At 38.3% G+C, this 114,416-nt stretch overlaps 4 protein-coding genes across 7 annotated transcripts; 2 read left to right on the top strand and 2 right to left on the bottom strand.

Moving 5' to 3' along the window:
* Nucleotides 1-4,875: 4,875 nt before the first annotated feature.
* On the top strand, nt 4,876-10,103 carry LOC103713284 (F-box protein At2g32560-like). Its single transcript, XM_008800158.5, has 5 exons — nt 4,876-6,526; nt 6,895-6,974; nt 7,262-7,440; nt 7,671-7,745; nt 9,582-10,103. Exons 1-5 carry the CDS (start codon nt 5,852-5,854, stop codon nt 9,767-9,769), a joined length of 1,197 nt encoding a protein of 398 aa, XP_008798380.3. The 5' UTR covers nt 4,876-5,851; the 3' UTR covers nt 9,770-10,103.
* Nucleotides 10,104-14,268: 4,165 nt separating this feature from the next.
* On the top strand, nt 14,269-49,297 carry LOC103713282 (rhomboid-like protein 20). Of its 2 annotated transcripts, none has more exons than XM_088715270.2 (8): nt 14,269-14,682; nt 14,809-14,909; nt 24,381-24,521; nt 24,980-25,046; nt 29,278-29,429; nt 29,523-29,624; nt 45,022-45,147; nt 48,697-49,297. In XM_088715270.2, the coding sequence occupies exons 1-8, from the start codon at nt 14,658-14,660 to the stop codon at nt 48,865-48,867; spliced, it is 885 nt and encodes a 294-aa protein (XP_088571396.1). In that variant the 5' UTR covers nt 14,269-14,657; the 3' UTR covers nt 48,868-49,297. The 2 variants fall into 2 exon arrangements, with proteins under 2 accessions (XP_088571396.1, XP_038975288.1); XM_039119360.3 differs by lacking the exons at nt 45,022-45,147; nt 48,697-49,297 and adding exons at nt 33,516-33,641; nt 37,493-38,080 and having other exon boundaries at nt 14,291-14,682.
* A 7,039-nt stretch (nt 49,298-56,336) lies between these two features.
* On the bottom strand, nt 56,337-85,964 carry LOC103715825 (uncharacterized). 3 transcript variants are annotated; one of them, XM_039119362.2, is made up of 6 exons: nt 85,333-85,958; nt 84,632-84,724; nt 69,196-69,429; nt 68,936-69,038; nt 61,004-61,233; nt 56,337-57,079 (listed from the first exon to the last, which is right to left on the bottom strand). In XM_039119362.2, the coding sequence occupies exons 1-6, from the start codon at nt 85,644-85,646 to the stop codon at nt 56,857-56,859; spliced, it is 1,197 nt and encodes a 398-aa protein (XP_038975290.1). In that variant the 5' UTR covers nt 85,647-85,958; the 3' UTR covers nt 56,337-56,856. The 3 variants fall into 3 exon arrangements, with proteins under 3 accessions (XP_038975290.1, XP_038975289.1, XP_038975291.1); XM_039119361.2 differs by having other exon boundaries at nt 69,196-69,477; nt 85,333-85,948; XM_039119363.2 differs by lacking the exon at nt 84,632-84,724 and having other exon boundaries at nt 85,333-85,964.
* Nucleotides 85,965-94,297: 8,333 nt separating this feature from the next.
* Nucleotides 94,298-106,488, bottom strand: LOC103713280 (CDPK-related kinase 7-like). Its single transcript, XM_008800155.5, has 11 exons — nt 105,085-106,488; nt 102,895-103,025; nt 100,811-100,852; nt 100,576-100,684; nt 100,348-100,426; nt 99,944-100,240; nt 99,747-99,859; nt 95,386-95,493; nt 95,252-95,314; nt 94,986-95,153; nt 94,298-94,761 (listed from the first exon to the last, which is right to left on the bottom strand). Exons 1-11 carry the CDS (start codon nt 105,568-105,570, stop codon nt 94,624-94,626), a joined length of 1,734 nt encoding a protein of 577 aa, XP_008798377.1. The 5' UTR covers nt 105,571-106,488; the 3' UTR covers nt 94,298-94,623.
* Between the last annotated feature and the right edge of the window lie 7,928 nt (nt 106,489-114,416).

Here is a 114,416-nt window from a genome sequence, read left to right as displayed (position 1 = left end):
GTATACCAAATATTTTAAATTCTTGCGTGGAAGGGCTGCTAAATTCTTTTGTATCTGAAGTTAGGTCGAATTTGAAAACTGCACGCATGTATCGCATGCTTTGGAAATTAAGTATCAATATCTCAAGCACGAACCTCATCCAGGGTCAGCATAGAAAGATTTTTCTTTTCATATACTTTTGATTGCTAAAGCAAGGTATCTTTTCAAAGGAGTCCATGCCCTACTCTGACGGAGATCATTGTCACAAGGTCATTGAGATAGAGCAATGTATGACGTCTCCTGGATTGTAAATTCTAAAAACACACCAATTTGACTACCACGGTCCCTGAATGTTTGTTTTACGAAAGCTATTGAATCGGGTTTCAGATTATTATATATGTAGTGTTGATTTGGTTGTGAGTCTGAAAAACAACTGAGCTATAATCTTATTTTTAGATTATAGTAAAATTTTCAAGAGAAAGCTTTAGAAAATGGATATAGGAGCTGAGTTTAGCTTCGAACCACTATAATATCCCAGTGCTTGTTCAAGCCTATTTCTCTTCTTTTTAATTTTTCTCCTTTATTGGCCACCTACTTTCACCGCCACCAAGCATCGTTAATTCTTCGACCACTACTCACCAATGCCACCACCGGACAACCACCTCATGCCTCTAACCTTTTCTTGAAAGGGCTATGAGACCCCCTCTTTCCTCTCTGTTTTTCTTTCTTTATCTCTTTATTTCTCGCTTTTTTTCTCTCTTTCTATCTCTTCTCTTTCTTCCTCTTCTCTCTCTTTATGCATCTAGGGGGACCCCAGGGTACCTCCCTCTCTTTTTTCCTCTCTATGTACCTTAGTTGAGGACCTGGAATTAAACTGGCGGTCGCCCATTGCGTCGGCATATTTACTTCGGCCTTTGTTGGGCATCATTGGCCTCCAATATTGAGAACCCCTATTGTGCCACCTTTGCCCTGATCGGTCTTTTTTTTTGATATCTAACTAGTCGAGTTACCTAGATCAGACCAATCTAGGCTACTGGACACCATTAATCGGCTGTTTTTGTCTTTCCTTTTATCTCTCTTATTTTCCACCATTGATCATATTCAATTTACTATTTTCTCTGATTGTTGGTTTCGTTTCCATAGGGGTGCAATCATCTGGACAGGAGAAAGTTCGGTAGTTGGTTTTACACTCAGTCCTTAAATCGAGGTGAAACCCTAACCCCTAATATATTTAATTTTTGAATTAGGGCAGGATAGGAAAATCTAGGGTTGAGGATGATTCAAATATTGAAACTACAAAATTGGAAAATGTGCAAATAACTAATTAATTAATATTGTTGGTGGCTAATCAAAGACACGAGAAAGTTCGGTAGTTGGTTTTACACTCTAGTCCTTAAATCGAGGTGAAACCCTAACCCCTAATATATTTAATTTTTGAATTAGGGTAGGATAGGGAAATCTAGGGTTGAGGATGATTCAAATATTAAAACTACAAAATTAGAAAATGTGCAAATAACTAATTAATTAATTTTGTTGGTGGTTAATCAAGGACAAGTTGGCTCTATATTGATATCAAATTAAATGGACGTATTACGTGTATACTCAGACTTATAAGCATTGTATCGATTTTGCTTCTATTCGAGGTAAGAATCCTCCTTGTACATGATTATGTACATCATTATGGATATTTTATACAAACATATACCACATACGAGTGATTAAGATAAATAATTTGCAAGGAATATGACCCCCATTTGCATTAAATTTTGCAAGGAATATAGTATTAAATCAAACTTTATTTAGCAAGCATGACAATGGATATTGTATAACTAGATGATTAAGTGAGAGATATTTGGGTTGATCGCATTATATGGATTGCTATCATGAGCTGAAGCATGGGTACCATGAATTGCTACCATGGGCTAAAGCATTGATATTATAGATTGCTGCGATAGGTTGAAGCGTATATTATAGCTTGCCTCCATGGATTGAAGTATGGTATTATGCATTGCCAGCAAAGGCTAAAGCATGAGTATCTTGATTTTTGCCACAAGCTACTGGGTAAGTAGTATGAATAACTTTGCTACAAATAGGAACATTGTTCTATAGTTTGCTAGTAATAGGTTGGAGCATGGAGCGTGCCATGGTTAGTCCAAAAATCAAAAAGTTAATTATTGTTGGATCCGGATCATTTTTATGAGAAATGAAACATAAGTTACTTGAAACCACTATCGAATAAAAAAAATTTATTTGATAATACATGGTATATTACTTTGGATAGAATGGTTATTTGATGATATATACCAATTGATTTTATTGATTTTAAGATATGTACATATCGATTGTTTACCATTATCTATCTTTAAATTATTTATATTGGTATGTGCGCAGGGTTAGGGTGGGGGAATTCTTATTGAGTTGTTAGCTCATACCACTTTATTAGTTTTGAGCTATAGGATATTTAGTACTTAGCTATGGTTTGAGATCATTGGTGAAAGGAGGAATAATTGGAGTGTTACTGAAACCAATCAACTAATTGAAATTTATAATTAGACCATGTTTTGTTACTTATTAATGATGGAATTGTTTTATCTTGTTTTGAAAAGGGGATCGCATTGTTTTGTAATGTTGAGGTTGTGTTCAATTTATAGACCTTGCATATTCTTGGATCTTGCCCACGACAATGTATGGCTATGTTATGTGGCTAACTTGAGTGATTACTTTGTGACATGACAAACTTATTTATTTGGTGTATAACTTATTCAACTATTATCAAAAGAAATTAAATTTGACAGATGACACCCTACTAGATATGGTGGTAAACTTATTGCATATCCTCCATAATTTTCTGATTTCGTTCTGAATAATGTTTATCCCATTTTTTTTCTTGGAGTTGTCTCCTTGCAACACAAGTCAATATACCTAATCTACACTAGCCCAACATTTGTACAATAACTAGTATGCAGAGGAAGGAAAAATATAAGTCTCAATTTATTTTAGCTGTTGGTATGACGGTGAAATAACTACCATTTATCAGTTAGAGAGAGAAGAAGCAACTCATAATCATGCATTTACTTATAAAATTTGAATAGTTTATAACAACTACGACTTGATTCAAACATGAAATTTATTGACTACAATAGAAAAGATTATAATTAGGAATTTTCAGTGCTAGGACATTAGAGATGACATAATTATATGCCAAATCAAATATTACCCAACTATTTTGTTATTTGCGGCTTGCCCTCAATTTCACACCCATCTATCTAGTAAGCAAAAGTTCTAGGTTTGATTATTTGACTGTGCACATAATTCAAGCATTGATAATTATAATATATGTGGATCTTCCTCTCTCTCTCTCTCTCTCTCTCTCTCTTTAGAATCTAGGGTTCTAAAGTCTGAAATTGACTCCTGGGGTTCTAAAGTCAACTTTTTTTCACTTGGGGTCGACTTTTTCACTGCAGAAGCTTTTAAAATATTTCAAATATTTCTTTAACTTTGGAATTTGTTCTAAGCTTCTCTATGCTTTTCTAAGCTTTCAAACTAATTGAGTTCCCTACATAGCTCAATTTTTCTATTTCTAAAGCAACTCAAACCATTAGTATTTATAGTCAAAAGTTTTGTAATCATCAAAACCAATCTCTTAAGTCAATATCACCCTTCTGTGCCATCCAAGACACAAGCACCGTGTGTACGAGACCCGTGTCCTTGGAGACCGTCCTTCCATGCCAACCAAGACATTAGTATCATGCATTTGGGATTTATGACTACCGATCAAAATTAGACCGGGCTCCCATGCCGAGCACTTCAGGTCGATCTTCTATGCCGAGCACTCTAGGCCAAGCTTCCAAGCCGAGCACTCTAGGCCAAGCAATCTTTTCTTGCTACTTCTTACTATTATTCCTAAGCCATATCTGACTTAAGCATCAGAGGAGGCCTTGTCCGAGCCACCCCGATGGGCCTCTCTTCTTTTGTATGCAGATCCGTAACTCTATACAACAATTCATCACTCTGCCTTCCATCATTATGGATTGAGCGGATATATTGGTGCCATCCATGCCTCCAAATCATCATAATATAGTTGGATAGGATTTGGACATCAACAATACTTATTAAAGTTTACAACGAGTAATACTTCCGATATACAATGCAACTACTTTTGTAATATTAACTATTATAAAAACTAATATATGAAAAAAAAAACTATTATGAAAACTAGTTATTATAGTAGTTGTTGTTTTGGCTTTGGCTAGCAACCGGGCATATACCACATTTGGGAAAGAAAGGAGACAGAGCCAGCGAAGAGTCCAATCTACTTAGGAGTCGTATCTCTGAGTCTAATGCGTTTAAGAGTCGAATTAGAGAAAAAAAAAAGGTAAGACTGAGTTTTATGACAGAGGTTATTGTTTAGGAGGAGGGAGAATGTTCCAGGCATTTTAGGAGCGGCATTTTTTTTTTTTGCTAAAAAAAGAGAAGGGGGGAGGAAGGGACAAGCCCACCCCCGCGTAGCAGCCCCGACCACTGAGCCCCCACCCCGCCAGGAGAATGTTCGATGCGGGTAGACCGAGTCGTGTGTTGGGCACCCCGACCTATTTTACTCATACCCTCCCCCCGTAGGCCGGCTCAGTTACCCGATCCGATCCTCCGTGTGAGTACGTCAGCGCTTTCAGACCTCGTGTCCAGGCGTGGGGCATCCGGTCTCCGAATTTAATCGACGTCCGCGCGTTTCGAATCTGAAACCACTTGGTTGGAAGCAAACGCTCCGTTCCAACTGGGCTACCACCTTGGTGGTTAGGAGCGGCATTTTTTGGGATGAAAACCGGAATGAAGAAAGTATTGACTTCAAAACTGCAATTGCTATATATGATTACAGATGTAATGTTAATCCGAGTAAGTTTGATAAATAAGTATAGGCAGTCAAAACCTGTTGTGTTAAAATAGTCAGGACTTTACTGACACGAATATCTTGATGAGATTTCCGGTCGAGCGATTTTCTCTACAATCCATTGGTAGATGCGGGAGAGATACTAGGAAAATTGGTGGAAGTTAAAAGAGATTGGCAAGCGTGCGTTCCTGGTTCCCCTCCCTCCCGAAATATATAGAAAACGATCGAACTCCAACCATTTATACCCACCCCTCCCTTTCCTTCTATCTCTCTCTCTCCCATCAAATCTTTGTATTTGTCCCAGGGAGAGGGAGAGAGATCTGGTTCTGGTGCCGAGGGGTTTGGTAGGTTGCGGTGAAGATCTTGATGAACTGAAAAGGGGAGGAATCCCACTTCATGTTCATCTCCATCTTCCTCTCCTCCATTCCTCTCTGCCGGATCTCCTCTCTTGTTTACTCTTTTATCATTTGTTCTGTGTACCACCTCTGACAGGTCTTCAGCTTACGTATTTTTGGTGTTGGTGTGGGTCACCAAACCCCAGCCCATTCCCCAACCAGTCGCATCATCTCTCACCATCATTCCACTTGCCCTCCAAGATTTAATCGATAGCTAATTTCTTCCTCATATTGGTAGCAAAAAGGCCTTGGATCCTTCCTCGTAGCCTTCGGGGCATTATCTGAGGAGAGGAGACCCAGAAACCCAATCTCAGGCAAGTTCAGGTTATTTAGTCTGGCAAAAGATTGAGTTTTGGGTGTCTACGGTTCTGCCTTCCTCTGGATCCGTCCAATACCTGCTTTGAAGTTTTAGTGGGTTTCATCGCGTCAGCAATACCCAGTATAGATAAAGGATCATTCCTTGTTTGATCCGCAAATTTTTTATCAAATTGTTGCTTTTCTTGTAGCAATTGGGCCTTTTGTATATTTATTTAATCTTCCTGCGGAGCACCCAATCATCCCATCTTGAGAATATCTTCTTTTCCCTTATCTGATGCTTTTCTTCCTTGCATCTTTCTTCCCCCTCCTCTTCCTCCTCTTCAAGTCTCTCCCTTTTCGGCCCCTGCCTTCATGGGCAAGTGAGGTGACATTGCTCTCCAACTTGTTCTGGAAGGAATTCTTGTATTCTCTGGTGAAATCATTGAGAAATTGTAGCTTGGCTGGTGCTCGAATCCTTAGTATTTCCTCGAGGATGACTTCCAAAAGGAGGTGTGCCCCTGGAGTAGAAATTGAGGAGTCGTCGGTGGAGATGTCGGTCTTGGATTTGCCGGAATTGGCCTTGGAGTGCATTCTGGGGAAGCTGTCACCGGCCGGGTTGTGCAACATGGCGGCCGTGTGTAGCTCTTTGAGGGATAGGTGTAGGAGTGATTACCTGTGGGAGAGGCACATGAAAGAGAAATGGGGGAGGGTGATCGGCGGAGTGGCACACAGAGATTGGCAGTTGTATACGGCCTCGAGGAAGGTCTCCTCAGGCGGCGGCGTTGGGAGCACAAAGCAGAAGAAGTGGATCGGGGCTCTCTCTTGTGTCTGGCCTCTTTCTTGGATCAAGTCTAGGATTGAGAGCAGCAGCAAACCAAGCAACCCTTTGCCTGATGACTCCATCATGTCTTGGTATCTGTCACTGGAGAACGGCAAATTTTGGTTCCCTGCTCAGGTTTACAATCGCGAGGTATTGATCAGATAATCTGTTGCTGTAGTTTTATGCTTGGTTCCTTGTATTCGTCGGACCTGATCTGATGTACTTTTATGTTGTTCCTTGCACTCCCATATCCAAACTAGTAATACAGTTTAGATATAAATTATGCGCTTGTTTTTATCTGTTCTTGTTGAGGATTTATAAATTTGCATATTTGATGGTTCTAGTTCGTGGAGGTAATAATAACTTATGGTTTACTGGAAAGAGGACCAGTCTCTCCATTTTCCTGTTTTGGTCTTTATTTTTATGTGGTCTATTCTAATTTAGAAGCTTTTGATTGTGGGGCTTCTGTAGCTCCTGTTTTTGGAGATAAGTTGATGACTTTTCATCTATTTCTGCAGCATGGGCATGTGGGATTTATGCTATCATGTTATGATGCTGAAATTAGTTACGATTGCCACACAGACACCTTTCATGCAAGGTATGTATGAATTAGCCTAACATAGATGCAGACGCTCGTTTCAATTCTTTTCAATCAACCATGAATTTGGGTTGAAACAAATAGTTATTTTCCCTCTATCAGAAGGAAAACTACACTGATATGTCAAACTCTTCTTTATATGCTGGAGTTATATGTAAGAGCAGATGGGAATCCAAATTATTTTTTGTCTTAATTGATCAAGATTGGGAACATGAAGTTTAAACATATATGGTGTATAATTGGACCAAGTGCTTATAGTCACCATTAGTTAATATCTTGACTTATAGGTACCCACCACATGGGCGACGGGCTATAGTCATAGAGGAAGGATTGCAATGGGACAGGATAAGAGCACCACCAGTTGATACTCCTGCGCATGATCTTCATATTTCTGATTGTCTGAATGATTTACACCCAGGCGATCATATAGAGATTCAGTGGAGAAGGAATAAAGAATTTCCATATGGTGAGTACATCAACCCCTCGATTTTTTTCTAGTCTCTACAATGTGGTATGTTGGTCTTTCAATGTTCTTTGGCCAATTCTTGGACCAGCCTTTTGGTCGAATACTTCAGTTCATTTAGTTACTGAGATTTTCTTGTCTAGGATGCATATACAGAACAATTGTCATACTGTGAGGCGAGTTGAATCTGAATGGCTCTGTTCAACTTCTTATTTTCTGGTTATGTCTGGCAGGCTGGTGGTATGGAGTCGTGGGTCACTTGGAGACATGTGATGGAAATGAACATTTCTGCCGTTGTCATAATAACGGTATGGATCATAATAATGTCATTTTTATATTGCATCTGTTTTTCCTGAAGTCACAGGAAGAGGTGATTGTGTGTTACGCAATATGCTATGTACCTTGGAGAAGCTGGAATAAATGCTATATACCTTAAGATAAAATAATTCGAAGGATTTTTTCCTGACATATAACAGCAAGCAGATTGCTTTGTCGGTTGATTACTGATTTTGAAACCAAGTGGATGCTTTTTATCTTTTTTATTTATTTATTTTTTTTAAGATTAATCCCTATTTTTTTTTTGTATTTATTTATCAATCCCTATCTTCTTTAATTTTTATAAAAATCCTTGTAAATTTCTCTGTTTGTATAAATCAATCTTTCTGCTTTTTTTTTTGACTGCAAACTGGTTAAGGTTAGCCAAGGTTGCAGAAGGACAAAAATGCCCTTGTCTTTGTAACAAATGTGGCTGAAAATTTCACCTCTTCTTGCTCACTCTGCCCTCTTCTTGTTCGAGACTTGGCTGCTAGGGTACCAACGATAGAGAGTCACAGGTTAACAGGTTGGTTAGGTTTAAGGGCTAGGGGGAGGTATGAAATTAACACCATTAGGAGAATATATAAAAGTAGAATATTTCATTCTTATGTAGTTAACTTAGGGATGTATAAGCAGCAAGATTTCATGAATTAAAATACAAATATGAAAAAACATGGATTAGCATACAAATATAGAAGATTTTAGCAATGAATTTCTAAAAAACTCATTTATTTTCTTGGATATGAATTTGTTATTTTTTTATCAATATATATAAAATAATTTTTTTCAAGGAAAAATGGCTTATTAGATAATTTGCCATAAATTTTCCTAAGCTGTTTTTTACACTGCTAATTGCTTGCTTCTGATGCCACTCTTCTACTTCTGCTTAAATGTGTTTCTAAACCTTTTTCTGTTTCCAAGTTTGAGAATAACCAAGCAGTTGCGCCAAACCTCTCTTCTTTTAGCAGTTAAAGCTGACAAAAAAGTTGCCACCTTTTTTCTCTTAACTTCTGATCAAATATGTTGCATTATGTTTGCAAGCCTAGATCCCCTGTCATCATTATTATGATAGCAGAATTTGCATAACAGAAGTCTTGTTTTCTCTGGTATAGCTAGCTGAGATATATACAATATAGTGTTACATTTGATGCCATCTTAAAATTTTTACCTGAGGATTTTTTTTATGCTCTAAAGCTTACTCATATTTTATTTACATAGAATTTTTACTGTTCTCAGGGAACGGTTCTCATGACCTATTGGTCCGAGGATACACATATTATTTGCAGACAATAGTCACCAGAGAGATATGCCTATATTCTTGATCAAACTTTTTTAGGCTGGTAGCACTAATTGAAAGTTGCAGTTTTAGCGCACCAGCTTGACACTGACTAAACTAATTGTTCCTTTATCACAGTGTCCCTGTTGAGACAAGCTATTAAAACAGTACTATGCGTTAAAAGATGCATGCTTAAATACTCAAGGAGAGTAACAAGTTTACTAGGAATAGAGATTGACATAATATATTTCCGCAGGTTCTTAGAAGTTAGAACCTTCCCCCTACCGCTCCTAATTTCTTAAATAGCCAAAGTTGCTGTTGCATGTGAACTTTATGCGACTTCTAAAATTAAACATAAATTTACAAGCCTTAAGCTATCCTCTCGGACATTCGGACTTGGTGGTAACGTATGATTTTGTTTTGGCAGTTCTAACTTCTATTCTAATGTAATTAAATATTTACTTTCCTTGGACTTTCTTATTGTTGTCATTGTGCTTTGCTTCGTTTTTAATTCAACTTTATAACACAATTTTTTTCTGAACAATGTTTGCAGACACAATCATATTAGAGTTCGACCAGTACACACCTGGTTCAAGATGGAGGCAGGCATCAATAAACCGGAAAGATCATCGGGAAGAAGGCAATGAAACAGATGGGTTTTATGGAGGAATAAGGAAACTTCGTAGCAAGAATGAAATTGCTAAGTGGAAACAGATGTGGCCAACTGAGGTCCTGGAATAGATTCTCATTATCTGAGCATAACACCACATTGCAAGGCCCTGATGCTTTTCCTTCTGCTCATGTTATCTCTCCATCTGAACCGAGATCATGAAACTATTTCACCTCTCTCTGTCAACTGCTAAAAAGAATTTAGGATTAAAAGATGGCTTTGTAGCTAGAAATAGCCTATGGTTTTATTTTGGTACCAGCGGATGTCGTGCTCCATTTTTCTTTTGGTTGGTGGGGAACCCCAGCCAATTCATGTAACTCCAGGTCCTTGCAGATACCACTGTTTTGATTGTAGAATGAAAGCAAATCAATTGTAAATTACATATTAATTTACCTTTTATTGCCACGTTGGTCTCCAAGAATTTCATCACTCAATTGTTATTTTTTTGTGCTGATGACCAGAATGGCTTTAAGAGCTGAATTTGGACCCATAGCTTTTGGTATTTCAGCTTGCTTCTTGTCATTTTATGATTTATTTCTTTTAAATGGCATTGTATATTGAATGATAAAAACGTTGTCGGATCTTTCAAGCGACCGATCACCAAATAAGTGATAGAGCCATACCTCCAAATTTGTGTTGCTGCTGATCTACTGGAAAAAACATGATAGAAAATCTGATTAGTCTTCAAGGATGCCTCAGTTTAGGAAAGGTGTGAAACTGATGTCCCTATTTTTCTACTGAACGTCCACGTCAATGATGGTGATATCTGGGGGCAAACGTCGATGAATTGAGTCTCCATTATGAACATATCTAGTATGCCAAGTGGAACCCCTTTTCTCGTATACCATTCTTGGAGAGGGTTTCACGCAACCAACTTATAATTGTGTATTATTTGTGGAAGACGTACTTGCAGTGCCGTTTTATTTGGAGGAAAAAGAAATAACTGAAGGGGAGTCTTCCTACCCCTCCCCCCAATCTCTCTTGTCTAAGGGCTCGTGGGAAAAGAAGGGAGAAAAGTATGGTCAATGGAAAAGTAATGAGATGCCTCTTATTTGGTTGGAGTTTTCAAAAAAGAGAGATGAGAAAGTTGTATTCCTATGGGAATATAATTCCCACATTTTATGGGAAAGTCTTTCCCATGAGAAACATGGGAAAGTTACTTTCCCATGAGGCAGGAATCATTTTATTTTTATTTTTTTTCAAAAAGATACTTCAGCATTAAAGAAGCATTAAAGAGGCATTAAAAACCTAATTTTTATTAAGGGCATAATAGGAATTATACATAACTTTTCTAGGAAAGTGGATGGCCAACTAAACATAAGCACTTTGGAAATTTGTCACTTTTCCATGGTCAACCAAACATGCCAAAAGTACTTTCCTAGGCATCCTCTTCCTAGGAATTTGTTTTTTCAGGAATCATATTCTTAGGAGGAAAAATGCTTTTCGCGAACCAAACGAGCCCTAAAAGAGTTCAGCTCCGAGCGGTTCGGCCTGGTAAAGACCCATACTAGTTTGAGACTTAAAAAATTAGGGAAGAAAGGGATCCTCGATCTCTTTCTCTATCTTTTTTAAAGAGAGAGGACATAGAAGAGGAGATAGGAGAAGGAGATGGGAGAGCAAGGGAAAGATTAAAAGGGCAAGTTTCCTCTGACCCAAGTACTTCCCTCTTAAATTTTTCCTTTTTTTACATCCCAAAAATAGAAAAAATAAAAATATAAAAATATGCTCCAAAGTTTTGTATTTTTGTATCAATTATGATATATAATAAATATTAATCAGATATATGCAATGGTACAATATTTAAAATGTCAATGTTTATTTTGTTTTTATTAAAATATATTTTTACATGCAATTTAATAAAAAATAAAGGAGATGTTAGATGTCAAAATTTAGAATCATATTTAGAGTTTAACATTCATGTACTATTTTTTCTTGACAATAATTTAATTAATTTTCTGCATATTGGTAGATTCTCAAATAAAAGCCCAACTTTAAAGTAATTCCTAGATTAATTAGCCCATTAATGCTTAATATGGGATAAAAATATTTATGCAATACCTTAAATCAAATACTATATTAGGCATAATTAAGATTTGATTTTCAAGATTTTACATAAATTAAATATGTTTACATAAAAATTAATAAAAAGTATTATTAATTTAAAATTATGAAATTTTAGTAGCATATAAAGATATATCATATCTTTAAGAGTATTTATCATATTTTTTTTGATAGTTATGCAATATATATATATATATATATATATATATATATATATATATATATATATATATATATTGTAAAGTTAATATGAAAATAAATATTTTACAAAAATAGAATTAATTTCTAAGCAACTAGCATATTTTTTTGGATTTTTGAAAAAAATGAATTTTTAAGTAATTTAAAATTAAATTTTAATTAACCCATGAAATTTGTAGATAATTTGCAGATGCATAATGATAGTTGAGGCAATTTTTCTCTGGGCTTGATGACATATGGTTTTCAAGATTTCAAGATGTCAACAGTGGAGTCAAAATAGAAGGAAAATAAGAATCAAGATATCGGGTAATAGAACAACATGAAATACCTCAATGATACATCCTAGAAGAAATGTTCCCAAGAAGTTCATCAACTTTTTAAATAGGTTTTTTGAGACTTGGAGGGGAAGAGGAGAACATAGAAAAAATAGGTCGAGTTGGATAATAAGACAGCAAGGCCAACAAGGAAGACAGAGACAATTAGGAAGGCAAAACTAGTTAGGTTAGTGCTTACACCCTATCTCCATGATCTTGCTAGGGAACATGACTAAGCACAACGTAGACAAAGTTCGACAAAGTTAAGGTAAATGAAAATCATGTGACCTTTGCCAGGTTAGATAGGGTTCGACCATGATGAATTCTATCTAGGTACAGGCCAAAGAGGTAGATGTGCAGACAAAAAGATCAAGACTTGGCCATAATTAACTATAATACGAGACATATATGTCGGATGTTTTGTAGGAGTAAATCGAGGCAACTGATTGACCTCAAAGATTTTCCCAAGTGTAGACCATATTATAGGCCAAGTAAAGAGCGAGGGCCAATGTAAGCCATGTCTAGCTAATGGCCTATAAAAGCTAATTATTAGTTTAATAGTTAGTGCAGAAAGATCGTTAACAAATATGCATAATGAAGGGAAATATAACATTAGTTATCTAGAACCGCAAAGAGTGGAAGCCAAATATGGGTAACAACCATCAGAATGAGCAGTTATTATTTTTTAGTATAACTAAGTATAATTGTACACTATTAAAGGATCTTTCAATAATACAACTTATCAATGAATTTTATCTTAACTTACCTTACTATTTGCTTTCTATCTTAGTAATAATATTAACTTTACTTAGATTTCTATTACCATATCTTAGGTATATCCCTATCCCTATGCAACGCATCTCCTTCAAATATTAGTGTGAAGGTAGCAAAAGTCCTTGAAAGTCAACACACCTAGACCTACACTACTCTTATATCCCCCTGTCAATCACCCTCTTTCTAGTTAATCTAATGCCCATGGCATGCTCGTGCATCTATTTACCCCTGCCTTTCAACTTGTCACCACTCTTTCTTTGGCACATCCCAACAAATAATCAATGATGCTTCAGTCAACATTAGGTCGATATTCGAGCCATCTTAGTTTGCAGATGGCTATGAGGGAAATTTTGATGGAATCATGCCAACACATAACCATGTCATTGGAAGCAGGCTACCCACGGGCATCCATGCACACCAATCTATATATGGGGAGCAACTTGTTCAACAATATCCACCATACTCATAGGCTGAGAAGCAAGCATGGCGATGGGTCTTACCTTCATTAGATCCTCCATGGTTTCCACCTGCTACTCAAATTCGAATCTTGCTTCTATCAGATACTCCATGATCTTCAAATCGGCCAAGTTGAATGACATCCAAGTTCAAAATTAGACTGATGGATGTGGTGTCAGATAGATCCTATCACCCTCCTAGCCATTGACTGATGAGATATGGAGAGCATTGTTTACACTGTATCCTGATTATAGGTTGAATGAATGTGATGCAGACTCAAGAGAGCCAATACACTATAATTGTGATCGAGGCCGAAGAAAGTGCAAGCCGAAACACCAGACTATGGTGATGGTCACCTCCTTATACAAGAGACTCGCAGGATGGCTCAGCTGATGAGCGGCTTTCAGACAGTTCACGTGTTTAGGGAGGCGAACAGGGCCGCAGACTGGGTTGCCTCTTTCGTGGCTCGGCATGCCGGAGACTTTTTGGGGACGTCTGCTTCAGATGCTCCTATTGCTTTGTAGTCTTTTCTTTTTCTTGATGTGGCTGTTTGTACTCATGTTAGACTTATATGAATGAATAGTTGTTTATTACAAAAAAAAAAAAAAAAAAAAAAAAAAAAGGAAGAAAAGAAAAGGATGGATCGGGGCTCATTTTTTTTGTTTTTAATGATAAGAGCGCTGTGACTCGAAGGGGGAAAAGGTGCGGTGATGGGGCATAAGGACGTGGTTGGCAAGATGATCGATTTTATGAGAGCCATTGGACTTGAGACAAGATATATGGATTCAATCGGGAAATGCACACTTGTGCAAATTCTGCATCGCTGAGGATCCGTGCCCAATAACAATTAGGCATCTCCAGACAAACGGTTAAGATTGAATGGAGACAACAGCTCAAAACTCCATTTTTGATGGTTAAAGGTGGCTTGAGATTGAGGAAAATTCGATTATGCACCGAAAAGAGCCGGCACTTAAATAGAGCTTCCATTGACCCGTTTACTCTTCGAAATAAAGGGCAGAAGGAGGAACACAGCCTCTCTCCTGTTTCGGTCTTCTAACTCTTCGTCTCTCCCTTCGTCTCTCCCTTCGTCCCTCGAAGCTGTAGGGTGAAAAAAAAAAAAAAGATCCATCTTTTTCGCTTCTTCCGCCTTCACAAGATGAACGGCGGACCATCTGGATTCCGTAAGCATCTCTGCCTTATAAAACTAGAATCAAATTATTTGAAATCTTTTGGTTTTTTCCCCTTTGGCGATTCTTTTCTCGGATTTTGTTGATGGAAGATCCTCTTTTCTCCGGATTTGCTTCCAGATAATGCTCCAGTCACGAGAATCTTCGTCTTCGCGACCGCTCTCTTTACAATCGTCTTTGGAGTCAAGGGCCGTTCTCCTCGGCTCGGACTACCGCATCAGGTGCCCATTTTATCGCTTTTCCTTAAGCGAAACTTTGGTTTTTGTTTTTTTTTTGGCGAATTTTGGCTGCTTTTGGTGGATATTTGGTCGATTTGCTTCTAAATACTCTCAATTCGCATGGATTTTTGATGAATAGATGATGAGAGCTTAAAGTTGCAGTTTTTAGGTTGATGCATCCATTGGTTTCTCCAAATATTGCAGCTTGGTAGGATAAATAGCATGCAGAGGTTGTACTTTCTTTAGTGCATCCATGCATTGATGTTTTGACACTGGATTCCTTTGTTTGTTACGCTATCAGAATTTGTATGAGTGTTTATTTAATCACATTGAATTGGATGGTTGAATGAACGAGTCTATGGTTAGGTTGCTATAAATTTCTTTGGAACTTAATTCTTGTGAGCTTCCTTTTTGTTTTCTTGTATGTATTCAGGATATCTATGCATCCGTACAATGCAATCTTATAAATTACAAGTATATGTAGGCACTATCTGTCTCTGCTATTGTAATGTGAACAGTTGGAGTTACCAATCCACCCCGGAATGCTTGAATTAATTTTCTTCTATTTTCCAAAACCACCCGTTCATCGTGTGACCATGCCTTTTTATTTTTTATCCATTGGTCGTGAGGAGGTGGAGAGGGTTTCTGCTTTGTGCCTTTTTGTTGCTCTGGCCACACGAGCATGGGCTCCAGTGTAGGGTGGGAGATCACAATGATCCATCTATTTCTCATGTGCTATGCGCATGCCTAATGCTAGCATCTACTGAACTTTAACACATAGAAGACTCTTCTTGTTGTAACTCATCAATAACAATTGAAGTGAGTGTCATCTTTTACCATGCACCTACTCAGAGAAGGCATGATAAGAAGTGTTATATATGAAAGATTAAGAAATTTCAACTTTTCCAATGCCTGTATGTATATTCTTATTATTGTGTTTGAGAGGTAAAATATGCTCATAAAATAACTTGAAAATGTAGAGCAATATTACAGGAAGTAATTTAGTCCACCTAGATTCTTACCTTAATGCGGCTTGGCTCTTGGGCACCTTCTCTAGAGTTTGGACAGCATAATTGACAAATGATTGTGTTGTCCTTTGTTTAATCACAAGCCAATGAGCAAAATGAAATTCAGAATTTGGTACTACTTGAGCTTTCAAGCAAACTATTATATGCCCAAATTTACATGCATTTTTTAGGAACAGAAAACTTTGTGATTTATTAAGAAGTTGAGTGAGTTTGAGGTAGAGAAGAAATGAACAACTAGGCTCTTTCTCCTAATATTTACACTAATGTCCATAAAAATTTTTTCTTTAAAAAAATGGTTATTTAATTAGTTACACTACCTTTTTAACTGGGTTCAATTACAAGACCCAAAAGCAAACCAAAATAATTTACCATTTAGAGTGTGGTGACTGATTGTGCTCGAGGTTTTAAATAAACTAATATTTAGACTCATACACATATAATGAACTTTTAAACGAACTACTATAAAAAAGAGATTTGTGATATGTTGACAAATCCTTGCTGGCTCGTATAAATATAATGAACTTTTAAACAAAGTGCTATAAACAAGAGATTTGTGATTTGCTGACAATCCAAATGTGTTCAACAAGGCAGAGTTTGCTAGCAATCCAAATGTGTCCAATAAACTACAGTTTGAAAAGCGATAAGCAACTGGGTATCTTTTTTTACAAACATTTACACTCATGCAGCATTATCTTCTTTGAATAAAATTTTACTTAGAAACTAAAATAACTTTTAATAGAAAAATTGATAAATCAATGAGCTTAAGTTTCTCCTTTTAATATAGTTATGTTTGGGCATGGGTTGCTAACCATATCCATATTACACAGAATCTAAGTGCCATTTGATGAATTTTGCATGTTTAATTAATCATTAAATGCCAAAGTTCTTCATATGGAGCAAAACTTTGCTTTTATCTTTAAACTTTATTTTTGCCAATGGGAAAACCTTTTCCTATTTCACTTTAAAATTCAAGTCCCTTCTTTATCTATTTGCTTGATAATGGCTACAACTATCCTTTTCTCTTGTCAACTTCTCTTCTCATAGCCATATCCTAACTATGTGAAGAACCTCTTGGAAAATCTAGGTGAAGAGAGATATGTCTCCCATCTTTCCAGCATGTAAGATCATCATCCCAATATGTGCCCCCCTTCCGGCTGTCTTGTTTCACTCATTAAGTATTGCTGCATAAGACAATGAAGTTGCAAACATGTTCCCAAGTTGGGGGAATAGAGGGAGATTTGTACCTTTCATAGAAGGTGGGCCATTCATGGGGCATCATGTTAATTTGAGATCTAATTTGGTAATTATTTTGAGCTGCATCACTTTTTCCTTAAGCTTGGTATTCCATTCCTCAGCATATCCCGCTCTCTTTCTTCTCATATCAATTAAGGAAACTCAAGTCATGAGGCCAGCAACAGTTGAGAAAATGAGGAAGCCGTGGCCATGAGGTTGACATCACAACACTGCCTTTATCCCTCCTTCCCCTTCTCTCTTCCCCCCCACCTCCCCCACATGAACCACTGCAAATTAGTGAGCCAGAAAGGTGGTACCTATTTAATTTCAATTAAATACTTATCCTTTTGTCCTCCTCAATACAGAGTTATGTGGTATTTTGAGTTTATCTAACTTTTTGTTATGCGAGCTCAGGTTCTTAGTTTGGTTCCATTTTGAGGCATCATCTCTTTAGTTTCTTAGTTGCCTTAAGTTGTTGGTATTAAACATCTTTCTTGAATAGTGGTTGGCTTCCAAGAGAAGGTTATAGAAGAGAATGAAATTTATTTGTATTTGGAGACAGTAATTCCAATATTATGTTGCTGGACAATGGTTGTTGAGAAGGGTGGAAGCAGGGGTGGAGCAACAATTTTTATATTTTAAGGGGTCGGGTTTGCACACTATAGTGAACGAAAAATTCTTGAATCATAATCATGACATTATTTCATTATAAACAAAATATAATATATAAAAAATTCCATTTAAATTGTTATGCCTTATGTAGGTGGTAGGCTAATAAGTAAGGTCCGCCGAACTGGTACCGGAACGCTTGGGTATCGAAACCGGCACACCCAATTTTTTTTGGAGTTTTTTAAGTTGATTTAATTAGTAATCAATTTTTTTGATTTTTTTAAATAATTTTAAGTCTAATTTATTTTTTTGATGTTTTTTTATGTTTTTATGATCTGGGTTTAACCTAAATGATGCATTTTATTGTTTTAAAATGATCCGAATTATAAAATGATTAGTGAGATGTTGCATGCTACAAGAAGCAATATGAAATATCCTTAAATCAAGTAGTGAGGTGAAAAATATAAAACAATACAATCAATTACATATATTTAAAGTATAACATATCTACTGATATCTAAAATCTCGTCGAATGGCAATGCTTCTTGTAGATATCCAGATCAAGCAGCGTTGTAGTCTTGTATGTTCATCCCATAAAGAATTCACTCCGAGTTATAAGCATTCTCAGATCTCTTGCTAAAGCTCTGGCTCTGAGAGGTGTTCTTTGGCTGATAAACTGACTGATAAAACAACTGTGAAAGGACCAATCCGAATAAGCCGGCAGCAAAATTCGATCCGTAAGATGCTCCGGGATGCGTAGGATAATAGCCACCGAAAGATGCCTTAGACACACCATATCTATATCCGTATCCGTATGGGTCATAGGCTGTTTGTGGCTACGGATAATAGAATTCATTATACGACTCGAAACCTGATACATCTATGAATTCCATTCTATGTGCGAGGTCATTTGCAGCTGCATCGTGTCATGAATAATCTCGAGGAGCCTGTCTCCTATATGCAATCAGATCGTCACGAGCTCTACCAGATCGTGCATCGTGGTCCCTATGCTATGTAGCACGAGTAAATTGAAACTCACCGGTGAATTTAAGACTTCCCTGTGGCTGTCTCATTAATGGCGGTCTCATGTCCTCTACTTTCTTTCTAGCCAGTAGATTCATGACCACCAGAATTGCTGGTCATGGTCTCTGAATCTGATTGAACTGACTCCTCCTTGACACTCTCTATTGGGGCTGCAGGTGCTGTTTATTTTTTTTGGTGTGCTGGAAAGCTGCCTTCTTATTCTTCATGCCATTCGCTGTCTGCTTATCCTTCGTGCCTCTCTCTGTATGGCTATGTTGGGAGGATGTATATTGCCCTCCTGATCGAGTTGACCGGATAGCATAGTGGCCTTGTCTGAGCATCTTTCGATCATATCTCTAACAGAATGCCTTGGACAAGGAGTCATGTAGTAACCGGCTCCATGTGGCTGTAGCTGATCAGTTAGAAGGATGCATGGAATATTGCTCTTTGCCTATTGCCCTACATTGACCTTAGCTTTGTTGGCTACCAAACTAGCCGGTCGTGGAGGCAATCCTCACTTATCAAGCTCTGGTTCTTGCTGTTAGCCCACAAGCCATCCGATTATAAGATCATCTTCATTATCAACGAAAGCACTATTGATCGGATCCGCAACTTTAGCTCTACTTCTTTCTGAATGTATTTCAGTTCCAACCTCAGACTGTAGTGAACATATACAAAATCGTTGAGGTGCTTTTGTGTCAAACGATTTTTTTTTGCTTGCTGTGGATGAGGGTGAAGGTGGACCAGTTGCGCTCACAGCTATTCGAGAAGACCGTCTGGAAGAGGATCTGGATAGTTAGCCCTTTAAGATTTTTCACGGATAAACAAAAATAAATGCACCATTTAGTTGTAAAAATATTGAAGAAAATTATATATAAAATAGTACTATATTAGTAACCATCTAACACCAAGTAAATGTCCTTCTGATGTGTAATATACTTGGATTCATATTTTTCTTACTTACGACAGCTGTCGAGACTCCAAAGCTGTCGGTGCCCTCTCCAAATATTTTGGTCTATGAAAAAGAATCATGTTGTAATATGTTAATAATTGAATGTATCAGTTAACTTACACATAACACTTAAGTTAACTTACCTCTTATAGACATAGGGCTGCGACTTTCTAGATTAGGTTTCATCTTTTAAATCACATTGCGCAGAGCAGCCAGAAGTTACTTATTTTTCAATTTTTTTCAAATTTAGGCCTGGGCCACTGTTCGCATGATTGCATCAAAACTTGAATAAATAGACACCAAATTAGAAAGCAGCTTGTATGCCTCTAAATACGCTTATGATTTTACAGTTTTTTTTTAAAATTCTATTTTTTATATTTTTTTCATTTTTTTATCTAAAAATATATTTTTAATTTTTAAAAATTATACGTAAATTTAAAATTAAAAATTTTTATGTCATCGTGAAGATTATCCATAGATCTACAACATATAATCAAGCCCAAGTCGAAAATTTTGGCATGATCTTTTCTTCTTTTATAAATTTCGAGCTATTTTTTTAAGCTTTCCCCCCAAAGTTAAGGAAATGAGATAAGAAAGAGAAAGTACACCTTATTTAGGCTTGGATCTTCATTCAATCGTGCTGAATCGGTGTGATTTTCACCGTGAGGGAGAGAAAAACTGGAGAGCTTAGAAATGGTGTTGGGCATCCACTGAGGAGTTTCTGCGCTTTCTGGAGGCCTCAGTATCAGGGTTTCGGTCGGAGGAGAGAGGGACTCATGCTGCCTGCCTGGCCTACCCTTTCTGGTTGGAAAGTAACACCCGAGTCTTTGAGGGTAGCAGCTTGCCCCCGAGGGTGGCGGCAGCCAGAGCATTACTGCACGCGGAGGAGTTCATTAGCACTACTGAGATTTCACCTACCGGGTTGGCCAGGGACATCTGGGGCCTCCTTCTGCTCTTGCAGCGTTTAGATATGTGTTCGTATCCTGGGTGCCCCAACCCTCTGAATTCCTGAAGGTGAACTTCGATGGCAGTGTGGCCGCCAACGGAAGAGGCGGAGGCGTAGGCGTAGGCTTCGTCATCAGAGATCATGATTCCAGACTAGTGGCGGCGGAGGGTCAGGTCAGTAGATCTTCGACTCCTCGGTGGTGTGTGCTAAGCTCAGAGCCGCCTAGGAGGGCATCTTCTATGCCTGACGGACACTAGGTGCAGACCGGCTCATCCTCGAGGGCGACTCAGCCACAGTGATTGATTGGATCCGGGGACGGGGTCGTACAGGCAAGGGTAGGCCGCTACTGCTTGACATTCGCGGATTATTGCAGGAGTGTAGTGCCCATCAGGCCACACACGTCTACAGAGAATCAAATGGTACAGCTGATTGAGTTGCCTCCTATGTAGCTCACCATTCTGGAGGTTTTGTTTAGAGGGAGTGTGACATAATGACGAGTTATTTTTCTGCTTTGTTGTTTTCGGATTTTGTTGGCCGCATCCACACCCATAGGGTGTGAGCTGCCGTTGTACCAAAAGAAAACCATCTTTTAATCAACAAACAAAGGAAAGTGGAGGGGCCCGGTTCATAATCGGGTCAACTCGAACTGTTTGATTTGCACCGAGTTCGAATGAAATCGGTCGGTTCCGAACAGTTCTGGCCAGTTCGGGCAGGATCGAGCCTTTTCTGGCTGGTTCTGATTTATTTGAAATCAGTTCTGGCCAGTTCCGGCCGGTTCGGGGCCGAAACCGACTCCAATAGGTGAACCAACCCGGTGGAATTCGAGGCTGGAACCGACTCCAATAGGTGAACCGACCTAGTTTCCTACCAGGTTGACTTGGTACGGGCCGAACCGGATGTTCGGCCCTCGCCTCCGGTTCGGCCCTCGCTCATAAGGCTAGGTATAAGGACCATGATTGGCCTTGGTGAATCTAAGCCTTTCCAAGCTGGAGACTAGAATTTTTAGATTTGATAGGTGCTCAATGTACCTTGATCAGTAATTCCATACTCTATGGACACATCAAATTCAGTCTAATCCGCCTAAGCTAAAAGCACGTCTCATATGTAATTCAACTTCTCTCTCTCTCTCTTGTATGCCTAAAGAGAATAAGGAGAATGGAAAAGCCTAAGAGAAGGCTCTAGGTAGGGTAATCAAACAAGTGAGCTATTTGCGAGCTAGCTCATGTTCAACTTGCTTAATTAGCAAATTGGCTAAGCTAGAGCTAGGCTTAACATGCTCAAGCTTAGCTCGATAAAATTGAATATGTATATATATATAGTTTCCATATGTGCAATCATAAAAAAGTGTTTTTATCTTTATTTATTATAAACTAACGTAATTCATATAAAACAAATGTGTTTAGGTGATAAGATTGAGATATAATCAGGTTAATTTTCTCAAAGTATATAAATGAATGCCTTAAAAGACCTTAGCTTCTCATAAAATCTCTTATAGGAACTGCTTATAAACAACTTGAGTTCATCTAAAATTAAATGAGCCGGCCTAAGCTTGGCCTTCATTACAAAATGAGCAGAGCTTAATCTATGCTTGGTTTGCTTAAGCTCAGCCCTTAGCTCTAGAGGCCATGCAAGGGCTCAAATAAAAAGAACACACACATAATTGATCCACCTGCAGTTCTTTTCTATGAAGATAGTGATATCCATGTTTTTTGAGTTATAAGCTACCAATTACAATCACTATGAATTATACATGTGAGAATGAAGGGGAAAAAGGAGGAAGGGATGGAGAACGATATGTAAGTGTAGCTTGAAATCAACAAAATTGAAAGGCCATAGTTTGTGAATTCAATTCAATAATCTGTTTAATGTTTTACTTGTTATGTTATACCTTATTCAATATGAGCGTGCATATAGAAAAATTTCTATTTTATTTTTTTGATTTTTTTGTCTTTAATTATTGTTAAGCCTGATGTACATTTTTTATCCTTTCCCTAAACTTTTGGAGTAAATTGGTTAGTTAACATAGTATCACCGCTCAGGTTTGCTGGAGGTCATGAGTTCAAATCCTCTCCATGCTACTTATATACTTAATCAACCTGTTATTATATTGACTCATTCCGGTAATTTTGTTATCTTGACCCATTTCAATCATTGTGGTCCATCGATATGCGTGGTTAGGGCCGCATGTGAGGGGCGTTGTTAAGCCTAATATACAGTGTTGATCCTTTTCCTAATAGAAAGTTTCCCGGTATGCACTTTTAATGTTTTTCTCTTAACCCCGCACCCTCTCCCCTCCGCCCAATACGCATTCACATGGGTACCTACTCTTTAGGTGCACAACTGGATTACTTGCCTATTTCTTTATGCCTTCTAGGGCTATGGTTGTGACAAATCCTTTGGTGTCATTATTATGTAGGATTGGGAATAGGGCAGGCTTATTGGTTGTCGAAATTTTAGATAATCTTCTAGGAGGTGCATTGCTCATTTGCAAAATTTCCATAAGTGCTTATCGGTACTTGGTCTCCTTGGCATTTGAAATTCTTTCCTTATTCACTTGAGCAAATATGACCGTTGCTTTCTTAATGTTCTTACTCGTTTCATGCTGTGTTCTGTTTACAAAGTTTAATTGTCAAGTTCAAACTATTTTAATTGCATGTGATTTTGGTTATTGTTAATAAACAACATAAACTGAATGTGAAACATCCTAGTAACTCTTTAATATTTTATTTGCTTCTAGCTAAAACAAACATATCCCTGATTTTTGCATAATTTAAAGTCTCATGTTGCAGTGAGCATACTCTTCCTATTCTTATAAATATAAGATTTAATGGAAGTTAATTGTTAGGAATTTGCGAGTTAGTTTAGTAAAGCCAGTTCAATTCTCTGAGCCTCTTGGATAGAGATGGACTATGTTAGCTTTTGGGCTTATTTGTAATTGAAGTTTGAAAGGATATGTAGCTATTCTAGTTCATTTTTCTTTTGTTTCATCCATAACACTGTCACACCATATGGGCAACTGCAGATCTAACCATTAGTTAGAGTTGTTCCATTAGTGGCTCTTTCGGGTTCTGGCATAGCTTAAGTTGATTAAATGATGGATAAACCATCTTATCCTTATTTATTTTGGAGGATCAAAATTAAGTGAGAACAACAACCTGTATAAAATTTGAAGTAGATGTCATCTATCTCTAGTGCAATTCCTTTGCTATACAAGTTTTAAACAAAATAACATTGTTATCGGTCTTGTTATCTGGATGGATGTAATTTGTCTTGTGAGGCAAGTCTTCCTCTTAGTAATAGTGTAAGTCCTGTTAGATAGGAACGAGAGATTAGTTCAATGATGAATCAAGCGTGTGGAAGGATGGCACAAAATTTTTAATGATCATGGAGGATAACTTTTATTGGATTAGTTGGATCATAACATGTATGCTTTAACAACTAATATTAATAGAAGATTCTGTATTTTGTATACTAGTTGATGAAGTCCATAACTGTGAGGATCTATTGTATCATACTCATTAACTCTATCTTGGGTTTGTGTTAACAAATTCTATCCATTTTTCTTAATGTTAAACATAACTAAATAGTTTTCTTCATATCTTATACTGTTGTCATAGAATGTTATTCAAAGTCCTAGAGCACCAAGAATACAATATATACTAACTATTCTTTTGTTATGGCAGGACATTATCAACAACCTTCAAATCTGGAGGGTTATCTCTTCAATGTTTGCCTTTTCGTCAACACCAGAGTTACTGTTTGGACTGTATTTGCTCTATTACTTCAGGATATTTGAGAGACAGATAGGCTCTAATAAATATTCAGTAAGTAGCGATAATCACAGCAAGATTGGTGGTGATAATTGCTTCAAAATTTTAGAAGTATATTGGAGTATGGCCTTAAACATGTACGAATTTAAATGTTTAGCAATTAGATTCTTCTCTGACCTTTTGCTTTCTTTATCGTTCTGCTTAACTGAGAGAAAGCAATAATGATTTCAAGATTAAAAGTGATAGATATTATAAGATTGTTGCAATTGCTGCAAAAGTTATAATTTATATTGGTATATTTGTTTACGCGTATTTGAGTAAAAATGTTTAGTAAGTGTATTAAGCTCTGAATTTTCTTTGCTTTATTGATCGACATAACTGAGAGAGCACAGCAATGATGCAAGAATATGTGTTCTAGGACGCTGAGGGCTACAATAATTTTTTCTTCAACAAGATTTAATAGCGATTCCCAGTCAGACCAGTTGCTGACCCTATATTATCAAAATGTGCAGGTCTTCATTTTATTCTCTGTGATAATGTCATTGTTGTTTGAGGTCCTAGCTTTGGTGCTTCTTAAAGGTATGCTCATCCAATGAAGCTTGTTGAGTACCAGGTCATAATTGTTGCTGGTCAGATCGCCAGCTTACTGCTTTTGTCATGTTGTCTTCTTCTCTCTTCTCCCTAACTACATTGTTATTTCAATCTCATTTTTCTTTACATTTGCTGGCTTCACTTGCTAGTTGTTACACATGGTCATATTTATTTGCCTTTTTTTCCTTGCTTTTACTGGAAATATCATATTATAAAATTCAAAAGAAAAAACTACTTTAATATGGTTGTCAATTTTCCCTGCATGACATTTAGGAATTTATGCACTTGCATCCTTATTGAAGATATTTTCATGACTCTTTAGAGTCCTTATGCAAGTCCGGTATGGTATGTTATTGAAGGAAACTGGAGAATGAGGCAGATGAAGGAGTGATTTACAAATACAAACATGATCTTAAAGTGCGAAAACACAGAATAATATAGTTGTTATAAAGTGAAAAAATCATTGAGATAATAATAGTGAAGGAAATAACATATTGAAGATCTTTAACATATGCCATTTTGACTAGATACCTTCAAGATTTTGGCTTGTTTCATTCTTCCAAAATGTTGTATGTAAACAGAATGACAAAATATTCATGGTCCTTCTTCACATGAGTGTAAGTAATAGCTGTAAATCACCACTGTTTAACATCAGTGAGTATTCTATGTGAACTCTATCTCTAATACATACTACTTTTGGATGTTGAAAAGGAAAAATGTATAAAAAGTTATTCAATTTCTGCAATGCAGGTAAATTTTGATAATCCTTGGCTAGGACGTAATCTCTAGGAAAACCATATTGCTAAAACAGAAGAATCCTGTGACTCATTGTATACATTTATTCATGCTTGGAATACAAGTTATTTCTCTCTGCCATTTGCATTGTTTGCCAAAACTTTTTCAGTTAGTCCAAAAAAAGTAGTACAAGTCCTGAATTGACTATGGCTATATATGAAGTTGTATCTCCTTGCTACTTTCATAATGTTGAAAAGGTATTTATGGAGGGAAGTGAGGGAACAGAAGCCTTGAAAAGATTAAGAAGCAGATGCATGAGTAAGAGGGAGATAACTTATATTATTATGACAATTTTAATAAAATCTGGATAGAATTATTTTCTAACTTAAATTTATTCATATGAAAACACTATATTAATCCACTTTTTCTTCTTATAACATATTAAGTTCATACTTATAGTCTTATCACAAAAGTGCCCATCCCTCTTATCACAAAAGTTCCCATTATATGATCATTGCCAATTTAATATTGTTTTGCTCTTCTAGTTGTAGGCATTTAAAATCATGGGTTCGACGTACAGTTTGTTGACGGATTAGTCTTTGAGAGCTGATTATTTTTCAAATGCATTGTCTCAAAGATCGGGGCCTCCTAAAATCAAGAGTTTTGGAAGTCTTTGTTCTTGTTTTCTTCTGTTTTGAATTTATCCGCAAGTTTTAGCAGTCATCTACTGGAGTTATTTATGGTCAACAAATAATTAAAGAGATGACGATGCTGTCGATGGATGTCATGATTTGGCATTTAGCTTGGTGAAGGGAATCTCAGGATACCAAAATGTCATCCATCATAATCCACAATGGCATTTTTATTATTAGAAATTTAAACTTTAAACTTTAAATGTAACAATGAAGAAGTCTGCTCCATGATTTTTATTTGCCAAGTGGGAAATGCCATGTCTTGTTCACTTTTATACCTCTATGTACATCAAACCAAAGTACCAAGTACTGAAGATCTGTATGTATCGATCAAGGATAGGTACAATATGTGCTATATCTAGGACCATACCAGCAAAGGGTATTGATGCGTGTGCAAAGATATGCCCCAACCCCCCTTGGTATGGCCTTTTCTGACCTCCAAAAAGTGATTTTGGGTTTCATTATCATGTTCTCTTTCCTAAATTCTATGCTTTTGCGAGAAATGGATAGAGATATTAAGTTAAATGCCATTGTCAAGGTTTAATGTATGTGCTGAATTAAATAACATGCATAGATATCACATTACACCACATGGAATTTAAAATATATTTAAAGGATATGTGTTAAACTTAGCAAGTAAAACATGAGAAACAAAGAGATTTATATTTATAATATCACTTAACAATGTAGTACCTATAACCAATGTCATTTAACAATTGCAGCACTTGTAAACCAAAATAATTCAAATGATCATTACTATCATCAATCAACCATGTACTAGGCAATGGCTACTTGCCCATTATATATATATATATATATATTTAAAATTTTTACACCTTGGTCTGAAATGGTAATTCATTGCATGCACTTTCTTAGAGTGTTCACCTTGTTTCTTTTGGTGTATCAATTTATGTTCTATTATTTGGTGATTTAGTAATATTTTTGAACTTATGTACTTTTCAATTAACTAAAATAGATGATTACTTTGAAATTTATGATAATTTGAGGCCTTGGTTTGGGTGGAACTTTAAGATGTCTAAATTTTGCATGGATTGTGGATTAAATTTTGGTAGCATATGTGCATCTCTAGCACCTACATGCTACCTTTGTTCTGCAAATGAGGTATTTTATTTTCTAAAATAGTTTCATAAAAATTAAAATTTGAAAATAATAACTTGAAAAAATTATTCCTGTGGCATTGTACATAAGCCTGATAATATATTCCAAAAACATCCAAAACAAATACCAGTTAATTTGGTTATTTTTGTAGGCTTTAGGGGACCAGTCCAGAACTCCAACGTTTGTTAATTTTGATCATGGATTCATACTCAAGCTCATGAATCTCATAATATTTGATGAACTCTCCTTAATTTCGCCAATTAGTGATGAATTACTGGTTACAATATTGATAAAATTTATGAAAAAAGGTATAAAGAATAAAATCTCCTAGCTAGGTTGAATTTCTAGTACCTAAAATGGCTAAAGATAGCGGCTTGTCTGCTCTTCCTTCCTCTTGTTTCCACCTTTAAATAGTCAAGACAAGAGATAATCACCCTTTAACCCCTTTCTGAGTGGTACCCATACATACCATATGACTTGGGAACTATTCAGGGTCACCTTAGGGCGAATTGACCTTGACTCACTCCCAAACCACTTAATTTGCCCTCGGTTTGGGTAGTTTTCATCCAAATCTACCTCCATAGTACCAAGGAGGTCTCAGTATAGTTCTTTTTGAATAGTACACACCAAAACACTCAGTATTGCTAACCTTGCACTACCATTGCAAAAGATATATGGTGCAATTTTCTCCTTACATTTAGTGTTTGCATTCACCTTCACACTCTTTCTTAGTAGCTATCTATGAGGTTAATGAAAACCGGCTACTTGATTGGAAGTCTTCCTTGTGAAAGTATGTAACTAATTGTGGTTTCAGCCAGACCATATGAAGCGGAATATTCATATTTAATAAACATTCAATGAATTGCCTTAAAGGGATCAGAATTTGGAGCCATGGATCCAGTCATTTTTTTGGACATTTTGAAGCTCATGAGCCTCTGAAGGGTGTAAGAAGCGAGCATTTGCAGCAAGTCTACATCTTCTTTCTTCTTTGTTGCAGCAAGTCTACATCTTCTTTCTTCTTTGTTGCAGCAAGTCTACATCTTCTTTTTGTTTACGGAAGGATTAGTATAAAAGGATTGAGGAGTAAGGCTCCGTTGGTAGGAACCTCTGTAGCCATAGTGTAAAACCTATTTCACTAGGCCATATGGAGCCGAGGTTTCTTTAACCTGATTGACCTTTTTTTTTGAGTCAGTTTTCAGAAGCATAAAAGTACTTAACCATGGTGTTTGATAGTGTGCTTAAACTTGTTTTTATTGTTTTAATTAAGGTTTTAAATCCTGTGGGAGGGAGCTGTCCCGGTTTTTCCATAGAACGGGATGTGCATCTGTCTTGCCCTATCTTAACACTCGGGACAAGAGACGTCCCAAGACATGCCGATCGGGATACTAGGATAGTGGTGGGATGGTCCTATCCGGATACTCAGGATGATACTCTGTCTTGATATCCTGCGGAATGTCCCACCAGGATTTGAGACCATGGCTTCAATAAATCCTATGCGCTTGTTTGGAATGTTCTTGCTTCCCTCATTCATAAACTTTCATTTCTCTCATGCTGTTACTTTTTATAGGATTCTTTACTCTTGCCTTTGTATGCTTAAACAACTTTTTGAGTTTAGGCTGCCTCTTTATTTCAAATATGATAATAGTTCTCAGTTTGTTATTTGTTCTATGCAGATCCCAACTTAGGTGTACTTGCATCTGGACCATATGGTCTTATATTTGCTTCCTTTATACCCTTTTACTTTGATATACCCGTTACATCACGGTTCCGTATATTTGGTATACACTTCAGTGACAAGTCTTTCATATATTTCATGGGCCTTCAGGTTAGTTCTTTTTCAGGGCCTCTATTGTTTCTTAACTGTTTATATATTTCAGAAAATTACTGCTGCTTACCTCATTTGCATTTTTTTGTGCAGCTTCTTCTGTCATCCTGGAAATGGTCACTTGTACCTGGTATATGTGGTATACTTGCTGGTTCCTTGTATCGTCTAAATGTGTTTGGCATCCGCAGGAAAAAGGTTAATACTGCCAAGTCCCTAAATTGGCCCATTTAAATATCTTTATTTTTTGTAATTGTGATCTTATCCTGGAGATACCTCTAGTGCTTGTTGGAGTCTTCTTTTTCTGCTTTAATTTCATACATGCAATTCCTGTAGCTTCTGTAGCTGGTTCCTGTAACTTCTATAGCTGGTCTATTCCAGGCTTATACCAGTACCAAATCCCATATCATTTTCCATCAGAATGGTACAGTATTGGTGCATGATTGTATGGATCAATACTGACATATTCCTAAAAATTGAAAAAACATCAGCGCTGACCTGTACGGCTGGTACGGTATTGCTGTTATGCACCGGTACAGACCAGTATATACTAATAAAGCCGGTATGTACTGGTAGAGCTATTTCGGTCTGGCACCCATACCAGTGCTGATTTCATACCAGAATGGTATGGAATAGTCGTAGTTTTTGAAACCATTATCTGTTCTATTGCGAGCTTACGAAAAAGAAAATGCTATAGGAGAAATTAAAGCACTATGAAAATTTCCTCCACTTTGATAGTGCATCATGGTGCTTGAATTCTTCTCATTATGTGGCATAAAGCAGAGCTGTACTATAAATTGAATGAGACAAACTACAAAATACTCAAGAGGCATGAAACCACACATCAGGGAGTATGAAATATGTGGAACGAAAAAATTCCTGGGTGGGTAATGTTGAATGTTTTAAAAGATGGCTGCATGAACACCTAGATGCCAGCCTTTATGCTTTTCATCATACATGAGTATGGTAGATAAGTTTAACTTATAAGTTAGTATTGAATGTCGCCAGGATTGGGTACCATCAAGTGGTGCAAAATGGGCATGCAGGCTGATACCAAGCCACTTTTATGCTTCTTTTCCTTTATGACAGCAATGAAGCAGATGTGGCTTTACCATGTCATCTCTGGAATAAGAAAAATAAAAGGAAAAAAACAGTTTGCTAAGTTGGTACTTCCTATTGGCGTGCTATCTCTTACTTGCTCTTCTGTGTTTCATTTTTTCACTATAACTATTTTTTAAGCTTTCTCCTTATATTTTATCAATTTTAAAATTCATTTTTCTGGACCACCTTAATTTCTATTACTTAATGTTCTTTATGCATTTGAAATTGATTCAGATTAAACATCAGACCTACTTTGCAGCTGAAATTATGACATGAGTGTTGTCTTCCCAAAATTTTGGAAATTGCTTCTAAACATATATTAGCTCTGACTTGAGAAGGAAAACAAGAGCATTTGCAGTGATTCTGCAGTTTTTCCATATTGTTCTGTTTAATAATTATCATACCCGATAAACCTTCTTGTGTCATCTTTAGGAATCCTTCTTTATCATTCATTCCTATTCTAGACAGTGGAAGTTGAATAAATAATATACATATACACACATATGCATGTATTGTACGTGTGTGTACATACACATTCGCACACGCATATGCGCGCACACACGTATATAGGCACACACACATACACATATATATGTTCATACTACGACTTATCTATGAGCTTTTACAACATTAGTTTTGACCTAAAGATGCCAAACTTCAGAAAACCTATACAACATAAAATTCTCTAACATGGTGGGCAATAACATTTCTTGAATTTTATATTTTCTTCTACCAGCAACTAGGCATGTGCCATGCACATTTGAGGAAGGAAAGAGAGAGAGTGAGATAGAGTTCAATTTATTTGGGAGTAGAACTAGAGAAAGATATAGGGTCCTCCAACGTGTTTGCGAGTGAAAGGGGTCCGATTTGATTGGAGAGGAGGAGAGGGAGCACATGTGATTGCTAATGCAGGCAAGAAAATTAGGAGATAATTAATATCTGAGGGAAGAGTGAGTAATAGAGTCCAATCTGTTTAGGAGTTGAGTATGAGAGTTCAATCGGTTTTGGAGTCAAATTAGAGAAAGAGACGGAGTCCAGTCTATTTGCGAGTTCTATAAAAAGAAGTTAGATCTGATTGGAAAGAAGCAAAGAGCGTGTGTGATAGTAAACGGAGAGAAACTGGGTAAGTGCGTATGCTTAAGATAAATAGGAGGGGTGTTCTTGGCATAAAAATTGAAAGACAGAATCAAGAGAGAATATTTCTTGATTTCAGAACTGTCATTTTTACATATAGTGTACATAAATGGGAGGTTATTCTTGGTATAAAAAATGACAGAGAATCCAGAGGGAATATTCCCTATTTTCAAAGCTATCATTTTTAAATAGTATGTAGATATTAATTTTATATTTTTCAATCTTCAGTTTTGGTTTTTCCATGATCAAAACTCTACAGGTTGGAGAAAAAGTGTGAAAATCGGCAAAACTACAATAAAACAAATCTCCTCGGGATACCTGAGGTTGAAAATAGAGCTGATCAAAACCCGGGCCGGGCCGGGCTCGGGCCGGGCTCTACAGCAGAAATTAGGCCCGATGGCTATGCCCAGGCCCGCCCGGCCCGACTGTCGGACTTAAATTTTTGTCCAGGCCCGACCCGATTTTATAAATTTGGTTCTAGGTCCGTCTAGCCCGGCCCGACCCGATAGGCCTGACTCGACAGGCCCGATTTTTTTTTTGTTTGGAATCTGGAAATGGGCCAGAATGGCCCGACCAGGCCCGGCCCGATTTTTTTGATCGGGCCGCTTTTCTTGCCCAGGCCCGACGCATGGGCCTTTTTTTAATGCCCAAGCCCGAAAAATTTCGGGCCGGGCTGGGCGGACTGGGCGGGCCGGAAGGCTCGTGATCAGTTCTAGTTGAAAGTGAGTTTTTGAACCTTGCTACGTGTTAACGATGATCAGGATTATGCGCATATGCTCCTTCAAATCAGTCAAGAATTTGATTTGTTTGACTTCTGTCTTTAAATATAGCATGAAGAATTTCCAAGTCTTACAAGGGAGCATCTTATTGGATGGTGATGTAAGGGGCTTTTTGACAGTGTACACATGCATGTCTTGCCCACAGTTTCTTAGACAAATAAGCGTGTGTTTCTTTATGAATATTAGATTCTACAGATTAGGTGTTCAGGTTAGTCATAGTTGACTTAAATTTTAATCATATCTTGCTTTGTATGATTTAATTCATTTCTAGGGCAGTCTGGGCATTTCTGGCTGATAGGCATTTTGCATGCAAAACAGTTGTTTATGATGTTACTTTTCCTTGATATGTGAGGAACTTGTTTCAAAATTACACATCCCAGATTCATTACATATAAAAAATAAAGCAGCTATAGAGCCAAGCAGAAATAAATGTGCATTTTCTTGTAAGCATACAGATAGTTTTTGAAATGCTTAGAATGTCACTTTCTTGCTTGACCTTTTAGTTCCTTCTTATTCATGCATATGGTTGTTGGAACTGGTTCCAATTCCAGTCATTTCTTGTCTTTAGAATTAGGCAGTCTGATAGCATACAAGTTGGTGTTCACTGTTTTGTTAAAGTGACACTGCTTTTTAAGGTACCAAGGCACACATATTTGTTTTTTAATGAAACTTCAGTTTGACTATATTTTTTCCTAGGTTTCTAATTGCGACCTTCTTTATTATTTTGCTTAAAACATATGCCCGTACCATAGATACTAGTTTTGTTTCGAGAGTATCAGCCATCTGAATCCTTCTCTGCGTCTATTTTAGCCTACAATATTTGTTTGGTAGCCACAGATTCATTTGCTGTTACCACACCAATTTAAATTTTTGATTTGCTTCATTGAAGAGAGAAGATTATGTATGAATCTGAGTACTAATAATAGATTCAATAACCTTGTTATCTTTGATTATGATTTTTAAGTTGTCCCATGAGAAGTTGATTTCAGACACTAAATTGTCTGATTTTCTGTTATATGTAATTTTCGACTAGATCTTTTATTGCCTGTCTTGATTGTGTAATTTGATTCTACAGTTTCCAGAAATGGTAGCATCATTTTTCTCATGGTTATTCATGTCCTCTTCTACAAGCTCATCACGCACAACATCAAGTAGGAATGTAATAGGAAGTGTACCTTCTTATGCTGCTCGTCAAGTACAGGCAAGTTTTCTTATTCTTTACTAATAGAGGACAACTTTACTGTCAGTTTGATTACTCATTTAGGTTAGTTAGCTTTATGTTTCCTAATTATAGGACATTGAAAACTTTTTATTTCTTTTTCTTTTTTTTTTACAATGGGTTCTTAGATGTACTAATCTCTAATTTATTTAACTAATGCGCTGTCCAATTTATATTCATATTTATACATTTGGTGCTGATAAGATTTCTACTATTTTATTTAAAACTTGTATCACAAGTAGAAATCTTAATAATGCTTGCCACCATATTTTTAACAGAGTTATGGGTCTTGGACCTGTAAACAAGAATTAATATTAGAGTATATCGCCCTCTCCCTCTCTTCCGCCCTCTCTCTCTCCCTCCTTCCCTCTCTCTCTCTCTCTCTCTCTCTCTCTCTCTCATTTCCTCACTTTTCTTCTCCCTCTCCCCCTCCCTCGCCGGTTTCTCGATTTCATTGCAGGCACAACCCGGTTTGCTGCCAGTACGGCTTGATACATCCCAAAGTGGACGGTTTGGGGTGGTTCTATCTTCCTTGTTCTCAGCTAATTGACCTCCCCTTCTTGGCCAACATATTACCAATATGCAATCTCTTCTTAGCAGTAGACACATGAAAATGCCTATTCTTCTCTAGCACTGCTGATATCCAAATTTGCATAGATAAAGGACAATGTAGACCTCCCCTATTAAGGAACTTGTAAAATGACTTCACTGACTTTTGAAGCCTCCATAGTCCACCATGGTACATGAAATCTACCCTCAGTAGGGATGGTCACCAACACATGCTGCAAATTCTCCCATTCTACCATTCCTCTTTTCGATGACGGCTACCATAAATCGACCTTCCAACTATGCCTCCTCCCATCCCTATGAGATTTTCGTAAGACTCCTTGCTTGTGAATGTGGCAGTAGATACCATAGAATAAAATTAAAAATGCAACTTCACCCAACTGGACATCTTCCCAGAATTTGACTTTCTTGCCATCTACATGGAAATCGATAGACCCCTCCCGAAGGGGTCTAGCACCGACCTTTCAGATTCAAGAAAAAGAGTCGAAGATCTTCTTTTTCTCCCTGGCTCAGATCTCCATCTTCGGTGGTACACTCCCATAATCAGATCTTTCCATCCATCGTGAATCTCTAACACCACTTACCAAGCAACATTAAGTTGAACTTAGATTAAGAATGCCTTAGCCACCCTCTTCTTTAGATTTACATACAATACTCCAATTCACGAGGCATGAAAAATCTTTGATCTTCGCCTCTCCCTTCCACAAAAAGCTCTCCTATTATGGTCAATCCTATCCATTTTGGAAATCCAAATATGGACATGAAGTGCAAAGGTTAAGTCAATCCCATCCACCACCCATTTCAGGACCAAGTCTTGTTTTATCTTGGATTTTGTGTCATGAGTTTGCAATGAGCAGATCAATAACTTGTCTTTTTATCCACCTTATTGGTTGCCAAATTTTCATGTCAAACTTTGGTGACCTCATCTACTCTTTTCAAATATAATCATGATGTAGTTGAATCTTTCTGCATTGCCATTGACCTAGTATAGGTGGTCAATGCAAGTCAATTTCACAATGCCTTTGAATTTTTATATCACAATTGACATCTGTCAATATGCTGAAATAAAATCTTGATTCTTTCCATCTTGGTGCTAAATTGCGAATTCAGGGATCAAATGTTGAAAGAGATGAAAGTTAAAAATGTTTGGATGAGGGTAATAGGTGGTTTCCTATTAATAGAGAGATAAAGTTGACTTTAGCTCAACTAAGGCGAGTAGAAACCAAATTTACTTTCTTAGACACATAAGAATTTGCATACAAGCAAAAGGATGTTCGAATCAATTGGGACTAAAGAAGCACAAAATAATGTTTCTTGAGTTATAAGTGTTGAATTGGAGTGATGGAGTTTGATATAACCTTATTTGGATCAAATTAGCTAGTTCAGTCAGCTGAATGTAAGATTCTTGTCTCTTGTTGATTTTCTTTTAAGATAAAAGGACCTGGTAAGGATAACTATTAAGGGAATTGTTTAGTGATTCATACTTAAGATGGTCAAGAAATGAAAATATGATAATTTTCTTGTATTGTTTTAGTGAGCTAAATATAGGGTTTCGAAGCTTTTGGTTTTATTGATGTTCAACTTATATGACCCAAGGGATGGACCAGAAATGAGAGATAAGGTGCACTTGACCCCTTCAACAAGAATTAGGCGATGGACCATCCTTGTTATTCCCTCCTGACTAATCCCTATTTCTTAGGCCCTTATATTGTATGATTGTTCCTTTTAAGTCTAGATAATCTCACTTCTAAGGTTGATGCTCCTTTGCTCATAAAATGTACCATTCATGTCTATTATGTGACCTAAGTGGGTGTTTACAGCCCCTTAACATGAGCCATTACTTTACTCAAATGAAGTCCAAAATTCATGTGTTGAAAGATGCATTGGAAAGCCAAAAAAATGTGGAATCTAATTTACTGGGTGAGCCTTGGAGCAGTGGTAAGGTAGCTCCATTGTGACATTAGTGTCAGATTTGAAATAAGGAAACCTTCTTTTTAAGGCTGCATACATCTAACCTGTCCTATACCTTACAGTGGAAGGAACCTCACGCATTAGGATGCCCTTATCTTTGGAGGGCGGGCTCTAGTGCAATTGTATGGTTGCTTTATTGTGACCTAGGTGCCATGGGTTCGAAATATAGAAACGACCTCCCTACATATGGGGATAAGGCTGCATAAACCTTACCCTCTTGAAACCCCATAGTGACGGGAGCCTACGCGGATACCCTTTTTCTTTGAGCCTGAAGCTACAAGTGGACCCAAAAAAAAATAAAGTGATGCTATCAAGCTACATTAATAAGTTACAGTTATACCATGAGGACCTACTTTATTTGTCGTTCTTCCAACGGTGAACTACAAATGCAAGGTGCTGTTCCATGTTAAATAATGTGTCCCTGCATCTATATCATTTTTCCATTAAAGTTTATATCTGCCTCCATTTTTGAGAGTGCTGGCTCCAAATGGTCTGCAAGGTGCCAAGAGCAGCAAATGAAGAACAAAACTAACTCATCTGAGGAAGTCCATTTACCCACTTATCTTGAAAACTGGCCTAGTTAAGGTAAGATGAATTCTCATAGAGCTATTCACGGCTTAAGCATGTTTATGTAACTCAACCAACTCAGCAGATTTCTCGATTTACTTGTATTTTTTAATCATGATTTTCTCACCTAGTGATACAGGAATTTTAATTTTGATTGAAGAGACCAAGATGATTATAAGGAGTCGGTCTAGGCATGCCTTCAAAACAAGCTATGATGTTGTGGAATTTAAGATTATTTAGAGGACTGAACTGGACAACTGGTTGCCAACTGAACCACAGCTTATTTTGCTATGGCCTACTAGGGTTTAGCTGGTTTCAAATGCAACGATACCTTTCTTGGCTGTTTCTATTCTTTTCCTTTATTTTTTTCGTGCTCTTAGAGCATTATTTCTATTTGGAGCGTGATTCTCTACCCAGTATCAGATCTTTATAAACAGTTGACTGAAGAAAATTTCTCATAGACTCAACTAACATTATTAAGGTGAAGCACAAATATACATTCTATCAGAACATGCAATTTCTCATCTTAAAAGGAACTCCAAGGGAAGGAAACATTTTGACCCATTTGTTTCTATTTTGGCAAATTTAGTGATTTTGACCTTTCTATGTTGGATGTAATTTTCATATCTAAAGCAATATATTTTTGAAGTAAGTTGTTGAAGAGGGATATGCTTATTTACATCATTTGATGACTTCAAATCACACTCATGCCCTTGAGTCTGGTGCAGCGAAATTATCCTTCCTCTGTGCATGCTCCTGTTCCAGAGCCACCGGAGTCTTCTGTTGCTACATTAGTATCCATGGGCTTTGACAGCAATGCTGCCAGACAGGCACTCTTGCGTGCTAGAAATGACATCAATGTGGCCACAAATATGTTACTCGAATCGCAGGCTCGATAGTTGAAATCACGTTGTCAGAAAATGGGGTGCAGGGTCATGTATGATTCCAGAAAAGACTCATAGCCCCACGGATATAACGACAGAAGAAAACCATTGTATTGATTGTGGCTCTTAGCCCTTATCACATATGTTCACTAACGGGTGTTACCCTGGTTCAGTGTTTCCATTTGGCAGTGAGAAACTCATTCATCGGTACTAGTGGGTGCTGTTATATTATATATCGTCGAGAGGGTGACCCTGCAATATTCCTTTGTCCAAATACTGAGATGGATGCTGATGGTCAACCAATGTCAATGATGGCTACCATAATGTAAATTTTTTTGAGGTTTTAAGATAAGCACCAGCGACATGTTTGTTACTGCACTTGAGCTCACATTATAGTTCAAAAACTCTTGATGCATGCCATTATTTTGGGAATAGATTCATGTCATTGCATTATCATTATGGCTGTAGGATATGTTTTTAATTCTCACAACCTATCAATTTGTTGAACGGAGCCGGTTCATCTGCGGTGCATGTTTTGCATCGTTGATGGCTGTATGTACAGCCCTGAAGACAGATGGCTGTCACGATGCGCTGTGTTTGGCACCCAGTGCGAGCTTCTTGAGAATTGCGATAGTAATCGGTCTTCGAGATGGATGATATGGTGTTTATCGAGGGCTGTATGGCCTTCTACAGTGCACAAGCACTGCAGAAGATCTGAATTGTTTGTGAACATCAGTGAAAAAAATCCAGGAGAAAGCTGCTTGCTTCTATCTAATCACTGTGGTCCTGAATTCACAGACGATTATATCATGTCAAATTGGTTTCTATTTCCATCTTTTTACGCATGAGTCGAAAACCTTCATTTTGAAGTGCTTCCTCTGAACTGATTGGTTCCCTTTCCTCTAAATGCTTTGTAAATTGTGGTGATTGCGAACCTGGGAGAATACTGTTGAGAGGATAAAGTTCAGCCACTTGCGGCTGCTAATTACCATGCTACTATGAAGGTGAGTTAGGAACATCATAATTTGCTCATATTGCAAGAAGTCATCCAAGAGTGGATTTCCGATGTGGGACCAGTAAGGGGCTTCTATGGAGTCAAATGATCTTTCCTATCTATGTTGGCAACTAAATTATAGTCCAATAGTCTTTTTTTTTTTGCTTTTTATTTTTTTAATAAAGAGATATCCCAACTATTATCTGTTCATCTCCTAAGTAAGCTGGTGCCGAATGAAAACGTTTGTCCTCCTCTAAGGGCAAGCCGATGAGGGAAGGGTTCCAACCCATATCTAAGCTAACAGCTTGCTAACCCGTATCAATGTACAGAGAGGCTATTTGCATATTTCGAACTCTCGACACTTTGGTCAGTAGGCAATTATATTACTTTCATGTGGTAGATTGGGTCAGTGAGAATTAGCATATGGACGTGATATAATTTCCTTTTTCTTGAAAATATGAAATTTAATTTCATTACCAGAATCTAACAAGCATGTGTGTAGATGACAGATATATCCATGATGGTGCAACCGAGTCCTCCCAACAAGGATAGTTTATGCAGTAGTATCAAATAGTAACATGCATTAATGCATACTCATTCCATACTTGCAAGGATACTTTCATGAAAAGAAAAAAGATTAAACTAAAAATAAATAAACAAAACAAGACGAACTAAGATTCAATGGGACAAAATTGTCTTTCATTTTCCCTCTACCTATTTTTATCTTTGTTTCTGAGGTAACCAAGATGGGCTTTTGAAGCATGGAAGTGTCCTTGACATCATCACGAAAATATTGCAGGATCTCATTATCAATGTGTTTCACGTTGGGCTGGTGCTCTTGAGTTTTCATCGGAGCCGCCGAAGCCTTGCTGCTTTTGGATGTTCATTGTTGAGTTACCCAAGCCCTGTTGCTCTTGGGTGTCCATTGTTGAGGTGCCCAAGCCCTGTTGCTCTTGTGTTGTCATTGTTGAGTCACCCAATCCAGATTGTTGTACTTGTGTGTTTGCCTCATCCACACTGTTTTTTTGTAAGTTTGCATTATCGTCAACCTTACCCATCCAATCTGTCCATGAAGAGTCGAAGTCTAAATGTTCAGAATTGAACGGTAGACATTGATCAGCTGAGTCACCACATATTTGATAAGTGAAACTGAAATCATTCATGATATCATGTGATGGTGCTGCTAGAGGATCGAAGAAATTCCATGGACTATCATCAAAATTCGCCAGAGTTGATGGGTTGAATTGGTCTTGAAAAATGTTGTTTCTTGACTCAGAAAGTACAGCTTCTGGCAATGCAAGAGGATTATCTGGGGTCACATCAGCTTGATCGGCTTCTGAATTCATGGCAAAGATCGATGGATTGAACTGATCCAGAGAAATGCTGTTTATCGGCTCAACAACTCCAACTTCAGCCAAAGCAGGAGCATTATCTGTTGTCTTATCAGGTTGATCAGCTTCAGCACTCACGAGAAGAGAGTCCTCTATCATGTTATCAGCTTCATTTTCGTTTGTGGCACCACGAGAAGAGGTGGCACCTCTAGATCCAGATCTCCCATAGTGTATTCGACATAAAACCCATCTATCCAACTACAACAGAGAAAGGAAATAAGAAAAAAAGAAAAATTCTAAGTTGATCGAGAAAGATCAGCTGACAACCATTACAAGAAAATGTAGCTCTAGTTCTATAGGAGATCTCATAATTAACATGCTTCCCTATCAGTGTTCCTACATTAGAAATTATAGTTATGCAAGGAAAAATTAATTTATAAATATAACAGACAGGAACAAATGTCATATAAATTATGTATTATAATGTTGGACCACGCTACTGCTAGTCCATTGAATAATCACGATTTAAAAATAACAGAATTAATGACATTATTGTTATATGTGCTTGATGCATGGGCTTGATTGTGGGAGAATCTGTTATCTCCACCAAAATAATTTTATTCAAAAATAAGAAAAAGATAATAAAAGTAAAGGAAAGGAAACAAATAAAGGCAAGCACATATTAGATACTGGAAGTAAATAAATTTAGCTCACCAGCATGCTTTCAGGGTTAATAGGTTGCTGGAATTCATCAATCCTGTATTCATCCATGAGCCAAATTGTTTTAGTTCCTCCTGGTTGTTCCCCTAAGTAGAAAGTAAGAGATTTCTTGACTCCCATCTTTTTGCCCTTCCTACTGATGATGTCTGTATCTGATCCAGTGGCCTTCCAATAGCCAGATCCTGCAGAACGATTTGGCCTCGAACCATGGGCATACTTGCGGTATCTTGGAGTAAGGAAGTACCAATTGCCTCCGAACTGCTCATCATATCTTTCTGCAAAGTTCAATGTTTCTGTATCAATAATAATGTGTAAATAAGTAGGATGCGGCTCATCATATATGGCAGGAATTTTTTTCCTTAATGTTCTGAACAAAATACATCAAGGAGAAGATTATGATTAGATCTCAACTGGATCTAAATATTTCCTTAGCATTATTTTTTTATTATAGCTAAAACACATAATCATATTAATCTAAGTACGTACCAGTTTTCATGGATGCGATCAATAAATTTTTCAATGAGTTGCGATACAAATCCCACTCTGAACACTAACTTTTTTTTCATCTGGATTAGTTTTCCCATGAAGTTCAAGGAAGTGTTTCACACCCTTTTTCCTAACAAGCGAAGATTATGGGTTTTAGTCATCTTCAAGTATTTGTTCTTAGATAATCATAATGTGGGGCTTGGGCGAGAGTAGTAGGGGGTGACATCCTGATGCATGCATTAGCTTAGCTGATAAAGCATCAGCGGAAATAACAGGATGGTTGCAATCTCGACAACTTATTTAAATAACCCTGTTCTTTTCTAAAACAATATAATAGCAGGTGCTTCCTCGATCCCCGTCTTGAACCAAAAAGAAAAAAAAACAAATCTTAATTAAAAAAACAAAAAGAATTATATTCTCCTAAACTCAAGAAGACATCATGTAGGAGAAATATGTTGCAATCTGATCTGAGCTTTACTTATGGGCAATTCAGCATGGTTGCTGCAACTAATAAAACATAAAAGATAAGAGAACGTTACCTGCGAGCTCTTCTGGATTGTAGGCATATACGTTTTCTTCTTTGATGAGATCACATGGAAGTTTTCGCCCATTAATCTTGACTAGTAGATAGTATTGTATGAGCTCCTCGTCCTCGGGAGTAAACCTAACGCCAGCAGTGTATGGAGGTTGGTCATATTCGGAGGAAATTCCAGTTTCCATTGCTAGAATCTATATATGAAAGAGGCGTGAGCTGAAGGGATTCTTTAGAAGAGAAGAGAGGCAAGACGACGACCGGAGGCTAGTTGCGTTAACACAGCAGGTCTGGCCGAGGAAAGAAGAGCGGTATATAATAAGAGAGGGAGAGGAAGAGAGAGAGAGAGAGGAGGACTTCCGAATAAAAAGAGGATTCCTGTTTTATTCGGTTTCCTATTTTTGCTAGAAGTGCTACTAACGGTCGAACGGCTATGTGCCTGATCCCATGGCCACGTGTGCACGCTTGGCTGGCGTCCAAGTTGGCGAGTGTCCAACGCCCAGTTCTCCTCCGACTCGGTCAGCTGCTGGCATCGACTTTTCTTCCAAAGCTTTGTCCAAAAGCCCGTTTTGAGCCCGTGTAGGGATTGTGGATCACGGCACTTCTATGGGTAATTTTGTCAAGAGGAGGTAGCATGGAGGACTAAAAACCCAATACCTCATCCAAAATGGCTAGCCGAAAAATATTATTTGGATTCCTTGATTCTGTATAAGTATCCAAGATCTACCTAACGAATAACCGATGTGGGACTAAACACATGCCCGCACGGATCCTCACATACTCCCCTCATTCAAGCCCAGACATCCTTGTCAGGCTAAGGGTTCAAATCTATTCAAATCTAATCACAAACACTAGGATTGGCCCGTAGTCAACCCCAATGGATCCGTGCTGCAGTGTCATCTAGTCCACATAGGTTATGGGCCGGATCCGTTCTGATACCATTTGTAACAACCCAAGATCTCATCCAAAATGGCTAACCGGAAGGTATTATTTGGGTTTCTTGATCCTGTATAAGTACCCAAGATCTACCCAACGAATAACCGATGTGGAACTAAACACATGCCCGCACGGATCCTCACAGCATCTGCGAAGAAAAGACCGGCCTTTAGGAGCATGGTGTGGAGCTGGCGGCCGAGGTCGAGGAGGCCGGAGGCCGGAGGCGAGCATTTTGAGGAAGAGGGGGAGGGTGGAAACAGGATGCGGAGGGGGTTTGTAGGCAATATTCCAGAGCAGTTGGTGGTTTTGGAGTCAAATTAGAGAAAGAGACGGAGTCCAGTCTATTTGCGAGTTCTATAAAAAGAAGTTTGATCTGATTGGAAAGAAGCAAAGAGCATGTGTGATAGTAAACGGAGAGAAACTGGGTAAGGGCGTATGCTTAAGATAAATAGGAGGGGTGTTCTTGGCATAAAAATTGAAAGACAAAATCAAGAGAGAATATTTCTTGATTTCAGAACTGTCATTTTTACATATAGTGTACATAAATGGGAGGTTATTCTTGGTATAAAAAATGACAGAGAATCAAGAGCGAATATTCCCTATTTTCAAAGCTATCATTTTTAAATAGTAAGTAGATATTAATTTTATATTTTTCAATCTTCAGTTTTGGTTTCTCCATGATCAAAACTCTACAGGTTGGAGAAAAAGTGTGAAAATCGCCAAAACTACAATAAAACAAATCTCCTCGGGATACCTGAGGTTGAAAATAGAGCTGATCAAAATCCGGGCCGGGCCTGGCTCGGGCTCGGACCGGGCTCTACAGCAGAAATTAGGCCCGATGGCTATGCCCAGGCCCGGCCCGGCCCGACTGTCGGACTTAAATTTTTGTCCAGGCCCGACCCGACTTTATAAATCTGGTTCGAGTCGACCCGATAGGCCTGACTCGACAGGCCCGATTTTTTTTTTTTTTGTTTGGAATCTGGAAATGGGCCAGAATGGCCCGACTAGGCCCGGCCCGACCCGATAGGCCTGACTCGACAGGCCCGATTTTTTTTTTTTGTTTGGAATCTGGAAATGGGCCAGAATGGCCCGACCAGGCCCGTCCCGATTTTTTTGATCGGGCCGCTTTTCTTGCCCAGGCCCGACCCATGGGCCTTTTTTTAATGCCCAAGCCCGAAAAATTTCGGGCCGGGCTGGGCGGGCTGGGCGGGCCAGAAGGCTCGTGATCAGCTCTAGTTGAAAGTGAGTTTTTGAACCTTGCTACGTGTTAATGATGATCAGGATTATGCGCATATGCTCCTTCAAATCAGTCAAGAATTTGATTTGTTTGACTTCTGTCTTTAAATATAGCATGAAGAATTTTCAAGTCTTACAAGGGAGCATCTTATTGGATGGTGATGTGAGGGGCTTTTTGACAGTGTACACATGCATGTCTTGCCCACAGTTTCTTAGACAAATAAGCGTGTGTTTCTTTATGAATATTAGATTCTACAGATTAGGTGTTCAGGTTAGTCATAGTTGACTTAAATTTTAATCATATCTTGTTTTGTATGATTTAATTCATTTCTAGGGCAGTCTGGGCATTTCTGGCTGATAGGCATTTTGCATGCAAAACAGTTGTTTATGATGTTACTTTTCCTTGATATGTGAGGAACTTGTTTCAAAATTACACATCCCAGATTCATTACATATAAAAAATAAAGCAGCTATAGAGCCAAGCAGAAATAAATGTGCATTTTCTTGTAAGCATACAGATAGTTTTTGAAATGCTTAGAATGTCACTTTCTTGCTTGACCTTTTAGTTCCTTCTTATTCATGCATATGGTTGTTGGAACTGGTTCCAATTCCAGTCATTTCTTGTCTTTAGAATTAGGCAGTCTGATAGCATACAAGTTGGTGTTCACTGTTTTGTTAAAGTGACACTGCTTTTTAAGGTACCAAGGCACACATATTTGTTTTTTAATGAAACTTCAGTTTGACTATATTTTTTCCTAGGTTTCTAATTGCGACCTTCTTTATTATTTTGCTTAAAACATATGCCCGTACCATAGATACTAGTTTTGTTTCGAGAGTATCAGCCATCTGAATCCTTCTCTGCGTCTATTTTAGCCTACAATATTTGTTTGGTAGCCACAGATTCATTTGCTGTTACCACACCAATTTAAATTTTTGATTTGCTTCATTGAAGAGAGAAGATTATGTATGAATCTGAGTACTAATAATAGATTCAATAACCTTGTTATCTTTGATTATGATTTTTAAGTTGTCCCATGAGAAGTTGATTTCAGACACTAAATTGTCTGATTTTCTGTTATATGTAATTTTCGACTAGATCTTTTATTGCCTGTCTTGATTGTGTAATTTGATTCTATAGTTTCCAGAAATGGTAGCATCATTTTTCTCGCGGTTATTCATGTCCTCTTCTACAAGCTCATCACGCACAACATCAAGTAGGAATGTAATAGGAAGTGTACCTTCTTATGCTGCTCGTCAAGTACAGGCAAGTTTTCTTATTCTTTACTAATAGAGGACAACTTTACTATCAGTTTGATTACTCATTTAGGTTAGTTAGCTTTATGTTTCCTAATTATAGGACATTGAAAACTTTTTATTTTTTTCTTTTTTTTTTTACAATGGGTTCTTAGATGTACTAATCTCTAATTTATTTAACTAATGCGCTGTCCAATTTATATTCATATTTATACATTTGGTGCTGATAAGATTTCTACTATTTTATTTAAAACTTGTATCACAAGTAGAAATCTTAATAATGCTTGCCACCATATTTTTAACAGAGTTATGGGTCTTGGACCTGTAAACAAGAATTAATATTAGAGTATATCGCCCTCTCCCTCTCTTCCGCCCTCTCTTTCTCTCCCTCCTTCCCTCTCTCTCTCTCTCTCTCTCTCTCTCTCTCTCTCTCTCTCTCATTTCCTCACTTTTCTTCTCCCTCTCCCCCTCCCTCGCCGGTTTCTCGATTTCATTGCAGGCACAACCCGGTTTGCTGCCAGTACAGCTTGATACATCACAAAGTGGACGGTTTGGGGTGGTTCTATCTTCCTTGTTCTCAGCTAATTGACCTCCCCTTCTTGGCCAACATATTACCAATATGCAATCTCTTCTTAGCAGTAGACACATGAAAATGCCTATTCTTCTCTAGCACTGCTGATATCCAAATTTGCATAGATAAAGGACAATGTAGACCTCCCCTATTAAGGAACTTGTAAAATGACTTCACTGACTTTTGAATCCTGCATAGTCCACCATGGTACATGAAATCTACCCTCAGTAGGGATGGTCAACAACACATGCTGCAAATTCTCCCATTCTACCATTCCTCTTTTCGATAACGGCTACCATAACTCGACCTTCCAACTATGCCTCCTCCCATCCCTATGAGATTTCCATAAGACTCCTTGCTTGTGAATGTGGCAGTAGAGACCATAGAATAAAATAAAATGCAACTTCACCCAACTGGACATCTTCCCAGAATTTGACTTTCTTGCCATCTACATGGAAATCAATAGACCCCTCCCGAAAGGGTCTAGCACCTAACAGACCTTTCATATTCAAGAAAAAGAGTCAAAGATCTTCTTTTTCTCCCTGGCTCAGATCTCCATCTTTGGTAGTACACTCCCATAATCAGATCTTTCCATCCATCGTGAATCTCTAACACCACTTACCAAGCAACATTAAGTTGAACTTAGATTAAGAATGCCTTAGCCACCCTCTTCTTTAGATTTACATACAATACTCCAATTCACGAGGCATGAAAAATCTTTGATCTTCGCCTCTCCCTTCCACAAAAAGCTTTCCTATTGTGGTCAATCCTATCCATTTTGGAAGTCCAAAGATGGACATGAAGTGCAAAGGTTAAGTCAATCCCATCCACCACCCATTTCAGGACCAAGTCTTGTTTTATCTTGGATTTTGTGTCATGAGTTTGTAATGAGCAGATCAATAACTTGTCTTTTTATCCACCTTATTGGTTGCCAAATTTTCATGTCAAACTTTGGTGACGTCATCTACTCTTTTCAAATATAATCATGATGTCGTTGAATCTTTCTGCATTGCCATTGACCTAGTATAGGTGGTCAATGCAAGTCAATTTCACAATGCCTTTGAATTTTTATATCACAATTGACATCTGTCAATATGCTGAAATAAATATCTTGATTCTTTCCATCTTGGTGCTAAATTGCGAACAGGGATCAAATGTTGAAAGAGATGAAAGTTAAAAATGTTTGGATGAGGGTAATAGGTGGTTTCCTATTAATAGAGAGATAAAGTTGACTTTAGCTCAACTAAGGCGAGTAGAAACCAAATTTAGTTTCTTAGACACATAAGAATTTGCATACAAGCAAAAGGATGTTCGAATCAATTGGAGCTAAAGAAGTGCAAAATAATGTTTCTTGAGTTATAAGTGTTGAATTGGAGTGATGGAGTTTGATATAACCTTATTTGGATCAAATTAGCTAGTTCAGTCAGCTGAATGTAAGATTCTTGTCTCTTGTTGATTTTCTTTTAAGATAAAAGGACCTGGTAAGGATAACTATTAAGGGAATTGTTTAGTGATTCATACTTAAGATGGTCAAGAAATGAAGTCCCTTAACATGAGCCATTACTTTGCTCAAATGAAGTCCAAAATTCATGTGTTGAAAGATGCATTGGAAAGCCAAAAAAATGTGGAATCTAATTTACTGGGTGAGCCTTGGAGCAGTGATAAGGTAGCTCCATTGTGACATGGGTGTCAGATTTGAAATAAGGAAACCTTCTTTTTAAGGCTGAATACATCTAACCTGTCCTATACCTTACAGTGGAAGAAACCTCACGCATTAGGATGCCCTTATCTTTGGAGGGCGGGCTCTAGTGCAATTGTATGGTTGCTTTATTGTGACCTAGGTGCCATGGGTTCGAAATATAGAAACGACCTCCTTACACATGGAGATAAGGCTGCATAAACCTTACCTTCTTAAAACCCCATAGCAACGGGAGCCTACGCAGATACCCTTTTTCTTTGAGCCTGAAGCTACAAGTGGACCCAAAAAAAAATAAAGTGATGCTATCAAGCTACATTAATAAGTTACAGTTATACCATGAGGACCTACTTTATTTGTCGTTCTTCCGACGGTGAACTACAAATGCAAGGTGCTGTTCCATGTTAAATAATGTGTCCCTGCATCTATATCATTTTTCCATTAAAGTTTATATCTGTCTCCATTTTTGAGAGTGCTGGCTCCAAATGGTCTGCAAGGTGCCAAGAGCAGCAAATGAAGAACAAAACTAACTCATCTGAGCAAGGCCATTTACCCACTTATCTTGAAAACTGGCCTAGTTAAGGTAAGATGAATTCTCATAGAGCTATTCACGGCTGATGCATGTTTATGTAACTCAACCAACTCAGCAGATTTCTCGATTTACTTGTATTTTTTAATCATGATTTTCTCACCTAATGATACAGGAATTTTAATTTTGATTGAAGAGACCAAGATGATTATAAGGAGTCGGTCTCGGCATGCCTTCAAAACAAGTTATGATGTTGTGAAATTTAAGATTATTTAGAGGACTGAACTGGACAACTGGTTGCCAACTGAACCACAGCTTAGTTTGCTATGGCCTACTAGGGTTTAGCTGGTTTCAAATGCAACGATACCTTTCTTGGCTGTTTCTATTCTTTTCCTTTATTTTTTTCGTGCTCTTAGAGCATTATTTCTATTTGGAGTGTGATTCTCTATCCAGTATCAGATCTTTATAAACAGTTGACTGAAGAAAATTTCTCATAGACTCAACAAACATTATTAAGGTGAAGCACAAATATACATTCTATCAAACATGCAATTTCTCATCTTGAAAGGAACTCCAAGGGAAGGAAACATTTTGACCCATTTGTTTCTATTTTGGCAAATTTAGTGATTTTGACCTTTCTATGTTGGATGTAATTTTCATATTTAAAGCAATATATTTTTGAAGTAAGTTGTTGAAGAGGGATATGCTTATTTACATCATTTGATGACTTCAAATCACACTCATGCCCTTGAGTCTGGTGCAGCGAAATTATCCTTCCTCTGTGCATGCTCCTGTTCCAGAGCCACCGGAGTCTTCTGTTGCTACATTAGTATCCATGGGCTTTGACAGCAATGCTGCCAGACAGGCACTCTTGCGTGCTAGAAATGACATCAATGTGGCCACAAATATGTTACTCGAATCGCAGGCTCGATAGTTGAAATCACGTTGTCAGAAAATGGGGTGCAGGGTCATGTATGATTCCAGAAAAGACTCATAGCCCCACGGATATAACGACAGAAGAAAACCATTGTATTGATTGTGGCTCTTAGCCCTTATCACATATGTTCACTAACGGGTGTTACCCTGGTTCAGTGTTTCCATTTGGCAGTGAGAAACTCATTCATCGGTACTAGTGGGTGCTGTTATATTATATATCGTCGAGAGGGTGACCCTGCAATATTCCTTTGTCCAAATACTGAGATGGATGCTGATGGTCAACCAATGTCAATGATGGCTACCATAATGTAAATTTTTTTGAGGTTTTAAGATAAGCACCAGCGATATGTTTATTACTGCACTTGAGCTCACATTATAGTTCAAAAACTCTTGATGCATGCCATTATTTTGGGAATAGATTCATGTCATTGCATTATCATTATGGCTGTAGGATATGTTTTTAATTCTCACAACCTATCAATTTGTTGAACGGAGCCGGTTCATCTGCGGTGCATGTTCTGCATCGTTGATGGCTGTATGTACAGCCCTGAAGACAGATGGCTGTCACGATGCGCTGTGTTTGGCACCCAGTGCGAGCTTCTTGAGAATTGCGATAGCAATCGGTCTTCGAGATGGATGATATGGTGTTTATCGAGGGCTGTATGGCCTTCTACAGTGCACATGCACTGCAGAAGATCTGAATTGTTTGTGAACATCAGTGGAAAAAATCCAGGAGAAAGCTGCTTGCTTCTATCTAATCACTGTGGTCCTGAATTCACAGACGATTATATCATGTCAAATTGGTTTCTATTTCCATCTTTTTACGCATGAGTCGAAAACCTTCATTTTGAAGTGCTTCCTCTGAACTGATTGGTTCCCTTTCCTCTAAATGCTTTGTAAATTGTGGTGATTGCGAACCCGGGAGAATACTGTTGATAGGATAAAGTTCAGCCACTTGCGGTTGCTAATTACCATACTACTATGAAGGTGAGTTAGGAACATCATAATTTGCTCATATTGCAAGAAGTCATCCAAGAGTGGATTTCGGATGTGGGACCGGTAATGGGCTTCTATGGAGTCAAATGATCTTTCCTATCTATGTTAGCAACTAAATTATAGTCCAATAGTCTTTTTTTTTGCTTTTTATTTTTTTAATAAAGAGATATCCCAACTATTATCTGTTCATCTCCTAAGTAAGCTGGTGCCGAATGAAAACGTTTGTCCTCCTCCAAGGGCAAGCCGATGAGGGAAGGGTTCCAACCCATATCTAAGCTAACAGCTTGCTAACCCGTATCAATGTACAGAGAGGCTATTTGCATATTTCGAACTCTCGACACCTTGGCCAATAGGCAATTATATTACTTTCATGTGGTAGATTGGGTCAGTGAGAATTAGCATATGGACGTGATATAATTTCCTTTTTCTTGAAAATATGAAATTTAATTTCATTACCAGAATCTAACAAGCATGTGTGTAGATGATAGATATATCCATGATGGTGCAACCAAGTCCTCCCAACAAGGATAGTTTATGCAGTAGTATCAAATAGTAACATGCATTAATGCATACTCATTCCATACTTGCAAGGATACTTTCATGAAAAGAAAAAAGATGAAACTAAAATAAATAAACAAAACAAGACGAACTAAGATTCAATGGGACAAAATTGTCTTTCATTTTCCCTCGACCTATTTTTATCTTTGTTTCTGAGGTAACCAAGATGGGCTTTTGAAGCATGGAAGTGTCCTTGGCATCATCACGAAAATATTGCAGGATCTCATTATCAATGTGTTTCACGTTGGGCTGGTGCTCTTGAGTTTTCATCGGAGCTGCCGAAGCCTTGCTGCTTTTGGATGTTCATTGTTGAGTTACCCAAGCCCTGTTGCTCTTGGGTGTCCATTGTTGAGGTGCCCAAGCCCTGTTCCTCTTGTGTTGTCATTGTTGAGTCACCCAATCCAGATTGTTGTACTTGTGTGTTTGCCTCATCCACACTGTTTTTTTGTAAGTTTGCATTATCGTCAACCTCACCCATCCAATATGTCCATGAAGAGTCGAAGTCTAAATGTTCAGAATTGAACGGTAGACATTGATCAGCTGAGTCACCACATATTTGATAAGTGAAACTGAAATCATTCATGATATCATGTGATGGTGCTACTAGAGGATCGAAGAAATCCCATGGACTATCATCAAAATTCGCCAGAGTTGATGGGTTGAATTGGTCTTGAAAAATGTTGTCTCTTGACTCAGAAAGTATAGCTTCTGGCAATGCAAGAGGATGATCTGTGGTCACATCAGCTTGATCGGCTTCTGAATTCATGGCAAAGATCGATGGATTGAACTGATCCAGAGAAATGCTGTTTATCGGCTCAACAACTCCAACTTCAGCCAAAGCAGGAGCATTATCTGTTGTCTTATCAGGTTGATCAGCTTCAGCACTCACGAGAAGAGAGTCCTCTATCATGTTATCAGCTTCATTTTCGTTTGTGGCACCACGAGAAGAGGTGGCACCTCTAGATCCAGATCTCCCATAGTGTATTCGACATAAAACCCATCTATCCAACTACAACAGAGAAAGGAAATAAGAAAAAAAGAAAAATTCTAAGTTGATCGAGAAAGATCAGCTGACAACCATTACAAGAAAATGTAGCTCTAGTTCTATAGGAGATCACATAATTAACGTGCTTCCCTATCAGTGTTCCTACATTAGAAATTATAGTTATGCAAGGAAAAATTAATTTTATAAATATAACAAACAGGAACAAAGGTCATATAAATTATGTATTATAATGTTGGACCACGCTACTGCTAGTCCATTGAATAATCACGATTTAAAAATAACAGAATTAATGACATTATTGTTATATGTGCTTGATGCATGGGCTTGATTGTGGGAGAATCTGTTATCTCCACCAAAACAATTTTATTCAAAAATAAGAAAAAGATAATAAAAGTAAAGGAAAGGAAACAAATAAAGGCAAGCACATATTAGATACTGGAAGTAAATAAATTTAGCTCACCAGCATGCTTTCAGGGTTAATAGGTTGCTGGAATTCATCAATCCTGTATTCATCCATGAGCCAAATTGTTTTAGTTCCTCCTGGTTGTTCCCCTAAGTAGAAAGTAAGAGATTTCTTGACTCCCATCTTTTTGCCCTTCCTACTGATGATGTCTGTATCTGATCCAGTGGCCTTCCAATAGCCAGATCCTGCAGAACGATTTGGCCTCGAACCATGGGCATACTTGCGGTATCTTGGAGTAAGGAAGTACCAATTGCCTCCGAACTGCTCATCATATCTTTCTGCAAAGTTCAATGTTTCTGTATCAATAATAATGTGTAAATAAGTAGGATGCGGCTCATCATATATGGCAGGAATTTTTTTCCTTAATTTTCTGAACAAAATACATCAAGGAGAAGATTATGATTAGATCTCAACTGGATCTAAATATTTCCTTAGCATTATTTTTTATTATAGCTAAAACACATAATCATATTAATCTAAGTACGTACCAGTTTTCATGGATGCGATCAATAAATTTTTCAATGAGTTGCGATATAAATTTTTCCCACTCTGAACACTAACTTTTTTTTCATCTGGATTAGTTTTCCCATGAAGTTCAAGGAAGTGTTTCACACCCTTTTTCCTAACAAGCGAAGATTATGGGTTTTAGTCATCTTCAAGTATTTGTTCTTAGATAATCATAATGTGGGGCTTGGGCGAGAGTAGCAGGAGGTGACATCCTGATGCATGCATTAGCTCAGCTGATAAAGCATCATCGGAAATAACAGGATGGTTGCAATCTCGACAAGTTATTTAAATAACCCTGTTCTTTTCTAAAACAATATAATAGCAGGTGCTTCCTCGATCCCCGTCTTGAACAAAAAAGAAAAAAAAAATCTTAATTAAAAAAACAAAAAGAATTATATTCTTCTAAACTCAAGAAGACATCATGTAGGAGAAACGTGTTGCAATCTGATCTGAGCTTTACTTATGGGCAATTCAGCATGGTTGCTGCAACTAATAAAACATAAAAGATAAGAGAACGTTACCTGCGAGCTCTTCTGGATTGTAGGCATATACGTTTTCTTCTTTGATGAGATCACATGGAAGTTTTCGCCCATTAATCTTGACTAGTAGATAGTATTGTATGAGCTCCTCGTCCTCGGGAGTAAACCTAACGCCAGCAGTGTATGGAGGTTGGTCATATTCAGAGGAAATTCCAGTTTCCATTGCTAGAATCTATATATGAAAGAGGCGTGAGCTGAAGGGATTCTTTAGAAGAGAAGAGAGGCAAGACGACGACCGGAGGCTAGTTGCGTTAACACAGCAGGTCTGGCCGAGGAAAGAAGAGCGGTATATAATAAGAGAGGGAGAGGAAGAGAGAGAGAGAGAGGAGGACTTCCGAATAAAAAGAGGATTCCTGTTTTATTCGGTTTCCTATTTTTGCTAGAAGTGCTACTAACGGTCGAACGGCTATGTGCCTGATCCCATGGCCACGTGTGCACGCTTGGCTGGCGTCCAAGTTGGCGAGTGTCCAACGCCCAGTTCTCCTCCGACTCGGTCAGCTGCTGGCATCGACTTTTCTTCCAAAGCTTTGTCCAAAAGCCCGTTTTGAGCCCGTGTAGGGATTGTGGATCACGGCATTTCTATGGGTAATTTTGTCAAGAGGAGGTAGCATGGAGGACTAAAAACCCAATACCTCATCCAAAATGGCTAGCCGAAAAATATTATTTGGATTCCTTGATTCTGTATAAGTATCCAAGATCTACCTAACGAATAACCGATGTGGGACTAAACACATGCCCGCACGGATCCTCACATACTCCCCCCATTCAAGCCCAGACATCCTTGTCAGGCTAAGGGTTCAAATCTATTCAAATCTAATCACAAACACTACGATTGGCCCGTAGTCAACCCCAATGGATCCGTGCTGCAGTGTCATCTAGTCCACATAGGTTATGGGCCGGATCCGTTCTGATACCATTTGTAACAACCCAAGATCTCATCCAAAATGGCTAGCCGGAAGGTATTATTTGGGTTTCTTGATCCTGTATAAGTACCCAAGATCTACCCAACGAATAACCGATGTGGAACTAAACACACGCCCGCACGGATCCTCACAGCATCTGCGAAGAAAAGACCGGCCTTTAGGAGCATGGTGTGGAGCTGGCGGCCGAGGGCCGGAGGCGAACATTTTGAGGAAGAGGGGAAGGGTGGAAACAGGATGCGGAGGGGGTTTGTAGGCGAAAGGGATGAGGTGGCGACGGCTGGAGTCGACAACATTCCAGAGCTGTTGGTGGTTTTCTCCCCCTCTCGCGCGCGCCCTTCTAAAAAAGTCTGTCCCAACAGTTTTTGTTCAGTGCACCGGAAATTGAGGTGTGTCTAAGAAAATAGGAAGCTTAGCAAGATACATAAATATTTGGAGGCAAGGCTTCTCTTCTGGCCAATCACACCCGTGATGTCCTTATTATCTGAGGAGGCCTTCCGCATCTTCATTGTGATCTGGCCTCGTTGAATCACGATATTTCCGATTCCATGAGTTGAAAATTTAGGTCTTAAATCAGCGTCTACAAGGATCCGAGCTCGTAAGCTTCTCGTAACACTTTATTCAATTCAAAAATTTTCAGCTAATGCTAGTGGTAATAATAAAAGTCCAAGCACATCCACCAGCAGCAACTGCGGTGTAAAGAAAAGGGATGATGATCATGGCAATAATATCATAGCTAAAAGATTGTAAGACAGGTAATGATGGTAAGCGGTATAAGTGGGTTGGAAATCAATATCAAGTTTATGATACACATAAATAGAATAGAAAACTATGGTATTTTTTTTTTTTTTTGTACATAAAAAAGGGAGGGAGGAGGAAAGAACAAGTCCACCCCCGCGTAGCAGCCTCCACTCGGCCCCCATCCCGCCAGGAGAATGTTCGATGCGGACAGAAATGACCGTGTGTTGGGTACCCCGGTCGGTTTTACTGATACTCTCCCCACCCGTGGGCTCAGCTCGGTTATCCGTCTGGGCTCCGGCACGAATACCACATGTGAGTACGTCACACCTAGCACCACCAAGGCCACCAGCAGCGCGATACACCCTTCCAGACCCCGTGTCCGAGCAGGGATCATCCGGTCTCCACAATTTAAGTGACGCCCGTGCGTTTTAAACTTGAAACCACTTGATTGAAAGTAAGGCCATGCTTCTACTGAGCTACCACCTTAGTGGTAAAACTCTGGTACATTACTAGCCTAAAAGCTGGTTGTGTCATCTGCATTGAAAAATTGCTGGTTATATGCATGAACGCTCGGGCGACGTTGTCGTCTCCTCGATCACATGAACGTCGGCTCCCTTGACTCCATGGGTGATTGCACCAAGAGATGGTACGGGTGTGGGAGGCATGTCTTTGTCCCATCTCATTAGTTATTTAAGTTTTTATTTTTTTAGAATGGATGCAGTTAACGGCTAATGGAACTTTGGATTCCTCGTGATTCATACTGAACGGATGGTAGATAGGCCGACCAGATTTGGAGCTTGCCATACTATGCACCATGGTCAATCTTTATTTACATCACTTAACATTATTTTTAACACTGTGTTCATATTCATTCCTATGCCATCGTTTATGACGGATTGCTGCTGGAGAGGATATCACTTCTTTTGATTTCAAAATCAATAATAGAGCATCCAAATTAAAAAACCAATACTACTAATCATGATTTATACTACTAAAAATAATTAGAAACTATACATATTTTTGCAGCCTCTAACCTATGTATCATATAAATATCAAAATAAACCGTTTTCATCATGCTAGTATGATAAATATATAAAAAAATTATTCAGATTGAGAATCTATTTCATTGATTATGATATAGACATATTGAAATATTTATAAATTTACAAAATAATGAATTTTAATACCTCGAATATACATGGTCTTATAATATTTTAACTATTTTTTTATCTCCACATAATATATAGCTTGTGATTTTTGGCTCTTAGGCATTTTTAATGATATAGATCGTAATCAGTAGCCTCATTATTAATTCTAAAATCATGAGCAAGCATCCTCACCTCGCGAGAGGAGCATAACATCTCTTATTATTTTATATTTTCTAATATAATCTTTACACACTCAAGTCTGGCCCAACCCAATGGTTGAGAGATCCTTGCCTACACCCAGTCAAAACTGCACCGGGCTGATTGGGCTGCAAATGTCCAATTCTGAACCCAACAAGATTTAATGGTGGGCTGTGTTCAGACCTGAAACACCCCAGTGGCAAACTTATTGGTTCCGTCAAGCCCAATATATCATCCTAAAGTATCACCTGCCCTATATAACTGTACTGGCAAATTTATCAGCTGTGCACCATTGGAGAGAGTAGGCTTCTATAATTTGCTTACATACAAGTAGCATTTGAGATATTCCTAGACAAGTGATGAAGCCAAGGTGTGAGAGATGACACCTAAGTTGAGAAATTCTTGATTTCAAGAAGCATTTTATTGCATCTGCATCATGAAATGGACATGCCAAATATGTTGCTGAGAAAGAACCATAGTACATTCACCAATGCATCACAAAAAGGGAGGAATCTGATTCTGTAAGCACAAAAGCACACTGCTATGATCATTTTCAATACAATCATTAATTCACCATTAAAAAACAAATCTGCCTCGCATACTCTATAATGCGATAATTCAATCATAATAGCCCCATCGGCCACAAACCACTCCAATTGCTTTTCTATAACTTTTTTTTAGAACATCGGCGAGAAAAACTATATAGCTTCTTCCAGACAATTTCAACCATGGGTACCCTTTACTGATTTGCAATGTGAAGTATACTCTTTGAGTTAGAAGGCCTTTCGATGGATTTGAACTTTAAGAGCAGATTCAGATTCTGCAATATCATGTTTGCTCTTCCACGGTAGAACAAGCATTGGAAAAAAAAAACCATCATGTGCTGAAATACAAGCTACCTTGAATGCACTCTAGCTTCCCTCACCATCCATAGTATAAACGGGAATTTGCCAGTTCTTAATATTCTTCTTAGGGTCATCCGTAAGGCTGAGATCCTTCTCATCTTCTTTAAATGTCTTAACAAAGGTTTTTGCACCCACCAAAATCAATCTTTCTAACATAAACAACTGATAATTGTTCTGGATCACAGGGTCCAAAATGTAACTAAAGTTTGATGAGTATGCCAACTTATATCTGCAGAACAGTTAGACAACGTGAAGCACAAATATTAGCTGAGGATGTCAACTGAAAAATGAAAATCTGGCAATGGCAGAGCAAGTGGTACTATAATAACAAGATGGAAAGGGATGGAGGAAATTTCAGGGGAAAAAGAGTTAGCCACCTTAAATAGTTAATTAAAATGTTACTCAGAATTTTTTTAGGACTCATCTCTCAACTAGGATTAGGCCATTACATAAAAAAGCCATTATACAAGACAGAAACAATCTAAAGTCATGTTATAGCAAAAGAAATTCAAAAAGCTTATACACTGCAAAACTTTTGCCAAACCATGTTTGCAAGTAAGAGTTTGAAAATCAGTACACACTACAGTGAATTTGATGATCCAAACAAAATTGATGACCAAGATATACTACAGTGTAATCAATTTTCATGTCTTGGATCTATTTTACGAAATAAAGGAAAAATAGGTGATGAGCTATCTAATAAAATTAGACTCAGTAAGTGGAGTTGAAAGGTGCCTCTGCATTGCTATCAATAAAATGCCTTCCTTAGCAACCATAGAGAAAATTTTATAAGATGACAGGAAAGTTCACAACGTCGTATGGTTTTAGGTGTTGGATATTAGAACCAAACAAGATGACTATAGTAGATATAAGAATGTTAGAAGTGGATGCAGTAAAACTACGAAAAGTTGGAATCAGAAACAACCTATAATATTAAAAGTAAAAGCAACACTAAACAAGAACAAAATAACCCAAAAAAAACGCAAGAGATACAATCTAAAACACTTTTAAACCTTGAGGTTGTTATTAACAGGGACCATTAGCGAATAGGATTTGTAAAGCCTACCCCAAATAGTTGGGACAGCATTCGAGTGAAGAGGTGCCAAAACACCAAAATCAGAATTCAACTTGTCTACCTAGAAGTAGACTGACAACTTAAGAAGTCTACATCATTTGGAAATCCTAATTCAGATCCAGGTTCCATTTTACATCAATTAACTTTTGAGACACCAAACATTCCCTAAAATTGCATTGGAGATATAAATCTAAATATTAAATCTAGAAAGTACATTTAAAAAATGAAAATATCTCAAGAATAACAAGAATAAGTTTTTGTAGCTAGTCAGTTTTAATTGATAAATAAGTTAATAGCAAATGGAAAAAGAGGATAAAGCTACCAAATACCCATACCAAAAGTCAAAATATCCCATTCGTTCATTCTCAATCAGGGAAAGTGGTCAGATTCATGGTTTTGACCTTATTTTTAAGAACCAAGAGAAGGTAATAAGAGTGGGTAAAGGTGTGGTTGTAGGGAAGCAGACATTTCAAAACAAAGAAGCGCATAGGAAGATGGTGCAGGTTTCAGATTGTAGAAAGATTCAAGCATGTTATCCTAGGTCAAAGATTGTCTACTAGTTGTACTTTTACATAGTACACTCATTTAGCTATGCAACTTCAAATCTTTTATATAACCTACCTAGCTTGCTTAATTAACTTTGATTTAAAGCGCCTCTATTAGCCTCCTCTAAGACCATGTAGGTATGTTCATGAAAATATAGTCATGCATAAAACATTCCAAGAATATAGAGATACACAAAGTATGTGAGGTTCTTACTTAACTTCGTCATAATATTCCAATATGCAAGTGTTTAGAAACAATTCTAAACAATTCTAGAAGTGTGGGGAAGTACATATTTTAGAAACAATTCTAGAAGGAAGTGTTTAGAAAGCTAGCATGGGTTCAAGATCCTAGGAAGATTCCAAAGAAAATGCATTATCCTAGGCAGAAAATTCAAGCTAAAGTTCGCCATCTCCATACCAGACCCCGTACTAATGCCATACTAGCACTTTGTCGATATGGAACAGTATGGAATCTTTCTAACATACCGAATGTCAGTGCGCCTTCCATACTGGGTACCAGTACCGAACCAGTATAGTACGATATGAACTGTACTGTCCAGTTTGGGCCGGTACGCGAACCATGATTCAAGCTACTAAGCTTACATAGACTCCAAGTCATTTAATTTGCGTTTTATGCTAAACTTATATTCAACAAACAAATGGTTTAAGATTACCCACCATGCCTCATGTTTTAGCATGTTCCATCAGGTCAGATACTAGCACTCTGATCCCTAGCAATTATTTTCTTCTCATTACTTGACCTTGACTGCTTTCTACGAACAACGACCCTTTTCCTCATCATAGATATTCAGGAAGAAAGTTGCAAAACCTTTGCATAATCCTTTTAAAACCTGATCACTCCTTCACATAATTTTATATGAATTTCCAACCTATTAACATTAAACTTTTAAGATCTCCCATGACATTAGCTTCTTAAAACAAGACATATATCTAATAATTGCTTAATTTAGAGATCATGAGACTGTGGCTGTCCACCATGAGAAAGAGAATATATCTAATATCTTGTGGCCAATTATTTCTTTCAATTTTTCAGAATAAGGTCCTATAATGACCTTAGGTGAAGAACCAAAAACTTCAAGGTATTCAATGAAGAGGCTTCCCATACTGTAAATGATAATATTAGCAGGATATATAGTCATTTTTTTCTTTTGGATGGATCAACCCACAAATTACTATAGTTTTCGTCCATGAATCCGCTGGCTCCTTCGGCGCTTGGCATGGTTTAGTTGGTCGTAATACTTATCGGTTGCACCTTGTGCTGCATCATATATCCATTCCACTGTATGCATTTTGCTCTTCCAAAAGTACTGGATATTCAAGCCACAAATAAAATATGCATAATGCACTTCAAACACAACCACTTCCAAGGAGTAGCAAAATGCCAACTCAGGGCCAATCCCTGCCCTGTATGTGCAGGCCTTTCATTTGCGAAAAGTATGGTTGCCCACGAGATATCCATTTACTTTGGTCCTCAGAAACTAACCTCAGTCCCCAGAATCAATAGGCATATAAATATTATGGTAGAAGATTAGAAGTGTAAACATTGCTTCATGCCAAACTCAAAATTATATTTATATTTATAAAATAATACAAGAATAGTTACGTCACTATAATCCCTATTTCTTACCCCCTATCCAACCTACGGATTTAGCACATACGGCCCCACGAAGCTTTCCTAAGAAAAGATGGTTACCTTGCATTAAACTACTAACATGTTTAAGGTAACTTTTGGGGTCAATAATTAAAAGAAACAGTGTTGACGCAGGCATGAAATCTCTGAAAACATCATGTGCTCCTAATACTAACTCTCAACAATATACATAAAATTCTATCTGCTGCCTCATACTAGATTGGGAAAGATGATTTTAATTTTGGCCTACTTTGCATTGCAAACTCAGCGGAAAGATCGAGGATAATCTGTTTCTACTATTGTTGAGGGGCGGACAAGGCAAACATATTGGATCATACCAAGTGAACACTCTGCACACTGGTATAATCACATGCAAGACCTTTTCGAAGAGATAGCAAACTAGTAAACTTGCAAGCTGCATTCAGTGAGAAGTAGACATGTGCTCAATACTCAAAAAGTGAATGTTAGCACCATTAAAACAAATATAGAATCCTAAGCCAAGCTATGTATTTAAATAACGATCACGATTAATGGTGCAGTTCCTCTAATTAAAAAAGGCAATAATTGATTTTGCATCAGTGGAACTGAGCCTTCAAACCAACCATGCAGATACTAACATTTAAAATAGAGCTAGGACACATATTCCACGCAATAAATGATATAACTGCGCAATCCAACGAAAACAGCTTTTAAGGATGTAGAAATATTTTCCCTCACAAACTTAGTAATTAGAAACTAATGTTCTCTATTTTAGAAATGGAAGAATATTTTAAGAATTAGCTTAAATGGACAGCCAGTGAAAAGTTATGCTATTCTTGGCCTTTAACAGAATTGATGTTTTGAAAAGTATCAAATGAGAACTGAGTATTTTGGAAGTTATACCTAGCAGAAAGAGGCGAAAAGAAACCAGGTACTCTCTCATTTGAAGCAATGAAGAGAGTGCGTCCTGGTGGAATCCATTTTGCAATTCTCTGCTGAATAAATTCAGGGCGAGTATCTCTGTCAAGATGTGGATGAAGGCTTCGCACCACTCCATGTCCGTCTTTTCTGGTTTTTATCTTATCCCCTCGGCGCACATGAATAGCATCATAGTTACCAAGTAGCCCTTTAATCTGTATAGAGAATTTTGTTTAAATGATTACAAAACACAACTCATAACCAAAATAATTTCACATTTAAAATTTATATGTGATACCAAAAGATCAACCCTTTTCAGATATTTTATCATAGTTGCATCAGAAATTGAAACCAATTATAGGAAAACATCTCACAAAAAGAAAAAAGAGAAAAGAAATAACATAGTCATAATTTATGTCTTATGTTGATGCATATCATCAAAAAGCCTTCTCCAATGACAATTTTATGGTTCACGTTCCCTTTGATTAAAGATGCATCATTCTAATCAGTCAGAAATTGAACCTCAATATTGTCAATAGCTAATGATAGATCCACATTTCTAAGACAACTCCTTCCATATATGACATGGAGCATCTATTCAAGAAATATTTTATCATAACATTCTCTTTAACTATTTTATGACACTAGTAGCAAAAGCCATAATGGTACCATTACATCTACAATACTACTTGCTCTTACATATCCGCATGACTCCCAACCAAGGTTCGTCGTACCAGTACCGGACCCCGTACCAGTGGCACACTAGCATAGTGTGGGTATGATATGGTACGAGATTTTTTGGCGTACCAAGGGTCTGCAAGCCGACTTCTTGCAGGCCGTCCCCGGAGGAGACCAGTGCCCGACACCCCTACCAGCCTACTTAGCTTGCCTCCCGCCAATCTCAAGGTCGTCCGAGCTACGTTGCGACCTCAGTCCAGATCCAACGGCAACAGATTGGCGGTAAAAAGAAGGCCCACCCCCAACTACATCAACATCAATCGAAAGGAGAGATAACCAGCATGAGGTCACAAGGAGCCCGTGATACATCGCACACATCTCAACGCCACACTCCGACCTCCAAAAGGTGGAACCTACTCTGCTGGAACAACCCGCCGCGCCTGTAAGCAATGAGCAGTTCAACCTGCTCATTCAACAGATATAGGCAATGACCACGGTGGTCCAGGGCCTGCAGCAAGCAGAGTGCGGTCGGACAACCACGGTGGTCCAGAGCCTGCAGCAAGCAGAGAGCGGTCGGATCCTGTCCGACCAGAGTCCGGTTAACCCAGCCACTACTCTCAGTCACCGGTGCACCACATGCACCTGGTCAATCACTGCTCTCACCAAGACTTAGAGCGGTCTCGCCAGAGCCGGCATATTTAGCAGAGCAGTCCTGATCGGGATGGAAAACGATGAACTCCAAGCCCCCATTCCGACAGGGAATCCTTCCAAAGCCTCTTGCTTGTTCGCCTCATGGAACCTCCACCCCAGCGGGATGCCGACCTCGATAGGAGAATCGAGGAAATAGGCCGACAGATCCAAGCCCTCAAAGAATAGGCTCTGAGGGCGAACAATGACCTCAACTTCTCCTCGGAGCCCCCTTCTCCCAGGGGATCATGAAGGAATCGATCCCACCTCGGTTCAAGATGCTCCAAGTGGAGTCGTACGATGGCAGCATCAACTCCTAGATCACCTGGAGAGCTTCATGGCTCTTATGATGTTGCATGGAGCCATCGACGCCGTGTTGTTCAAGGCGTTTTCTGTGAACCTTCATAGGGCAGCTCGGTTCTGGTTCTCTAGGCTTCTACCCAGATCTATCCATTCCTTCGAGCAGCTCCACCGCCTCTTCGTAGCACGCTTGGTCTCCAGTCGGAGACGGCGCCGAGGTTGGGACACGCTGCTCGACATCAAGTAGCAAGAGAGTCCCTCAAGGACTATGTCGGCCGCTTCAATGCGGCGCCACTAAAGGTACGCGGCAATGAAGACCGGCCTGCAACCGTCGTGTTTTCTCTTCTCCCTGGAGAAACACTTTCCAGCAGACTTCGTCAAAATGCTGGCACGTGCAGACAAGTATGCGAACGCGGAGGAAGCCATGGCCTTTCATCACGAGTCTGCTAGCAGGAGACTCCCCTGAGGGGCCAAAAGAGGACACGAAGAGCAGGAGCAGAGGGTTGCCTCACCTCGGCACGAGGGGCTCACGGCGGCTCAAGAGTCCTCTCCAGAACTTCAAAAAGTACACTCTACTCTCCACACCGAGGACTCGGATCCCAATGGAGATTGAGGGCCAAGGCTACCTCTACCCTCTGCATCCGATGAGAACCTCGGCGATCACGATGAACCAGAAGAAGTACTGCTGCTTCCATCAGGATAACGGCCATGACATCAAGTGCTTTCAGCTCAAGGATAAAATCGAGGCACTCATTCGACGTGGGTGACTCGACCGGTACGTGCACGCTTAGTAGGACCAAGAGCCCGCTTCGACCTCTAATCCGCCCCCTCCGAGCCGATCGACAGCCGTCCGACTGGTGGAGTCATTAATGCCATTGCTGGCTAAACTTCCAAAGTCCTATGTGCCTCAGGCAACCGAGATCCCCAAAAGGCCAAAGCTGCCATGAAGAGACAGCGCGTAGGAGACGTCATCACCTTCTCTGATGCCGACATAGAGAGAGTACAAACTCCTTATGATGACGCTGCAGTTATTTCTCTTACTATCGCAAAATATGATGCAATGAGAATACTTAATGATAATGGAAGCTCGGTCGATATGTTAGTTTATGATGCTTTCCAAAGAATGAGGCTGCCAGCCGAACAATTTCGAAAGGTCAACACTCCTCTGGTCGGCTTCTCGGAAGACTCAATCTTCGTGGAAGGAATCATCAATCTGTCAGTCATTGTGGAACAAGAACCCTAAAGTAACACTTTGAGGCTAGACTTCCTCGTGATTCGGCCGACCTGGCTTGAATGTTTTTTAAGCCGTGGTACCTACCTACCACCTGCTCATGTGATTTCCCACGAGGAGCGGAGCGGGAGAAATCCAAGGTGATCGGATGATAGCTCGTCAATGCTACATGGCCACCCTCAAAAAAAGAAAATCAGTAGAAGCCCTACCAATAGAAGGGTTGGACACAAGGGACGAGCTGAAGGAACAACGAAGAGAACTGATCGAGGAGTTGGTGTAGGTCCCTTTACGGAAAGATGAGCCTGAGAACTGTTCAGATCGGCTCCAACTTAAGTAAAAAAATCGAGCCAAAGAAATCCATTTTCTCCGCACCAACGCGGATATCTTCGCCTGTGCGGCAGAAGAAGAACTTCGCTGCGGAAAGACAGGTCATCAACTAGAAAGTTGACAAACTCTTAGAGGTTGGCTTTATTCGTGAGATGAGCTACTCAGACTGGCTGGCCAATGTCGTACTTAAGAAAAAGGCTAATGGAAAATTGCGGGTTTGCATTGACTACACCGACCAGAATAAGGCTTGCCCAAAGAACAGCTTCCTGCTCCCGAGGATCGATCAGCTCGTAGATGCGACCTTGGGACATCAATTTCTAGCCTTCATGAATGCTCTCTCTGGGTACAACCAAATCCAAATGGCGCCTGAAAACAAGAAGGCCGTCTTCCTCACCGACAAGGGCCTCTACTGCTACAAGGTAATGTCCTTCGGCTTAAAGAATGCTGAGGCAACTTACCCGTACCTCATCAACAAGATCTTCAAGGAGCAAATCGGTCGAAATATGGAGGTGTAAGTGGACGACATATTTGTGAAAAGCTGAGCGGCGGAGCACCATAGCCGACATGGAGGAGACTTTTGCAACTCTCAGAAAGTACCGAATGAAGCTCAATCCATCGAAGTACGTCTTCGGAGTTCACTTGAAGAAATTTCTAGGGTTCATAGTGATGCAACGCGGTATCAAGGCAAACTCGAAGAAGATCTGAGCAGTGCAAGACATGTAGCCCCCAAAGACCATCAAAGAGTTTCAACGCCTAACAGGTTGGGTCGCTATGCTGGCGCGCTTCGCCTCCAAATCAGCAGAGCATTATCTCCCGTTCTTCAAGGCCCTGAAACATTCGAAGAACTTCTAGTGGCTTGAGAAGTGTCAAGAAGCCTTCGATCAATTGAAGTACATCAACTCGTCACCTCTCCTCATCAAACCACAGGTTGGAGAAATGCTTTACCTATACATAGTCGATTCCCCTTCTACCGTGAGTTTGGTTTTGGTACAAGAGGAAGAAAGATGTTTAAAATCAATCTACTATACAAGTCAGATTCTGCGCAATGCTGAGACTAAACACTCTAAGTTAGAGAAAATAGTCTACGCCAAGGTCCGTCGTATCGGTACCGGTCGGCGTACCGGTGGCGGCCTGGACCGGTATGAAACGGTCCTGTACTGGTCCGAACGGATCCCGTACCGGTTCTTCAACAATAAACTACCGGTACCGGATTCCACGCTGATCCGGTACCGGTCTCAGGCCGGACCGGTACGTACCGGCCGGTACGGACCGGTACGGCAGACCATGGTCTACGTCCTTATCATTTCAGCTCGGAAGCTTCGGCCATACTTCCAAGCCCATTCAATCACGGTCTTGACCGACCAGCCATCTCTCGTCGATGGGTCCCCCGTCAGAAACTCTCCAGCAAGCAAACTTTTTGCAGGCCGTCCCCGGAGGAGACCAGTACCAGACACCCCTATCAGCTTGCTTAGCTCGCCTCCAGCCGACCTCAGGGTTGTCCGAGCTGTGCTCTGACCTCGATCCAGATTTAGCAACAACATATCTCATTACTATCAAATGAAAAAGCCTCTATCACAACTATTTGCAAGCAATACAAAATAAAACCACAATAGACCCATACTAACATTAGACAACTACTAATGCAGAGATGCACCTGCCTAAAGGATTCCTAATATGACAAGAATTCAAATCAGATGAAAATCATCACTAAATTACAGTTGAAGTTTTTGGCCACTTTTTGAACTAGAAAATATTAGAAGTTGGCCAAAGGCAGTGAATTATCACCATAGAACTCAAAGAGTCCTTTCTGACAAGTCCAAGATCACTGGAGTCCAGTATCTGTGCAAAATGTTAGGCCTTCTAAATTCTGAAAGCTTGCTAGTTCAATATAAACTGCAGAAAGTTTTGGATGTTTGACTTGGCTGAACTTCAAGTCCATGCTACATTAGATTCTCCTTGTTAAGAACTTGTTGTGGAGTTCATAGATGATTTGTATTGTTGCTCTTCATCCGAATCTTCATATGAACTAAGAATTCTTCAAGATGATTCATGCATAGTAGTCTTCTCATTATACCTAAAATTCATCAAGTATCATCTTCATCAAATGTCCCTGGTGCAAGTATAATTTTCTTCCCTTCATATTTGAAAGAACAAATATGAACTCATCTGTTGTGAATTTCTTCATGTCAAATAACCCTAGTTGCAAAAAATAAAATGAACAATAGACATTGGAATGAGATCCCACATTATCTAATCTTTTTTACTTGCATGAGCAATGGTAAAGTTGCTCCATTGGTTCGAAACATAGAAACAGCCTCTCTTCATACTAGGATAAGGTAGCATACATAAAACTTGGAGCCTCAAGCACTGGGATGCCCTTTATTTCTGATGGAACAAAAAACAAGACAGTAATGTTCCATTGTGATCTTTTCATGTCATGGGGCAATGTTAGCTGCTGTGGAAAATTCAGCTGTCTTCAAAATGTGTTTTTTAATGACTTTGGTTAAAGCTATATTTTTAGTAATTCCCTTCACAACGATTGTATTTCTACCACAGGTTACTCAAGTTTCAAAACTATAATTGCACACTGGATCACCATCAGAGTTTGCACATCTTTCATTTGAAACATGAATACTTTCAAGCACTTTTACACAAGAAAACTTTCCAACTTTATAAATCATATTTTTATTTGAATCTTTAGAAACAAAACCAACTCTAGAAGTTAATTCAAGAAATGTGAAAAAAGAATGTCTCTCTTAATTTTAGAAAATCTAGATTTCTTTTCATCTTTAGAAAAACAAGAAGAAATATAACTGAGCGATTTAAGTGTTATCTCAGGTTTAAAAAGAATCCTTGCAGCATGCGGCTTCCCACAATTGTAGGGGAAGAAAGTTCAAAAAAGAACTGAATATTTAGATGGAAGCTGACTCTCTGATGATACCAATACTGATGCGAACTCTTCTGCTATTGAGTCAAACTCGGAATTCATCACATTGATGAAAATCTTTCAATCCCAAATACATTTCAGTTTAAGTCAGCAATATCTTTCATTTTGATACCAAAACACTGCTCACAGCAAACTCCCAGTAGAGGAAGAAGATCGACCCAACTATGTCAGAGTAGCATTATAGAAGGAACATAGAAGAGAAATTAATTAACAGCTCAGAAAGAGATGGCGAAAAGAACTTAGAACTTAATTCACCTCAGAATGGCTTTTCCATTTTCTAGTCACATCTATTTATGGATGCAGAACCACTATGAACCCACTATTGAACATGTTTATATTCATCCATATCTAAATAGGACGATATCTTACAATTTGAAAAGGGAATTGTAAAAAAACCCTTCATGATTTGAGTCTGCGATCACAGGAATTTGATGGCATCTTTGACTGATTCTGCTGTCGGATTCTCTCCAAATATTCTATCACATGTTTCACCATATGAGGTCATGTCAGCTTTGTTTCATCAAATTTGTGAGATCAATTACTTCATTTGCATCAGCCATATCAAAACTGACTCTCAGATCCTAATCAGCCATCAAACCCCTTTGTTCCTTTAATCGATCTTTCACATGCAACAGGTCAAGTAATCATTGACTACGTTAATGGCAAATGCATCATATACCACCATTTACGATGTGTAATTCCAATTAGTCATATTCTGAACACAAAGCATCAAGTGCTTCTTTTGTAATTAACTTATAATAACTCACAACTAAATAAGTAAGCTCTACTTCTATGGAATATGATACAGAAGTCAATAATATGTCATATCATACTCCACATCAAAGAAATTATCTTTTTACCTTTACATAAAAGAAATTATCTTTTAAAAGGACCGCCATTTGTCACAAATCTTCATTCCACAAAATCTGGTGGAAAAAGACTTCTTTAGCCTCCCAATAGTGTTTAATTTTAGAAGAATCCAATCAAATAATATGTTTGGGGTACATATGCCAAAGCTCAACACCTTTGGTTTCATCTAGAATCAGCAGCTTCTGAAAGCTTGCAATATGACTTCAATACATGGTAGGAAGTGCTGCTTCCAGGCAAGTTGCCTTTGTCTAGTTCACTTCCTGGAAAACAATTCTTCGATTTTGAGTTTGTGACCTGGATGGCCTTAAAGCACTAGGCCCATCGAGAAACAAGTAACCAGGTAAGTGTGCACGACTGCAATAATAAAGAACTAGCAACACCCTAATATTTTCCCATGTTTTTGTCATCCTTACAAGCGCAATGATATTTTTCCAACTTCTACACATGTATACCATGTAGGAGTACCTTATCATATATAGTTGGTACTTGCCAGTTATTTGTCATGTACTACTATACACGGACATCAATTGGCTGTGATGGTTGTTATAGTGGAAGTCAGGCAAAATCAGGAACAGAGCCATCCCACAGTAAGAAAGATTCTGGACCATGAGAAGTATTAACTGTTGAATGTTGTTTTAGATCAAAAGTCCAGTCAGGGAACCCAAAATGGCAGTGTTGCTGTCATTATAACAATGTCCTAGACAATGAGAATATTCAGCTTCAGTTCTCCTGGTAATCCATAGACATAATCATCAAATTCAGCAACCAATTGTAAAATGACACGATAATCAGGTTCTGCATGCTATAGGACAGGTAAAACTGTGTTTCTATTTTCGTTTCCAGTTTGCACTGAAACAAAAGTTTAGAGAAACAATACCATATCTGCTGCATCTCTTAATTTTCTGGCTGCCATCATTGGGAGAAATGAATATGGCAGCAAAACAGAGCTGCGATTGGTTCGACCCTTGCACTCCATAAACCTGGATGTTTATCATATCAAGACTAGCGCTTCAATTCAAACATCACCTAGCAAAATTCTGCATTTTTATCCATTTCAACACCATGAAACAAAAGTTCCACACAAGCTCAGATAGAACAAAGATATATGGACACTCGAGGGAAACATGATAATTTTACCATGAAAGAGGACTAGCAGTGCGGTTTATTAGCAAGGCATTTGAGTAAAGACTATTTTCTTTGAGATCAACCCTGCTTACTCCTTGAACATGGGCCAGCCCCCTTACTCCTAACTTCATACTTGTTGACAGTATCCTGTGCCACATCTTTGAATTGTCCATAATAACTGGTACTGTATTTGAAATGAGATCCAGGTCATACAAAGAGTCCATCGCACAAGAATTTGCTGCCCATCTATTGAAGATTTGAAAGAACTTCAGATTACAAATTTTAACAAAAACTCTGTTTCAACAGGACGAAACACTATATGAAAATCAGTCAAATATACCAAGATGTTTTACAAGCTCAAGATAATATAATTTGGTTATCATTGAAAAGAAAATAACATATAATCTTATAGAACTTTGCCGAGTTAATTTAGCTTGAATAAATCAAGATTAGATATCTTACATATCTACAAATAAATGCATGGTTATAGAAGTTAATATTGGTTTTGTTCAAATTTCAAGTCTTTTTAATATCACAGTAACTGAATCAATAAGCCACCTTTTAAAGTAAAGCCAAAGAACAAAGATCAGAAAATATAATAACAAATAACAATAACTGACCAGCTTTGTGTTCCTGACAATGCAAATTTTCTTGGTCAAGCAATTGATAGAATGATTATAAGAAAAGCGAGAAAGAGTGTTGATTTATATTATACAGAAGAATGAGTGCCGGTGAGAGGGGATGCTATGTATTGTGTGTCTCGTCGATTGGAGCTGATAAAAAGAAGGTTGAGAAGGTGGAACCGTGAGGAGGTAGGGAATATTTTCAGGAGGATTGAGGAGACTGAGGAGGCCATTGCCAGGTTGCAGGCTCAAGAGGCCATGGGGGGGAGTTTGGCAGATGTGGAGATGGGGGAGCTTAGATCACTCCTTGCCTTGCATGATTCCCTCTTGAGACAGCAGGAGATCTTTTGGAGACAGAAATCGAGGGTACAGTGGATCCAGGAGGGGGATCGGAACACTAGATTCTTTCACTAGGCGGCAGTGATCAGGAGGCATCGGAACAGGATCAGGTCGATCAGGGATGAGGATGGGCAGTCAGTGGAGGACCCAGATATCATTCGGAGGGTGTTGGAGGGTTTCTTCAGGGCCAGATGGTCTGAGCAGACAGGTACTGGGATCTCAGAGGGTATCGTGCCGCCACTGATACGGGTGGCGGAGGAGGATACGGCCGCACTGATTAGGCCGGTATCGGCAAGGGAGATTCAGGAGGTGATGTGGTCCCTTGAGGGGGACAAGGCGCCGGGTCCGGACGGCTTCCCACCAATATTTTTTCGGAGGTACTGGATGATTGTTGGTCAGGGGGTGACGGCTGCCATACAACAATTTTTTAGCACAGCCGTGATGTCTACAGATTGGCAGAGGACCCTAGTCACCCTGATACCGAAGCGACAGGATGCATCCGAGCCTAGCCACTTTCGTCCGATCAGCCTGTGTACGACCTTGTACAAGGCGACGGCGAAGTTACTAGCTGTTAGATTGAGGGATATCCTTCCGAGACTGATTAGCCCGGAGCAGGGGGCTTTTGTGGGAGGGCGGAGTATTACAGATAATGTCCTTATTGCCCAGGAGTTCATGTTTGATCTTGGTAAGGCTTCGAGTAGGAGGAGTTTGATGGGGATCAAGCTTGACATGGAGAGAGCCTATGATAGGATGAGATAGGATTTTGTGCAGCAGTCTTTGCAGGGGTTTGGCTTTCCCGAGACATGGGTCAGATGGGTCATGGGATGTATCAGAGCTCCTTCCTTCGCCATCCTGGTAAATGGCACGCCATCACGGTATTTTGGGTCTACTGGGGGATTGCGTCAGGGTTGCCCCCTCTCCCAATTACTGTTTATTTTATGTGCAGATGCACTCTCTAGGACCCTGCGGCATGCAGTGATCACCCAGGAGCTGGAGGTTTACAGGCCTGTGCCGGATGCCACACCGATCTCCCATTTACTCTTTGCTGATGATTGTTTTCTGTTAGTCCGGACGACGAGACAGGCAGCACGGATTGTATGGAGGATTCTTTGGGATTATTGCTCTGTGTCTGGTCAACCGGTCAACTCATCCAAGTCAGCAATTTGCTTTAGCTCGAAGACCAAACCGGATGTGAAGACCTCCATACTAGAGATTTTGGGGGTGGGAGAGCAGGAGGGTACGTTGAGGTATTTCGGAGTGCCGATCTCAGGTCAGCGTCTACGTAGTAGTGATTGCTCTTCCCTGGAGATCAGCATCAGGCACAGGTTGGAGGGGTGGCAAATACATTCACTTTCTATGATGGGCAGGCTTATCTTGGTACGGTCAGTTCTCTCCTCGATCCCGATTTACCTATTATCTACCGCTTTTATACCGGTTGCGACAGTGAGGAATATTGAGCAGATCTTCAGAAACTTTATTTGGGGGAGGAACGGAGGTGGAAGGGGCATCCCTCTCATGGCATGGGAGGTGGTATGTCAGCCGACGAGATTTGGTGGCTTGGGGGTGCAGTCCTTGATGGCGAGACGGGAGTCCTAGCGGCACGGCACGCCGCTAGAGTTGTGTTAGAGCCTGATGGCATGTGGTCCTCACTGATGAGGGCCAAGTATGGCGGTCTGGTGCCCGGGGCCCGTGCGGGGCGTCGCCATTCACCGATCTGGAGGGAGATTTGCGCTAGAGCAGGGTTGGTGCTTCCCGCGATTAGATGGGCTATTGGTGATGGACGATCCATTGATGTGTTAGAGGATCGCTGGGTGACGGAGCAGCCTATGAGTAGACTCCCGGTCATGGTGGATACGTCGAGGTTAGTCGGTCTCAGGGTCAGAGATTTGATGGAGCCCGGAGGGGGACGTTGGAGGGTTGAGTTGATTAGGGAGGCTTTTGGGGAGCAGTTGGCAGAGATGATCCTGGCTCTACCTATTTCTGCCCGGGTGGGGTCAGATAGACTAGTCTGGATGCCGACAGGGCGATTGCATGTGCGAGTCAGGGACATCTCCATGTTGTTGAGCCGAGAGCCAGCCCAACAGATAGAGGGAGGATGGATTTGGAGGATGCAGATTCACCCGCATGTCGCGCTCTTCATATGGAAGGTGGCATGGGGCTGCCTACTGACCAGGAGTGTGTTAGCACGGCGAGAGGTGAGGATCACTCAGTGTTGTGAGGAGTGCACGGAGACTGTGGAGACGATTGATCATGTTATCCTGCAGTGCCCCAGAGCTAGGGAAATCTGGAGCCGATCACCATCTTTGTTGCCCCATTCAGTCGAGTCGATACAGGATTGGATTCATTGGTTGAGAGTTTCCATGCGGAGGCCCAGTACGGTTAAGGCCGGGATCCGATGGGCTTATTTGGCTCATTCTATCTGGTTGGACAGGAATGCTGGTATCTTTGAGGGCAGACGGTTACCTCCGAGGGTGGTGGTGGACAGAGCTATGCGTCTTGCCAGGGAGGTTACCACTACTACCGTTAGGTCTTCTTCTGAGATGGCCAGGGACATCTGGGGTACTCTTTCCGCTGTCACAGCGCCCAGGTTCGCCCTAGTTTCTTGGGTACCCCCACCCCTTGGTCATCTCAAAGTGAACTTCGATGGTAGTATGTCGTTGGACGGGGTGTCTGGAGTTGGCTTTGTCATCAGAGACCATCTGGGTGGTTTGATAGCAGCTGGTGGCCGCCGTGCGCCGGGACTCACTACAGTCGGTGCAGAGCTGCGGGCAGCCTGGGAGGGGATATCCTATGCGAGGCGGGTACTTTGTGCTGAGCATATATGCCTTGAGGGGGATTCCTCTGTGGTGATCGAGTGGATTCGGGGAGCGGATAGATATGGTGATGGTCATCCTCTCATCCGTGAGATTCGGAGATTGGCGCAGGAGTCGAGTGATTTCCGAGCGTTACATGTTTTTCGGAAGGCAAACAGAGCAGCAGACTGGATTGCCTCTTTTGTTGCCCGGCATTCCGGGGAGGTCATATAGACATCTGTAGGAGATATTCCTCTACGCTTTACTTTCTTTTGATATGGCTGGATGTACTCAAGTTAGAGCTATATGAAATGCCGCTTTTATCAAAAAAAAAAAAAAGAATGAGTGCCTAGATTAGCACGGGAGCTAACTAGGCGAAATTGTGAAAGAAAGGTCAACCAGAAATCAAATACTAATTATCAAAGTTGATATTATTGTCTAAATGTACAGGCATATAGAATTAATTTTTATATCAGTATGAGAGCAATCTATAACACAACATGCTATGTTCATGTCACCTCAAGCTGCACGATAACGTAATATCAAACCTAGGTCTGCATGTCCGGCTCTGATTCAAATTTTTATCTCAATAGATAAAATTGCAGCAAAAGAAAATAAGTAATATACCTAGAATATTCTACCAGGCTGTAACAATGTCAAACATGTAATAACACGTGTTTGGGTATTGACACTAGCATAATTCTTTTACATCATTAGAAATAAAGAATTATGATTTTATTGGAAATTTCATAATCCGGACACTAAAATATTAATCCATCAAATTACTCAAGCATATTGAGGCAAAATAAACTAGGCCTAAGAAATATGATGTAGATTTTTGATTTTGACTGTTCAATACGGGTTTCAAAAGCACTTTGGAAGATAATTAAGATCACTTAGATAACTTTTAGGCGTTGTCAGGAAATTTTGAAAAGCTACAAGTCCCAATTGAAGTGTTGGAATTGGGTTACTTGGACACCATACTTTTTTTTGGGAGTTTTCAAGCGCTTCTGCTTTACTTGGGAGGTGACAAGACATGACATGACACTCCAGTGGCAGTATAAAAATGGTGTATCCTGCTGACATCATCTAGAAGTTTGGGAACTTGGCATTACTTTTTGGAGTGTGCTATCAAAGAGTGCCTTATCGCAATCCATGACACTTCATTTCTCAACAATGTTACTGCTCAAAAATATCAGCCTGATGCATTGCTACCGAACCTCCACCAGATTGGCTGGTTGAACAAATAAGTTACCTGGTAATTTGTCTGATTCAGGTTTGTTAACAAGATAAGCATATGGACCAGTGATATCTGTTTGACATGCTGGTTTTAGCATCTTCCAGCAGACATTGGAAAGTTGTTTCTGTCCAAACAAACCCATAGTCTCTAGAAACTATTCAAAGAAAGAGAGAACACGAATATCTAATTCCACATCAACCCACCAAATACATGTATGTATGTATGACTTCAAGATTTTGTTGAGGCTGTATATATGTACGTACATATGTATGTATTTTAAGCATGCATATAGAAACTTCAAACATGGAATATAGCTTATCCGATATTCTGATTCACAAACAAATTAACTAAATGCACAAATTTGTTAGTATTCTTGCAATGCATTCACTGCTGATTTTATATATAGTATCTTATTTTAAGGATTCCTTTCTTTGTTTTATTGTTCTTGTTTTTTGATTGATCCTTGGACCAATGAACCAGTGAACCACTCTCCTCACCAATTTGATGCCTGGTCCAGGTCTGATAATATTGATGGGAATAACTAAGTTGAGGTTTTCTGAAGTCTATAGCACTGTTGCAAGTAATATTTTAGATATGTACATGCATATGTTTGTATATGTGCGTGTACGTATGTGTCCATACATACTGAAATAAGCACGCATGTAGAAAATTGCAAAATAGAATACAACTTACCATATATTCTGATTCACAAACAAATTAAAGTTTTTTCTTATAATGCTTTTATGACTGTTTTTAAATATAGTTTCTTATTTTAAGGATTCCTTTCTTTGTTTTATTGTTTTTGTTTCTTCCATGATCCTTGGACCAATGGACCAATGAACCAATTTGATGTCTGAACTAGGTCTGATAACATTGATTGGAATGACTAAGTTGATATTTTCTACGGTTAGCACTGCTGCAAGTAGTATAAACATTAGAGTGTTATACTTACTCTCTCCTGTATAATTTCAGTCATAATGTCATAAACACAAGTTCAAACATGATATAATAATATTTATCAGTGGAGGCCCTTTTGCAAGTAAAATTATAATGCACAATAACCTTTCGGTATAGCTTTAATATTTCAGTGAGCTACCTCTCCCAATCATAGCATTGCAATTGCTACGTTAGGGTTTCCTAGGATTCCAAACCAATGTAATTAGGGTACTACCAGGTCAGTTAGGTTAGGCTCCAGGTACCTCCAATCCAGATTCAGAATCATTATGTGTTCTGGACCTAAATTTTGAGCCAAACCCTATCCATTCAAGAATAGGTCAGGTCCAAGGTAGATAAGAATTAAGCAGACCAATCAAGTCTGCAGGTCAGACAATATTGTAACAAGACCCCAACCTACCTAAGAGCACTTAATACTTATACCCTACCTGAATTCAGAAGGTTTGGTTAGGTTGCATATCGAGTCCAAGCTCTGACTAAGTACCATAAATATTTGATGCTAGTGTATTTCTCATTTGAGTTACTAGCTCAAGCCCACAAATTAGTTACTGTAGTGTAAAATAGCATACAAGAACGGAACAGTGCAAAAGGCCAGTGTTTTCAGGGCATCGGCAGTACAAGACAAAGGGAAGTAGTGCTTGGCTTCTCAAGTTAGAAGAAAAGAACCTAGTGGATTAGGGATTTGGTAGGCCCAATTATCTTAATAGCATCAAATAATTTCAAAAACAAATTCTAGGTATTATAAATCTACTTTAGAAGAAATTTTAAGGGTATAAAAGTAAAATATATGTTTTATCTAGTTTTTAGGTTGGGTCAGCTGCTGGACTTGGGGGGGCCATATTCACCCAACTCAAATCCATAAGCTGTCATATTATATGATCAGCCCGAGATGGGTCTGATCTGGCTATAGTTTTATTAGACTTAGAACCAACCAAAAATCACTCCTGCATCTATGCTCAGACTCACGACTAACGCTTAAGTCTATGAGTTCAGGTTGAGTCAGGGTCTCCAGATCTCAAATGACAACACTAATTGTAAGAGATATAAGGGTTTATTTGCTGTCCTGCAAAGTTTTTGCCATTATATGTAATCAACAGGAGTTAAAAACTCAAAGGGTAGCCCACCACAAGTATGTTTTTTGAGTAAAAAACAATGTAAAATATAAGGTATTAACGTCAATTCTAGAAAATATGATTGCGTGCAACAATTACATCAAACGGACATGAAAAAAATCAAGGAATGAGATAACAAGAGAAAGAAGAGCACCAGGAAGCCATAACGAAGAAGCAGTCCTTCTATTCCTAAGATCAAAATGTTAGCTACACAAATATAAATAGCCCCTTTCATTAGATAAACCCTAATTAAATTTTGAAATCCCGAATGATGCAGCCAGCCACTTATACAAACGCACCATCCAATGGCCCCTTAAGAATTAGCAGTACCGAAATATATAAATTCAATTACCTTTTAATGAGTTAATGCAAACCAAAATCCCAGCTGGAATATATTTCTGTCACATGCCAGATGATGTAATAAGTATGTTAAATTTCCATAGAGACTGAACATAGGGCTAGAAAAAGTCACGTAGAGCATATACTTCTCAGATAAAACAGTTCTTATAGTGTTGTAGTCAGACATTTACTGCTTGTTCAATACAACAATTTCTATGCTTCATTTGAACTAGATGTGACTTTTGTATGAAACATGGTTGAGGCACACATGTGCTCAAGATTCAATTAATAGTGAAAATTATAAATCAAGTGCTAAACTGCACCTTCCCACCAAGTGCCTCAGATATCAACCCCACTACTACAAATATCCCCTACAGGAGTTATCCATCATCCTACCTAACGGCCAATGTCATTCCTAGGAACCAAAAATTTCAATCATAGAAAACAATGCCAACAAGAAGTACCCTTGCCACACTCCATACAAGTACCAAAGATCCAAACTGGCAAAGAACTCCTTCCAACAGCAAACACAAAACACTTGCATGGATAATCCATCACTTTAACGAAGAGACAGTGCTCCAGCTAAGAGATCATAGAACACCTTACACTACAGCAGTCTCAACAATGTCAGTGCCATGAATCTGCTATGAACACCATCTGTGCGATTTATTGTGAATGTTAGATCAAGCAAAACTACCAATATCTCTTCCTATCCTTGTCATTCCGTATGCTTCATGCATTCAGCAACATTGATTGGACAGAGATTTGCTCTATTGTAAATATTCCTTTCCTGATTCCTCATCCTATCCCAATTTTCAATCGGAAAGGATGTTCAAGTTTGGTATTTTTTCTATATCAATCATGTTTTCTTGTCCAACTATAGAGAACAAATTCACTGGAGACGTCAAAAAATAATGGCTTCGTGTGGGACCATGTGAATCATCGGATGCACCATGTAGTCCAATTTCTACCCACCAAAGGGCTCAACATAGTACAACGGGAGAATGATATCATAATTCAAGAGAATTCAACTCCACCTTTTTTCCATTAAGCGAGTATTTTTAGTGCTTTTTAGTAGGTGTCTAGAGCAACATATTTTCTTTTGTTTTATTCTTTTTCCCTTTTCTCCAGTCACTACCTTGCTATTGCTTATGTACATACCTCTTGATCCCAGAAGCGATTTAGCTCACCATCAATGGCACGCGGTACTGAGCAGGGGATGTGTTCCATGGCACTCAGCCATGTGCTCGTGAATCATGCCTTTGCGCACGCACATACAGGGGTGATTCATGAGAACATTGACAGTTGAACACTTGGGGCATTGAGACATATACCATCACCCACCGAGGGCCACCTAGACCACTTCCTTTTGACCTCAACTTATTGTTTTTTAGTTTAAACAATTCCTATCATCAGCAACAAAACCAATTTCTAGAACTATGTTTTTAGAATAGTCATGTTCTTTCATACATAGGACAACTGTTGTTCAGCTACTATCATATTATTATAGAGGTAGAGCATATCCTAATGTACATATGTACATATGTACAATGATATATATAACATTGAGATCTGAGTTTAAGTAGATAATTATAATCAGCCATGCAATTTCAAATGATGGCTGTTATTCATGTTACATGATGGATCCTACAAAAATTTATAAGATAGACATCCAGTGTTGTATAGATATAGGACAACAGAGCCATAAGAAATCCGAAAAACAATTATTGTAACACTATAGTAAACATTGCCTTAAACCATAATTAGGAGAGATTGGTATGAAGAACAATAGGGAAATTGCTGACATGATGGTCGAGCTCAGCATCGTGAACTCAATACAACCAAGTACAGGGACACACTATGACTACCTTGTAAGTCAATTTCAATTTCTTGAGTCCCTTGTTGAATGCACAAATTTTGTGCACATTATAATCACAGACAGATATTGCTAGCAGAATGCAACAAAATTTTATATATGGTTGTGTTATATGTTGGTTATCAGCCATTACATAATTTTTGCATTTAAATTATGTGAATATATTCTCCCTCATCAGATAACAGAAGGCTTACTTTCTCATGAACAGGAAACAGCAGACCTTTACTGCTGTAAGCCACAAACAAGAGTAATGTTTGCAGCACATACAGAACAACAGACTGTTTTACGATTAGTCACGACTGTCTTAAACATGTAATAGGCCCTAGTTGACCATGAATTTCCCCTAGTTGCATCAGGCACTGTCATCTTCTTCCACAAGGGTGACAATCTGCTATTACTAGAAAGGCCAGGACCTCACTTCCATAAGATTTTCGATTACTTGATCATCCTCAGGTTCTCTATCAGCTAGTAGAAGGAGCCACCACCTTTTGGCTCAAAGGGAGAGATTCATAACTCGCACATAAGCCCCACTAGATCTAGAAGGTTCCTTCTTCATGCAGGTTCTTCTCAAACAAGATCATTTGGGCTTCACATAAGCTTCAATCAAAATCAAAGGTGGGTCAATAATAAATCCAAAAATGTCTTATCTGTTGTTTTTGAGTCATATCAGAGATAATTGAAGATCTATTAGAATCTTTAACCTGCAAATGAGTCTCACCCAATCTACTAGGTTCATTCTTCATGCAAGCTCTTCCCCAACAAGATCTCTGGGGCTTCACATGAGCTTCAATCAAAATCAGAGGTGGACCAATAATAAATCCAAAAAGTCCTTATCTATTGTTTTTGATTCATACATGAAGATAAATTAAAATCTTAAGGGCCTTTTCATTCTGTAGACTTCTTCAAATCTATTATCAGAAAAATAATTCTATAACCTGCCAAATTTTACAAGATTTTACAAAAACGGTTTTATGGAAGGTAATGAAACAAGCATTTTCATTAAACTCATTCATTTTAGATTTTTTATAAACCCATTGAAGTAAAACCTGACCAAACAGCACTTTCAAGGATTTTAGAGCAATATTTAGCTAATAAAGTTTAACTTACGAAGATAATTTGTGACCTTCTCTCTGTTTTTCCATCTTTAGTTAGATCTAGAAGAGATTGACACATAACACTTTTTGCAAGTCCTTGTCATAAGCAGTTTGAACCAAGGTCCGCCGTACCGGTACCGGTCGGCGTACCGGTGGCCGGCCGGACCGGTACGGGACCGGTCCGGTCCGGTACGTACCGGCTGGTACCGGTCCTGTACCGGCCGGTACGCGGTGGTTTCAAAAACCACAGCGCGCGGCGCTGTGGTTCTAAAAAAAAAAAAACCGGTTCGCACCGGTACGAGGCCGGTACCGGCCGGTACGGGCTCCGAACCGGCCGGTACGGGCCCGAACCGGCCGGTACGCACCCGTACCGGCCGGTTCGGATAAAAAACCGGAAAATACCGGTTTTTTATCCGTTCCGGTACCGGCCCGTACCGGCCGGTACGGGCCGGTACGGCATTCCATGGTTTGAACCTTCTAAATATAAAGGTAAGGCAAGGCTAGCCATCATGTAAGCACATTTGGATTCAGCATAATGTTGTCTTTGACGTCTGGCTTGACTACTTCTCATCTCCTATCCATTTTGATTTTTCTTCCTCTATTCTTGCACTTCCCCTCTTCCAGCTTATCCTAAGATACCAGTCATGCTATCACTAATTTGCCACAAACCAGGATCTAATCTAGAAACAAACACTTCTCAACACCTATATAAGAAAATCTGTAAACTTTAGTTCCACTTCTTACCCACAATGACCCATAATTAAACAATATAGACCTTCTTGCTCCTAAAACAAAAGCTGTACGTTTTCCAAATCAAGATTTTACATCTAGGTACCAAGTCATATGTGACACCTTACCAGTACAATAAGGCCTGGTATGGTATGCTCATGTACCACTACATGGTAAAGGTGCTAAGTCAAAACATCACCCATAGCATGTGTTAGTATGCTACCATATCAAGCCTCTATGTCGTATCGGTCCCCTATTGATATAGTACAATATGCTTGGTACAGACAAGTATGCTCCAATATGTAAAACCTTGGTCCACATCTATCTACAAACAGATTTCAAGACAGCAATCATTAGAGTACCTACAAGTATGGTTATCAATGGGCTGGTATTGGCCCAAGCCACCTGAACCCAAAAGACAAGGTACAGCTCAAAATTTTGACCCTTATGCCTAACTACGTCCAAATTTTTTTGTGCTCAATCTAGCTTTGAAAATATGGAAAAAATGGATTGTTGCTTGATTTGGGCTCAAGCCAGACAAATAATGTACCTACTTGGGTAGGACTCAAGTTGAGTACCTCATTCTCCAAGCTTTTCCGAGCCTAAGGCCCAACTTAAACCATTAAAACACACAAATCTATAATACAACGCTTTCCTGAAACCTAGTAATCCATCATTCCGCTGCATCATACATAGTCACCAACATCTAGGAACAACACAAATTCAGCTGTAGAGCAAAGTCTTCTTTCTTGGATGTTGAACTAAGATTTTGGAATAGTGATTAAAAAAAACTCAAGCCATGACTGTTGACATCAAGAAAATGTTAAGGGTTATAACAATGTTGTGATAATAGATCCAATCCTTCATCCCATGCTGCATCTTAACACCAAAATGGAGATAATCATTATGTGTTCTAGGTCTAGGGAAGGAGGCTAGGGGCCTAGAGGGGGCACATGCCCCCTACCTTCATTAAGGCCTAAAAGAGCTACCCTTTGTTCATGCATGCACCAGGTACCTCTAATAAAAGCTGCCCATTATTGCTCAAAGATCAAATTCTTCTCATTCTCTCATCCTGTGGACATGCTCGAACTGTTGAACAAACTATCAAACCCACAAGCTATTCCATCATGCCTTCTAAGCCCACTCGTGAATTAACCAAAAACCAAATGAAAAAGACATAAATAAAGTGATGGAACTTAGAATTGTGCAGGATTCTCCAAATCTCGTTAAGTCTCATCCCTGCGCCACTATGTCAGTATCTTATCTCTCTCAAGAATATGCCCTTTTGGTCATCTTGGCCTCACTTTGAGTCTAATTATGAAACAGGCGGCCATCTACAAGTCCAAAGGTAGCAATGAGCCAAGCTAGCATTACGTCTCTCTCTCTCTCTCTCCCTCCACAACTCAAACAATTGAGAAGATGGGTGCTGAACTGCCAGCAGTCTCTCTCTCCCCTACTCTCTAGCTCTCTCTTAGATGGCCTAAGATCATCAAAAATTTGACTAGGGAGAATCTCTTCTTTCCTTGAACTAGACTGACTATTTCCACTTGAGCTTTAAGATAAGACTCCCTTCCACAGAGCTCTCTCCTCAAAGGTGCAATGAAGATGGGTCAATGCTCTAGAGAATATCATACAACTACATGAGACCTCAATAGATTAGAGGCTACCGAGAATAAAATGCATTTCTACACTCTCCTTTTCCAAGGTCAATGCATGGCACATAATCAATATTTTATGATTACTTGAGAAATTTGAGGAATGTTAAAATTAAACATTACAAATGGCTTTCATGAGCATATGACAAGTCTAATATCTTGATCCCCTTTAAGAAAAATGATTAGGTTTGTGTACATATGTTTGTGCACAAGTTTTTGGCAAACAACCATAACACTATGTCTTGTTTTCCTATCAGTCTTTTTACATCTCCCTATCACTAAAAATTACACTTATCATCCTAAGGCCATCACATATATTTGTGGGCGACGAGATGCACCCACAAACATAGTCTCCTCGTACAGATCCTTAACTACTAATATCCAGTTAGAAGCTTCCTCACATATATTTGTGGGAGATGAGATGCTATCTGATTAAAAAAATAGCCCAATGCATGAGGCTCCTACCATTACAGAGTCTAGGGAGGGTCAGATATACACTGCCTTACGCTTGTATATAGAGAGTTTCTGTGTTTTGAACCTATGACCACCAAATCACAGTGAAGAAACCTTATTGTTGCACCAAGGCTCATCCTCAATGAAATGCCATCTAATGGGACTGAAATTTGCCTCAATGCTAAGCTAGAAGTACAGAGAGAAGATTTGTAATTTTGAGTGACAGAAATTTCTCTTTATGTTGGTCATATATGAACTCATTCTAAAATATGTAAGATGTATCATGGTGCTTGTTATTTGCAAATCCAAATTGGTACAATCATGAGAAGTGGACAAGGCTAAATAGGAAACTAGATTCATGGAGAAAAGATTAAAAGGATAAGAAACTAAAAACAATTATATGAAAATGGAGTATATGTAAAGCAGTTTCAGTGAACATGAAAATTATATTAAGGTCCCACTAAAAATCAATTGACATTGACATCATAACATAGCATCATTGTATTCAATATCCTAGACCGACTATGCAAAAGAATAGAGGGATAGAGAAATGAAGAAATCTAATAGAAACAAAGGTAAATGATGGGAGAGATGGTTCCTAAATTGTTAATTGACCTATGAATTGGCCACTTAAACTCTATATAAATAATCATAGAAAGCCTCCGTATCTCATATAATTTAGAATGCCAGACAACAAAGAGGGTCCAAAGCAACATGATGAATAGAAAATAGATGAGGACATTTATATGGCAATGTGGTCAAACTTGGAGGAGCAAAGTACATTAACGGTAACACTGAAACATTAATAATGTGGTCATATTTTTGTTATTTCTAAACTATTATTACAGAAAAAGAAAAGGTCTATGGATATGCTCCAGTGAAAAAAGAGAGATGATGAGTTAAGGATATGCTTTTCAAGTTTTTCCTAATTGTTGATTGCTAGAGAGAACCAAGCTTAAGATGAAGCTTCACAAGACAGAAATTTACAACAATGATACATTCGCAGAAAAGCATAGTGCATGAATTCAAGTGTACAAGAGTAGGCAGGCAACTTGGAAGGATAGTATAAAAAGAGAACGTAATAAGAAAAGCTGAAGAGTTGTAATATGGATGATAATAGTGATGTGAGTTTGTATAAAGAAGAAATAATATATTTGGTCATCTGTACAAAGATCATACAAGGCCTAATAACACAAGGAGTAAAGATCCAACAAAACTTGATGGATATTATCACAGTTGGAGTGGGGGAAAAAAAAGAATATCATATGGAATTTTTAACAAGTAACATGAATGATGATGATGGATTTATAAAATGAATCAATAAATCTGGAAATATATAATTTTTTTTTTTTTGCTTCATTATGTATAAAACAGACATCAAAGATACTCAATGTGATAATAAATAGAAATTCATAGGGGACAATGACATGGTAGGATATGTAAAAGCCAACAATGTCAGGATAGAATATGGTGGTTAGTTCAAGATTATCTTATGATTAACTGAAGTGAAACAAGGCCTAATAGGTTGAGAAAAGAATATTACGAGAAACAAGGGAAAGGAACAAGAAATAGTTTGTTTCAATATCTCAATTATGATAATTGAAATAAACAGAATGACAACTGAAATAAACAGAATGACAACTGAAATCACAAGACCAACAAGTAATGTGGGCTCCAATGACCAAAAACTAATATTCTGCATGGCCAACTAACAAACATAAAGACACAGAAAAATGTCAGCACTCAACACTGACAGCTTGATTGGATTTCATTACAATTTCGTAGTATACCAATGAACGAGTGACTAAAGCCATAAAACTATAGTTCAAACTCTACAGAGATGATCTCAACGAGTTTATAAGCTTGTTCAGGTTATCCAATGGTGTAGTCCTTGGCTTCAAATTTATTCACAACATTACCTTAAATAGAAAAATAAAATTAAACATATACATAACCCTTGAGATGATTGCACCAAAAACAAAGTATTAGGTTCTTCCATCTGATTAATAACTAGAAAAGAATAGGAATGATCATGGTGACTGCAATTAAGGTACCAAGAGGAAATTTATTGAAGCAGTTGAGATATTACTATAAAAGGAAGTAGTATTTAAGATTACAGGAGCCAAATCAACAGATAGCATATCTTCTAGAAAATGTTTACTAACTTGGGTGATCCCAAATGAACCCAAAAAGCAGATTTTATCCAGTATCCATGCTTGTACAGGTAATTAACTAAGAATACCTTTCCTCTGAACTTTCATTGCTAGAGTGGTGGAGTATCCCCTTCTTATTATGTGTTGGGTTAATGCAAATCCTTGAAGGCATCACAAAAACTCTGGAAAAAAGGAAACCGTTACCTTATACCATTTCCCAATTTAAAAAGATCATCAGGTATAGAAGTTTTCAGCACCAGATAATGACACTAAAATATCTAACGTTATGAGTTTCAAAGTAATTTGAGGTACACTGATCAGTTAAATGACACTGCAACAGTTGGCAAGAGTTCTTCCAATATAAAGCTCAAAAACTTGAATTTGATTAAGCAATAGAAATAAAAAAAAGGACAGATTTTAAAATACTTAACAAGCACGAGTTTTTAGGTAAACGGGAAGAAAAAATTTGCAACGGGAGACAAAAAGGTCGTTTTTTCCCTGAAGGTATAAAAAACAATTGCTTCATGAATTGAAGTAATTAAACAAAAACAGAACAGAATTAGCTCAAGAATATAGAGTAACAAAGAAAAATGGCAGAAGAAAACATAAGCAATAAAAAGAAAAAAATGTTTTAGAAAGCAAAAAAGATTTTTTCTCAAAAAAAAGAGAGAAAAAAAGAAAAGAAAAAACGAAGAGCAATATTTGCAACGAAATCAACAACAAGAACTAACTACCTTAACAATGCCGAAACACCATCTAACTTTTAGAGTCAAAAAAGCAAAGATTTCACCTTTGAAGGAAGAGGGCCTCTTCGAGGGCGCATCTGAGGCTGGATTCCTGATGTCCCAAGCCGGCGCACGAGTGGCAGTGCTTCCCGGGGCAGTCGATCCGACTCCCCCAGTACAAGTACTTCCTCTCCAGCCCGTTCGTCCTCTCCCTCTCCGCCGCATCCGAAGCACCGGGAGAGGAGAAGGAGAGCCCCGAGGTGGGGATCGAGGAGGAGAAGAGGACAAAGAAGAGAACAAGGGCTACGACGGAGATCGCGAGGAGAAGAATGGGGGATCTGGGCCTCCGCTTACTCTTGGGGATCCGAGAGATCGCCATGCGAGCAGCGAGCAGCGAACAGTAGGGACCAAAGGCGGTCTCGGCTCTTCTTTGTTTCACAGAGAGATCGCGTCACCTCTTTCCATGCCGCCCGTCCACGGCGAACCGAATAGTAGGACTGATCCGAATCCGACCCGATCAAAATTTCGTATTTGATTTTCGAACAAAAATGCCCTGCATGGCAGCATCTATGAGATTGGATTAGGATCTGGATCGAGGTCAAAAATAGAGATGCTTGTATTTCGCAGCCAAATTCTCTTTTGAAGTGATTTTGGAGATGAATAATTTATGGACGCTGCTGCTCATAATCTCCGACGAAAGGGGGTAAACTCGGTTTTTATTCCAAACATGGTAGGTTGATGGTACACTAATAGTCAAAATGTTAAAATTTCCTTAATATTTTCTATATTTGCTTAGTATTTCCTTATATTAATAAAATAATAATAATTCTTATTAATGCTTCTGAAGTTCTATTGCATTTTCATGATCATGATTTTTGTAAGGCTCAGCTCATTCAGGCCAATAGAAAGCTGGGCCTGGTCCACCTGTTTGGCCCAGATAAGAGAATCAGCCCAAAAATATTTCCCAACACGCTCGGCACATGTGGGAGTATTGGTTAAGACTTCCTTGAACATGATCCACCACCACCGTTGCCAAACATCATCGAAAGCTAGATAAGGTTCCAAAATCTTAATTATACCCATCTCTGCATCTTCTATAGCCTTAGATCATGGTTTCCGGTCAGCTAATCGCTGGATTTTGGTCAATGATGGGGCTCTGTTTCGGTTCCACTATTTTAATTAACTCCAACCCTTTTTCTTCATTTTCCAACTATTTTCATTATTGTTACTCATTGCCGAGGTCTGTGGTCAGTTCCCTTGCATTGGTTGAACTACCTACTAGAGCCCCAACCGCTGGCGTACGATTGGAGCTAGGAAATCCACTGCATCTCCTATTCAGTTGACCCTTTTCTGGTTTATTTCTTTACCATTGGTCATCTGCTATTGTTGGCCACTATTCATGGTGTTTGACAATTAGCTCTTCGGTCGAAAGTCAGCCCCATGACCTTTTCCCTTCCTTCATTGGAGATATGGAGATTTTGTTCTCTCTCATTTCTCTCTTCCCCACACACTCTCTTATTTCTCTTTCTAAATGTTTTCTCTCTCTCCATTGTCTCTTTAGAGTTTTGTTGGATCCTAGAGAAGGGCCTCTCCTCAATGACCTTGATCGGTCCTGATAAAAGGGGTCCTGATCCATGGCCATTAGGCAACATTGCCAACTTCCACCTTGGCCCTTGTCGGATACTGATAGATTTGGTCATCCTTAATTTTATTGTGCTACTTCTACCTAAGTCCGATCATGATTAGATGAAATTACTTGGATTGACCGAAATGCTCGGTAGTCCCACTTGGATCCTAGAGAAGGGCCTCTCCTCAATGACCTTGATCGGTCCTGGTAAAAGGGGATCTGATCCATGGCCATCATGCAACATTGCCAACTTCTACCTTAGCCCTTGTCGGATACTGATAGATTTGGTCATCCTTAATTTTTATTGAGCTACTTCTACCTAAGTCCGATCATGATTAGATGAAATTACTTGGATTGACCGAAATGCTCGGTAGTCCCACTTGGCCATCCTTATGAGGGTGTTGGGATTACATTTTGCATTTAGCAACACTATAGTCCGATCCCAAACCAACTCTGGATGATTAATATATTTAGTGTATTGCTGAATAATAAGTAATGATTTGACTGTAGGGAGACCAAAAGTGCAGGGCAACATACTTGTTGCTCATTTAATACTAAGTCATAAGAGGATTACTAAAGAAACTGATAGGAAGCAATGAACCGGCCTCTTAAAACGATCAGAAGGTGGGTGATGAGATATACTCCGGTGCTATTAGATTCAACAATATATTACTAAAAGCATAGGATCAAAGAGCATGCTTTTTCCTACGATTTCTGTTAAAAAAAAATAATAATAATACTAAAAGGTAGCAGCAATAATTATTAATCCATTTGAAGCATCTTCATGTATTAAAAATAAAAAAACAAAACTAATCAAAACAAGTGGTTTTCAAAGCTCAAGAGACTACTTCGACTCTTCTACCAACTTAGAGATGACCTCCACTTGGTCCATTCAATAAACTAGGGTGGACCTGTATACGAGAGCTAGCCGTGGGCATCCGGTATCTACAAATAGGGCAGAGGTGGCTCTTCTCCAACCACGGGATGATGCATTGGCTGTGGAAGTCGTGGGAGCACGGCATTTTGCTCACTTCCGCCTGGGCATCGAACTCCTCCTAGCATGCATATCACGCACTCCTTCTCCCGAAGGTAGTCTCCTCGACCATACGATGAACGCTGCAGCTTCTGAATAAAAGATCTGCTCGCCGGCACGCCGCCAAATCCGCCGAAAACCTGGTCTAGATAATAATCATGCATGGCGTCAGCCATCTCCTCTTCCGCCGGACGAGTCTCCATGATGCAGTCAAGCATGAGATCGACGTCCTCATCCGACCCTCCAGGTTTGAGGAGCAGGCCGACGTGGACGAGCAGTTCGAGCGCCGATCCACCCAAACTCCGCATCTGGTCGGCCGCTAGGGAGGAGAGTCTGAGTAGCGAGATACAGAGACCACGGAGGTCGACGTGGAGGTCGTGGAGGTAGGCTACCATGGAGGAGACGATCGTTGGGAGAGAGCTGGGTAACGGGATCTCGCCCAGATGGAAGCGATGGATAGCCTCGTGGAGGTAGAAGAGCTCGTCGTTGACCGAACTGTCGAAGCCGGTCATGCGAATCCGGAAGTCAACATGGGGTTGGGCTTGTGGAGCGAGTATTCTGCAGGCTTCCAAGTGGACGGCCGTCTTCCCCATAACGAAACTCTCAGATATCAACATGGCTCTCTCTCTCTATCTTCTTGATTTCTCTCCCTCTTCTTTCCGTCTCTTTCTTCTCTCCGTCAAGAAAGAGAGGAGAAGCTCCGAGACGCCGGAAGATACGTACATAGCAGATACCTGACAGGAAATTCTTTTCCTTACTGGTAGAGGAAAACTTTCTTAAATTTATTTAGTTTTTTCTTTCTTTGTACTTGGACTTTAAACAGTCAATAATTATTTCTTAAACTAATTCAGAAAAATCCTATTTATATTCGAACTTACTCTGATTTTTTTTTTTTCCATTTGCGTGCAAGAAATTAGTTAAGGTCTTTCTAAAATAACTCTAAATTTGATTTCTTTCCTAAATAATCAGGAAGTGTCGTATTATGGAAAAAATTAAGTTTGGATTTCATGATTCAGTTCTGGATTACTAAATTGGTAATCTTGTTTGTGTTGTGCTGTGCATCCATTTGTCCTTAGAAAAGCCTCTCAGATTTGATTCCAAAATTAATAGCTATAACTATGTATGCGTATGCTTGCTAGGCACCTTTTTGAAGTTCCTTTCATTGTAATAGAAATTTCATCTTGAAAGTTATACAATATGAGAAATTATATGACTTTGACCAGGGACCAATAAATGCTTGATATTTCACTGCATGAACAAAAAAGATCAAATGCCATGTACTCATTATTACTAATAAGCAGTTTTGTTCTTTATAGGTAACGGACAAATGACGTACCAAATATTGAATGGAATTTTGAAAATTATATTATGCCACTTTTGCTCTCTTCTATCTTATCCTTCTTAAACTACCTTGCAAATAGGAGGCCTCTATTCTAGAAGAATTAGATTTCCATGATTTATTCAGCAATTATGTGAGCATGCCAATCTAGCAAGGTCCTCTTTCTCCTCTGTTGAACCGCATCACGAAGGGGGCAGTTGATCCCAAGCTTTTCTTCTAAGTTCCTTTCTTGATTCTTCATCAAAAAGAGCTACCGGATTGCCTCGCCAGACCGAGGAAAGTGCCGTCCATCTTTCACTCCTTTAATTCCTAAAGTTTTAGCCATGCCACTGCCTTGTTTTGGGTCGGCAAATTGCCGAAATGCCATCCAAAATAGGGTGCCCTATTGCGGCTCCATTTCTTCTTGGTTCGCCACTGCCGGCCACCGAATTTGGTTGAGTTTTACCTCTCTCAGAATCTTTGGGATCATATGTCTGGTTGTTGGCGGAATCAGCCATGCTTTTGGTCGAGTTTGGCTAGATCCGAGAGCTTCCTCTTTGTGTTTCATCCTCTCTTCTTCTTTGTGATGGCCAGCCACCGTCATTGGTGACGATCGAGGTTGCAGGCCACTTGTGGCCTTCGTTGGGTGGAGGGCTGGGCCACTGTGGCTGCCACCCCCTTTGACTTGCTGGGGGAAGGGGAAGGGGAAGATGAACTTCCTCGTTCATGAAGAGAGAAGAGAAAGGTTTCTCTCTTCTTCCCTCTCTTCTCTTCCTTCTCCCATTGTCTCTCCTCTCTCTATCTCTCTCTTCCCTTTCTACCTCTATTCTTTTTTTTTTTTGATACAATAGCAGTTCACACTCTACGGGTGTGGATGTAGCCAACAAAATCAGAAAACAACAAAACAGATAAAGAACCCGGCACTCTGGCATGCTCCAGCCAAACGAAGCTATCAGAGTGGTGGGCCGCATAGGAGGCAACCCAATCTGCTGTACCATTTGCTTCCCGGTAAGTGTGTGTGGCCTACTCCTGCCGTAGTCTGTGAATGTCGAGGAGCAACGGCCTACCCTCTATTCTTTATTATTGATTCTTCCTCTTCCTTTTTCTCTCTCTAATTGATCAAAATAATTGGTAGAAGGGATTTGAGGGACCTAGTAAATGGACGCCGGTAGGCGATCTAGGTTACTAGTTCACTATATGATTTTTCTTTTCATAATTGAGTTTGATATTGTAGGGAGAGAGTCATCTATGAAAGAAGGTTTAGATCGGGGTACTCTGCACCCCAGCTCGTAGATCTGGAAGTAGGCCAGTAATTGTTGTGCTTAGTCTGTCTTCAATAGAAGTAAGAATTTCTGTCCTTATTTTTAATATATATATATACATATTTATTGATTTGTACCATTAGATTTGCATCATGAGATTTGCTTCATAAGATTTACATCGATAGATTTGTTTTGGCATGGGATGGCATATTTTATATTATTTTCAGTATAAATATACTTGTACGATTATTATATATTTTAGATATTGAAAATATGATTACATGAACAATGATACTTTGAATTTGAGAGAAATACACTATATAAATAAAAATTGATTTGATAAGAGTAACATGTAAATCAAGTAGATAAAATATGGTTTGGACTAACCTCGTCATAGGATAGCCTCCACAGGCTTATGCATGGGATAGCCTTCACAGACTTATGCATGGGATAGCCACTACAGACTTATGTGTGGGATAGCCTCCATGAGCTTTTGCATGGGATGCCTCTGCGAATTTACATGTGGAATAGCCTCCACGGACTTACACGTGGGATAACATCTACGGGCTTACGCATGAGATATTTTCTAATCATGATCTTGGTTAGTCCAAAGCCCAAAAAGTATAACTATGAAATCTAGAAATCATGTTAATGAGAAATGGACTGCATAACATAAGAAACTATTGTTGAACAATTGGTTAAATTTGATATACATATATATGTATATATATATACATATGTGTATATATATATATATATACACATATACATATATATATGTATATATATATATATATATATACATACATATATATATGTATATATATATGTACATGTATATATGTGTATATATATATATATATGTACATGTATATATGTATATATATATGTATGTATGTATGTATGTATATATATATATATATGTATGTATGTATGTATGTATATATATGTATCTATATATATATGTATGTATTATATATATGTGTATATATATATATATATATATATATATATATATATATATATATATATATATATATATATATGTATATATATATATGTATGTATTATATATATGTGTATATATATATATATGTATTATATATATGTATATATATGTATTATATATATGTATATATATGTATTATATATATGTATATATATATACACACACACACACTCCTTTGGTAAGATGATAATGAGGACTTATGTGCATATTATTTGAGTAAGCTTTTTGAGTATTGATAATGGTATTCATTTTATCTGATTTTTTTTAATTATTTTTTATTACTTATGGCGTAGCGATTTAGATTCTTATTCAGTTGGAAAAGCTCATATTCGTTTTTTATATTTTCTCCAAAATTATAGGAGGTGTAGTTTTGGATGGGAGGGATGTAGAGCTTGTGCAGCTATTAGTTAGTTAGTTAGTTATCTCTATTTCTTTTCTGATATCAACAAATATCTAAAATTTTATCATTGAGCTAGTTAATTATTTAATCATGATGGTTTTATTGGATTGATTTGATTATAATTGTTGGTATTATGTAGATATTATTCATCTTAAGCTTTACATGATCTCTTTACGGATTATGTTGTCGTGTCACATGGTCAATCCAAGTGATGGGTTCAGAGCATGACAAATGGTATCAGAGCATAAGATTTATGTTTAGGTTCAAAGTAAGCGTAACGGGGGTAAACTAAATAAATGAAAACAAAGTGCGGGACAGCTTAGATATTGCTCAATTGAACACCAGCCAATAAGAGGATTACTCAAGAAACTGATAGGAAGCAATAAACCACTTTACTAATTCAAATATCTTCCAGCGACCACACGATCACGAGGTGGGTGAGTGGACGGTGCAATCAGATTCAGAAATATATTACTGAAAACATAGGATCAAAGAGCATGCTTATCATTATGATTCCTTTTAAAAACAATAATAATAAAAGGTAGAAGCAATATTAATCCATATGAAGCATCTTCATGTAGGAAAAATAGAAAAACAAAACTAATCAAAACAAATAGCTGATCTCCAGTTTCCGAGATACGATTTCGGGAAGCACTTGGCCCATCCAATAAACTAGGGTGGTCCGGTCAAACGCGAGTTGGCCGTGGGCACCTGGTGTCTACAAAGAGGGCAGAGGTGGCTCTTCTCCAACCAGTCGATGATGCATTGGCTGTGGAAGACGTGGGAGCACGGCATTTTGCTCACTTCTGCCTGAGCATCGAACTCATCGAAGCATATCACGCACTCCTTCTCCCGAAGGTCGTCTCCTCGACCATACGACGAACGCTGCATCCTCTGAATAAAAGACCTGCTCGTCGGCACACCGCCAAATCCACCATGGTGGACGCCGAAAACCTGGTCTAGATGATAAACATACACAGCCTCAGCCATCTCCTCCTCCGCCAGACGAGTCTCCAGAATGCTGTCGAGCATGAGTTCGACGTCCTCATCCGACCCTCCAGGTTTGAGCAGCAGGCCGACGTGAACGAGCAACTCGAGCGCCGATCCACCCATCCTCTGCATCTGCGCCGCCGCTTGGGAGGAGAATCTGAGTAGCGTGGGGATGCAGAGACCACGGAGGTCGACGTGGTGGTCGCGGAGATAGGCTACCACGGAGGAGACGATCGTTGGGAGAGCGCTGGGTAACGGGATCTGGCCCAGATGGAAGCGATGGATAGCCTCGTGGAGGTAGGAGAGCTCGTCGTCGACCGAACTGTCGAAGCCGGTGAAGCGAATCCGGAAGTCAACATGGGGTTCGGCTTGCAAAGCGGGCACTCTACAGGCTTCCAAGTGGACGACCGTCTTCCCCATAACGAAACTCTCAGACGTCAACATGGCTCTCTCTCTCTCTTCTTTCCGTCTGTTTCTTGATTCTTGCTTTCCGTCAAGAAAGGGAGGAGAAGCTACGAACCGCCGGAAGATACATATGTAGCAGTATGACACGTGAAAGGAAATTCTTTTCCATCTGGTGGAGGAAATCTTTCTTTTATTTATTTTTTTCTTTCTTTATACGTGGACTTCAAACAGCCAATAATTATTTCTTAAACTAATTAAGGAGAATACGATTTAAATTCTAACTTATTCGGAATGTTTTTTTTTTATTATTAGCGTGCAAAAAATTAGTTAATGGCTTTCTAAAATAACTCTAGATTTGATTTGTTTCCTAAATAATTAGGATGAGGCTTATCATGGGAAATGTTTGCATTTCATGCATCTGTTTGCGTGGATCCGTTTTTCCTCAGAAAAGCCCCTCAGATTTGATTCCAAACACACTAGCCATGCACCTTTCTAAAGCTCCTTTCATCGTAACGGATCCCAACTGAAGCTTGACCAGCCAATGTGATGGTTATAATTAATGGTTTTTATCTGCCCAACCGTGCATGATTTGGAAATATTTAGTGTTAAAATACTGATTATTACGGTGGCACCATGAGATAGTACGGTGGAAAATCACGGACAAACAAAAATTATATGGTGTTATTTTCTAAACAACTGTTTAATCAATAAGAAGTGATTTCTTCAACAGGCGACACTTTTTAGGTGGGAAATTTGGCATAAAAATTTGAATTTTGAGAAAAATTATTTTGTGTAAGAAAACACGCCAAATAACACTTTTCTTTCTTTTTCTTTTGTTTTTTTTCTTCTTCTACAAATATTTTAACACATTCTATTGGATTGTGTGGCATCTTTGAAGATCTTAAATTTTAAAAATGTTTTTATCTTAAATTTGGATGATATTTTGAATGATTATAATGGTCACACCAGAGATTTGATCGACGTCATGACAAAAAAAATACCCAGTCCATGCCTCAATGCCATTCAACCGTCTACCCTTACCATGTACATTCCTCTAAACAACTACAGTACACTAACCATCAATGTGATGAAACAAAAAAATGAAATCTCAATAAGAAAGAGAGAGAGAGAGAGAGAGAGAGAGAGAGAGAGAGAGAGAGCTCTGAATGGACTTGATGCTTCAGTTAGATCCACGTCTATTACCCCGAATAGGAGCATGCATAGAATGGCTTGGTCCAGTTTCCATGCCTCACAATTCAGCTGTTGAATGTTGCTCATAAACTATCTTGCTTGATGAAAGTAACAGATGATGCTAGGCTTTTGGAATCGAGCGTGAAGAAACCCCATGTAGAAGTTTAACAAATCCCAAGAAACTTAGTTTTCCATCAGAATGTCTCACCCAGTCTTGCAGAACAACATGGACAGGGACTGAAGGACTAAGGCCAAGTTCCTGTTGTAAACAAAATAATCATCAGGTTAATTTGAAGGGAAGAAAAAAAAGGGAAAAGTAGCCCACTGGAAGAATGCCTATAGAGTTGGTCATTAGTGAGAGGAAGTCATCAGTGCCCCTGAAGTACTTAATGGATTGCCAGGAGAATTTCAAAATATATGATAGAATTTAGATTCTGTGAACAGAATGCAGAGATGTGTAAAATTTTTCCATTTGAATCATACCGATGCAAGTTCCTCGATCATGATAGGCCTGTTTCCATCCTTCTCAAAGAGTTCATATGCATGACGAGCATGTTGCTCCCAATTATGAAGGCCTTCCATCTGATACACACTTATGGCCGCAGCAGCAAATTCATCAAAATCTAACTTTCTGTACTGAAGAGAACTCACCTGTATTTATTATACAAAGAAAATGCATAGTTTAATATTTGTTTGCACTTTGCAGGAATTGAATCTCAAAGTAATATAAGTTTTGTAATGATGCATACCATGCTAGCAAAGTCAAGAACTCTCGAGTCCTTCATTGCCTCAGTCGAGTATTTTAGCAATTCCTGCAAATGCAAACTTCCATCCAGTAACTCCATCGAGGAATGCAAAAATTCATGAAAAGGAAATAACTAACCGTCTTTAAGTTCTGTAAGGAGATATAGCCGTTCTTGTTTGGTCCTATAAGTGCAAATTGCTCTTGCAGATAAGCAAGCTGAGTTGCTGTCAAAGTCTTTGCAAGAGCCTGCCATAAATATTATCCAAAATATCAGTTGCTTTTATAGCTATTTTCTACTAGTCCTAGGTGTAATGTTAAGGTGTTAAGCGCAACAGTAAAAGCAAAAAATTGAAACATGAAGCACTTTACTTTCGAATTATGCAATTTTAAATGGTTCGTAGTTCGGTAGGCTTGACAAGTAAAACCATAAGCATCAAGCCTGCATGGGGCTGGCTTTATGATTTCTTATCAACCAATCACAAAATAGGACTTTAACATAGTTTAGATTTCATCTTACAACTGGCTACCTTCCACCATCATCTGGATTCAGAAAGTTGATAATGACGATGGTGTTTTGACCAACACAAGGTAATATTTAAAATTATCCACCAATAGAAGTATAAATTAGGTTATTGTCATTATTTTATAAGACTTATAATATAATTATATTAATTTTATCTTGTGGAAATGTTTTTGCAACAAATATTGAATAGTTTACCCTCAAAACTGGTACGATCCTTTTTGGGGAAGTCATATAATTCTTGCACATAAATACTACTGGTATTATTTTGAACAAGCATAGCATGTCCTATTGATGTGCTGCAGCGTATCTTCGTGCTAAAGATCCAATACAAGTTTGACTTCTTTTTTTTTAAGCAATTGACAGAAAGCCATGAACTTCTTGAAATATAAATATTAAGTAAACAAACCATGAAGCAGCATTCATATTATTGGAGAACAGGAGTGTCATTGTGTTCAATATTCATCCTGACTGAAGGAATGCAGAATTATTTTCATATGTTGCACCACTAATTTACCATACAAAACCTAAAGTTTAGTTTTGGAAGGGACTTGTCCTTAAAATAGGAAAATATCTTTAATATCTAAAAAAAATTAAGGACACGGGATGATCTCATGGTTAATAACCAAAAATATCTATCCAAAAAACTAATTTTAGCTTTTTTGGACTATTTACTAGGAAAAAGAATATAATCTATGAACATACACACAATAATTCTACAAAAATATTTTGACACTGAATGCACATAACATGAATTTGTGCTTAGATACATATAGATGAACTTAAAACCGATCCACCTCATTATTTACAAATTACATAAACAAGAAGAGGGAATTGAAGTGTAATCTCCAAGGTACCTCTCCCGCACCTTCCTTCTCTTTCTAAATTCCAACGAGAAAGGTGGTCTTTTCCCTTCACCTGAGGTATAACGGACTAGGGCAACATGCAGGCAAGCATAACAGAAACCTAATCCATCTTGACATGGGCCCTAGAATCTCAATCTAAAGTCATCCCATTCATCCCCTGGTTCCACTTTATGTTGGATTCATATTTGGAGTTATTGGGCTATTCACCACATCACAGACCAATTATTAGTTAGTTCCGCCTATATGAACCAAGAAGATTAAGAACTGCTCTGTACTTTTAGCTGGAATCCACATTTTGAACTGTTTTATAGCTTTATATTTAGGTTTAATCAGATCAACTTGAAGCATTTCTTGTTAGATCCATTTTACAGGATTTGTAGGTTAGAAAATCAGGTCAAGATACGGCGTTCAAACCAAACCAACAAGTCAAGGTTATGGGCTTGGATTGGGTCAAAATCAGTTAGATCTTGCAAATATGGCCACCATCGTGCCATTCCACCTGCACCCATATCATTTGTCTTGTTCCTAATTTCCCAACAATTAAACAAGATTAGCACCCCTTTGAGCACAGGACATGAAATATACCCAAATTTTACATTTAGCATCGAAATCCATGGGATGATATGAGAAAGTTCATATGAATCATAATATTTTGTATCGTAGTGCCAGGAGTTGAAAAGAAATGTAAAGCAAAAATTGAAATGTTTCACATACAACAGTTAGTTTTGCATGAATAAAAAAACATGATTCTTTGTCAAGAAAAATAATATTGAAAAGGGAAGGAAGATTATTTAATAAGAAAGCATCCAGTATAGAGTAATAGGAAAAGCATGTACAAGACAATTAACATTTGATAAATAATACCTATTATTGATTTCTTGATTTGGATTGAAGGTTCGTCTGAATTTACCTAAATAGAGTGAGTAGAAGCAATTTCTAAACCAATTCTAAATAGAGTTTGCTATATTTAGAAAGGAAGAGAAAGATAAAAGAAGGCCTTTACCCAAGCCAATAAGATTTTCAGAATTAAGGTTTTTCAAGTCTTTGAATAGCAACTGATTTGTAATATGAGAGCCAGTACAAGCAGGACTCGAGTCCAAGATTGGAAATAAATTTATGAGATCATTTAGGAAACATGATTTTGGGTCCAGACCATTGAAAATGACATACATATCCTAAAATAAATTTGAATTAAAATTCAATTGGTTTAAGTACTTCTAAATCATAAATATTAAAACATTGTACTACACCATTAATTGGGGCATTTAGAATATAAGTAAGAAATTACCAAAACATTTCATTTTTAGCTTTCATACACTTGAAATGATGTAGATCATGATTAACTGGATTTTCATTATACATTTACCATCATTGATTTTGCCCTAGTAGGATTGAAGACTTCATGGTGCCAAAAGGAAGTAAACTATCCCCTATATGTGCATGCGTATGCAGGAAGCATGGATACCTCAAACACATGTCATGTCCATATCAAATACATATCAAATAATGACACGTGTCAGATACTTTCCGATACATACTTTACCAATACCTCCAAATATGAGGGCAATGGTGTTTACTTTCTCTTATAATGTCAATCTTTAACAGAGAAATGCTTAATTTTATAATCTGTGATTTTAATGTTAAAATATGAAGTATGAATTGGCACATATGGACTTCATTGATGACCAAACAATGAGCTGGCAAAAAGTGAAAACTGCCATCTAAAGTATGGACTTTGTTATTTTAGTGGCCTGCTATGCTTTTTGGGCGTTTTTTTTTTTCACATAGAATATGTATGCACTCATGTTCATTGGCATATCCTAGCCTTATTATATCCTACTTTTTCAAGAGCTGTTGTATCCGCTTATCCATATCTCGTATTCATGTTGGTGCGTCATAGGTGGACACACTGGATCTTGGCACATGTAATGCACATGGTCTATTTGATAAGAAGGATCAATTGATAACCGGCTGTGATCCCATCAATCAAAATTGAATTACAATAATTTAGATAAAGATAGTCCCTTTTGGTTTATCTGACCTTTGGTGATTATTCATTTGAGTGCATATGGTGGATATATTAAATAAAAGAAGAGTAACTTTATGATAAGGTTTAGGGAACTTGCTGCCTTTATGATGCTCAGACTTCGACAGAAGTCCATAACCTTTCTTTAGCGTCCCACACTCCCACTTATATTTATCACTGCTTCCTATCTACAGTGGACAACCGTCAATTAACATCCTTGGAGATTGTTCTACAGTGGAAGTACCACCACTTAGCTTCCAGAACTCTCTGCTGAGGAGAGGATGCCAACCACTGAAGTCTTGTTGGATATCTCTATACAGTCATACCATAGTTCAGTGCTAACCACTAAGGTTAACTGGTAATATGCAAATTACTCATGGCCAGAGATTTGATCAGCTGCTGTACTAATTGGAAACTTCATGCCAATATCTTGCCTTAGAACCCTAGCAAAGTAATCAAACCATAAGTCTCCTCTCTATGGATAAATTCTTGAATTTTTTTTCTTGGAGAATTTCGCAATGTTCAAAAAGCATATAGAACAAGTTTTGCCTTCTCGGTACCGGACCCCATACTGGTGCCATACTAGCACAGTAATGATACGGTACAGTATGAATTTTTTTTGGCATACTGAGTGTCACTACGTCACCCGTACAAGGTACCGATACTGAACCGGTATGGTACGCCCCATATCATCCAGTTCGGGCCGATACGGCATACCATGATATAAAATATGAACATTTAAACCATACTAAAAAATATTACAACATAAACAAAGTTGCCAGAATTGCTTGTATAGACTTAAAAGAGTATTGCGAAGAAATGTATGGTAAGTCCTGTGGATAAGGTTATTGCATCAGAGTATCGTATACATACTTAAGAAATGCATAAATTACCCATTTTGCTAACAACAAATATATTAAAATTGACATTTTTGCATATTTTGTCTTGAACAAGTTCAAGTTGATTCATAAGTTCAGGAAGACAACAAAGATCAAAAGTATAAAACAGTTTTAAGTACTTGATCTCACAAAAAATTACGATAGCATTAAAAAATTTATTGACTTCTATCGAAGGAGAATGAGCATACCGTCAAAGCCGATTTTCTTAGAGAAGAAGAACATATATAAGCTCTTATAAGCTTATAAATTATAATATCCAAAGGAATCTTAATCTCTTGAGAATCTCGGACCCAAGGATGACCTGTTTTAAAGTAGTAATCAGGTTTCTGGTTACTAACAATTTTTCATAATGTATTTGATAGTACCAAAGTGAAAACGAGCTTACTGAGAGCCTGCGAAGCAGTCATTCTCTTACGATAATCCTTATTCAGCAACCTCTTGACGAAATCTTTAGCTTCAGCAGACAGAGAAGGCCATGGAGCCTCCTCAAAGCTTGGCTCTGCCTTCAGAACAGCACGAAATATACCAGATTCTGTCCTTGCCCAGAAAGGGCGGCTTCCACAGAGCAAAATATATGCAATGACACCAATACTCCACATGTCTGCCTCAGTTCCATAAGATCTGTGAAGAACTTCAGGAGCAACATAATATGCACTTCCTACGATGTCGTTCAACCTTTCATCTGCCCATTTCCAATGATTGTTTCACAGTGAATTTCAAATCAAACTTCAATAAGCCAAGAATGAAAGGGGAAAAGATCAGATTGGCAAGATATCTCATTAGACGAACCTGGCTTCACAAAGTCTGACAAGCCAAAATCTATGGCCTTCAAGGTAGATTTCTCATCCTTTGAAGTAAAAAGAAAATTCTGAACCACAAAATAGGAAAAAGGATTACAGAGATTTTCAGTGTTAAGATGGAGATTTAGATGGCATGGGTTCTACACCAAAATTTACTAAAACAATACTTCTTTTGGAAGAAACAATCATAACATTTTCAGTTTGATCAAGCAACTACCTCCGGCTTGAGATCTCGGTGAACAACACCTTGAAGATGACAAAATGATACAGCACTCAATATCTGAACCATGACAACCTTGGCATCTTCTTCCGAATATTTCCCACCCCTACAAAAGAAATAAGACAATATTTGGTTGTAAATGATATAATTTAGGGCACAAAAAATAACTAGTAATTTTACCAACTACCTAAAAATATAAAAGATATATGCAATTATGACTTTAAAGATATACCTTGAGAGTATCCTGTCTAACAATTCACCACCTTTGCATAACCTGAAATGAACAAAATAATTACTAGAAGCTCTAAAAGATCATATACCAGCTATTATATAGATTTGTTGCTACATGTTTAAATAATATCAAATGCAGCCTTCCAAGCCCTTTTTCTAGAATGTTAAGCTAATCTATGGAATGGATAATCTTCAGCCAACTAATCTAAATTTTTATGTGGTGCTTATATTCAGGATATAAACACAAAACCTAGAGCATCTTACCTGAAGGCTTTTGCTGAATTCATGGGCAGAGCCCGGAATGAGCCCTTGGCGGAGGTTGGGTGCCAAGAAAAAAGATTAGCAATTATGACAACTTTTTGTGGAAGATATAAATGCATTGGTCTAGGCTTTGTTTTATTTAAGAACATCATTTATTATGCAAAATTTAGCCTATAAGTATAAAAGATATCATAGAACATGTTATTTATAAATGATTACATGGTCCCTGATCATGCCATCATTAAAGAATAATAATACATATCAACAAATAATCTTATATAATATTTACAGGAAATAAGCCAGCAATATGAAAACCTAGAAAGAGAGAAGATAGGAGCCAAAAAGGAATAAAAGCTTAAAAAACTTTAAGGGTACCTTGAAGACTGATCTTTTTTCATTTCTCCTAGAAAATATGCAAATAGATGGTATCCAAGCAAAAGTAGCAACAATTTGCTATTGTACTTTGGAGGACAAAGAGCAAGGGTTATGTGTGAATGATGGGGCAGAAAGTTCAAGTATTTTGTTTTCATCATGTACCATCAAGTAAACTTATTCACCGTCCATTCAGATGGGTTTCACCTATCAGACACATCTTAGATATATGTTTCATGTCATTTAACCACCCATCATTTGATTGGTGGGATGATGGAGAGGACTGGATGGATGGACAAAATCATGAGAGAAGGGGACTACAGAGGGTAGCTAATCATGAGCGACAACATTGATAAGCAAGTCTGCTAACCGAAACCTTAAGAGTATTGAAACTTATGTGACACATTGAAAGATAAACATAAAGTGATCTTGTTTATGTTCACTTCGCTCAAAACAATAGACTTCCGCACTTTGAGGAACATATCAACACTATTTATAGCTTACAAAGTCCAAAATTTTCTTTCTTAATTGAGAAGGATACCTCTCAAAACTTGTTATTGATAAGCATAGAAACCCAAGGAGGCAGGTCATTGAGAAAAGTTTCAAATAACTGCAATAGTTACCCAAAAAAATTGGTAAGAACCAAGAGGGTGAAGAGGAGCCACGTCAAAATTTCAGGAGGAGCCAAGCTCGATTTTATATGCCTTCTGCTGCTGGCTGAATTCATCTCCATAATGGGTTTAAATTATCTAATACTTTATATTACAAAACTAAGACACATAAACTTGTTCTGGTGGGACCATAGATGAGAACATAACTTTGTTAACATATATAATTGTCTAAAACATTTTATGGCTACAACTTCATTATAATTTCTTTGACAGTGCAGTGTGAATTAAACAAGCTGATTATAATCCAATCATGACAATGTCTGGGATACTGCCACTTTGCAAGGTAAACTGTTTAGCAAAACAGATAACTCGAATAAACTATCGCTGTTTAGCAAAACAGATAACTCGAATAAACTATCGGTTCACAAGGTAAACTATTTGCTAGTAAACCTAGATTAATTTGTAACGAACCAATAGTTCAACGTTAAAATGAGCTGGAGAAAACAGCATACAAAAGCACCATAAGAAATAATGAAATAATAGATCATATTGACAACAATATTCATCCATCATATAACTTCAGAAAATAGAAAAACTTTAAAATTTGTATCAGTGAATGTTTTTGCACAATGCTTTCATAATGAATGAAAATCCAGAAGAATAAGCATGCCAATGGATTTATAAGGAAACTTCTGAATGCAAAGTACTTATGTACCATATGTATATTTTCCCTATGCTTCCAAAACCAGATGGATGAACTTGCAAATAAAGCTATTTGAAAAAAATGTTAATGCAATTCAAATTTATTTAGCTAAATTCCCAAAATGCAAATAAAACTTACTCCATTATGATATACACATTGTCCTCATCCTCATAAGCATCATAGAACTGAACTAGATTATTGTGACCTGTGATTGAGCTCAATATTCTCACTTCTCTTCTCACATCTTCAATAGCAATAGCTGTCGTCATCTGCCAATGGACTTCCCTGATGAGAAGCATATTGAATATATCTATTTGTATGACAATCTACATTCACTGAAAATGACACGACCTACTACGACTACCACCTGCACCAAGTAAACAGGCAAACATAAAGAAATATGGATGTCTGGTAACAACATAGGATAGCTCAAGAGCAGATTGAGAGATACATGTAATTCTATGCCCCTTCTTTTCCAAAGGTTATCTATACTTGATGAAAAATACTAAGAACAACACTTTCATGATCAATAATAGAGGTTAGTATCCAATTCCTCATACGAGTATCACAAAGACTGATGCCTAGGTTGGTGATTCAATTCCATTTTATAGTGGTAGTTAAATTGTATAAAGAATTTGTATATTAAATATCAAAATTTTCTCCATATTGTTATCTATATTGCTCCTTCTCTCTATTTGTTAGAATTCCCTCCCCAGATAATTTCATAAAACAACAGTTTTTAATGCCATCTGGAACTATCATGCAATAAAGCATCAAAACATCATAGTTGCATAAAATGGACTGTATGAGCCATCATAACAAATCTAGTCACACTGTCAAAGATGACTTGTTTTTGTTTTGGTACAGACAAATGAATGATCATTACTAGTGAACACTAATTCATTATTAAAATGGTTACGAAACCATGATATTTTGGAACAATAAACTTATATATGACACACCTATGACTATGCTAATAAGTGTGGATTCATCTAATAGTGGCAATTTATAAACTACAAATTCAAAAATAAGATACAAGAGATCAGGTTAATATGGTCCAGACACTACTTATTATGACTCGCCCTTACTTACTGAGAATATAACTCTCACCAGAAATACTGCAGAGAGTGCACACAAATATTTACATTGCTTGATTCATAACATACAAAAAACCAGGAAAAGAATAATATGTGGCGTTGTATTTCCAACATTATAGTCAAATCGGTCATTGTGAACATTAAATTGAGTAAAATGCTCCAATCAATTAGTAGAATGCCAACCAGACTATGTAGTTGCATATGCCATTGATAATACATTGAGCAGTAAACTAAACTAAAGAACATGTTCACACTTATTTTTGGTGGATAATTTTGTATTAGTCAAGCCTTTTTCCAATGAGTTATGGTGCTGAGAAAAAAAATCACGCATTTTAACCTTTTTATCAAGTAACCATATATCTCATGAAATCCTCTGAAGCACAGTGGGAGAGCTGACATCCTAATAACTGATGAGGAACCGATGTACAGGATGGATAGTATATGTGGGGCATAATGCCAATGCTAAACAACAAACAACATTTGTAGGTGCCAGCTTTTAACTATAACTTCTGGCCCATTATATACTGTTTCACCTATACAGGAATTAGTAAATGAATCTTCAGAAAAACCATAGATGGACATTACAGAAAGAAAAAAATAAAATCCAGATCATCAAATAGTATGGTCCATCAATTGCAGGGAATATGTATGCCCAAATAACTCAACTGCATATGACTGTCAGAGAAACAGGTATTATCTACAAAATTACTAAAGTTCCATTTACAAGCACAAAGCCCAGACCAGAAAATATCATATTTCTAACTACAACAAAATATAAAGGGGGAAAAGGCAATAATAAGACAAGAAAGAAGATAGCTTAGAAATTCATTTAAGAAGTCTATTACAAAATATTAAAAAAAAATTCATCAGTTGCCAATCTTGACCAAATTTGTCATCGAAATGAATTATGATGAAAGAAAGAAGAACATACTATTTATATTTGTAACTATACAAACTGGCAGCTGTCCAACAATCTTTTCATATTTAACAAAGTGACAAAAGAAAAGAAAGATGTGGATGTCAATTGTCACAATCTACTTTTACATGATAACATAAAAAACATATTAACATTCCCAGAAGAAGTCCTGTGCAAATAAATTCAACAAGAAATCTGAATGAAAGCAAAAATGGCAGAAACAATTCCGTAGATAGACACACTCAAAAGCAAAGATTTCACCTTCATTGTCGTTATAGAAATATCATCATAGATCAAGTATTACAGAACACTAACCTTCGCTTTTGGAATAACCTTGACAGCCACCTCCTCGCCCTTCAGTTCTCCCTTCTTCACCTTTGCGGAGCAAGTATACCCAAAATGCCCGCGGCCGACCTCTTCTCCAAGCTCATACTTTGCGAAGAACTGCTTCGAGAACCCGAAGCTCTTATCCAGTCCCAATTCAACCTCGCTGCCCTCGGGGATCGAGGCCTCATTCGGCTTCACCGATCCATGCCGTCGGGCGAGCAAAGCCTTAATGTGCTTCGCCGGTGATGGAGGAGGGAACGGCCGCTTGAAGATCCGTAGAGGGGTCGAGTTGATGCTCGAATTGGCCGGCGAGCTCTTGTAAGAGCTAGGTAGAGGGCTGGGGACGTAGAAGGAGAACTTGGGCTGCTTCGGGGTTCCGGGATTCGGCGGCGGGGGCTCCTCTATTTTGGGAACTGCGGGGATTTCTTCTTGGATTTCAGGGTTTTGGATTGGTTTTCCATGGCAGAGACCCATGGAAACCAAAACCCAGTCAGCGGAAACAAAAAAAAAAAAAAATCCAAAAATTTAAAAAACAAAAAAGCCTCAGAATTCAACACCCTCCATAATCAGAAAACGTTCAAAAAGCCTCGCACTCAGCAGAATATTCAGCTCCAAGAAAAACAGAAAAACGGCTCAGAAGGTGTTCCAAAACAGTCTAATACTTAGCATTTCTAACTGGGGAACATCCAGGAAAAGAAAAGACTCCGATGACTGACACAAAACAGCCTGAATCCAAGAGGAGGTATCAGAAAAAGAAAGTTCAAATTTTGATGGAAGTGGGAATCAGGAAATGGATAAAAATTTCAACTTTGAGGAGAAGAGAGGAGAAAGGAAGGAATTTTCAAGGGAAAGGGATGAATCTAGTGGATTTTGGAAAATGCTTAATGTGGGGGGTGATGCAGTGCCTGTGACTTGGAAAGGGAAAGGAGGGCTCCCCTCTCCCAAGGTGAAGGATGCTGAACAGGGTGTGGAGGGAGGGGAGGAACCATAGAAAAGAGACGAAAGGTGGGGAAAAGACTCCCTTCCTTTTGCTTTTTAGCTCTTCTTGGGGGGTGGCTTAGGGTGGCAGCTGCTCACCGTCATTAGAGAAGAAAACCCAAATCTAATGTTGAAGAGTTTTGGGATGACGTCTCAATCACAGCCTGTCCTTCTAGCAAACACCAGAAATAAAAAAAAAGGCAACTCTCACTTTGCTTATTCCTTCCAGCTCCCGTTTAAGCATATAGGATGTTGACCTTTGCCTTGCTCAAATTTGGGCTTAGGCTGCCATTTGTTAACCGCCCTTTTATCCAATGTTGAAAGGGACTAGAATTTTAAGCTCTTGCTGTTGTAATGTATCTTCTTTCTTTGCACAAGACATTTGGTCAGTGGCTCTACCCCTTAAATCTTATCAAATGTGGTGTCTCCATCAGTGAAGTCCTTATCGTGTGGTTGGGTGTGGGACCTCCCAATAGCCGCTCAAAGACTTTTAGTTGTGACTCTATATATGAGGCCATCTTTCTTTTTCTTTTTTTTCTTTTTTTTAAATGGATGTACCGTGAGCATAAATATATCAAAACAAAAAAAAAAATAACAAGTTCCAAATTACACCGAATAATCTCTTTTTTTTAGTCATAGGATCTTCCAAAATGATATAAGACCATCTTTCTACCCTATATTATTAAGACCGGTAGTCTGCTGCCTGCCTTCCTCTCTTGTTTACTAAATTGTTAATGAGTGCATGGAACCATGAAGCAATTGAGCCGGATCAGCTTTCCAAAGGTATCTAATATCTCTCGCAGGACAGGTCACAGAACAAGAAGTTGGCATCAAATGAATAAAATTTTGGAACATTAACTCAGTACTAATCAGCAAAATGGCTGATCTCGTATTGAATTTTTTTTCCCCGAGCTTTTTGGATCATGCATATACTACGCTCTGATGACAGAAGGGATCTCCATATTCTTCGATCGGAACAGGAAGTTCAGCAATTTGGGATGGTTGAGCTACAAAGGGAAAGAAGAAACAGGTAGCTCAGCAATATCCTCATGTGCCCCATATTGGATGAACCAATCATATGTTATCATTGGAGGCACTTCATGAGAGGAGAGTTGAATTCAAACAAAGCCACCCCACTCATGGAATGGGCATCATTTTCTTGGTTAGCTGAAGAAATGAAAAGCTAGTGCTTGTTATTTGGTCGCCTTGAGCACAGGGCCCTCCACAGAGATAGGACCATTTGCATAAGCCAAACACAAGAGGTTTTCTCCAGTTCTTGGAAGCCATGAAGAAATAGAATATGTCAGGGCCTTGTGTACTTAAACAAATGCTTCAATTGGATCTGCAGAGGCCCTACTCGAAGATATAGAATCATAGGGAAAAGCAAAAACAAGAGGTCAGTGTAAGACAAGGCATTCTCTATGGAATAAAGCCAATAAAGTAAGGGGGGGAGCACAAAAGGAAGCAAGCACTAGAAACTAAAGAAGTTGGGTCAAATACAAAAAAGCTGTGGGAACATGGAGTAACATGGAGTACAGGTACTTTCATGCCATTGCAAGGAATTTCTTGAAATTTCTAAATGCCTCTTAAATTAAGCTTTATTAGTTTATCGATGAGAAGTGGGTCAGGAGACTCAGACCTCTTGGCATTCTAAAACCATATTTGCTAACCACCAAGATGGTAGCACAGATGGAACGGAGCTTTGTTTCCACCTTTCTCTTCCCCTCTCCTTTTTCTAAGCAAAAAAAAAAAAAATCGTGTTTGCTCTACAAAGACACCAGATCAGGCTTGAATTGAAAATAATATTACACTAATTAACCAACATGGTCAGAACTAAATGTAGAATCATGGGAACAACTTGCAATTGTAAACCACCGCATCGTACAAGACTAGCATGTAATTCCCAACCAACCACTTTGAAATCTCTTGGAGAGCATGACCAAGTCTCATTTTCCTTGTGAAGCTTTCTTTATTCTACTCAATGCTCTTGGAAGCGGTTGGGCTATCCACAGCAAGGCTTCCATGTGTCATAGATTCATTGGGGAACATTGTTTCTTGAAATTACTTACCTCCCATTCACAAGAAACCATGGCTACTTACCTCATCAGCATGGATGGTGATGTTCACCAAGTGGTGAGAACTCATTGTCACCTCTTAAATTCAAGTGCTATCAAGTGATGGGAAGTGGAAATAATGTTTAAAGATAAGATTAATTTTGATCATGTGACCAAGTCGAGGGCTCATGTACTCTTGGCCCTATCCATTTAAGTGCCGGGGTTTCAAAATAGGATCTTAACATGATATCACAATCTAGTGACCCTACCTACCGAAATCTCCATGCTTCTATTTACTAATGCATTTATCACCCTTTTATTCTATGCCGTATGTTCCAAGTCATACCCAGGGGCTGAGATGAACCAGCATTTCTAAGAAGTCAATTCCAATTCATTGGATGAATTGATCTATCTGTCATTAGTTTTTCTCCTATTTCTTTTTGTTCCATCTTTGACCTCGGCAACTGAATAATTAGGGCACCGTCAAGCCTATCAAATTCAAACCAGGCCAATTAGCCATACCAAATTGTCGGCCTTCTGACTTCAGTGGGTGGCCCACCTATTACCATATCTGATTAAAGAAATAGCATGCTTCCATTGAACCAAGCATATTGTATTGTATTGCGACACAAACTTATAAATCCCAAAGTTGCTAGTGAGTTATTATAGCCTTTAAAAATGACCATCCAACTGGTTATACTATATGTTGAATTATAAATTGCAGTGGACCTCCACCGAGAATAAGTTTTATGATTGTGCTGTTTGTTCCATAAATCTCGTTTATGAGAGGAAAAGTTATTTTGTGAGGATTCATATGGGTATGTGTTAGTTCCACATTAGTTATTCGTTGGGTAGTTTTTAGATAGTTATATAGAATCAAGGAATCCAAATAATACCTTCTGGCTAGATTTTTTGAATGAGGTTCTAAGTTTGTTACAAATAGTATCGGAGCGGATGTAACCCATAGCCTATATGGACTAGAAGACACTGCAGCATTGATTCATGGAGGGTGACTATGAGCTGATCATGGTGCCTGTGATTAGATTTGAATGGATTTAGACCATTAGCCTAGCAAGGATGTTAGAGCTTCAAGAAGGAAGTATATGAGGACCCGTGCGGGCGATTATTTAGTCTCACATCAGTTACTTGTTAGATAGATTTTGGATATTTATACAGAATCAAGAAACCCAAATAATACTATTAACATAATTTTAAGGATCATGTAACAACCTGCATCATCTATAATATTTTTTTATTAGCATGACCCTATATTAACTTATATTATTTTTCTTATATAGAGTTTGTACACGAGTATATATTATCCCTGAGAACATACCAATGATCGTGTCAGGACCTTCAAAGATCCTGCGCCATGAAGGCGTCACCAGGCACAGCAGAAATTTTTGAATATCGGGATTGGCGGATTTTTTTTTCCGGGTATAAAACAGTTTTCAGTTCTGATTTGCAGAGCAAGAGCAAGAATTTGACGAAAGTGAGAAAGACTTGTTCGAGGGGGGTGGGGATCCGAATTCGTATTAGGAAGAGATGACTGAAACAAACTCCCATTGGCAATTCTTGTTGCTAGTTCGGTTCTATTCATCTTTCTGGGTCACAACGAGCGGTGCGTGTGAGCTACCGAACGAACTGTGTTTAGCATTTCAGTCTTGGTTGAAGGTGGCATCTCGAATGATGTTCGGCATGGTGCCAACTGTATCTGATCTCGCTGTGAGAGCTTCAGGGTTAGACCAAAGGAAGAGAAGGCATCAGCAACTGACAGACCAAAGGCCTAAAAGCTTACACTATACTTTTCGAATAAACTGGAGTACATATAGGAAACACCGGTGCGAAAACCTTTTCTCGAGATATCTTCCAAAGTCTTATGTACCAAATGTGATAGAACAAAGAAATATTCTCTCTACCTTTTTTTTCTTGTTTTTCCCTTCCTCTGCAAATATTTCAACATAGTATCAAAGCTATCGATCACCTAATCTTTTGCTGCCATCTTTTCCATCTTTGTTATGTCCGTCATCACCGTGTCTAGAAGCTTTGAAGACCTATATTGTCGATTTATCAATCTATGTTTTCTAGTGAATCAACACCTGAATATCTTCTATTTTTCAATAGATTCGCAGAAATTTTGTTTCCCATAGATCCTCTATTTTCTAGTGAATCTATATTCGAAGAACTTATAGATCTGCATATCCTCTATTTTTGATAGATTAATATTCAAAGATCCTTCGTTTTCCATATATCTACAGCTCCTCTCCACTACTTTTCTTCTTAGCTTCAGATCTTCGATTCTCTCCTTATCGTCGCTTAGCCTCTTTCTCTCCATCTCCAATTTTATTTGCTATCTCTGGCTTCTTTACTACCCAGTTTCAGGTCTCTCTCTCCTCTTCTATAGTGTCTCCATCTAGAGGATCGTCGATCTTCAACTGCTTTGTCTCTGAGCTTTATCCTTGCTGCAACTACCATCTTCTTTGTGTATTTTCACTGTTATATCATTAGATAAGTTAATCAGCCACATCAACAAATACATCAGTCTGTCACATCATTCAAACATATCGACAGACACCAATTTGCAATGTTAGTCAGTCATATCAGCGGACGTAGTAGTCTACCATATCAGTTCGCTACGTCAGCATTGCGAAACACATTAGTTTGTTACGTTAGCTTTCTAATTTGCCGCATCAGTTTTTAAGCTGCTATGTCAGCTTATGTTCTACTATATCAAATTCTATACTGTTACATCAGTTTGACATATTAGTCTATCATATCGGCTTCTGAGTTGTTATATCAACTCCTAATCTGCTATATCAGTTTCTGAGCTACTATAACAACTCGGTTCTGTCACATCAAGCTTTGTGCTACTATGTCAGCTCTTGATCTGCCACCACATCAGCCTTTGAGCTATTATATCAGCTCCTAGTTTATAAAGTTAGCTTCTAAGCTGCTACTTCATCAGCTCTTGATCTAGTACATCAGTTTTGGGTACATTCGTTATCTAGTTTCAAAACTCAAGTTAGCATCATAGTACCATCTTAAGTTTGAAGAAAAGTGTTAGCATAATTTTAGAAATCACGTAACAACCTGCATCATCCATAAATTTTTTTTGATTAGCATAAACTTGCATTAACCTATATTATTTTCTTTATATAGAGTCTATAGACGAGTACGTATAATCCTTGAGATTTACCGAATGTGATGGAACAACGAAATAAAATCACTTTTCTCTTTTTTTTTGTTTTTCTTTTCTATAAATATTTCAACAAATACCTTCCGACTAAATCTTTTAGATGAGGTACAATTTGTTATATATCTAATTAATTTTATTTTTTATTTTATTTATTTATAATTTTTTCAGTACAACAGCTCATTCATATTCGGCATGGAGCAGTTAGCTAAATCAGGAGAAAAAAAAAATCATTTATGGCTTTGAGAGTAGGTTACTACACATTGTCGTGTCAATCAATTTGTTCTCATTGGTGCTTGAAATGATTTCTCGATCGCGCTTACAAAGAATGCACAGAGGAAAGCTGCGCCACCTCGAATAAATAGAGCTGTCACAGGACTCATTACTTTTACTTTTCACTTTTTCTTTGTGCCTATTCACCCTCTCAACTTCTCCAATGTTGCTTCCCTTTTGAACCTCATCTTATCATTTTACATAAACAACTTCAGCTACGATCTTATTTTTGAGAAGCAGCAGATGCCTGCCACTCGCTATCCCCAACAGATGCCCATTTGCCAATAATAATGATGATTCTATCATGTTTTATATTCTGATAACATATCAAATAATGTTTGGGGATGGTTTGAGCCCACTATCAAGTGAAGATTAGGGTGCAAATAGTTCGAGTTGACTCATTATCTGCTCCTGATTCAGGCCTGATTAGATCCAACTCATTTCAATTTTGAAGACTTATCGGTTGGATCAGAAAAAGAATTGACTAATTTGGGAACTAAGTCGGGTTTGGAATTTATATTTTTCGAACAACCCAATCTAACCCAACTTGAAAACCCACATTATATAAACCCTTTCTCCTTCGCAATAAATATCATTTCCATTCCTTAAATGAACCTTATTTAAACTAATCCCTCTTTGTTCATCTTAACAACTCAATTTTCCTTCACCTACTTTCACTTAAGTATATTTACATATTCATTGTTTGTTTTAAAGAATTTTCTTTCATTATGTTCTCAAGCATATCAAATTTATTTTTAAAAATTATAGTTTGTACACTTCTACCTTAAGAATAATCACTTTCTTAGATCATATAAAAAGGGCTTTTTTAATGAAAACTCAAATTTAAAGTGGCATTTTTGTTTTATTTAAATAATAATAATAATTTTATATTTAAATGTTAATTATTATATTTTTGTTATAAGATAATAGCCAAATGTTTGGTCCAAACTATGGAACCAACTCGGTTTCGATCCAAACCCAAACATTTTGGATTGCGTAGGGTCATATTGGATCCCAACCTGACCTGATTAACTCACTAGGTCATAAATCTTTTCTATGAATCCAATCCCAGTCCAACTTGAATAACCAACAGGTTGGATTCGGATCTAGAATCAAGACACAAACATAAAGCAAGCTGGGTCATGGTCAAGCATGCTGTGGGCTGACTCTACCGACTTGCAGCCCTACTGACAACAAGAATTTTGAGATTTTCTTGTAGCAAACTTTGAAGATCCAAGTGGATACACACAGCAATTTTCTTGCCATATAACAAGAGAAGATTGATGCAACTCATGGGATTTGTTGCCAAACAAGGGTCGATTGATCATCAAGTTGGCCAAATTAGTGGTTGGGAGCCCAGTAAGCTTTTCACATACACATAAACACCTTGAAGTATATATACATATATTTTTTTTGAATTTTAACATCCATGTTAATGGCATTCGGTTTAAATTAAAAATATTTTGCTTCCAATATATAGTGGAACAGAATTGCATGCCATGATACCATCTATGTTTGAACATTAATTGTTAAGGTTAGGTGGTAAATTTATCTGCTAACCAACACTTGAATTGAATAGGCTTATAAAAATCGAAGCTAGTCAAGGTGGTAAATTTTCCTAACCAACACTTATTTGAATTGAATGGACTCATTAAAACTAGTTAAATGTAGGTTGCAATTTTCATTCAACCAAAATCTCATTGGGGTATCACTCTATATCCATATTGCTAAATGATTGATATGATACATATAAAATACAATATCTTATTTTTGCAATCTTTTTCTCTTTTTAAGAATTAAGATGAGAAAGCTTGATCTCATCGAGAATAAGAAAGATTTTTCTTAATACGCTCAATTTAAATCTCTTAAAAGAAATTTAAAAGATGAAAGAATTACGAAAGTAGGGCTTAAATCCCATTTTTTTTAATTGATGATCTAAAATCAATGTACACATCCTCTATTTATAGTGATGAGATTCGTCCTTGCACAATTTAGATTGAATTTCTCTTCCTAATTCTAATAGGACTCTTTTTCCTAAAATAAACATGACTAGTGCAACAAACTCAAAAAGGCTAAAATTCTTTAGGAAGTAGATCTCAGCTTATACATCAACTTTGCCTTCTGTCATTCTATCTAATTCTTCACGGATTGAGAGATAATATCTGATCAAAGTCTTTTCCAAAAAGAAAAGTTTCGGTTTGACTGGTATATTTTAGGCTCAAAAAGTTGTAGATCTCGAAAAACTATCCGATTTCAAAAGAAAATATTATCTTAATCAGGCATCGTATGACTATGCTATGGCCTTCGAAAGTTTGGCTTGCAACACGGTTCCAAAGTGGTTCATATCAAGTTCAAAGACCCTCCTAAATCAGGGCTTTTCTTGTTTAGGAGATTTAGATCCTGCTAAATCAAAATTGAAGGTAGAAAAATGCTTGTTTTTCTATCTTGTGATTAAACCACCTAGCTTTGCTTAGATATGGTTTCTGGCCTTGCTCTTTTTTGCTCTAAATTCTCAACAAACCACTTACTCTACTCATGCATCTGGACTTCGTGGTAGGATGCTTTTTGTTGTCCCTCATCGTTGATGATGACTACAATGACTCCTCGATCTCGATTTCAGTAGATTGGTCAGCAGAATCGAGAGACGAGAGCTTGGCCTCTTGTAAGTGGTATCAGATTCTCGTACCATCGTCACAAACATGTTGTAGACATTAACAAGTCATTTTTCTTGGGCAGCAGTGACAATATTAATGTTACCTTGTGTTTTGGAGGCATTGACCATTAACTCCTTCTCGTTCTTTATAAGGCAATACTTTCTCTGT

This window comes from Phoenix dactylifera, chromosome 2 (genome assembly GCF_051530095.1).
Source record: "Phoenix dactylifera cultivar Ajwa chromosome 2, Ajwa_hap1_PhDact_Kaust_v1.1, whole genome shotgun sequence".
In the NCBI taxonomy this organism is placed as follows: Eukaryota; Viridiplantae; Streptophyta; class Magnoliopsida; order Arecales; family Arecaceae; genus Phoenix; species Phoenix dactylifera.
The sequence above is the reverse complement of the archived record's forward strand: the minus strand, read 5'-3'. Positions and strand labels throughout refer to the sequence as shown.

Coding starts and splice junctions, on each gene's coding strand:
- LOC103713284 (XM_008800158.5), top strand. CDS start 5,852: ATGCTTTTCTTCCTTGCATCTTTCTTCCCCCTCCTCTTCCTCCTCTTC. Junction 7,441..7,670: donor GAATAAAGAATTTCCATATG/GTGAGTACATCA, acceptor TATGTCTGGCAG/GCTGGTGGTATGGAGTCGTG. Junction 7,746..9,581: donor CTGCCGTTGTCATAATAACG/GTATGGATCATA, acceptor CAATGTTTGCAG/ACACAATCATATTAGAGTTC.
- LOC103713282 (XM_088715270.2), top strand. CDS start 14,658: ATGAACGGCGGACCATCTGGATTCC. Junction 24,522..24,979: donor TAGGCTCTAATAAATATTCA/GTAAGTAGCGAT, acceptor CAAAATGTGCAG/GTCTTCATTTTATTCTCTGT. Junction 29,430..29,522: donor TATATTTCATGGGCCTTCAG/GTTAGTTCTTTT, acceptor TTTTTTGTGCAG/CTTCTTCTGTCATCCTGGAA.
- LOC103715825 (XM_039119361.2), bottom strand. CDS start 85,646: ATGGCGATCTCTCGGATCCCCAAGAGTAAGCGGAGGCCCAGATCCCCC. Junction 69,039..69,195: donor ACTGCTAGTCCTCTTTCATG/GTAAAATTATCA, acceptor ATAAACATCCAG/GTTTATGGAGTGCAAGGGTC. Junction 57,080..61,003: donor TTTTCGCCTCTTTCTGCTAG/GTATAACTTCCA, acceptor ACTGTTCTGCAG/ATATAAGTTGGCATACTCAT.
- LOC103713280 (XM_008800155.5), bottom strand. CDS start 105,570: ATGGGTCTCTGCCATGGAAAACCAATCCAAAACCCTGAAATCCAAGAA. Junction 95,315..95,385: donor CCTTACAGAACTTAAAGACG/GTTAGTTATTTC, acceptor TTGCATTTGCAG/GAATTGCTAAAATACTCGAC. Junction 95,154..95,251: donor TTCTTGACTTTGCTAGCATG/GTATGCATCATT, acceptor TAATAAATACAG/GTGAGTTCTCTTCAGTACAG.